This window comes from Talpa europaea, assembly GCF_964194135.1.
Source record: "Talpa europaea genome assembly, chromosome: 6".
Lineage (NCBI taxonomy): Eukaryota > Metazoa > Chordata > Mammalia > Eulipotyphla > Talpidae > Talpa > Talpa europaea.
Window position 1 is genome coordinate 106,401,930 of NC_140072.1, and position 144,179 is coordinate 106,546,108.

The following is a 144,179-nucleotide window of genomic DNA, read 5'->3' on the forward strand; positions in this document are numbered from 1 at the left end:
TGACAATTTTGTAATCACAATCACTGGTATTTATAGTGAACTTACTATAGAAGGAAATATGACATATAAGAGCATGTGCTGACCTTGGCCCAGAAAAATCCATTAGTGTGGTTTTGAGTTAAAAATATAGGTACAGAGGGGCCTCCCCAGTGGCATAGTGGTTGAGCACTGGGTTGCGAAGCTGCCCGCAGCCTCTGCAGCTCCGGTTCGATCCCTGGCTGCCCGATGAGGGTCCCACATGGCATACAGACCTCTCCTGCCGGCCGCTGCTCCCCTCAGCAGTGTACTTCGCCAGTTTGCCTGTTCTGCTCTCTGCTCTGACTCTGGTGAATTCTCTCACCCTCCCACTCTTCTTACTGTGCCCAGTGCTTGTATAAATAAATAAATAAATAAATCTTAAATATATATATATATAGGTACATATAGAGGGAAGAGAAAATATTTCAAAAATTGCTGTCTTGCATATGTTTTGAAGGAATTGGAAAGTTTCTAGACTATTAAGGAGCAATGGCTTCATTAGAAATGAAAGCATGATTAAAAGCTATGTAGAATTTGATAGGGAAAAACTGGAACAGGAGTAAAAGACAGAATTCAAAATTTTCTCTCTTTTTAAAGATTTTATTTATTTTTGTGTAGAAGTACAGGGGCATGGGCCAGAGGTGATAGAAAATGATAGGATTCACCAGAGAACAGAGCAGGTGGACTTAAATTCACTGCTGAGGGGGGCAGCAGGAGGGACAGGAGAGGTCTCTGCACTATGTGGGTTAGCTCCCTGGCTAGGGATCAAATTCCTGCTGCAGTGGTTGCTGATTGCTTCATAGTGCTGAGACTTAACCCCTTGTGCCACCAGGGAGGCCCCTAAATTCAGTTTTCTTAGTGGCACTTCCTTTCTAGGTGAGGCAGTCACACCCAGAACAGTGCATCAGGAAAAGACTAAAATAAAACTGGATCTTTTATCCTCAAGTGACTGCACGTTATGTGAGGGCAAGAGAATGAAGTACAAACACACTTTAGTGTCCATAATTAGATAAAAAAAAAGATGTGTTGTTTAATGTTTTGTTGTAAGTGTAAATTTGGTGCAGTGGAGAATTAGAACAAAAAGTAGAATCATGTGGTTGAGGTGACCATGTTTTAAAAACCAAGTCTAGGCAGAAATGCTTCAATTTTAGAAAGTAGAAAATGATATTTCATGGTATTCTCAAGATAAGGTTGATTAGTAAATATAAGGTTAATTTTTTAATATTTATTATTTATTTTTATTTATTTATGCATACAAGCTGGGGTGTAGGGCAGAGGGGTGGGTTGGGGGTGTGAGAAGATTCACCAGAGACAGAGCAGGGAACAGAACAGGCTGATTGACTGAAATACACTGCTGAGGGGAGCAGCGGGTGAGACAGGAGAGGTCTACTGAGCCATGTGTGTCAGCTCCCTGACTGGGGATCTAACTTATGCTGCAGTGGCTGCCTATAGCTTCATTGTGCTGAAACTTAACCCCTTGTGCCACCAGGGAGGCCCTCAGTTTAATGTTTTAAATTAATTAAAAAATGCCAGAGAGGATACATAGAAAATTAAATCTATATTTACCTGGACAGAATGCTTTTAAATTCAAAATAGACACTTATCATGACAGGCTGAGTATAAGGATGAATGGTGATTGACATTATTTAGATAAAAGTAAAACAAAGCTCACACGGTTTCCAGATATAGGAGATTAATATTTTGAAACCAAGTAGAAATATTTAGTAGTATAATGAAAAAGGTAAAATAAGTTTGATACCTTATCAGTTGTAGGCTTATAATACTCTATATTAGCAAGTATGAAAAAATAATGAAGTTTCCATATGCCCCCAAGAAGTGTTCTACTTTGTCAAATTAGAGTATTGCAAAAGTTTAATAATGCACAAATAAATATAATTGTGAGGAAACAGTTTCCTGTATATGATTGTTGTTAGTAATGAAAAGTAGTACAAATATTTATGTGGATTTTTTCAGTAATTCATTAATATTTAAAAAACAGTTTCCAACTTTATTGAGATATTATTTGACATACAATGTGTAAATTTAAGGTGTAAATAGTTCTGATTTTAAAACCATGTATATAGTGAAATGCTTACAATAAATAATTCGTTAGTTAATGCCTTCATCTCCTTAAATAATTTGTTTTTCTTGTCATTAACATTTTGCCTTTTTTTAAAGTGTTTGGTTTATTTTTAAGATTTATTTATTTATGCATACAAAAGCTGGGGTACAGGCCAGAGACGCAGGGGATGAGAGGATTCACCAGAGACTGAGCAGGGAACAGAACAGCAGACTGACTGAAATACACTGCTGAGAGGAGCAGCAGGCGAGATAGGAGAGGTCTGCTTCGCCACGTGGGTTGTTCCCTGGCTGGCCAGGGATTGGACTCGTGCTGCAAAGGCTGAGGTTTGCTTCATAGTGAGGTGCTTAACCCCTTGCACCACCAGGAGACCCCAACATTTTAACTTTTAACATTTACTCTCTTAATTTTCAAGTACATAATACAGTCCAATTAATTATACCCACCATGCTGTATATTAAATGCTTTAAACAGCTCTCCTCTTCCCCTACCACCAAATCCACCATTCTATCCTATATTTCTTTGAGTCAGGTTTTTGTGGAACCAAGCTTAGCCGAGGTTTCGCCATTTTGTATATCCTCCACCTTGATATGTTAGTCCTTGTCCAGCCGCATTCGGGAGATAGTTTCAACAGTCACAACCCTCACTCCACTTGGTGATGAAAAAGCAGACCACCCCAGCCGCCAATGAGGGCAGTCTTATCCATAAATGGGACAGCATCTCTAACCATCAATCGGTTTGAAACTGTAACCATATGTGCCAAAATGCCTTTGTAGTAACCAATGAGTAATTGCCAGCTTGTTTCAAAATTCACGCCTGCTTGTGACCCTATTTAAAACCCCTGCTTCCTCTGTTCAGGGCTCTCGATATCTGCCACTGTGTTGGTAGGTGCCATGAGCCCAGACTCGAGTCTGTAATAAACTCCCTTTTGTGTTGCATCGGCTGTCTTTGGGTTCTTGGAGGCTATGCTTGTCAAGTCTGCTAATGTTGGGCACAACAGTTTTTAGATTTTACATGTAAGAATATGCAGTTTGTCATTCTCTGTCTCACTTACCTCACTTAGTTTAATACCCTTAAGGTCAATCCATCTTCTTGTTAAAGGCAGGACAACTTTTTATGACTGAATAATATTCCATTGTATGTGCTCATATATCACATTCCTTATACATTATGTGGACACTTTAGTTGCTTCCATGTCTTGGCTATTCCCAATAATGCTGCAGTGAAACATGGAGGGAGAGGAAAAGTCAGATAACTTTTTGATATGTTGCTTTCCTTTCCTTTGGGAAATATAGTTAAAAGTGGATTTGCTAGTCAAGTGGTAAGTTATATCTAAATTTTTTGAGGAAATTCCATTATCTGTTCCATAGTGGATGTGATAGCCATAGAAAAAGGCTCTCACACCACCCCCACCACCAGAGGAGCACAGCAGCATTTCCGCCACCTCACAGTCCAGCTGGGGCTATTGCTTTGTTTCGGGGACCAGATAAGGTCTGTCTGGTCTGGGAGTCCTGGGAAGAGTCTTTTAGCTGCAGTTTCCCACAATGGAAAAGAGGGAGAGAGAAGTAGTTCCAATTATCACCTGAATAGGGAGGAGTGATTGGAGCAAATTATGTGTAATTAAGAGGGGACCCTCCCCATCTAGGATGGAAAAAACCTTAAAACCCCTCTGCTTTACTGTTCAGTGCATCTGCCCTCTTTCTGACCCTGCCAGTTGCTGTGTGCAGTGCCTGTACTTGGGCTTCCAAATGAACTTTGTTACTGGCTTCACTTTGGTGCTTCTTGAAATTCTTTCCAGAGAGACACTGGACCCTCAGGTGTTGGTCCTCAACAGGTGCACTGATTGTTAATCTCATCATCAGTGCACACAGGCTTCAGGTGTAGCGGGCATGGGTGCCTGATGAGCCTGATGCTGTGGAAGCTACATGGGTCTGCAGGAACCAACTGGTGCCTTGGGACCTGTCTGGGTGGCTGGAACCAACAGGAGGCATGCAGAAGGTGGTGGACCTGGATTCATAGTTGCCTCCCTAGAGGCTGGAGTTGAGGAAATTAGCCTGCCTAGTGAGCTGCCTGGGGCTGTTGGAACAAACAGGCAGCAGGGTGAGCTGAGGGCCTGTGTTCACCAGAACTGGTTGGGATCCTGGTGTTACAGGAGCCTCCTGGGGCTGTGGAGTGCTGGGGTAGCCTATAGGAGCCAGACAGTACTGGGGTATAAGTCTGGGCCCTGGTTTCTGGGAAGGAGCTTGGGAGGCCTCCCATGAAAGCAACCAGGGCCTTGGCAGCTAGCTGCCTGGAAACCCCTGGGGTAGTCCCCTAGTAGCTAGCTGCTAGCTTACCTGGGAACTGGACTTTTGGGAGCCTGCATGTAGCCAGGTATTCACATTACTCTCTTCTCACAGGTGTCCCTGGCTTTCTCAGGTGGGCTTCCTGGGCTAGGGGATGGCTGATGGGTCAGTGTGAATCTTTCTCTTTCCAGTCCTTCTCACAGCCAGTTTTTCTCTCTGCTTGATCAGGCTATTATCCCTCACCACCACTACCCCTCAACTAAAGTTACTTTCTTTGCAGATATTTGTTCAAATTAATATTTCGTGGGTGGGGGTTGATGATTAGTAGACATTACTAGGCCACCATTCAACTAACATAGTCATAGGCAGTCCCCAAGAAATGTTAAATGTTGTTTTAATATTATTGCATTAAATCTACAAAAAAATTTTAAAAATTGTATTTGAAAAGCAATTATTTTGGAAATCAAGATACACATTTCTCTTTAAAGACTATTTAGCTACTTGTAAACAATAAACGGCTAGGTATTAGATATTAGACAAAGAGGGAGATGGGAATTAGAAATTATTTTTGTTCAAAATTCAAGTTTCTGAACTTTTTCAGGGTTTTGAAATCTCAGTGTTATGTAGAGTTGACTCAGAAAAATGAACAGGTTGTTGATGATGTGTAGCAATTATATTTTTAATGGAAAAGTGAAATTAGGATTTGCATATGAATACATACATTATGTCAAACAGTTAAAAGCCAGTCCATGAATAAAATTCAGGGAATTTTCAGATAACATGAAGGTGGATGCAAAAATGGTGCATGTGTATTTTCTGAGATAAAACTTCTAAAAAAGTCTCAGGAGTTTTAGAGTGCAAAACTAGAAACCATAGCATGAAGTCACACCTTGTGTAAACCCTTCAACCTGCTGTGGTAGTAAAGATGAATGTGGGCTTTTCAACTGCATGTGACTAAATTATTATATAAACTGTTTGATGATTTATGCATTTATCCAGTAGCTCATAAAAATGTAATTTTCCATGGATATGTAATGATCTTAATTTGGCCAGGTGGGAGACACCAGGTCATTGAAATAGGAAAAAAAAATGAAAGGTATTCATATATTTTTTACACAGAGATATTTTCATCTGACCTATCGTTTTCCTTGTTTTCAGGAAATTACAGTATTTCATTCATCTCTATATACTTTAATATTAATTGTAAATACTAAATTAATACTAAATTAATACTAAATACTAAATTAATTTACTAATTGTAAATACAATTTACAATTGTAAATTGTAAATATTTATAAATATTGTAATATTAAATTACAGTATTTCATTGATCTCTTGTTGCTGTCTTTAGTTGAACATCCCTGACTCTGACACTATGGTGCAAAAATGACTGCTTAATTGACTCAATATTTTCATAAATATTTTTGGTATCAAATAAATATAATGAGTTTTGTATTTCTGATTGCATATTGGACATTTCATCTCATGTATTCAATATGAATGATATGTCTCATATTTCATCTTATTTTATAATATTCATCATATTTTATAATCTATACCAGTCCGTTCTGTTATTAGTATTATCATTCCGCTCGTCAAATACATTTTTTTAAAGATTTATTTATTTATATGCAGAAAAAATGGTGTGTAAGCCAGAGGTGTGGGGGCTGAGGCAGTGAGATGATTCACCAGAGACAGAGTGGGGAGCAGAACAGGCAATACTGTGTTTCAGCAGAACTGAAATACACTGCTGAGAGGAGCAGTGGGCGAGACAGGAGAGGTCTGCTGTGCCATGTGGGTCAGCTCCCTGGCAGGGGTGAAACTCAGGCTGTAGCAGTGATAGCGCTAAGACTGACCCCTACACCACCAGGGAGACCTTCCCAGCCCACATCAAATAAGTTTTAAATCATATGAAATTTATTCTTAACTTTCTTTTTACTTTTTACTTCCTTCTCCTTTGTATCCTTAGAGTTATTTGTCATACATATATATATATTTCATTAATAACTATGCTATCTTTACCTTTCCATTCTCCCTGTTTCCATCAACAATGTGCCCTACTTCAAACTAATTTTCTGAAGCAATGCTTTGGTCAAATTGTATAGCTCTTTAAGAGTAGTTGATAGGGCCTCCCCGGTGGCGCAGCGGTTGAGCGCTGGGTTGCGAAGCTGCCCGCGGCCTCTGAGGCGGCGGTTCGATCCATGGCTGCTCCCCGGCCACCGGAGGAGGGTCCCACATGGCGCGCAGACCTCTCCTGCCGCCCGCTGCTCCCCTCAGCAGTGTACTTCGGTCCTTCTGCCTGCTCTGCTTCCCGCTCTGGCTCTGGTGAATTCTCTCACCCTCCCGTGCTTCTGACTGTACCCAGTGCATGTATAAACAAACAAACAAATAAATAAATAAATAAAAACATGCCTCTATAAAAAAAAAAAATTGCAAAAAAAAAAAAGAGTAGTTGATAAATTTCCACTGACACTTAATCAGTTTTGATTTAAGGAATATATAACCTGACATAATGTACAATTTTTGATATAGCAATTTCTCTACACTTAATAATTCCAATCAATATTACGCCATATTCTTTAAAATATCCTCAACACCTCTACTTACCTGTTTTCTATTCCACCATTGAAATTCTATGCCAATTAAGTCTGATTACTTTAATATAAAGCAGTAGTCACAAAATAAAAGAGCTTCCATTTCACATAAGTAATGTGACTTGGTTTAAAAGAGTGAAATGGAGCTGCCCTTAGCAAAATGAATGAACAAAGTCCTTACCTCAACTCCATCAAAGATGGTACAATTCAATAATAACAAATCCAGCCCAACCAAAGTAAAACACAAATGCTGCTTTGACTATACAAAACTCACTAGCAGGGATTGGTTTGACCTGCAGAAGTAACATAGAGTTATTTCTTTTAACATTTTCTAGATGAAAGACCAGCTTTCATGGCATGCCCTGACTGGTCTTAAAATTGAAGCGATATTTATATTATGTCTGTCAAAGTCATATTTTGACCTTAAGAATGGGAAAAAATGTACAAAATTTTGGAAAACAACATATGACTTCTGCCAGTCTCTTACTTGTTTTTGGTATTGTGTGTACATGGTACAAAATAATAGTGTGTAGAGACCTGTACTGATGAAATGTTACAAAAGTTTTATGTTAAAGATAAATTACCTTGATAATTAATTTCTGTAAAGTATATAGATGTCGTTTGTTTCTTTTCACACATACTCAAATGTATACATATAGATACTCAAATTTACTGTGTGATAATAGGTGTGAAGTATTTTATTGAATGTTTTGGATTAGTGCATGACCTGGTTTCTTCCCACTGTGTTTAGCTTATATTAAGGGACAAGAATCAATCACTGAAGTTTTAAACAGTTTATCTGCAGTAATACCATATTACTTAATTATTTCCTAAAAATAGGGAATTTTCCCCCCTATGATTTGAAAAGTTAACTATACTTTCCTTCAAAGGATTTCTATACTTTTCTTCAAAAGATTTCTCCTCTTTGCCTTGTAATTTTATTTACTAGAATTTAACATTGGACAAATGACTGAGAACTTGTAAAAATATTTTCCTTTTTCTATATTAGAAAATACTAGCAAGTTAAGCAGTGCAGAAGGTATCAAAATCTTACATGCTTGCTCCAATAAATACTTCTCCTGGAATATATCTGTGAATCTATAAAGTAGTTTGTTCAACATGAAATGTTAAAATGTGGGGTTGACATTACATAGATAACTAAAAAAAATGAGGAGGCTCAGTTTTCTCTAGATTACAAAAAATGAAGACCTATGTAGTAGGTTATAAAGTACAAACAAATTGAAAGTGAGCTGAGGGAGCACATTTAACTTTCTTATAAATTCAATTAGTTTATCAGTATGTGCTAGAATAATTGAAAGAGTTCTGTTTGTGGCATCTTGCTTTGAGAGGTGAGGAAATAAAAACAGATGTCAGTTTGTGTATTTCTTAAAATGTTTTCACTGTAATTTTTCTTTCACCCTGAAAAAAAAAGAGAATCAGAAGTCAAAATGAGTATATCATAGTGAAGAATTTGTTATAATGTATGAGATATTAGACATTATTTTCTGGATAATGAGGTCTGTACACAAGGAATATTTCCATTCTTAAAGAGATCTGTTTTCTTTCCAGTAATAAATGATATTTAGCCAATATTAATTAAAAACCTCTCCTTCTGAAAACTAGTTTTAGGTTTAAATAGACCAATGAAAGGCAAGCTCCAATCTGAACCAAAAGAACTAAGCAGCAGCCAGCTCTGCCCTATAAAAAAAGTCAGGTTGCCCTGGCTTTCTCTAAGAGAACTGAGCCTATTTTTGGAGATGTGACTACTTTAGTGTTCATTTTGCCTGTTCAAATATTGCCTTGAGATATAATTCCATTACTTAATCCTTAAAAACAAAAGTAACTACAAATGGAAGGTATGTCAGCAGGAAGTTGTGATTCAGCTGTGGTATATAACATATCTCTTGAGTTATTTATTTCATTCAAATAAAATAACCCCACTTGCCTTGTGAAAACCACTCAAAGAATGTGTTGGGTATTCACAGTTATAGCAACTTTTTCTCTTTAGTGTCTGGTTACACTGGCCTTTTATTATTATTATTATTTTTAATTCTGGATAAGTATTAAAAAACTCAATTTGATTAAATAATATGCATGATTTAGGGAGGAGTAAAGTAATTCTTCCCTTTTACTCATTATCTCTTGCTTGTACAGAAAAGTCATTTTAAGATGTAGCCACCAATCTACTAGTTACTTACTAAATATAAACCATACCATCCATCCAAAACTCTAACCATTAGCCCATTCATTGACTTATCTATTCATCAATTATTTCTAATTTATTCTACTAAATTTAGTGGGTACAGTCACAGTGTTTTCACTACTCAGTTTTATTGCATTCCTCAAAACACTTTTCTATAAAAGAATATCACATTTAACCTGGTGTGGGAGTATGGCTTTTTATTTAGTATTCCAGTACACAGTGCTATTTTCTTTTAATTGTTTTTATTTTTTTATTTTTTGCATAGAAGAACTGGGGTATGGGCAAGAAGTGTGAAGGGTGAGAAGATTCACCAGAGACAGAGAGGGGAGCAGAACATGCAGAGTGACTGAAATACACTGCTGAGGGAAGCAGTGGGTGAGACAGGAGAGGTCTGCTGTGCCCTGTGGCTTTAGCTCCTTGGCCGGGGATCAAACTAGACCATAGCAGTGATAACAAAAACACTGAGACTTAACCACTAGGCCACCAGGGAGGCCCAGTACATAGTTCTTAAAGAGACATACCTTAATGGTTAGTATTTTGTGCATACACTAGCCAATTCTTTCTAAATGGAAAGTTAACATACTCACCTTCATAGAAATGAACCTGTTCTGCAAGCAAACAGATCTCCCTTTTATGAATTAACTTAAAATTGAGGTAGGTTTCCTTCCCACTCCACATTCAGTCTGTAGTCATTATGTGTGTCAATGAGCTAAATGATAAATCTGTTATCCTTTTCATAGTACTTTTTGTGCTTTTCCTGTGCAAATTACCCCCAAATCATGATGATGCATGCGAAGAGCCCTGGGGTACACATGGTAGAGTGTCACCACCTGTTTCTGGATGCATTCCTGTAACAAAGATCAAAACCAGGAAAACAGCACAAGGTATTCTGCTTGACCTGACAGGAACTCTTTTGAAGCTCAGAACTTGATTTTGTTACTCAGAGAAAAGCAGAGTTTATATTGTTAGTGTGTGACCAAAGGGTATCCAGAGACCCCAAAACTATTAAGATGTGCATGCTTTAAAAGGACTCTGCCATCCACTGCATAAAGATTAAGGAAACATACTTTTTAGTGTAATAAATCTTTAATAGAATTAGTGTTCATGGAGAGGGAAGAGAAGAAAAGATATTCCAAATTTTAAAAATTCCCATTAAAACTCCCTGAATTTCCAGTTCCCTCATGGGTAGATGCCCAGCTAAACAGGGTGAACCTGAAGCAGGACTGCTGAGACCCAAAAGTTTGCCCCAATTTATCAGAGGCACATTCTGGCAGGGAAAGGAAGAAGGGATTAAGGCAGGTTGCAGAAAACTGGAACAAAAGGAAATACCACATCAAGATAATGGCTGCCATCATCAGCCTCCCCATGTATCTCCACCCACATGTCTCTTGCAAGTGTCTCTACATGTCTCCTGTTTGTGTCTCCTGCCAGTTTCCCTAAGTCATGGGTGCAAATCAAAGCCAAAGACACAAGGGCCCTTAAGCCCACATGCGTTCAGATATGTACTGAGCATGGCTGCTTAACTCCACCCCTGCTTCCCTGTGGCTCCCCTATTCAGGAACCTCAGTTCATGGCATAGTGGCACTGTGGTACAAGGCAGCTGCATGTTAAATGCGGATGGAAAGAAAATGCCGATTTAGTGCTCTGCAGCGCTCCTCGCTTTCTCACTGAGATGCCTCTGTAACAGCACAAGGATTATAATTTAAAAGTAAGTAGAAGAATTAGTGATGCAGTAGGATAAACCTGACTGCTCAAAGCTATTATAAAACTGGAAGATTGATTGTACATTAATAATTCAAATGTATCATTCATAGTAGTGTGAAGCACATTAGAGTGGTTTGATTTTGTTTAGAAATTTACACTGCATATTACATCTAATGTCTAGAAAAATCTTAATTTTTATTTTTAAATTAGAATTTCTTGGACCTTACAACATAGAACTTAACCTTTAAACTAAAATCTGCCAGTATATAATCTGTGTGCCTTTAATTCATGTATTATCTTTCCTTTTTTTCTCATTTGTGATATTTTGAAAAATGGGGCGTTAATGTAAAATATGTTACATTTTCCAAGCATGCTCAAGATATGTTTTTCCATATTTCAGGCAGAATAAAAAAAATCTTTAAAAGTATTTTATCCTATATAGTTTTCACATATTGGAATACATTATATAAAAAGTTAAAGGGAATTTTGAAGTATGTAATACAATTTCAACTTTGCTACAGATAAATTTTACAGTATTCTAGTGTTTTCATTCTGAAGTTTTTATATATCCATATATTCAGGAAATATAAGTCAACCCAGTCTGAGTATTACACATTTTCTTTGTGATTACAAATTATTTTTATTATTCAGTGATGTTATTTAAGGCATCATTAATAGACATTGCAACAAAATTCTGACTGTTAAAAATATCACCTAGCACAGATTTTCTTATCAGGTAAGAAATCTATATCAGGCATATATCATTTTATGTTTTCATTATTCAGTGGATAACACAAAGTTTAAATTGTATGCTTTCAATAAAATAAAGGAACAAATAAGTAAATAAATATATAAACATATTTTAATAATTCAATCAAAGTTGATATACTGAGTTCCATTCACAGTAGTTTACTTAGTAAATAATATTTTACCATGAATTATCAGATACATGAAGATGATCACTTGGATAGTGATTTTATTTTGTTCTTCAAAGTCTTTAGAAGAGTCATAGAAATGACTAAAATTCCTGTTACAGAAATATGGAAGAAAGATATGTCAAATTGGCAACCAAAATATAATTGATTAGATGTATAAAAATCTGTTATAGTTTTATATATTCTATTTACCAGATGTCTTTTTGAATTTTTAATGTTCATGTCGTTCACACTTCTCCTGACGACAGCCCACGTTTGGTAAGAAAAGGAGATAAAAGAGTCAAAATGTTGAGAATAGGACACCCAGAGAATAAGTGGGAGTTCTTTGAGAATATTGGTGAGAATGTGAGATTTTAGAGACTGTGTAGAGCTGGATACTATTAGTGAGAGATGGGAACTCTGTCTTGGAACAGATCTGTTCAGTGCTTCTGAGAGATTTTAGATTAAATTTTGTATATTTCTATTTGGCCTGGGATTCTCTAGAGTGCTCTCATTATTGTCTTTCCCTGTCAGTAATATATCCATAGGTAGCAGGATCTTATGGAACTGAAATTTTTTCAAGGTGTAATGAAAGTTGAGGTCCAATGAAAGGATTTGATGCACTTATTTTTTTATGCCTGAGGTCTTTCTGTGTTTACAGTAACAAAATTTATAGTAAATGACCCTAGAATGTAAAATATTGTTTCCAAATGTATTCAGCATTAGAAAATATTTTTATAATAGGGTATTTTATTTTATTTTTTTAAAGCTTTTTTTTTTTAAGATTTATTTATTTATTCAAGCACTGGGTACAGTCAGAAGCGCTGGAGGGTGAGAGAATTCACCAGGGCCAGAGCGGGGAGCAGAGCAGGCAGAAGGACCTAAGTACACTGCTGAGGGGAGCAGCGGGCGGCAGGAGAGGTCTGCGCGCCATGTGGGACCCTCCTCCGGTGGCCGGGGAGCAGCGGGGGATCGAACCCGCGCTGCAGAGGCTCCGGGCAGCTTCGCAACCCAGTACTCAACTGTTGCGCCATGGGGAGGCCCTATGTTTTTAAACTAAGTTTCAAAATCACGTGTGTGTGTCTACTTCTAGAACATCTCTGTTGGGACTAGCCACAAGTCAAGTGTTTAAAGTCACTTGCGGCCACTGACGATTACATTGGACAGCACAGATATAGGACCTTTTCTGAATGCCCTGAAAAAGTTGTAATCCAAAATCAGCTAATCATGTGTTCAGTTTCTGCTTCCAAATTCTTGATCATATGGTTAAAGGCAGCACTCTTAACTTCCTCGAGTCAATATAATTAGAGTACTAGTAAAGATTCGTATTTAGGACTCAAAAATATCACTTTATTTCAAATTCTTTTTTTTTTATTAATACAAATTAATCAGTCCTTGTGGGGCTTTAATCAGATAAAACATATTAACATTTTGGCGGGTGAGCACATAAGAGTTTACATAGCAATCTCAAGCTGCTATGTAACTCAAAAGTTTATGGGATTCCTTTGCAAAGTTGCCCGGTCTATCATGTGGGAACATAACCTGTGGCCTGTTCCCTCAGTAATTAAAGGTAAATCTCTGTGTAGATTGTACAAATATTGTGATATTTAGTAAACACCAATTTTCCTTATTAGAATTTTCAACATATTAGGGAAAGGGTACCTATGTGACCAGCCCAATAAAATCTTGGGTGCCATGTCTTAATGCGCTTCCCTGGGAAGAAACTTTGTCTGCATTTTACTGCATGTTTCATTGCTTAAGATATCATACTTAGGCTGCTCAATCATACAAAAGAGAAGAGCATAAGGAAACCTAAATATAGATTTCTACATATACTGCCTGTCCTATGTCTGTTTTTTTCTCCAGCTAATCCTATCACATATCTTTTCACTGTAAAAAAAAAAAAAAAAAAAAAAAACAGCTCTGAGTCCATCTAGTGAATCACAAGCATGAAAGTGGCTTCGGGGATCTCTGAAACAGGGGACATCCTAAATGTACAATTAAAAGAAATGAAGATAAAGCTCCCTAATAAATCTATTTCCACTTGAGTAATATATATGGGTTTAGAGGACAGATAAAATGAAAAAACTCAAAGCACAATTTCCGTGGAAGCAAATTCAGGGTTAAAAGTGCTCCTGGCAGTTCCCACAACAGACCTCCCACCGGAAACTGTGATTTGGTTCAAAACTGTCTAGGTCACCAGCTAAGAAGGAAAACAAAACCTTTCTTCTGGATTGATACTAGTTTCACAAAGATATATTAAAGCAGCAAGACAGAGATAATCACAATAAATTTACACATTAAAGTTTGGTGACTGTAGAAGCAATAAATAATGCTTTGATATGGTTTATGCCCTCAACACAATGCTGACCTTTTCATGGTGGACTTTTGTTGATAGAATGGCCTAAACGTAATCTCTTTTATCCTAGTAGGCAGAACCATGGCAGAACCATAACTATTTCTTCATCTGCTTTTTTTTTTTTTTTATTTATAGAGGCATGTTTTTATTTATTTATTTGTTTTGTTTGTTTTTGTTTTATACATGCACTGGGTACAGTCAGAAGCGCGGGAGGGTGAGAGAATTCACCAGAGCCAGAGCGGGGAGCAGAGCAGGCAGAAGGACCGAAGGACACTGCTGAGGGGAGCAGTGGGCGGCAGGAGAGGTCTGCACGCTATGTGGGACCCTCCTCCGGTGGCCGGGGAGCAGCCGGGGATCGAACCGGCACCTTAGAGGCCGCGGGCAGCTTCGCAACCCAGCGCTCAACCACTGTGCCACCGGGGAGGCCCATAACTATTTCTTAATAGAACCTATCTAACAGCTATTCCTAAAGTTGGGGAGCTTCTAAGAGGTAGCTCTGAGTTCAAGGCAATCCAGTTATTCTTCTGTAGGAAGCTCGGTAGCTGGGTAGCAATCCCAGAAATCAGGGGAGATCAACCTGCCAGTACTTATTAGACTGAATGTCTGAGTAACCCTTTTGTCATTAAATTTTCAGAGGCAGTTTAAAACAAATGAAAAAGGCATCATCTCCAGTTGCAGCATAGACAATTATTGAAGGTAGAGCTTAAAAGACAAGGGAGGTAAAAATAATGTATTTCATAAATTGTAATTTAAATCTATTTGAGAAGAAAATGATTTCCTGAAATTAGTGACACCAAACATAATTAATTATAATAGCTTAAATAAGCCACTTCTCTTAATCCATTTCTATTTTCCATTTTATAACCAAATTCTTAAGTGTTTATTAATATTTACACTGAAACTATCACTGAGTAGGTGGTATTTAGTGGCTAGAAAGAAGTATATGGCATAGTCACTGCCCTTGAAAAACTGAAAGTATAGAGTGGAAAATACTGTAATCTTTTATAGTTATTTCAAAGCATTAATCTGCAACAAATAATTATGTAAATTCAGATAAAATGTTCTCTTAGTAATATAATTGAAGGGGTTGTCATAACCTGAGCAGATCTCAGAAATATTTCTCAGATTGAATAATACCTTTGTGAGTTTCTTTGGTAGCTATGGGGTTTATTTGATAAGATAAATGCTTCAGGTGAACCCTGCTGATGTATTAAATCTACCACTTAATCAGCTGCTGTCTTTACTTTTTATCCTACTTTTACGATATTGTAGACACCTCTTCCTTTTTACAGCAGAACAAGCCCAAGCAACTGAGAGCTGACCTGGGGTACTACCAGCTTGACTTTGGGGCTGTTAGCAGTAGTCCTAACTGCTAGGCCATCACATTCTGTTGAACATAATTTCATAGAACACTAATATCAGACAGTGCAATTCTGTGTATGTATTGGATCAAAGTTATATACAAAAAGTGCCTCATAAGCATATATAAGCAGAAAAAAAGCAACAATGGTTTATGTCTAAACCATAAAAATCAATCATCCATTCTCCTATACTGTATAGATAATATGAGTGGTAGAATTTAGTTATAAAATTAGGTTGCTTTTGTTTGGGAAAAGGCAAGTAATTTTACTTCCAATACATTTAAAACTTCTTTAATCATATCTTTGTGTGACAAAAATAGAAAATATCCCACTGAATTGGTAATATTTATCTGGAGCTGAAATAGAGGCATAAAATGCCTGTCTTTAACCAATTCATGTTATAGTAATTATTCTGTGTATCAGATTGCTGTTACACAGCTCTTTAATCAATAGGAGGATGGTTAAGTCCAAAGCCCCCTTTCAGCTCAATTGAATTAGGGACACTGATTACTAGACCCAACAAAAATTCCAATACACAGCACAATTTGTTCCATTGCCACAGTATATATAAATCTGTAGATTTAGTTTAAAAATGTACATGCTCACTTCTTTAACTGTCATGTTTAAACTATTGCAGAAACATATGCTAATTGATTTATTTTTCTCCTTTAAATGCATCCCCATTTATCTGTTATCCTGACTATCATCTGTTATGTGTGTATGTACATACACGTGTTTAATGTGCATTTACAATTCTATCTATTGGATCTTTTGATATTGTGGATAAATTTACCAACTTAGTTACCAAGACAACTTAGTCATCTGATGTAACAAAAACACAGATGGCATTTAAAGCTCATAAGATTTCAAATTTGGATCATTTATTTTGCATGGTGATTTAAATGTTTTTCCTTAGTTAATTGAATGAAGCAGAGATAACAAATGTTTGTATATTTTTCCAAGAATTTTGCATTTTCTTTACATAAGAGCATTTTATCTACTAAACTAAAACAATCAATCTATATACATGTCTACATATACATATATAGGTTTATATATATAGGTATGTAGCTATATCTCTATACTTACATTTGTAGGTATACATATCTATAAACCTACATATAATATCTAACTTAGAGTTCTTATGTTTCTTCCAATGAGCATAAATCATATCTATATTTGTTCAATTTATTTTAGCGATATATATGAAATTTTTTTTAAGATCTATTTATTTATTTATACAAGCACTGGGTACAGTCAGAAGCGCAGGAGGGTAAAAGAATTCACCAGAGTGGAGAGCAGAGCAGGCAGACAGACAGAGGACACTGCTGAGGAGAGCAGTGGGCACAGCAGGAGAGGTCTAATTGCCATGTGGGACCCTCGCCTGGAGGCCGGGGATCGAACTGGTGCTGCAGCGTTGCAGCCCAGTGCTCAACCACTGCGCCACCGGGGAGGCCCGATATATATGAAATTCTTAGACAAATATTAGGGTCTTTTTATAAGCAATGTTTAATTAGTATATTGGTCAAGTACTGCTCTGAGAGAGCAGGTACCTGTACCAATACCTGTACCAATTCCCTGTACCAATACCTATTCCAGGAATGGGCTACTGTTTTATTACCTTGCTTGGTTGGCTTTGCTTATTCTCTCAAGTGATGAAAGTGAAAATTTTTTATTCTAATATATATTGATGAACATAGTCATTGTCAAAATTGAGAAAACTAACAAGGGGGAATTAAGGCACCAAACAGAAAAATAAAAACAAGCAATGAGGATTAAGTCCTCTATTGTAGTGGAAATTGCAGTTATTTTAAGGTTTGCTTATAGACCTGACCTCTTTCCTATTCTTCAGTTACAGAAAGTAATATATTTGTTTTAATAATGTAGATATCTTTTTTTATTTTTTTCACTATGTCATTGCATCTTTTTTTATGTTTTTAATTTTATATATTTTTTTACATCATTTTTAATTTTTGCACAATGTATGCATTTTCATCTTGGTTATAGTCCCCATACAATTCCCACCCCCCTTGTCTTGATCCTACTCCCTCCTTACCCCCTCCCGTACTGTGTCTCTTGTTTATAGTTGCTTGTCAATTTTGATTTTTACTTTATTATAATTAATCTTTTTCCTGGTCCCTTATTTAAGTTTTCCAAATCCCTTTCTGACTTGTTTTGCTGAGCATGATCCCTTCCAGCTCCATTGATATTGCTGCAAATTGCATGAGGTTCTCTTTTTGATTGCTGAGTAATATTCCGTTGTGCATATGTACCATATCTTCTTAATCAAGTCATCTATGTTTGGGCATTGGGGTTGTTTCCATAGTTTAGTTATTGTAAATAGTGCTGCTATAAACATAGGTGTGCAGGTGCCCTTTAAAATTAATGTTTCTGAGTCCTTTGGGTAAATACCTAGGAGTGGAATTGCTGGATCATATGGAAGCTCCATCTTTAGCAGGTTGAGGGATCTCCACACAGCTTTCCATAGTGTTTGGACCAGTTTGCACTCCCACCAGCAGTGCAGGAGAGCTCCTTTTTCTCCACATCTTTGCCAACATTGTCGTAGCTAATATTTTTTTAGTATGTGCCATTCTCACTGGTGTAAGATGATATCTCATTGTAGTTTTGATTTGCATTTCCCTGATTACAAGTGATGTTGAATATTTTTTCATATGCCTGTTGACCATTTGCACTTCCTCTTTGGAGAAGTTTCTTTTTAGCTCTTCTGCCCATTTTTTGATTGGATGATTTACTTTGTTGAGTCTCACCAGCTCTGTAGATTTTTGTGATCAGTCCTTTATTATTAGTGTTGGGTGCAAAAATTTTCTCCCAGTCAGTGGGGTGTCTCTTTGTTTTGCTTGCTTACTGTCTCTTTTGCTGTACAGAAGCTATTTAATTTGATGTAGTCCCAGCTGTTTATCTTTGCCCAGAAAGCAGAATATTCATCTCTGTCCTTAAGCTGTGTTGAACTGGTTCCTTACCATCACAAGTAATTTTTGTGCAGAATTCATTTGCATTTCAAAGGTATCTACAGTTTTATGCAGATTTGAATAAAAATATTAAGGAAACTATGCTATGTGGGAAAGGTCATAACAGAATATAATTTTTTCAATGTAAGTTACCTGTGTAAATATTTTTCATAGTTTGTAATAGTCAGGAAATTAAAAATAATAGAAAAAACATAAGAAATTTAGGTGTAAAAGACAGACTTGACAAAAATGCTATAGGGATATGAAGGAGTGGCTCAGACTGAACAAAAACTTAGTAAACATGTTCACCATAATCAAGAGTTACAGTCCCACAAACTAAACCAAACTTGAACTAGTTCACAGTCCAAGATCCAAGAGCACCTTGAATTATGGGAATGATGGCACAGCTTGATTAAGGATCTTGTGATATGCTAGACACTTTCTACTGTATATCTCAAGTCTTCTATGAGAGGTAGATATGATATGGTAAATATGACCATTTACTAGGATAACTATGCAGTAGAGAAAGGGAAATAATCAGAAATGTTCTCATTGCTGGCTGTATTATTTTTTGAACTGACAATTACTGGTGACCTAAAATGCTCCTGTGGTCCTCAGTCATACCAGGGATTCTGGATGTTGTAGTATGAATGCAGTTTTGGCTAGAGTCTTTCTCACAGTGGACCCACTGGGCTGTGAATTCTCTATGATTATATCCCTGTGCACAATACCGAGTAGGGATAGACATACTTAGTATCTTACAGAATGCTCAATGTATTCCTTGGACTACAGAGTGAGATATATGATGTTAGAGTAAGCCAAATGGAACCACAAAAACTTTGTCTCAACTACAAAAATATTTAAAGAAAAATATATGACATTATTGGAGGGATTATAGAGATTAGTGTCTCTATTACAAACTTGAAAAATACAGGGATAATGATTACTACCACATGCCCATGCAACTTCACTATTTGGTCTGTCTGTGCAGAAGAGAGATAAATTTTAGATTAACAGTTGATTATTGTGAACTTAATTGAGTCTTTATTCTAATTACAATTGCTTTTTCAGATGTGATTTCATTGCTGGAACAAATCAACACATCCACTGGGACCTGGTAAGTAACTTTTAATCTGGCAAATGTTTTCTTTTTATCTTTATACATGTTAAAGATCATCAGAAGCCATTTTTCTTCCAGCTACAAGGTCCAGCAATGCACTTTCTTTGTCCTCACTCAGGGCTATCTCACTCTCCATCCTCGATTGCCTCTGTGTTTAGTAAGACATCGTGTTCCAGCATTGCATTGATGATCCTTTGTTTTTTGACCTAGTAGTAGAAAATATCAAATATTCTAGAATCCTTTGTAATATTCACAAATGACATATAGTGGGAAATAGGTCCCACACAAGTTTTTGTTACCTAGGTGAAATCTCTTGGAGTCTAATTTTTTTAAAACATGGAGATATATTTTTTCATTGTGGAAGATCAGTCATATTTTTGCATCTGATACCTCCTATGCCTAGAAAAAGATGCTCAGTGCTTAGTGACTTATTTGGATGTTGGAAGCAGTGCATACTCCATTACTCTTTGATGGTATGACTCAGAAACACTTTAAAGACAAAATCACTCTTTGGGCATTTCTTACTAAAGAAGTATTAGCTATTTTTCAAAGTTATTTGGAGTAGAATTAAACTTGTCTCTTTTCTAATTTGTGATTTCTTATAAATGTCACAAATTTTGAAAAACTGTATTCACTATAGAACTGCCTCTAAGTGCATTTTTTTATGTCTATTGTCTGTAGCAGTTGTAATGCAACATTTAAGGAAATGTATATTTTTGGCTTAGATTCATTATAACAGACAATAGTTTTCTATCATTTGTGTTCTTTTACCTATACTTTTTTTTATGTCTTGTATAATAATGTTGGCTATGTTTGTGCATTCGGAGTCATGTATTGAACCATATGTAAAACAACAAAAATGTGGAATAAGTCCAAGTTTACCAATTTGCAGACATTAAATCTTATTTGATATTAGCAAATGCATCTCAAAGAAATGGCAAGGGTAGCATATACATAGTTCAATAAGATACTTCTTTTAAACTCCAACTAGAGAATCAGCTAATCACCATTTAATAAGATCTACACAATTTTCACAAAATAACATGATGTTGAAACAAAAGGGATAAAGAATGGCAGAACATTATATGTGGTTATTACTCATTAATGTACTTCCACCTTTGGCAAATTGGTGGAAGATACTGTATGACTACTGGACTTGTGATTCTTGCAACATGAAGGGATTGAAAACAGGGATCACCAGGAGTTGGATGAATCCTAGAGGCAAGCTTATCTGGCAGTTGTAAAAAGAGGTGAGCATTACTGGAAAATAAGCAGTGGCCTAGAAACAAAAGGAAAAAAAAAAAACACTTATTACTGAGGGATTTGTTTTAACCTGACTTCTTGTCAAATGACTTATCCAAAAATAGGGAACAAACTGACATTTACCGGTAGACTTGGTATATAAACAAATTCACATGCATAAAAATATTCCCAGTTTATAGCCAATCATTTCCAGTTGTTCTGTAATCCCCTTAGGGAGCTAAATTATAAACCTAAAATCAATGCCATCAAAGTTCTACCTGTCGAGAAGGTTGTAAGGGCAATAGTCAATTAGAGACTGGAATAAAAGAAGGAACAAATCAGTTCTACCCCCATGAATAAAAGTTTATAATAGACTCGGAATTACAATAGTACAAAAGAGATTTAATAAGGTATACATATTATATGTTAGCACTAAAGATTGTCTCTTCTACAGATTGCTTATGTTTGTAGAGAAAAATGATTCAATCAACTTTTGAAATAGCATGTCTGTTAAAGACATAATGAAAATGTTTCATGATGGTGTCCTTGTAGTGTAATTTATGCACCCTGTTAAAAATACATATCTGTTATGCTCATATTAGGATTCTAATTCAAATATCACCATTTCAAAAATTAGTATATTTTGTTAAACTTTTTTACTTTATGAGTTAAAATATTTTTAGATATTAAAATAATTTAAAATACTCCAGGCATTCAGAAAAAAAAAAAAAACAGATGGTGCAAATTGAGTTCTGTTCTTTTCCATTTATAAATTCATGATAATTTCCTTCAACTGAGCATAAAAATCCTAGTGAAGGTGGTAGCCTGTGTATGATAATTAAACTGATTCACTGGGATCATCTCATAATTTCAACTTTATAGACAGACTATGATAATTTAGATCAGAGAGTATTCTGGTAAAAAGCAAGCATTATCCTATATTATAAGCCATATTATTACTACTATTCTGCTTGCTCTCCTTACAATTTTCCTTGCTGCTTATCCACCTTCTTTCACCTACTTTTTCTTTCTAACTTTATTCTTCTGTGCCCATTGGTAAGTGAAAAAGTTCTCAATTTTCTTGATTATTCCCTACAGAAATTTAGTATCAGAAGTTTGAATATCAAATAATTCTAGACATTACTTTATTAGAAAAAATAAACTAAGGAGATTTACTACAGCTGCTGTCTGTAGACCTGAGGGAAATTTGGCAGAAGGCAATTAATTATGTTATTAATTCATAACAAATTAGGAATTGGCTCTCTAACACCCCTATTTCCCAAATTTTAGGCTGGCCATTGTAAATGTTATCTGCTTCAAAATATGTCCCATTTCATTTTTTAAAATTCACCAGTTTTTAGGAAAAAAACGAACTAGCATTCCCTTTATGAAAATGTACCATCATGCTTGCTTGTACCCCAGTGCTTTAGCAGTTATCAGCAAGGATAACTGCACAGACCCTGCAGTTTCTGTGATAGTGAGCCATCTATAAGCAGTCACCTTTGTGAAAAATAGATTTTCTGGAAGGATTTTTATATGAATCTCAAATGCAAAGAAGTAATGTAATTATAGAAGAAATAGACAATAGGGCCTCCCCTGGTGGCGCAGTGCTTGAACGCTGGGCTGCAAAGCTGCCCGCAGCCTCTGTAGCGCTGGTACGATCCCCAGCCACCAGCAAGGGTCCCACATGGCACAACAGACCTCTTCTGCTGCCTGCTGCTCCCCTCAGCAGTGTCCTCCATCAGTCTGCCTGTTCTGTTCCCTGCTCTGGCTCTGGTGAATTCTCTCACCCTCCGGTGCTTCTGACTGTATCCAGTGCTTGTATAAATAAATAAATAAATCTTAAAAAAAATAAAAAGAAGAAGAAATGGACAATAATTTTCAATAATTTAGAAGATAAAGTAACACATATTTAACAGTATCAAATTTAAAATAAATGATGTGGCATCTAAAAAAAAATAAAACAAACTGAAATCACAATTTGGTGGTGTCATGGTGGGGCTTGGGTGGTGAGGGGTGGTTTGAAGTGAATGAAGGTAGTTATAAGGTACAAACTTTCAATTATAAGATAAATAACCCTGGATGTAATGTACAGCATGATGACCATATTAACATTAATGTAATGTATATTTGAAAGGTGCTAAGAGAATAATTCTAAAGTTCTCATCAAGAGAAAAAATTATAACTATGTGATATGATGGATGTTAATTTATTGGGGTAATCATTTCACAGTATATATAGCTATACCTCATCATCATGTTGTATACTTAAAACTAATACATTGTTAATGTCAATTATATCCCAATAAAAATAAACTTAATATAAATTTAATAGAAAATGAAAGAAACATATATAAATCCTACTATTTTGGTAATTAGATTAAATACAAAAATAAAATAAAACAGGCGATTATTCCCAGGACCTTGTGCAAAATCTTCACTTTCCCCAAATACATTTAAAATGTTTATATTTTAATGTATTCCATGAGGAACTGTCTAAATAATTTTCCCTCTAGTGTAGTTTCAAATGTATAACTTTGAAATTAAAGATTTAAACACCTTTATGATTTATAAAGTTAAAACTTTGCAAACGAAATACATATGGGATAGTAACTGATTAAAGAATTAGAAATGACAGGGCAAATTTTGACAAAAAAAAAAGAGAAAATTTTTTCTTTCTTATGAAGGTGACTTTTTTATTCCTTGGTACAATGATATTTAAATATGAAATGTATATTTCTCCCAAGAAGTTATTTGATAACATTTATGTTCAATTTATTTTCTATTATGCCTGATTGATAGTAGATGATTAATATATAGGTCCTAATTAGCTTATAATGAACTTAGTGAATAGTTTCAAAGTTTAATGATATATGAATTTCAAAAGAATAAATATATCACACTTGTGAAATTTTCCTTATGCTATAGAAAAAAATTAAATAAACCATTAAAAAAATTCTGTAATACAGTAATTCTACCATCCATATAAAATTCCATGGGCAGCAAACACTCTTATAAAAAAGAAAGTTAAATTTGTAGCTAATGGCAATTTCAATATTAAATTTAAATAAGGACAATAAGCATTTATTATGAGCATTTCTATAAGCAATTATTAAATCCTAAACATTTTAAGGGTTTGGTGTATAAATGTTGATGTTTTTCTAATTACTATTAATATTAAAATTACTCAGGTTTCAGTATCGTGTATTAATAGCAGTTTTATATTTTATTTTATCTAAACTGTTGGTTGCATTGCAGTCTAAGAAGCACAGCTATCATCCAACTAATGGGATTTAAACAATTATAAGAAATCCCCGACTCTAATGCTACTTTGCTTGAAATCTTTCTCTTTGAGATAATGGTTAGGTGTACCAGCTCACTGGGTGCTATTTTTACTTCTGCAGTTCCATGGTAACAAATCATCTTCACCTTACACAGGGTTTCTCACACAAAGTTCTCTGAAGTTAAGGGTGATATATAGGTAATAGCAAACAACCAAGTAAAATGATTTATTTTAGTGAGTGACTTAAAATTTAACAACATGAACTTTGCCTAGACCCCAGGTAGAAAAATATAACATGAAGATTTAATAATAAATTATATAGATTCATGTTTGAATATACAATTTATTTCATATGAATAACTCTTTGCTGCCTGTGTCTGTGTTTATTCAGCATATCTGAATGATGTGGGAAAAATATTTTTCATAAGTGCTATATATAAAGAATTAAATGTAACACGATTTTGTGCATGCCAAAATTTCTTCATTTAGAATAAAAGAAAAAATAAGTTTCGTATGTGTACTTAATATAGATATTTTTAAAATTGAGTTTAAATTAATTCAAATTTTTATACCATTGGGAGTCAAGCTTTCTCTGTAAATTGGGTTTTATGTCAAGATGAAGCTAGAACAAGACTGCACTTTATTTATGTTAGTGTATGACAAAAGGGTACCAGCAGATCCCAAATTGTTAAGGGGTACAGGCTCTGAAAAGGAGTTTAGTCATCTATTATGCAAAAGCAAAGGAAGAAGACTCTTAGTCTGAAAGACCCTTAATAGAATTATTGTACATAGATAGAAAGAGAAGAAAGGATATTCCTAATAATAGTTTCACATTATTTCCCCTTGTATTTCCTGTCCCCCCTTGGGAAAATGTCCAGTCAGACAGGATCCCCCAAAGTGGGGCTGTTGAGGAACAACGACTTGCAACAAGTCCAAAGTATATTTTGGCAAGGGACCACAGGAAAGGAGTTAGATAGCTCCCTGAGAGTTAGGAGTGAAGGAGAGACTCAAAATTCAAAATCAAAGTAGAAATCAAATTAATGGCTGCCATTATCTTTGCCAAGGATCAGGAGCAGGCTCAGCAAATGACTCTCACCCAAGTGTCTCATTCCATGACTCCCTCCCAGCAGTATCTGGGTGCAGGTCAAGCCTCAAAAGCAAGAAGACTGGGTCGGCCTGCCTCTTGTGCTACATAGGTCCACCTGGTCAGTCAGCTTTGGCCCTAGTTCCCCCTAGTTCCCAGTAGCTCCCCTGCTGAGAAGGTCTAGTTCCTGGCATACCTGATTTGTAATCCTGGCAGCCACATGTAGGTGGGGACAAGGAAAACGGTGCCTCTTCTCAGAGGTTTATGTATAACACTTCATTTAATTTTGTTTTAACTTTTATTTTGTTGTTTCAGAGAGTTGAGGTAGTAATTTTTTTTTTGTTTTGTTTTTCATGTCAGAAATGTAAGATACATTTGTAGCCATATTAGTGTTTGTTAATGTTTGGCATATATTTCATTATATGATGATACACAATTTATTAAATCATTTCTCTTTCTTTTGTCTTGTAAGCTATTTCAATAGTTTTCACTAGGCAAGATTGTTATAACTTCTTGAGTATAACTTATAATTATGAGTTTACTTTTGTGGGGCAAATTTGAAGAAGTGGATGAATGTCAGGGTCAGCTAGCCTGAACCGTTAACAAATGTTAACCTATATTTTCAGAGTTGTATGTGCAAGGTGTTTAACTGAGGAAATGCATTGATAGCAAGATTTTGTTCCGTATGCTGAAGTCCAGCTTCTTTGTCTGGCTAAGTGCAGTGTGATAAAATAGGACACAAAATAGATCAAAATCAGGCTAACTCTGGCCACAGTTCTTAAATAGTGAATGACTTTCTGATAGCAGAAGACTAAACAGGGTGAAATAATTTTAGAAAATCATAACTGTAATAAAGTTGTAACTTATGTGACAGTATATAATTTTATTTATGCCCAACAGAGTTAAGTTTGATAAACTGCAATTTTTTTTATTTTCTCTAATAGGCATTATTATCACCAGGAAATGATTCAAACAATGTTACTCTGAGACAGTATATCATATGGCATAGATGGGAATTTGATTTCTTACAAGAAATTGTCACTTATAATATTCGAGGGAAATTATTTAATACATTTAAGGAGTTGATTATTATATGCATGTTCAGAGGGGAAACATGTTTTAAAACTTTTTTTAATTTTGGAATACTTTGGTATTTATAGGTGAGTCACATGTAGTTCAGAGAATTCCCATATGACCCTCAGCTATAATAATATCATCTAATGTTAACACCTTACATTGGTACATTTATTGAAACTAAAATAATAACATTGGTACATTACTTTTTTATATAATTCTATTAAAAAAGTTTTAGACTTCTCAATTTACCAGTTTTTCCAAAAACATCTTTTTTTTTAAATTTTAACAGCTAATCATTTTTTAACAAATATTTTATTTATGCATACAAGAACTGGGGTACAGGTGAGAGGTGTGGGGAGAGGGGGAGAGGATTCACCAGAGACAGAGTGGGGATCAAAATACACAGATCCACCGAATACACTGCTGAGGGGAGCAGTGGGCAAGTCAGGAGAGGTCTGCTGTGCCATGTGGGTCACCTCCCTGGCTGGGGATCAAACTCGTGCTACAGTGGCTGCTGATAGCTTCATAGTGCTGAGAGTTAACTTCTTTTTTTTTTTTTATAGAGGCATGTTTTTATTTATTTATTATATTTGTTTGTTTTGTTTATACATGCACTGGGTACAGTCAGAAGCGCGGGAGGGTGAGAGAATTCACCAGAGCCAGAGTGGGGAGCAGAGCAGGCAGAGGGACTGAAGTACACTGCTGAGGGGAGCAGCGGGTGGCAGGAGAGGTCTGCGCACCATGTGGGATCCTCCTCCGGTGGCCGGGGAGCAGCCGGGGATCGAACCGGCGCCGCAGAGGCCGCAGGCAGCTTCGCAACCCAGCGCTCAACCGCTGCGCCACCGGGGAGGCCCAATGAGAGTTAACTTCTTGTGCCACGAGGAAGGTCTGATATCTAATCCTTAACACTGGGGTGCATTTAGTTGTCATGACTCAGTCTCCTCTAATTTGTAACTATTACCCATTTTTAAAGTGATTTTGACACTTTTTGGAGAACATGGGTCAGATTTTTTTTTTCAGATGTCTGCCAATTTGTTTGATATTTTATTATGATTAGACTGATTATTTTACATTTGAAACCAAAGAAAACGAGGAACCCAATTTAAAAAAAAATACATAAAAGGAAAAATAGCAATTAGAAGTTGAAAAAAATAACAGGAGGGAAGGCTCTGGGTTAGGACATTTGTACAAACTGAACCATTTGTAGAAATAGAAGAACTTTATATAGAAAATAGTCTTAAGTGAAGATGGGAAGAGTACTACCAATTGAACACTGCCTAAATTGAATAGGGTATGCACTACAGAGAGACTACTGCATGTTGTAAGGATTATAAAAAGACTACAGATGAAACCCTTACTAGGAGAACAAGAATAGAACTTTGGGAGTGGAACACAGTGTATATGAAAAATCCAGGGTACTATGAATGGTAATGGAAGATGGTAAATGGTAATGGTAAATGATTGGAAGAGCACTGAGATTAAATCACTGAACATGATGAAGAATGAGGAAGCACCACATATAAGCAGTGGCTGTGGTGAACAATGGAAAGGTGCTGGGGAAGGAGCAGATACTGCGGAAATCTGAATAGTGGGAGACAGTCATGGATGGAGCTTGTGGTAATGACTTCAAGCAGTGCTATAGGAGAAGAGTTATCTGGGGGGGAAATAAAAAAGCACTATAGATGAATCACTCCCTGTGATGTAGAATGGAAGAATGATATGGATGAGCAAACTTGTGGTGAAGACTGGAAGGACCCTAATATTAGTGCTTTGCCTTTGATAAGCACAAATGGAGAAACAATAACTGATGGAAAATTGAAGAACACCATGGATAGAATACAAGTTTTCATAAAACACAATAAATTCAATTACAATTAGATTTAAGATTTTTCTATTCATCGATGCATACTTAATAAATGAAATGGCCAGTCAAAAACTTAGAATAAATATTTGAAACATTTTAAAAACTGAGTGTCATTATTAAACAAGATACAAATGACTTCCAGAATATTAAAAAAACTCAATTCAGTAATAAACAACAGAAAAATGGATGAAACGTTATACACTTTACCAAATAAGAAATACATACATATAAACATACAAAAAAGCACAAAAAACATTTCACTAATAACCAAGATTTCATTAATAATCAGAATATGGAAACCTTAATGGTATAGGCAAAAATTTTAATTCACTTACAATAATTTACTCATGATGGTGATCCACCTTGAACTGTCATTAACACTGCTAATGAAAGTGCATTTTTGAAAAGAATTTAGCATTAGGTAATAGCAGATATTGTAAAATCCAGCTGATGTAATCCTAGGCATATAACTTGGAGAAAAATCTTGTAGTTGTGCATGCAGAAACATTTACAAAAATTTTTCATTGCATTTTTCTGTATTACAAAGCTCAGGATAAGTGAATTGCAGTATGTAAGGAAATCGAATAATGTAAAGCAATAATGAGGATAAGAAGAAAGCTATGAAAGAAAGCTTATAGGCAAACAATTTCCTGAATGGCATTTCAGGCGTTCCACGGACCTCTACCCAGCATTACTGTTGAAAATTAAACACTTATGTACAGTTTCTAGAAGTAGTCCAGTGGGTACACAGCAAATGTGGAAGCATTTACTCAAGAACTCTAAGGAAGATAGCAAGGACATATCATTTGTTATACATTTGGCACTGGGCATGCCTCCTCCCCAGCTGAGCATGATGGAACCTCCACTCTGATGGGTGTGGTACAGAATATAGATTTTTATCCTTCCCAGTTATCAGTTAATGGCTGTGCTTTTTCCTTAGGCGAGATAGTCTATATATATATATATATATATATATATATATATATAGACTATATATAGTATAGGGAGAGTGGGTAAACCAGGTTAACAGGGATTGTATAGTGAAGATTATAACTGAACTTCTAGTGATAAACTTAATGTAGCATATACACATGTTGATTTTTAATGATGCTCACCTATAACAAAATAAATTTTACTTCAATAGAAAATAATTTCAAATAAGAATCAGGAAAAGAAACAGCTAAGAAGAGTTTCCTAGCAGTCAGAACAAATTTCAAAAACTTATCCTAAAAGCTACTGTAAAGAAACCTTAATTGAATTGATTGATAATGTGTTACAATTTATGCTCAAGGGCATTGTCAAAAACAATAAAGCAATAGCCAGCAATTAGTGGAAACTAACAGTTGGTGTGTTACTGAGAAAAGCATACAGCTAACCAGAGAAATCTGGGATAGAGTGGAGATAGTCCTACTAAAAGTGCTCCTCCTTGGATGATTGTCACAACTCCCAGGAGGTAGCCTCTGGGTAATGAGAGGAAAGAGAAATAATTAAAAATGCTGAAAACATAATGACTGAATACTTCCCAAATCTGAGGGAAGAACTTAATCTCTACATCCAAGAAGCTTAACCAACGCCATGTAAGATGAAAGGAAATGAATCCACAGTCAGATACATCATAGCAAAATTAATGAAAGAATTTCAAAAGCTTATTGAAATTAGCAATTCCTTGTACTGATCCTTTACTAGCAAAGGCCAATAAGTTTAACTGTCAGAAACTGCAGAGGTCAGAAAGCAGTGTGATGTGCTGAAAACAAAACCACAAAAGCCAATATGAACTAAAGTCCAGGAACATTATCTTCCAAAAATGAGTGTGAATTAAAGACTTTCCCAGGTAGGCAAAAACAGATTTCATAGGTAGCAGAATGAATATACTTAAAAGAAAATTTTTTAAAGATGTATTTATTTATGTACACAAGAACTGCAATATAGGCCAGAGGTGCAGGGAGGGTGACAGAATTCACCAGAGACAGAGGGAAATAGAACAGGTGGACTGACTGCTCTGGGGAGTAGCATGCGAAGCATCATGCTGTGTCATGTGGGTAGCTCCCTGGCCAGCCAGGGATTGAACTTGTGCTGCAGCAGCTGAGGATAGCTTCAAAGTACTGTGTTTAACTCCTTGAATCACCAGGGAGGCCCTTAAATTTTTTTTTTTAAGATTTATTTATTTATGCATATAAGAACTGGGGTACACCCAGAGGTGCGGGGGGTGAGCGGATTCACCGGATACAGAGTGGGGAACAGAATAGGCAGATTGACTGAAGTACACTGCTGAGGGGAGCAACAGGAGACTCAGGAGAGGTATGCTGCAACATGTGGATAGCTCCCTGGCTGGGGATCCTCCTCATGCTGCAGTGGCTACACATAGCTTCATAGGTTGCGTCTTAAACCCTTGCACCACCAGGGAGGCCCTTAAAATAAATTTTTAAAGAAGTACATCATGTGAAAGAAAATTACCCAGATGGTAATTCAAACCATGCTTAAAATTAAGAACACTAGTTAATTAAAAAAAAAAAAGTAAAGATGTTTATTTTCTCTCCTGTCTTTCCTTATGATTAAAAAAAATTGCATAAAACAATACAAATTAATTGCATTTAGAAGTGGAACATGGGGTCTCACTGGTGGGCTAGGGGTTGTCTTAGCACTACCATCACGAAAGCTTGTGTTTGATCCCAGACTAGGGAGCTAACCCACATTGCACAGTAGACCTCTCCGTCTTAACCCACTGCTCCCCTCAGCAGTGTGTGTCAGTAGATTTGCCTGTTCTGCTCCCCACTTTGTCTCTGGCGAATCCTTCCACTTTGCCACTTATCTCTGGCCTGCACCCCAGTTCTTCTGTGTAAAAATAAATAAAATCTTTTAAAAAATGATGAAATGGAATATATTTGACAATAATAACATAGACCATGTGGACCAGAGAGAAGTCATAGTAGAGTAGGAATGATACCAGAAAGTAACCAGAATCCACAGAAACAAACAAAGAAATCAAAATGGCCAATATAGCGAAGTATTACTACTTTGTTTCCCTCAGTTTCTTTAAAAGACATAATATTATGAAAGTGATAATTATAGCAATATTGTTAGTTTTATAACATATTTAAAGTATATAAAATAATAGCAAAAAGGATTAAAAGGTAATAGTACAAAATAGAACTGAATTTCACTGAAGTTATTAACACACACTGAAGTAGATTCTGATAAGAACTATAGGGTAAGCACCTGAAAACCACTAATAAATAAACACACAAATTATGCATATTATGTTACATACAAAATACTACATAGAAAATAATCTTAACTGAAAAGGTAGTAGTAAAAGAAGGATAGGGAAATGAATGATAAGAGACATACAAAAATAAAAGTTATATAAAAAGATATAACTAGATTGAAGGTTAAAAGATGTAAAAACATATCAAATGTAAAAAGTTATAATAAAGCTGGAGTGACTATGTTAATATATTCAATAGTGCAAAAGTTAACTTTAAAACAAGAACAAGTGGAGGGAAAAAAGAAGCAGTAATGAAATATCAACCTATGAGACATATATAACAATTATAAATATACATGTACCTAACAATGGAGCCCGCATGTAAAAAGTGAAAATTGACAGAAAATTGATTCAAGGGTCATTCAATAGTGAAACTTCAATACCCTACTTGTACTAATGGACAGAACAAGTATGCACAAGAGCAAAGGAAACAAAAGTCTTGAAGCACACGGCAAACCAACTGATCTTAATAGCCATTTACATGTTCTGTCAGACAGCTCTCATTCCAAGGCTCTATTTCAGAACAAATCTTTGTAATACATTTTCTGTATGTGCAGCAGATCTACATATGACATTGTCCTGCTTTTGTTACTCATTGGGAACCTCATTATTAGCTGTACATTTCTTTAATCCTGTTTACATTCTGTAAATGTCTTTTTGGAAAAAAGTCTTTTTCTTATAATCCCAACTGAATGCATGATCCATTCTCTGTTTGATCCTTAATGCTATAAAGGTTAATCATAACTTACATTATAAACCATGTGTCCATGTAATAAAATCATACATTATAATTCATATCCCCCAAGGGAAGTATTGCTATTTTTCCTCTCTCCATTAACAATACAACAACAGTTTAAATCTCTGTATTACTTTAGTCTTAAAGTTCTATAATTAATTTATAGTCACTATTTTGTTGAGATGTTTGTTTATTTAAATATTCTAGTAAATTTTTTAACACCAGTGATTTTTAAGAACATATTACAATGTATTCTATTACACTTATAGTTTTTAATCCATTCTTGTCCAGCAAGCAAGAAAAAAAAGTAATAAAACCAAATCTTTAAATCACATACATGCTTTTTCTCAACATTTGACCTGTACTTAACTACATTTTACAGTACTCTTGTCACAATATCTGAAGCTGACCAAGGTCTCTGAAATTCTATCATAGTTCTTATTCCTTTATGAGCCTCTGGATTATACTAATTATAGTTTCAATAAAATTACTAGTTAGTCATGGGTTTAAAAAATTCTAGCTTTTGTTCTTGGATGTTATATTTGGGACAATGGAAACTCATTTACAGTACAATATACTATAAGCAGTTAACTGGCAACTTAGGAATTTGTGTAGTACTCAGAAAAAAGAACCATACAAATGGTCAAGGAAAAATTATATGTTGCCACAGGAAATAAAATACAATACCATTTTCTATCTCATATATATATATATTCAACAGATTTTCTATCATATATATATATATATATATATGATAGAAAATCTCTTGAAATTCCAGAAAAATATTCACAAAATCCCATGGACCCGATAATCAAAGTAGGAAAAAGATGGAGAGATATGAGCACAACTAACCAAGTTTATGAATTTTGTATTATTATTTCAATAATATATTATTAAGCTATACTATACAATGCTAGTAATTATATTAAAATTTCATTCAGCTTATAGTCAAGTGAAGTATTATTAAGTAGCATATACTCCATATGCAATGCATATAGCCCAATTTCTAAATAATTTAAAGAGAATTCAGACATCGTTATATGGTCTGTAGAAGTATTGCTTTTCCTGGAGTTCAGCATGCACTCTGACTGAAAGTCAAACAGATACAAGGTCAAGAGTATGATATTTCTGGAAACACATCTGTTTGGTAAATAACCAAATTAACTCATTTTTTGGAATATTAGGAAAGAATTAACTAAAAATAACTTCTAAGCAATGACATACAAAACTGTTAGATACTTGTGTTTTTAAATAACACATAGTCTGATATGTGTTAACATTATAGTGTTAACACTATTTAGCTATAGTGCTGGAGATATTAGGGATCTAAATGGAGTATGGAACTACCATATTAAAGACATAACTTTTGTAATTATTTCTAAATCTGTATCAAAATTAATGTGCTGAAGTTTAGAGCAGAAGTCCTATTTTTTTTTCTGTGCAGTGAAATGGATAATTGAGGCAAATAACTTATTAGTGCATTCTCAAAGAACTTGCTTTTACTATCCTGCAAGGAATGTCACATTAATCTGAACAATTTGGATTTAGTTAATTATCTCAATTATATATGTTCTAGAAGAAACTTTATTTGTAAGTCATTTGGTAGTTATTAAGACCTTTATTTTAAGATTCTAAAACATATCTCTGTTTGTATCTGATAATTAAATCTAAATGTTAAATCTTTACTAGAATCTGAAATAATGACACTACATTGTTAACTATTTTTTAACTTAAAATGTTAATACTATAATATTCTCTCTGACTCAATAAATGCTGTTATTGGTTTGCTTTTAGTTTGTTCTTATACTTCTACTTATAGCAGTACTTCCATGAGCATATCCCAGATATGCTTGTAAGAAAGAAATTTAGTAATTTTCTGAAATTTTCACTTAATGCATGGTATGCTATACTAGGAAAAATTTGGGGACAACTTATCAATTGTTTCTAAAGATATGAATTCCACTGCATATGGCTGAAATCATTTGCAAGATTGTCTTGAATTGGGTTATATAGTGATATTTAATTTTTTTGAGGTTGAGACTATCTCATTTATTGAGTTATTTTTAGTATTGTTAATAACACCTATCATAGAAAGTGTACTAGAAAATAGTTCTGAATGAATGAACACATATTTTCTATATTTGCTGTATCCCTTTACTAAAAATACATGTAATTTATTTCTCATTTATGTAAATATAACTAAAGTTGCAAAATGCCATAATAATCAATGCCATTTTTGTCCATTTCTCAGAGAACAATCGAATAACTCAAATAGACAATATCTAACTTTCTTTTTGCTTTAAAATTTCTTATAAAAATACAAAATAAATTATATGCTGAACCTTTGGAAATATTATACTTTGGAAAGTCATCTGAGCAGAAGTTTCTAAAGCCTTAGTTATCTGTTGATAATATATTCCATAGAGAAAAAATATGCAGCTCTTGATCATCAATTTTATATACATTTAATGCAATGTTGTCTTAATTGATGAATTCATGGCTACCAATTATGTATTTCAATTAGAATATTAAAATATATTTGTAGAGATTTGAATCTATAACCCCAAAGAAAATACAATGATACAAACTTTACCTCAATAAGCATAATTGATTAAAAAGCAACTTTAAAACATAAATATTATATAATTTCATAGACTTTGTCATAGTCTTTGTCTTGCATTTTTTGTATTTCTAGAAAATGTAATTTTCTTAAGGAGTAATGGTGTGAATGAGCTAAACTGAGTCTATGGTTTATATCTTTGAGTGGATGGCAGTGAGAATTGGATGTGGGTAATTTGGAAACAACTTAATCAACATAGAATGGAAAGAAACTTGGCCAAGGAAAGAAAGCCACAAGGAATGGTAGGGTTCTTTATTTTTAAAACAAGTTAATTGCTTAAGTCCTGTTCTCAATCTTGCTGTGATCAATCACCATATATTATGATTCAAATTCAAGAACTAAATATATGAACTGCTCAGTAGAAGAAGCAGTCATGAAAAAGCCAAGGGAAAATGCAGTGCTGATCATAAACCCTTTCAGTTTGTTGCAGGAGAATAATCTAGCTTTCATTGTAGCTATCCATTACAAGCATACACCTTTAGGATATTACAGGTTTTGGTTCCAGGCTACTGTAATAAAGTGAATGTCACAATAAAGTGAGTCACACGAATATTTTGGTTTCCCAGTACACATAAAGTTATGTTTATACTACACTGTAGTCTATGAAATGTCCAGTGATATTATGTCTAAAAAATGTAGATTTCTTAGATGTGACACAGAGACAGGAAATAAGCACATGCTGTTGGAAAAATGGTGCTGATAAGCTCGCTTGATGGCAGGGTTACCAGAAACGCTCAATTTGTGAAACAGGCAATATCTGTGAATACAATAAAATTAAATCAGAGAAAAAGAGGACAATTGTATGGTGAAGCATAGATTTTGGACTTTTAGCAGTGAACTTAGTGGATATACATGTTGATTATTAATATTGTAAATCTGAAACTTATATAATGTTAAAATACCATAAATTTGCATAAAAAGGAAAATGAAATGGGAAACAATAGCTGAGCTAAATCAAAGCATACAATAAGATAGTAAAAAGTAAGTCACTATTTAAGACTACATTTAATGGGTTTAAAAGTTTCAGTGAAACTCAAAAGTTTTTCCTTTGCATAAATTCATCTATCTGCACTTTATGAAAGATAGTCTTTAATTATAAAAATATACGAATGTTGAGTACAAACTTAAAAATAGCAAAATAATAAATTGAAAGTCTGCTCAATTATATTACTATTATTCAAAATAGTCTCTACAAGAAAAAACATTACAGAAGATAAAATGTCACTTCACAATGATAAAAGATTCAATTCATCAATATTATATAGAAATTATATATTTTTTATATATTTCATGTAATAATTTCAAAAGTGTATAAAGGTATCACTTGAATTTCAAAAGTTATACCACTTTACTTTTAGGAAAAATGAACATTAGTATCTGTTTTTGCTAACCATGCATACAAGAACTTGGGCATATAAGAACTGGAGTATAGGCCAGAGGTACAGGGGTTGAGAGGAGTCACCAGAGGCCAAGTGGGGAGCAGAGCAGGTGGATCTACTGAAATACACAGCTGAGGGGAGTAGCGGGGTGAGACTGGAAAGATCTGCTGTGCCATGTGGGTCAGCTCCATGGCCAGGGTTCAAACTCGTGCTGCAATGGCTGCCTATAGCTTTGTAGTGCTTACACTTACTCCTTGCTCCACCATGGAAGCCCCTTAGAAGGTTTTTTTAACAATACCCTACTTTTAGCTAGTATGGAAAACCTGTGATATAAAATGTTTGTATGGTCACAAAAAGAAAATAGGCACCGACATTTGGATATTTAGCTCTCTCAATCATTGACAGATCAAACAGACCAACCATCAGTCAGAATATAGATTTATGCTGATTTAAACAATTAACAAACAATATAATGAGCATATAAAAAACATCACAATCAACTGTAGTTATTCAACACATTTTCCCCCCAAACTCTCATGCATCTTTATAAAATAGACTTCTTCCTATGGAGTTCTGTTCAGCAAACCTCAACCACTTTTACAAGCTACGTATCTTGTAATACAGACAGTATTGCGCAACATTAGTTCTACTAAGTTAGCAACCCTAGCAATAAACTTATAAAAAGGAACCCTCCATGAGTTTAAAAATTGAAAACATTGTTCTGAATAATTAGTGGATAAAAAATCCAAAATAGATATTTGAAAATCAGGGTGATTTTAAAAGTTATTAATCAAATCTTATGAAACTTTAATAAAGTATAACAATATTGGGGATATATAGCCTTAAATTTCATGTTAGAAAAAAAGAGAGGCTAAATAAATGAGTTAAATATCCAACTTTGGAAGATGAAAAGCCAAAAGCTAAAGAATACACCCTAAGAAAGTGAAGCTAGGCAATATTTATAAATCAGCCTGGCTACATGTGAATCTCTTCTTTCTTTCTAGTTTTCTTAGCTTGGGCAAGTGACTTAAGCACTCCAATTTCTTCATTTATCATGTATGGGTAATTGTACTAGCACCTGCCTGGCAGAGCTGTGGTGAGGATTGCATGTGTAAACCGATCAAAGATACAGAGTGTCACAGAGTGTCAGGATTTTTCTCTGTACTTTGTGGTTAGCCTTTATTATTTAAAGAGCAGAAATAAATTAGGAGGAGATAAAACAAATCTTGTCAGACGGCTTCTTAAGGAGGACTAAAATCAGGTTGTCTCTTCTAATACCGCTAGGAAAACAGAGAAAGGATCAAATTCACACAATGTTCATAAAGAACAAACAGAGCAGGAGAAAGTGACCAGACACGGCTCTTAGACAAGTTTACTACAAAGGATCATAGGAAATGGGGCAATATAACAGGAGTTTATTGGAGGCAAGTGTGGTTTTAAAATGGTCCTTTTTTCCTCCAGTATGGGTTAAACTAAGTCAAGTTTGCATGCAGGTGGTAAAGTTTGAATTATTTATCAGTGGCTATGAGCTTAAATAAAACTCTTTTTTTTAAAGAAAATCCTACTTTTGCCAGAGATAGAGATATTAATTCAGAGCAACTGATTATTGGGAGACAAATCTCTGCCAGGCACCCAGCTAGGAGAATTACATGATTTACAAGGTGGGTCTGACTGTATTTATTTATTTAATTATTTCAAGATTTGAGAGAAAGCAAAGGAAAGCCTCAGACAGGAATTAGAGGCAGAAACACAAATATCAATGAAACCATAAATGTTGAACCCTGCTCCCCCTTAAGAGCTATCTTTTTGCCCTTTTGCCTGAAATATTTCTCTATTCAAAGACCACATAACTATCTACCTGGCTCACTCATCCACTTCATGATATTCTCTTCTGAATGTTACTTCCTCAGTGAAGCCATTCCTGACCACTCTATCTATGAACCTGCTCTTCATGCTCTATCCTGTGATCGTATCTCATTTCTCCTTGTAGTGCTAATCAAGCCCTAACATTGCATAATTTTCCTATTTTTATTTATTGATTATATCTGCCTCCCATTGGGATGACCCTTAATTGCTTGAGGGCAGAGACTTAATTTTGTTTACTGTTATATTCCACTGTTCTAAAAGTATCTAATATTCATATGATCTTCAACAAAGTCTAAGGTAAGAAGGAAAATAATAAATGAGTCTAGTTGTTTTTGCTTACAGTCTAGGTATTGGTCTTCCCTCTTGCCTTTCATTCGCCACTCACACTGAACACCTGGGCTATCAGCTCTACCTGTAAAATATTTTGATTCTTTGTAAACTTCCATATCTCTATTGTCATTATTCTACTCCAATATACTCCTACCTATTGCCTAGAACTTAATAATAGACCCCTAAATTTTATTTCAACACACTATTTCTCTTCAAATAGATTTACTTACTAGAAATTAAATCATATTTTAATTAATTATTTTTTAAAGATTTACTTTTTTTATTTATACAATGGCTGGGGTACAGGCCAGAGGTGAGGGAGGGTGAGAGGATTCACCAGCGACAGTGGGGAGCAGAGCATTCAGAGGGACGGAGGGCGGGCGTGCAGGGGAGGTCTGCTGTGCCATGTGGGAATTTCCCTGGCTGGCCAGGAATCGAACCCGCTCTGCAGAGGCTGCGGACAGCTTCATAGTGCTGTGCTCAACCTGATGCACCACCGGGGAGGCCCCTTAAATCATTTTTTTAAAACAATATTCAGGTAGCATCACTTACCATGGCTAGTGGTTCCCTTACCCATTATAAAAATCAGTTTTACTTAGATGATCCAAATTTCTTACCAAATTCTATCCTATGTCATTTCTGAATTATACTTTTCTTTTCATTCTAGCCCTATTGGTCTCCTGACACCCAAGCCTCTGAAGGGCTTCCTTCAGAGCCCTTGGTTTTAATGTGTTGCAAGCCTAAATCTGTCCTTGCTTATGCTTCTAGTGGAAGGCTCTTTTGTAATTCATATTCCATTTTAACTGTCACTTATTCAGAAATACTTTTCTCTCACTACCACACCTCTGATGTTCCTGCAATTATTTTCTCTCATGTTGCCTTCCATTGTAGCACTTATATGGAATAGTGATTATCTTGGTCTTTATTATTTACATGGGTTTTTTGTTTACCCCTCTCTACATAATGTAAATTCCATGAAAGCAGAAACATAGTGGTCACTTATCATTGTATTTACAGTACTGGAATCATGCTGAACATATAATCATAAGAAACTATGTAGGGTTGGAGATTTTTACACTACTTTGAAAGCTTACAAATCAGTTTTTCCCCTATCATCAATGTTGCCAGAAGACATGAGATTTCAGGATCAGAGACATGGTATAAATCAAATGCAGTGCATCAAGCAGTATATGCTTTAAATTTGCATCTGTACTACCTGGAGGTGATTTGGAGCTACATAGGTGAATTGTGCACATGCAATTGGTCTAGGTCACAGCCAAGGAACACTAGAAATCTTCAAGAAAATTTGCTCAACCTTTGTCTTAAAGGGAGACAATTATTCTGAACCACAAACAAATATACTTGCTTCTCCTCAGTGAGATATTCTGTCTATATACCAATGTCGTTTGCTTTGTAGACATCCTTGAAAATGTAGTACACAACAAAAGTTGACAATGTATCTATTCAGAAGAATGAGGAAATAAGAGACCGAGGGGGAATTGTTTCCTGAGACTAGGAACTGGCAATATTCCGCACATTGGGTTAAAAGTCAGCCTAAGTGTTTGCGTGTTGGGGTATGGCTGGTAGTAAAAATTTGGATGAACATTAAAAGGATCAGTAGATTACTTTCAGTCAAATTGGGAGGATTCTGTAGATGATGTCACTGGAAAAATAACTGCATATGTAAAGTTTCCAAGGTGATGTTCCATAGCACAATGGTGTGGTATCAGTGAGCAGTTCGGGCAGGTATGCCTAATGGCCTAATCGAAACTGTTCTGTTTGTGGTCTGTTCCTCAGACTCATTTTTTCCTGACACTATACTGCTCCCTAGTGCCTTTTTGTTCATGCTACTTTCTACCAGTTTTATCATTTTATTATAACAGGGATAATATCCTAACTAAATAGAAGTCTCCATATCTGTTTTTTCATATTTCAATTTTTGTTGATGAGTTTAATATTGTTGTTTTATTTTTATTCCTATTTCTACTGCATATTGTCTGTTCAGAAACTAGATGCTAAAGAGATTTGGCTTTCCCTCTACTTGAGTTTTGAGTTCTGCTTGTACCTGGTCAGTTACCAAGAAAGCTGCCTTCCCTGAAATCCTGAAAAAAATGGATTGTGTGTATTACATAGGCCTATAAAAGAACAAGAATGGCATTCAATGTAAGCATAGCTTCAAGTTATCTATACTAATTTTTATATAATTTAAATAAAAACTCCTTCTCCAACAAAGTATGGTGTTTTATATTTGCACCATCACTCTTTGGGACATACTCTCCTTTTTCAGTGTCTTGGAATAATTTTTTGTGTCTGCTTTGTGACAGAAATTTGGTCAGGTACAGAGATTCCAGTGTAAATAAGTTGTTATTCCTATTCAAGTAGATCTCACAATTGTTAAATAAATAATTGCAATAAGCTTAAATATTTTTATATTAGAATTATGGCATGATAGGTACATGGCAAGACAAATGTAATGGTAAAAATAGGTGGAGGACAGGCATGGTAAAGAGAATCCACCCCTTCAAATATGTGACATTTTATTTGAATGTTGAATGATAAAAAGGAACCCCCCAGGCAGACTGAGGGTGTTGTAGGTCAGCAAGCAGAGAAAAAAAACATTACAGGCAAAGGACATTTGGAAATTAAGGAGTCACTTGGAAACATGGATTCTGAGTTATGCCATTAATTAGTTCATTGACCTTACTGTCTTAATTTCCTTGCTTGTAGTATGAGGCTATTGATAGGTGATCTCTAAAATGCAGTTATAGCTATCTTACTCTTATCAAGTCTAGATATTATTTTCTCCTCTGAAATGGCCATGCCATCATTTATTTATTTTTATGATAGGATAACTGTTAATAGGACTCTGAATTACTAAGATATTTTCCTAGATGTATTGGTCATAATCAGTATTGTAAATCTCTGACTAGAAAACTGCATGATTTTACCATATAGAAACAAATACATGCTATTTTAATTTCCATTATTTCTTTGTGATAATGCACATGGAATAAGTACCTAATTAAAAAGATTTAAATTGTGGATGAGCTGAGACTGTCAGATACAAACCAGTCAACATTTGTTTAGAGCCTTTTTCTTACTGTGAATGCTCAATAAGAAAAAATGTACTTGCTCTCTATTTGTGTGTATGTGGAATAGCTCAGAGTAGTTACCTAAATTGCTGATTCCTCAAGAGCATGTTGATTAGAATGGTTAGAAATAAAAATTTCTTTAGTCAGCTTATACCATTTTGATATTTTTTCATCAAAAGCCTTTGCCATTTTATTTTCAGTATAATGCAGTAACCATTAAGGATATTAGAATGCAAAATACATCATTAATCTGTCTGACACACATTAGCAGGAACAATATTAAAGACAATATTATGTGTTTTATAGTTCATTTCTTCCCCCTGTATTTGTTTCCCTTTTTATAATTATTTTTATTTGTAATTAAATAAAATATTTTTATTGTAGTAACTTTGGTTTAGACACGGTATTTCATTTAGGGGAAAGGTTTACACCTCTTCAGATGTATGTTCTCACACCACCTCTACCTCCAGAGCACCTATATCCTCTACTATAGTCCATGAGCCCTCTTCCCTCATTGTTCCCTACCTTTTACCCTTCCCTTTTGTTATTCTCAATTCTACTTCCAGATTCCTAAGGTTTGTTTTGTTTCAGTTATGTCTGTTCATTTGTTTGTTTCTTTATCTTCCACATATGATTGCAATCATCTTGTTTGTCTTTCTTCTTCTGCTTATTGCACTTAGCATATTTTCCAGTTCCATCCATGTTGCTGCAAATGGCAAAATTTCATATTTCTTTTTCATAGCTGAATAATATTCCATTGTGTGTATGGCATATATGAGTATATATACATATGCATGTGTGTATATATGTGGATACATACACACATACATATACATATGCATGCATATATATACACACATATACACACATACATGTATATGTATCTTTTTAACCAACTCATCTGTAATTCAGCACATGAACATACAGATGGCTAATAATCATAGGATAAAACGCTCATCATTATTTATCATCAGGGAAATGTAAATCAAAACCACAATGAAACATCACCTCACTTGGTGAAAATGTTTTCTATCAAGACCAGCATCAACACGGTGTGGTTGTGGAGAAAAAGGAATACTTTGTACACTGTTGGAGAGAATGTAGATGGTCCAACCACTATGGAAAACAAAATGAAAGTTTTGTAAAATATTAAAAATAGATCTTCCATATAATATAGTAATCCCACTCTACCCAAAGAATACAACGATACTAATTTGAAGGGATATATGCACTCCTATGTTCTTGCAATAACAATTGCGATGTTATCTCCCTTTTTATACCCCTATTTCAGAAAATTTCTCAACTAAGCAAGACCCAATTTTTTAAAGAAAAATATTTATGAATATTTACTAACATCAGACTTAATTAACATCCGTAAATTCTTGTTGACCTTTCATCCCTTCTAAACTTGTGATTCTTTTTTTTAACTGTATTTTTTTATTGAGGTAACATTGGTTTATAACATTATATATGAATAGGCAGGGGGTAGATTCACAACTCTTTAGATGTATGTTACCAGTCCATGTGATATTGGAATTAAAATAGACAGAGATTAATAGAAGACAATTGAGAGCATATAAATAAACTGAGTCATATATGGTCAGTTAATTTACCGTGAAAGGGCCAAGAGCATACAATGGAGAAAAGAAAATCTCTTTAATAATTGTTGTTGGGACAACTGGACAGGTACATGCAAAAAAAAAAAAATAAAACTGAATGACTATCTCACACTCTACACAAAAATTAATTCAAAATTGAGTAAAGGCTTGGCTGGAAGACCTAAAACCCCAAATACAGAGAAGAAAACAGGTGAAACATTGTGCAACATTAACTTCAGTGATGACTTTGGTTACTCAATTCCAATGTCAAGGGGAATAAAAGCAAAAAATAAATGGCATTACATCAAACTAAAAAGCTTCTGCACAGAAACAATAAACTATCATTAGAATGAACAGACACTACAGAATAGGAGAAAATATTTGCACATTATGCATTTGACAAGAGGCTAATACCCAAGAACTAAGACTCTAAGTTTCCTTCTTCAGAAATTTAAATGATTAAAGTTAACAATTTGCCTAAACATATTGATAGGGACATCCCAATTGTAAGGCATTTCATTCACTGATACATATTACTTAACATCTCATAGTATATGGAGGCAATTGTAGCCTCACAGAATTATTGCCCAGTGGTCAAAAAGCAGGAAAATTAGTTGACCATGACACTTACTATAGAGATTAAGATGATAAACTTTGACTTCTGTCCCTCATTGCACATGCAGAAGAATGCTGCAGTAGCATTGTCAGATCAAAGACCCTTAGACATTATTATTGTTGTTGTTGCTATTTTATCTTTAAGCTAGTGAAAGAAAAATGTAAGACATGGCTTCTGGGAAAGACACATCTTCTAGTTTTTCCTACTTCCTCACTGCATAGTAAGTACTATAAAAAGGTTTGAGGCAAAAAACACTACAATGTATGGTCTTTTCCCTTGCCTTCTATGTGGCATTGAAGAAAGGGAGGGATGGAGCCACCTGGTTATCTGGAAGACAACTACCTCAGTTTGAAAAAGATTAGCAATTTCTTGAGTCAGGAATTTACCCAGTAAGTCTGATAAATAGAAAGAAGACAGTCAGCACTGGGGAGCAGGAAAGGGATGGGAGAAAGGATAGTGATCTTGGGATCATATAGAGCCAAGTATGTTATCTGAGGAACTTTGTTTTGTTTATTTTTCTCCCTGTTCCTACTCAATTCAGAGTGCATTGTTTACATTAGTAAACTCTAACTTCCCTTCACTCCTCTAAATGAAGAATTTCTTCAACTCTTCTGAAATAACTTCATTCATTTTATTTCCTCAGAGTGATGATAGCCGTCAACTTGGCTCAACCTCTGTTAATAAGTAATCCAAGTCTAAGTGTCCTTTAGATATTTAGATATCTTTCACAGAGATGAAGAAAAAGAACAATCTGAACTTTATCTAGTATTCTTAACCATTTTGTTTGATATATTTTGCTTTATGTTATATTTATTTCCTAGAAATTATTCTTCTTGATTTGTTGCAATATATAAATAGTGTAAGAAATAAATGTTCATATGACTAGTCCTCCAAAGATACTAAAGATATGACCCTTTATGTCTGATGAAAATAGATCAAATCCTTATTATCTGAAGAGATAAAAATGTATGTAAACTGTATTATCTTATATGTAATTTCAACTTTATTTTAAAAAAAGACTTCTTAAACACTATTATCTAATATTAATTTATAAACATATGAGACAAAAGATTCAGTGCATTGTAACAGTGATATTTGAAGTGTTGAATATTATTCTTTTTATGTTATGAGTACAAATATTTTCTACAAGGTGTTCTTTCAGAGGTAGACAGCTTTGTAACTACTTTTATTTTAAATCCTCTCCTTCAGTAACTGTTACTGATATTCTGATAGTTTGATCAGAATTACAGCCTTTACCATTCCAAATTACAGCCTTTACCATATTTACTTTACCATATTTACTTGAAATGGAAATAATAAATTTATTATAAAAACATACAAAGAGGCAAACTTTAAGATTTATCATGTAAAACAAATTGCGCAGTTGGTGTACGACTATTCACACTTCCATGTATTATTTTTCTGTTAAATAGCCAATTTTTAAAATACAAACCTTTGTTATAATTATTTTTTCCAGAAAAAAGTAATGTGCTATTTGCATGACAGTCTTAGAAGATATTTTGTAGTGACTGCTGTGTTAAATCTTAACATTGAACCCTTTGAAACTTCTACATTTACAAAATACTCTTTCAGAATCTGCACATTACATTCTTTTATATATATATATATAATATACATTATATATATATATAATATTTTTAGTTTATAGTAACAGGATAATGGCACCCTGACTTTGCTATTCATTAGTGCATTTGCTTAGTATGAGATACAGTAATCAGATTTTCTAAATTATAGTTGGAAATCCATTTTATTCTATTTTCCTTGAAAAATATGTGCATGCTTTTTCTCTACACATTGATTTTTCATTCTCTTCATGAAGGTATAAAAGTAGCCACAGTTATTATGTTTCACCTTTTAGCTGTCATACAGGTTTCTGTTGCAACCAGAGCAATTTAGGTGACTGTGCCTTACTAAAATTAGATGAACAAATAAGCATCTTTACAATCCTAAGATTCCTCATGAAAGCTTTAAGTAAAAACTTTATATGTGTTAGTTCATAAAATATTCAGCAGAAAGTATTTATAGGCAGTATCACCAGCCATAATGGATTATTAGCATATGCATAAAAGAAATTTTCTACAAACTTCTATTCAGCTACATAGACAATTTTGTTACTTAATATGTTTACTTTATTGGATTCTGCTCTAATAATTTTTTTCAACTCCAAGATAGTAAAGATTTTACATAGATATGTTTTCCTTTAAGTCCTTCAGTTTTTACCTTTGCTATTTAGGGCTTAAATCTAGCTACAATTTACGTTAAGGATATAAAATATGTAAATGACCTTACTTTTTTTATATGAGTGTCTTCCCCAAGTGACTCTATTGATTTTGTGGCTTAACCTCTATCCTATAACTTTATTTTCAACAAATATTTATTAAGACTTGTAACAAGTACTGGTATAGAGTAAGGTTCAAAATCTCTTCCCAAAGTGAACCTATTTTTCTAAGTGGAGGAGTAACAGTTTAATCTACTGAAAAAAAATTCTGGTAATAAAAAGTGCAATACAATATAAAAGAAGGTAAGACATTTTTGAACTCTGTGTTTTTATAAATTAATTTGCCATTGTGATATAATATTTGCTACATTTATGCATGACAACATTCAGGGAATGTGATTTGGTTTTCTTTTCAAAATTTTCTTTGGTATTTGTTGATACTTTTTTGCATAAATTTTATTATCAGTTTAATGAACTTGTAAACAAATCCTTGTATTTCTGATTTGAATTTCACAGAATTTACAATTTAGCCTGAGGAAATTAACATGAAATGACGTAAATTTCAAAAATAAATTTTTATTGAGAATAAACTGTTAAGGCGAACAGTCGATGTAAGGGAATCATTAGGACATGAGACGATGGTGATTCAGATAATGGTGAGTGTAGGGAACACAATGAGAAGTGATTGGATTTTGGATATGCACTGATGGAGTTCCAAATAGATTGTATATGGGTATGGAGGAGAGAGAGATGTGACTGGGAGAATGGGGTATCCATCCACTGTATAGGCAGAGATCAGAGAATAGGGATTTTGAAGGAATCATATGTTTGGTTTTAGACATAAGTTTGAGATGTTTGTGGATATCTTAGGAAAGATATCAAGAAAATATGCCAGTTGATATAAGTATCTAGAGTTTGGAAGGGAAGTATTGTTTCGTGGTATAAGTCTGACTGTTGTCACTATATTGCTTGTATTTAAACTCTGAGGCTGAATGACTTGTCATTCATGTGGAAATGAGCATAGATAGAAAAGCAAAGTAACAAAGACCAGTGTCTGGAAACACTTCAGTATTAAGCAAGTCTTGGAAAAAAGTTAGTAGCAGCTTTTGTAGTTTGAGATGAAACCAGTAAATTGAAAGTTCAATTACAAATTGGTCAAATGCTGCTATCAATATAAGGACTGAGGACTGACTTAGATTTGACATCAAAAGAGAGTATTTTGAATTGGTGAAATTGATTACAGCAATTTCAGAGAAGTAGCAGGAGTGAGATCTGATCAGAATAAATTTAAGAATGACTGAAAAGAGGAAAGTTATAGACCAAAAGCAATGCCAATTCTTTCTAGAACTTTTGCTCTAAAGAGAAAAATATTTAGAACTGAAACTGGTGATAAATACAATGTTGCGTTTTGGTTAAGATGGGAAAAATATCAGTATGATGAATGATTATGGTAATGTTCCCACTGGAAGAAAACAATTCATGGTGCAGGAAAGAGAACAGTAATTGAAGATATGTCTTTCAGTATTAAAGGATATACAGGACCTAATATACAGGTGGAGTACAAGTGGTTTACGATGTCTTTATTTTTAAAAATTGTATTATGTTTTATTAACATTGGTATACAACACTATATATGATTCAATAATATATGTTCATATCTCTTCAGATATGTGATAACATCCCATATCCATAACCAAGGAATCCATAGTTCTCCACAGTAGTTCACTGGACCCACCACTCTTTTCTCCACAACTTCCAGGCTCCCCTCTTGTAATCTCAACTCTACTGTCAGATTCCAAGTGTTTGTTTTGATTTGGTTTTGAGTGTTAATTTGTTTACTTTCTCTATATTCCACTTGTGCATCAAAAAATAGGCATTTGTCTTTCTCCTTTTGTCATATTTCACTTAGATTAGTCCCCTCCAGGTCCATCTGTGTTGTCAAGAAAACAGGATTTCATTTTAATGAAATGCATTTAAATGCATTTTATTTTCCATAGGGGCTAGGCTAGTCTACAATCTAATCAATAGTGTATCAGGGTTCCTATTTACCCTATACCCTCAGTCCCTCACCAACACTTGTTTTTTTTTTTTTTTAATGAGCCATTCTTACTGGTTTGAGATGTAAAGCTTCTGTCTTTAATTTTATTTATTTATTTATACAAGCACTGGGTACAGTCAGAAGTGCGGGAGGGTGAGAGAATTCAGCAGAGCCAGAGTGGAGAGCAGAACAGGCAGAATGACGAAATACGCTGCTGAGGGGAGCAGCGGGTGTGGCAGGAGAGGTCTGCGCGCCATGTAGGACCCTCGCCTGGTGGCCGGGGATCGAACCGGCGCTGCAGAGGCTGCAGGCAGCTTCACAACCCAGTGCTCAAACGCTGCTCCACTGGGGAGGCCCCTTCTGTCTTTAATTTTAAGTAATTATGTTGATTCATGGGCTCTTTAAGAAAAGGACCTTGAATGTTATTGGGCCCTATACCTGCTACTATTGAGTTACAGTAGCTAAACTTTACATTCATCACTTTCTGGTTAAATCAGCTGTCATTATGTCATGAGAGGATTAAGTAAGAGATTATCCAGTTGTCTGTGTTGTTTGATCATCTTGTTTTGCACATAGATTTTAAAAACTGGAATAGAATCTTTAAAGTTTTACTTCCACTTTAACATTTTCAGAATAATTTATATTTTTCTTATTAAATATAAAATAGGTTAAGCAACATCTTATTTTTAATCAGAATCATCTAATTTTGAAATGAAAAAGGAATTATACCATAATTTCATTCAATTTGCTTTCATTCAAGCTTTCACAAATGCAACTCAGATTTAAGTAAATACTTATATACTTACTTTTAGGAAGTACCCAGTCACACATACAACTATTTAGCAACTATTTGGATGTTAGATAAAGTGAAAGTTTTATATAAAAATGGTAGCTCTTTACATAATATTCCTGATTCACTTCAACTTCCTGAAAAAAGAAATTTATCAAATTAATAGAACTTCTGGGAGATACGACTTTCAAACTATTTTGTGAAACTTGACCTAGTATTGTTTATGGGTCTTAGCTTCTCAGTAACCAGTTTTGTGGATGAACATGCCCTTGAGGTTCTTATTATGCTTGTAATATCCTTCAGTGACAATGATCAGAAAACTTTGAAAGAGATGTGAATTATTACTTACAGGACCTAGAAATTACCCAGTGACCTGCGTTCACACAGAGAGGTCACAGGTAGAGAAGGAGAGCACAGTTGAGGTTGGAGTTTAGCTTTTTGGGGTCCTGGGTAATTGTCTAGAGTTCCACAGGCTGTTTCTTTATTACTGCTATAAAACATGCAAGAGAAAAACCAAGTGACCAAAATGGTCAGTTATCTAAATCAATCAAGTTCTTTAAAACAAATGAACTTCAGTGGTAGAGGGGTGGGACCTGGCTATTTATCTAGTCAACCGGCTGGTGATGTGTTTATTTATGACAGCTCTCCTGGAAGTATATGCCTCTTTTAAGTGGATGCCTGGACAATCAAAGCTTAGGTCAGGCACATGCATTATGAATAAAGAAAAAAAATACTGTCAGGAATTACACTACAACTGGGTTGGATAATAAAGAATTGAAAATTGTTGGCTATGGCTGTTCAGATGAGGTTTTTGGAAGCTTTTGTTTGGGTTTCCTGTGAAATCAAAACCAAACACTTTGGAAAAAATGTTATAATTAATGGGAAGGTGAGAGCAGCTGTTTCACAATGTCTTCATAGATCTGAACATGGCACTCGGAGGCTAAAACTGCAATAAAATTTTCTGCATTCCCTTTCGTACACTATGCCAGCCATTGCTGGAAGTGTTCACTCACCATGGAAACTGTTACTGTGGAGACTGCCAACATTATCACTGATGAGTGTCTATCTGCCAAGCACCATCTTTCTAGTCTGAGTCCTCACAGGAGCTCTCTTGTGAGGGAGGAGAATTTGTCTGGTGATCACTGTAAACTCTTTCAGGGAAGATTGTACATAATAGGACTACATGATCCTTGTACCTCAAATCTAATTCATATGTTCTAGCTAGTTTGTATTGGTTCATTATTAGAAGATTTTTGCTTTGTTTTTGTTTTGCAAATATATGTATATCCAAGTTCAGTATAAGGCCCAGTAAATCTCAGTTTCTTTTTGTTGGGTTGAGAGTTGATTTTATTTTGAAATGATTTATGTATGTTTCTGGAAAGCCTCAGATATAAACAACTGAATTATGTCCCTGGTTATACTTAATAACCTTCTAGAGCTGGGCCTCCCCTAGTGGTGCAGGCGGTTGTGTGCAGTGCTGTGAAGCTGTCCGCAGCCTCTGCAGTGCCGGTTCGATCCCAGCCAGCCAGCGAAGGTCCCACATGGCGGGGCAGACCTCTTCGATCTCGCCCGTTGCTCCCCTCAGCAGTGTATTTCATCAGTCTGCCTGTTCTGTTCCCCACTCTGTCTCTGGTGAATCCTCTCACCCTCCCGCGAATCTGGCCTGTACCCCAGTTCTTGCATAAATAAATAAATAAATAAATCTTTAAAAATATAACTTCTAGAGCAATGCATCTTAAACTGTCTGTGGTGAAGGATCAGTTCTCCCTATTTATAACAAATTAAAGTTTTGTAAAGCAGTAAAATGATGTAATTACCTGAAAATGAAACAACACAAAAAGGCACAGAGAATACAAACCCCATTTATTATCATTAAATTCAACAAATATACAGCTACTCTGACAAATTGCCCTAAAGTTTCTAAACACTCTCAATTAATGTAATATCTGCAATTAGACTGTTAATCAACAGTTCAGGGATGAATTGTTGTCCCCTGGCCTCATTTTAGGTAGTCTTCTTAATTGTAAATTTGATCATCCATCAGAAGGATAAAATATTACCTGTCCCTCCCTATTGAGGAGGACTCAGAGACAATAAATTAAGGGGGGTTTGTGATGCCTTGATGATAAAATTGAGGGTTCACCCTTTTTCAGTGTCTAATAAATACTGTGTATGTGGAATAGGTCAACACTGTTTTTGATATTTGGGGGAAAAAAAAAACAAACATGTTCAGAGGGTATAGTGGTGCATTTTGTGTCTATGTAAAGATTTTTCAGTGCTTTTTCCCAAACTGTCAGATGTCACGGTGGAATTCTGCCATCAACATTGACACTCAGCTAGCAGTGACAATCCATGATGTTAACCACAAAGCAGAGCTGACTGGCATAAAAATATTGACTTCACAGTACATTTTCTAAGAAGAATGAATAGAGCTATCCTTAAATTGTTGTGTTGTATGATCCAAAGTTTGGTGAATGGAAGGCATGCATTTTAAAATGATTTTTCTAAAGAAATACTTTATTTTTACACAGAAGAAAATAGAGCTTAATGTAAAGTAAAAGTAATTCAGTGAAATGTTGAATTCACCTGTCATTCTGGATGGTTATTTGCTTAAAAAAAGCTTTTAAAACTAAACAAACTTATATAAAGCTGGAATTTAGGTAGTGGATTAATTTTTGATCTTCAAATACATTGTAATAGAAAGATGAAAGATACTTAAATAATAAATTGGTATGCTTAAATTGAAAAAAAGGCCTAGAGATTCAAAAGATTTCTTTCTTAGTCCAAATTACATATTTGTGAGCACATATGATTGTACTAAGTCACTTTGTAGTGTAATATGATGTTAATTAGAAATCTGGCAATCAGTTCTTTGTTGTCAGGATTGTTTTGGGTTGCATGCAAATTTCAATAATATGGTCAATATTTCCTTGAAGAGTGCCACTGAATTTTTGATAGGGACTGTGTTGAATCTGTAAAATGCTTTGGGTGTGGTGACTATGTAAAAAATGTTATTTTTTTCCATTCCATGAACAAAGAATATCTCTCAATTTCTTTGTGTCTTCTTGAAAAGACCCATCTTAAAGCAGACAAACATGTAAAGGAAAGATTTTGTCATATTTAATTCATCTTCATATGAAACCTGCTGCTCTCTTCTTGATACTGTATATTCCTTAGCAAATGATCTAAAAGCCTAGTTTGCTGCATTTACTGCCATGTAAATTTACTGCCATGTAAATTCCCCATACTTAGGCTTTTACTCCTATTAATTTGTCTCATGTTAATTTATTTGTTTATTCAGTGTCAGGACAACCTAGATGGGTGTCAAAATTTCCCTACATCCCCCTACAGAAGAGTCATAATGGAATCAAGTCCCATTGTCCTTAGTGGAACCCCAACAAATGCAACACATTTTTATTGTTTATATCTCACTTTCCTTAATACTTCACTTACATTTCCAAAGATAGTCTCTCAATTAAACAACCTACATTTAAGTCTTTGTCTTAGAATTTATTTTAGGGGACCTCCCCGGTGGTACAGCGGGTCGAGCACAGCACTGTGAAGCTGTCCTCAGCCTCTGCAGTGTGGGTTCAATTCCCAGGCTGGAGGGAGCAACCCACATGGTGCGGCAGACCTCTCCCCTGCTCCCCTCAACAGTGTTTTTGGTTCATCTGCCTGCTCTGCTCCCCACTCTGTCCCTGGTGAATTCTCTCACCCTCCTGTGCCTCTGGCCTGTACCCCAGCTCTTGTATAAATAATAAATAAATCTTAAAAAAAAAGAATTTATTTTAAACAGAAATCCAATTAAGATTGTATATACAATGTTACTTAAACTCGATAGCTTTTTATTATGGTCATTGTAGTCCTAATGCTAGTACTGCCTTCTCATATATACTTCCTATGCTAGAATTGAACATGAATATCAGTTATAAATGGAAGTGGGGGAGAAGAATGTAAAATAATATAAAAGGGAAGCTAAACTAAGGAAGACTTCTTGCTAAAGAAGAAATCCATAGCAAAGCAAATGGGAATAAAATGGTTGAATGACTAACAGTTTTGCTTTAAAACTTTTCTTTATTATCAATAGATCATAAAAGTGTTGACAAAGAGAATGCTTAACAGTTAGCAACAGTTTCCCTTTTCTCTGAGCTTATCTTTTTGTCTCTTTTTCCTGGAAGAATGAGGAGAAAAGAGGAAAATTCTGTACATATTTTTCAGTTTTCTGAATTAGTGCATTATATTACATTTGTTTCAGTAATTGCTAGTTCATTGCATATTGAGGCTATTAATTGTAACCTGGACAATTTTAATTGTAATATTGCCATAGTAACACTAGCAAAGGTGACATGATAACTTAATCATCATGTTTGGCATCCAAATATGCATATTTAATCTAGACATTGCTATGATTATGAAGACTTTAATTTGCTATAGTTAGGTTTTTTTTTTTTTAATTTTAACCTAACTCTGTAATCTGAAAATTATTTACGTGGACTCTTTGAAAAAGTGACAAACAGTGAAAGAATTATTTTTGCTGCATCAAAAATTATGTTCCTTAAGAAGACATAAAATGTTAATAACTGTGTGATGTTGCTTTTTACTTTGTTGACCAAGAGACTTTTTAATAATGCTTTTTTTTCCCTAACCATTTAACTGGAGGGCCAAATAAAACTAAGTGCTTGAGATATTTCTTTGGAAAATCAGCAACATATTTTTATTGAAATATGACATTTTTGCTGGTTTCAAAATGTGCTGAACTTGCAAGCTGTTGTTTATTCCTCACAGTAAAACAGCAAGATTTTCTCAATTTAATTTTTTTTGCATTTGAAGAAAACTGATTAAATGCTTAAAATAATTAAATAAATTTAAAATTTATTTTAAAATATTAAAATTTATGGCATTTCTTTTAATTCAGTGCTTGATTATCATATCCTACTGAATTCAATTTAAAATTTAACACATTCTTATTGTAATTTTTATTAAAAATTGAATGATACCCCAATATCTATCTGCACAAGGTAACCTGGGAGAAATTTCAAAAATCAGATCCAATATCTTATCTTTGGGGTTTCTGATAGATACAGAAAATATATAGAGAGATATAAAACTGTTCCTAGCCTCTTTTCTATAATCTCTCTCCCTTAACAAAATAGTCAAAAAACTAGATGTCTGTCTCCATCTGAAATGCTTTCAGTGACTATGAAATTTACTGAACATACCTCAAATAATACATTTTTAATCTTTATTCTTATTTTTTCATTTTATTTGAACTAGAGAGATTATTTTAGTTTACTCTAAATGTCTTCAGTGTTTAAATGGAGGATGAATTCATCATATACCTTATCAAAATATTAAATAAGAGTTATCAATATATTAGGGTAAGATCAGAGTAGTAATTCGGTGCTCTTTAGTTTATCTCAGTCTTCAGTAGTTGTGTTTTCCCATTTATTTTCTTTACTTTAATTACTGATCTACTTTCTAGACTATATTTAAAGTGTTTTCATTTTTTTATATATCAAAAATAATCAAAAATAAATATTTGTGATTTTTTTATGTTGAATTGTTTTCACAATTATTTTCAGACACAGACTCCCAATATATGTTCTTATATTTTCTCAATTTTGAATTGAGAAACTTTTCCCTCCAACCATTTTCTAGATTCAGTTTTTAAGTACTGGGTGTTGTATGTTAATTAAATGATCAATACTTAGAGATCTGTGGCTATTTTAACTCTCATAAGAATGAAAACTTTCTGGAATAAAAGTGTTTAGGATTTAGTTCACCTCCAGATCTTGTTAGGCTATGATATCCTCTGACTATAGAATAAAATGCCAAGGCAAGTTCTTAACATTTAGGTTGGCTTTTGAGAACAGATAATAGTCACTACTGCTTGGAATGGAAAAGCAGATTTATTCTTGGAGTCAATATTGAAAATTAACCCAAAAGCTAACAGGCCTGTGGGAAAAGGGTCCCCAACTAACTACTTTTCTTCACACCCCACCCCAAGTATAATTTAATTTGTACACTATTGGGGCAGGCAGTTTTTCCTCAGTGAGAAGGGGGAATTACATTAAGCCAAGCATAGTACAGAAAGAAAGGCTTCATTTTTGTGGGCATATATAAATTCTCTGATTGAATAGTATGCAGTACTTTAAACTCAAGAGATCATTTTCTCTGGCAGATTTAATCATATGGGAAGAAATTAAGAATTTTAGGAGGATATAATGATAGTTGGATCTCTTTAGGCTGTGAGAGGGGGGCTCTAAGCTTCCAGACAGTGATTCCTACTTATATTGTAGGTGGCAGTAAGGCTTAGCACAGGACGCTTATTCACAGTGGCCTCTCTACTCTGCTAATTCTGCAAGGTTTTCCTTTGCCCAAAACTTGATTTGTTTTTACAATTTCTTATATGTTTATTTTGTTCATAGGATTCGTTTCCTGCTATACATTTTGTTTTCTTTTACTTTAAAATAAATCACAAAGATATATAAGTATATATCTTTTGTCATACTATAAAACTTATTTTTTATTTGATCAGATTTATTTTCTTCTACTTCATTTATTTTCATTTATATTTTATGACCTGCATGGTGAAAGATTCAGTGTGGTTAAGTAGAAAAAATATGGATTTTTAACACTTAGGTACAACTATTAATCATATTACTTTGACCAACATTTTATCTTTCTTGAAACTCAATTTTCTCATAGGAAATATGAGACTGATAATGCCTATAAAGCTTGTTATGGCATTAAATAAGAAATTGCATGTGAAATTTCTATAACCCTGGATGGGTTATAGTTTTTTGTTCATTTGATCTAACTTCTACTTTAGGAATATTTGTGAATTATCTCAAATCAGTACTTAATATTGAATCTTTATGCCTCACACTTCTTTAATCCATTATAGCTTTATTTTACTAAGATATAGTGTGCTTTTCCTAGTGTAGATCAACAGTAAAGATTGGTAAGTACTACACTGTATTTACCTCAAATTGGGGTCACATGTTTCTAAACATCATGCCTTGTCTTTCTGTTAGCTTTTATGACCAATCAGATCCAAATCTGTTTACTGTCACTTTTCTTTAGCCATTGGGATAAGGAAATGTTGGGGGTCCACTTACTTTACAACCCATAAAAATGTTGCTACTGAAATTCCTCTCCACATGATGCTGATAAAGTGCCAAAGCCAGGGAGGGCATCAGCCTCACTCTCATAACCTGTTAGCAGTTGGGATGTCATTTGGATTAGAAAAATTAAAACCTGTAGAATATTTGACTCGTTATTTGGTGGGTAAAATAGGAGAGTAGAAGAGGGGCAAGTGTCTTGGAGTATGATCTTGGTGTCTAGCCCAATGTTTTCCCCATTCCTTTTTGGTCATATCCCCACTTTCTTCAATAAATTTGTTGTTCTTTCTCTAACAAAGCATTAAAACATCTTCAAAACTTGCTTCACGGATTCAGGTCTTGTACCTTTAATAGTCTACTCTCTAGAATGTTATGAGAGATGTTTCTTTTTTACTCTGGGTATTTTCTTAGATAGACCTTAGATTTCATTAATCAAATGTTCTATGCTTTATTGTCACTAATAAATTTTCTGTCAGTCAATTCCATTACCTGTGGCATTTTGTCTATTTCATGTTTTTTTTCCATTATCATAGCATTATGTAATTAATATCATAATTGTAAATTAATGAAAAACATAATTTTATCACATACTTGAATGTGGAATATTGTTTTACTACATGTAGCCCCACCTATTTTATAAAGCTCTCGTCACTGAAACACAAGGAACAAAATTATAAAAAGCTTGAAATCAGGACAGAGAAATCAAATAGTATATCACTATTCTGGAGGAAAACAGCACATTTTGTAAACTAAAGCATGCCCTTGAAGTTTATTAAACTGATTATATATTCAGTAATATACCAAAAATTAACAATTTACCTTAACCATGTTACCGTTCTTTTCATGCCAGGATTTCTACATGGAGGCTTTCTTAAATAAGGCTTCCTATTTTTGTAAACTTTACAAGTTACAACGCATGCCAAGTAACACACAATAGACTAACTTAAGTACTCTGACCAATAGTGGTGAATCCTTATTTTCAATATAGCAGAATTAGTTGCTCTACAATAAATTGAAACATTTAGTCATTTAAATTTTAAAATCCTGGCCCACTAGATGTCTTGACTAGAGCTTTCTTTTCTTCATAACAATTTTAACTCCTACTTTAAATTCAAACTTTTCTTTATCCAAACTGAGACCACAATCCATTTCAGTTTTGATAATTGAAATGTCATCTTTATGGTGTTTCAGTGAGGTTAATGAGCCTTTCCAAATAACGTCTCCATTACGGATTTATTTAATTTTTTAACTGTCCTTTTTGGGTGTTCTGCAGCAGAGTAGGGAAATCTGCTACACAGTTCCTCTTTCAAATCTTTGATAAGATGGTAAATGATTTTGTGAAGTTTAAATTTTTTGTTCCTTCTTAGAGAATCAGAGATCATTTGCTCCTTAGATCTCCTCATAGTATATGATTCTAAATGTCTTCCCAGGGGAACTCTTACCAGGCTGATTTCTTCTTTCCTCCCTCCTTCCCTCCCTGCACTTGCCTACAACCCTTATTTTTTTTTTTCTTTTTAGTTCCAAGTGTATTACTAGCACTTTTGCCCTGAACCTCCCTTCTGTCATATCATGCTTCACATCTCCACTGAGTTAGGGCTCCTTTCAAGTTGTTTGCTTTATTTTTTCCGCTCTGTCATTTTTGATTTGTTCTATCATCTCATTTTTAATTTTTGTGCTTTTTAAATAGAGATAGATTTTCAGACTGCTGTGTTTGCACCTGCTTGTTTAATCTGAGAACTAATACCAGTGAGGGGGTAGTAGTTATAAAAGAGGACCAGGGCAATAGGGCAGCAATGGATCACTCCAATAGACTCAGCAGTTTGCACTCCTACTTGCTGTCATGCCAGTTAACAGTGATCCCCTCCTCTGTGCCAACTCCTCTTGTGTTTACTTCCATGTTAATGTATTTGTAAGTAAGTAGCTGCAGCACTGGTCATGGAGTATAGTTGGTATGGGATCAGAGACTTGGAGTAGTTTTGTTTTCTTTTCTAGCATATTGTCTTATCCTGGTGTGCTTGCTCCTGTTATTGACAAATGTTTGATGTCTACATTGTTCAAGCATTTCTTTGTTTTGGTTTTAGTCCTGGGTTGAGGGGTGGGAAGTGTTTTGGATATATCTACATGGGCTTTGAGTTGTAGACTCTTCTATAGGGAAAGTCTGTAGACTACAGTCTATAGTCTACTAAAGTCTATAGTCTATGACTAATTTCAATACGGTTAAATATCATTTTCACCCACACCTAAATGTACTAATTCTAGTTCACACTCATGTGAAGCATCATAGGTTTCCATAATGTTGAAAATGGCCTCAGTGGAACCATAAACATCAACATTAATAATTACAAGAAGTTAATTTCAATCTATTTCTTCTTTCTCTTTTGGCTTTAATGGTTTTGTTCTTTATTTTTTCTTGCTATTTCATAAATGACCTCTCCTTCCAGGGAAAAACACCACACTTTTCATTGGCTTTTGAATATTCTTCAATTCCTTTTATTTTTTCCTGTTCTTGCTCATACTTTATCCAATCAAAAATTTTATGTGCTCTTGCATCTGAATCTACTTTAAGAATTTCAAACACTGCAGCTTACAATTCTCACTGGCATGCTGCAACAAGCTTTGTTGATAATGTTTCCATTTACATCAAACATTAATTGCTCTTTCTCAACCCATTTCAACACCAGAACTCAATCTTTGCACAAAGTTGTGCTTTGAATTATAGCTGTAGCAAGAGGCTGTCCTCCCTTGTCTGTGAAAGATTCTATTACTGTTCCTTCCACTGGCTGAGTATGATTTGCTTTCAATTTCAACACTTCTACAAAGGCAATTATTGGCTCTGCCTAAGCCATAAGATTATTGCTGTAAGTGCAAAAACACACACTACTTGAATGTTGCCTCCACAATCTTCACAAGTCACATCACAAGCTAGCAGTTCTTTTTTGACTTTTTCCGGATCAGCCTCAGCTTTGTCACATTTGTTTATGGCAAGGACAATAGGAACTTGAAGATATCTGACATGCTGAATAGATTCTACAGTATGTTTGATTACTCCATCATCAGCTGCTACAACCTATATGATAATGTTACCAACCAGAGTGCCTCTGGTTCTCAATGCAGAGAAACAAGTATGTCATGACAGGTTATCTTTTCTGCAGAAGGCAGGGAGACAAGAAGCACACCGATGTCCTGAGTGATGCCTCCAGCTTCTATTGAGTTTTTTTCAGTTTGTCAATAATGTCACTTTTCCCATGATCATCACAATCCATTATAATAGCAACTGGAAACCTTGGGGCTAATAAAACTGGATCTGCCTAGGGTCTTTTATGCATCTTTATTTTCTATGACTTTGTCCTTTTTATTTTGCTTTTTTATTATGTCATCCTGCCTTCTTTACCACTTCTTTGATCCAGACTTTATCGAAATGTTGTCTGCTTCTAGTGAATCCTGGTCAATAGTGGTATTCATTAAAGGTTCACATATAAAATCAATGTCTTCCCTCTGCCTGGCAGCAACTAAGCCATCATTCCAATCCATACCTCTAGCTTCATTTTAGATTTTGTTGATGATAATTGGTACTTCTGTGATCTTTCATCCTTCTTTGTTACTAGAACTCTGTATTGCAATAAAGCAGTCCTGATAGGTGTCTTTTTGCCAGGTTCAGACATACAGCTGAACTATCCTGCCCTAGCAAGTCAAGGAAAACACATGACTCTGTTGTACTAATAAATGTTCTTCTGTGACCCAGACTGTGCTACTGACTACAAGTAGTGTGAAATTATAGCAAGTTCTCCAACTTTTTTATTTTCTGTTTCATGTTTCTCTGCTCATTAATGTCAATCAGGACTTGAACTCAGACTTTCAGACTCTCAAAATCAGAGCTCTTCTTTTTATTTTATATATTTTTAAATCATTTTTCATTTTTGCAGAATGTATGCATTTTCATCTTGGGTATAGTCCCCATGCAATTCCCACCCCCCCTTATTTTGACTGTAATCCCTCATACACTCCCACCCCACATAGTGTGTCTCTGGTGTTTAGTTGCTTGTTGATTTTGATTTTTACTTTATTATTATTAGTCTTTATCCTGGTCCCTTCTTTAGGTCTTCTAAATCCCTGCTATGAGTGAGACCAGCCAGTATTTTTCTTTTTTCTTTCTGGCTTATTTTGTGAATATTACTCAGCAATCAAAAAAGATAAACTCATGCAATTTGCAGCAACATGGATGGAGCTGGAAGGGATCATGCTCAGAGCTCTTTTACTTCAAGGATGTATTTATCATAGAATTTAGCTTCTGTATAACTCCCAAGGTGTCTGAATTCTGAGACCTGTTGGAGATCACTTCTATCAATTCTTCATTATCATCTCTTTCCTGCTCCAACTTATGTGTTCAGGTATAGTTAGCTTCAATATATATGAGCATAGTGCTATATTAAGATAATCCATGTGAAGAACTTGGGTATGTTCAATTGATATTCAGCATTCATTCCTGTGTTCTATAAAGGAAAGCAAGCAAGCAAACAAACAAACTGGGTTTGAAGTTTGCCTTGTAACTCAAATTCTGGATGCCATAAATTGGAATCTTTCCATAAATTGTATTCCTTCATATGACATTTATTTTATTTTATTTATGTATACAGGAGTTGGGGTGAAGGCCAGAGTGTGGGGTGGTGAGAGGATTCACCAGAGACAGAGTGCGGAGCAGAACAGGCAGATCTACTGAAATATATTGCTGAAGGAAACAGTGGGCGAGACAGGAGAGGTCTGCTGCACCATGTAGGTTAGCTCCCTGGCCTGGGATTGAACTCATGCCACAGTGGCTGGTGATATCCTTGATAGCACTGAGGCTTTAACCTAACCCCTGCGTCACCAGGGAGACTGAGAACTTTATTTTCTTCAAACATATATTTTTATTATGGACAAATAATACTCAACTTATTATAGTAGATATTATCAATTTCATAGTTCTCATAGGGAAAAATATCTAGGACTTTTTTTCTTTTTTTCAAAACAGTGCAGAGAATTTTATAATACATAAACTTCTGATCTCATCTCTGTTCCCTCAGGATAATTTTCAGTTGAATCACCAAGTTAAAATGTGCACATTTTAAAATGTTTAATTTATATTGCTAAATTTTCTCCAAAAACATAATATTTTACATAAATGTTTAACAAATATAGTAGAGTAAAAATCACATTATATCAAATCCTCCATGATAAATACTATAGTTCTTTATTATGCTGCAGTTTTTTATGCAGATATAAATCTGATTAGATAAGAGGTTATCTAAAATATAGACAAACTCATATAACCCAGTAAGCAACAACAAAAAAATATTCCTGTTAAATATAGGCAGATGAACTGAATAAACATTTTTATGAAGAACACACAAATAGTCAATATTTATACAAAAAAGTGCTGACATTAATAATGACCAGTAAATGAAAGTAAAAGCCACAATGAGATAACACCTCTGTTAGGATGACTATTATTTAAAAGATAAGACATAACAACTATTGGTGAGTATCTAAAGAAAAGGGAGTGCTTGTAAACTATTGGTGGGAACATAATACAGTCACTATTTAACACATTATGGACGTTTCTCGAAATAGTAATAAAAAATTACCTTATGATTTAACAATTCCACTTCTGGTATTTATCTGAAGGAAATGAAATAAAGATCTTGAAAACTTACCTACACCTTCATGTTCATTGTAACATTGTTTACATAGCCAAGATCTGGAAACAATGTAAGGTTCCTGGATAGAAAAATGGGTAAAATAAATGTGGTGTATAGATATATACACAGTGGAATATAACTCAATCATAAGAAGGAAGGAAATCCTTTCATTTGCAACAATAAGGATGAATCTTGAGGTTATTAAGCTAATGAAATACATCAAAGAGTAAAAGGCAAATTCCATAAGCTGTCACTCATATATAGAAACTCAAAAAAAAAAAAAAAACTGAATTTTGTAGTCCATTCAAGAACTAGAACTTAATTATCCTCCCCTTAAATGTGGACTGGATTTGATAACTCTCTTCTAATAAATAGAACAGGGCCAAAGTAATGAAGTGGAATTTCTGATTATGCACAAGGCATTGCAACTTCCTTCTTCCACTCTGGCATTATTCACTTTATTAGATGCCAGTTGTCATGTCATGAAGACAATGAAGCAGACCTATAGTGGTTATAAAAAGGAACTGAGGTCTACTGAAAGCCACATGCATTAGCCATGTTGAAATCAAAGCCACATGTTGAAATCAGATCTTTCAGCCTTGGTCAGGCCTTCAGATATATGTAGTTAACACCTTGACTGCAACATCCAGAGAGATCCTGCCCTGAATAATTCAATAATTCCTGACACAGAAGACTGTATGGCATATGTTTGTTATGTTAATCTGCTAAATGTTGGAGTAATTTGTTTTACAGCAGTAGACTACTAATACAGATTTGCTGCTACATTTCAGAGTAATTTATCATGGAGCAAAAGATAGTATCTAAACTGACATCTCCATGGAGCTATCTCATAAACTCATTTCAAACTTAACATGTCTAAATGGAACTGTTGGTCTTCTCTCAAATCTATTCTGTCACCAGTCTTTTCAAATTAAGTATATAGCATTTTATCCACTCACTTGTCTATGTCAAGATGCTGATATTAATCTTTCACATCTCTCTTCTGTAATACAACAATATATCACCATTCTTTGTAGGTTCTAATCCATAAATATACCTTGAATCCATCCACAGCTCTTCATTTCCCCTATCATCCTCCAGTCCAACCTGCTGACATGTCTTCTTTAGAGTCCACTAACCTAAAGTCATTAACCTGTCTCCTAATTTCTTGTTTCTTTCTAAACCATTCTATAAGTGGCACCAGCTTGAAAATTAACATGGTTCACAAAATCCTGCCCCCTACCTCTGTCAAACCTTATCTGCATTGTTTTACCCTCTTCTCAGTACTCCAGCCACACTGACCTTTATGTTACTCAGATGTACCTAGTGTTTGTTTGCGGCAGGATATTTGCTCATACTGTTGTGTTTACCTACCATGTTCCCTCTACTCTCAAACTGCTTAATTCCAATGCTATTTCAGGTATAGTTTTATTTTTTTTTTTTTAAAATAGAGGCATGTTTTATTTATTTATTTGTTTGTTTGTTTGTTTTGTTTATACATGCACTGGGTACAGTCAGAAGCGCGGGAGGGTGAGAGAATTCACCAGAGCCAGAGCGGGGAGCAGAGCAGGCAGAAGGACCGAAGTACACTGCTGAGGGGAGCAGCGGGCGGCAGGAAGAGGTCTGCGCGCCATGCGGGACCCTCCTCCGGTGGCCGGGGAGCAGCCAGGGATCGAACCGGCGCCGCAGAGGCCGCGAGCAGCTTCGCAACCCAGCGCTCAACCGCTGCGCCACCGGGGAGGCCCATCAGGTATAGTTTTAAACATCTTTTCTTCAGAGCAGATTTGTAGACTTACCCAGTGTTTCAAAACATGACACTTTCTTATCTCTCATACCCTCCCCTAATATTTATCTCAATTTACTTATGGATTGAGGGCCTCTCTGGTGGCACAAGGGGTTAAGCACCATGCTATGAAGCTATCCGAAGCCTCTGCAGCACAAGTTCGATCCCCGGCTGGCCAGAGAGAAACCCACATGGCACAGCAGACCTCTCCTGACTCACCCACTGCTGCCCTCAGCAGTGTATTTCAGTCAGTCTGCCTGTTCTTTCCCCACTCTGTCTTTGATGAATCCTCTCACCCCCTCTCATCTCTGTCCTTTACCCCAGCTCTTGTATGCATAAATAAATAAATCTTTAAAAAAATAATTATGGATTGATTTGTATGACCCATGAGGACAAAATAGTATTTAGTTTGATCATCATAGTATGTGTAATTCCCAATTATAGTTTGTCATTAAAAAATATTGGATGAGTTAATAAAATGTAATGTAACTGAACCATTGTGGTAATAATGAAATAAGTAAGATGTAAACACTTTTTACTTCATGTTTATACTTTTTACTTACTTTTTAAAACACTTTTTACTTACTTCATAATTACCACACTGGTCTAAGTTACCATGAATTCTTTTATATATTTATGGGGTGACTTAGACTAGTGTGGTGATAATGAAGTAAATAAGAAGTGTTAAAATTATTTATAAATCCCCTATTGTTTTAACAATACAGATGAGAAGTTATCCTTATAGATTGTTTTAGATATGACGGAAAGGCAAGAATAATGGATATATTGGGTAATTTTGATCTCAACAAATGGATAAATGGATTATAATTAAATGAGGTGAGGAAACTTGTGGAAGGAGTAGTTTGTGTGTGTTTATGTGTGCACGTCTGTGTGTATATGAGTGCACCCACACATATAAGACAGAAATTCATTTGAACATACATACTTTGACCTATTAGATGACCTTCTTGAAGCTGTTGAGTACAGAATTGGATATACATATTTGGAATTTGGAGAAAGTTGAAAATTAATTTTAGGAGATACTTATGTAAATGTTTTTAAAGCAAGGTGCCCAGAGAGAACACTAAAGGCATGATTATAGAGACAGAGAAGAGGAACAAGGATCAGGTGCTGTGTAGTCAGAGAGCATGAACAACATTTTAAAGGAAATTTTCTGTAAAGGGAAAGGAGAGAAATTTGGCAGAAGCTATATGAGAAAGTGAACTCAATAGAGTGTTCTTTAAAAAAGATGGATGTGTTAATAGCATATTTGTGAATGGAACACCTTCTTTACCCTCATGCACTGTAAAAAATTTTGATTATGGGCCTCCCCGGTGGCTCAGTGGTTGAGCGCTTGGCTGCAACGCTGCCTGCAGCCTCTGCGGCACCGGTTCTATCTCTGACCACCAGGCGAGGGTCCCACATGGCACGCAGACCTCTCCTGACGCCCGCTGCTCCCCTCAGCAATGTACTTCCTCATTCTGCCTGCTCTGCTCTCCGCTCTGACTCTGGTGAATTCTCTCACCATCCTGCGCTTCTGACTATACCCAGTGCTTGTATAAATAAATAAATCTTCAAAAAAAATGTTTAAAAAATTTTTGATTACATGTAATTATATAATTGATTTTTAACAGTTTTATTCTAATGAATATTCTTGTTGATAAAGTAGTATTAACTATGGAAATTGCATTAAATATTTTCTCTTTTTGTACTCATAATCTCTTAAATAGATGGTTTTATTAATTTTCATATAGTATTGTCTGGCTACTCAGATTTTTATTATGTGCTATAAAATAAAAAATGTGATTTTTAACCTTTAAATCAGAAGTTATTTTAAATAACTGCATTGACAATATTATATGCATACACTCTTTAAATTTATATGACAAGACTTTTTTTGTTTTTTTGTAAACTACTTATATTGATGGTATCATTGCTTCTCTAAGGGAAGAATATCATAGTATCCTTGGTAACTGCAAATTTGTAGAAAATATCAAGTAATTCAAGTTTTATGTTCAACCTTAACTTTGTAGACATTTGTATTTATCTGTTTTTAAAGAGTACTAACCTAGAATATTAATGTGTACATAGAATCATAGTAAACAAGGTAGTTATGAAAGTAGATTTATACAGTGTCTTGCTGAGTCAAATATCATCAGTGTTATTTATGTCACTAAGTTTTCTGAAATTGTTGCACTTATTTTATTTTGAATAAAATGAAGTATGTTTCTACCTCAGTATTTACTGAGTTGCATTTATGAAAAATTAAGTGATATAAAAGTAGATTACGGTATTTACTATCTTAAACTATGCAAAAAAAAACTTATTTTGCATTATATGTGAAATGTATGTAGACTCTGGTCTCCTGTAAATAAGAACAAATTTTCAAACTGTGGTATTTTCTGAATGACAAAATTTTGTGTAGAATTGATATCTATGTTGTAGAATCACTGGTGACTCCCATTCACTGAGTTACACTAGTGAACCCTAATCATTGTGTCAACAGCATTTACAAAATAGTTCTTCACTGTGATTCTCACAATACAAAAACACTGACTCATTATCTAACCCTGAAAATTGCTTCTTTGACCATCATCCTGAGTAAGCATGTAACATGTCTACTCTCATTATATTAGTACTCTACTTAATATATATTAATTGTTTCCCTCTATTATTAGGATAAAAGTTTAAGTCTTCCAGATATGTATTGGTCTGGAACCATTTATCTTTGTAGCCTTTCATGCTTATACCCTTCTACCTACATTTACTCTATTTCAAAATTTCATGTCTACAAAGCAAATTATTATTACAGGGACTTGGAATGTGCTTTTCGTTCTGCTTGAGATTCTCTCTGCTCCTTTTTTACATGTACTCAAATCCTACTCTTCTTTTACTTCTTGGTTTAATTACTATTTTCCCTGGAAAGTCTTTATGAACTCAGTGACTTGTTAACCTTGCTACTCTATCTTCTCTCATAATTCCACATCCCTCTTCTTTATAGCATCATTCTCTTACAATGTCTTTATGTTAGCCACTGATTATTCTCACAAGCTTGGGAAAGTTACCTGTTTTTGTTTATTCATATCCTATTACACTCTCTGACACATAAAAGAGTTCTAATAGATATTTGTTGAATACATTATAAATTAAGGAAGGAAGACGGAATCCGAAAACTCAAAGAATTGAGTCATAAAATAAGCCCAAAATTTTCATCAGTAAAAAAGATGGTAAATGTAATCCCAGATCTAGAGAAGGTCATCTTGGATGACATAGAATTAAGACATTTTGACAAACATAGATAATGCACAGCAGGAGTGCTAATGCAGAAATTTAGGGATTAGAAAGTTTATAGAGTTTGTGATAAGACACCATTGATGGCTTTAAAAATAGTGCATGAAAAGATCATATTGGAAGTCAGAAATATCACCTTAACTATAATGAATGAATTGAAATATGGTATACCTAGATATAGAGAAACATTTACACATTTGTTAGAATGGTTCAAGAGAGCAAATTGGAGCTGGGACTAAAGGAACCTGTACTGATCTGTGTTTGAGGTGGGATAGATCTTAGGATAGTTTTCTTTAAGTTGGATTTTGACTTTCCAGTCTTCTGCTTTTGTGTCTTGTAAGAAATAGGAATGCTTATATTCTTTGTAAAAAGATCACATAAGTATACCAAGGCATTCTGCAAAGGGAAATAAAAACTCAATTTTGAGTTTCATATTTGTATGAAAAACTTCTAATAGGATCCTAACTGACACAAAAGAAAAGCAATCAAATTATATTTCAACTGAAGCATATAAACTGGAAATGAAGGCTACACCACAGGACTTATTCCATGTAGCATATAAAAAAGGTATTTAAGAGGAAATTAAATTGAAGTATATTCAGTATAATGTTAATTGATATAGAAAATGTCACTTCAAGTTGCTCATAATAGTTAGAGATGAGCAAATGATTCAAAGTAATTTGTACCATGATGATATTGATCACTCACATTTTTTTTCACTCCAATTCACTTTACACTGTGTCCTTGGGAATGCAATAAAATAATAATACTAATGAAGTAATTTAAAACATACTTAATCAAGTCTTTATTTTAGGTCTCCTGGATTTCTTTTGACCTTATTAGAAAGAAATATAGTGACCTTTGAAAAGTTTATAGCAGTACTATTGTCAATTATGCAAAAAACAAAGATAGAAAATGATTTTTGCACACTAATTCACACTTAATTTTTTTTGCTTCCCTTGATGAAAATCATAGTCTTAATGTAAAAAATAAAAGAAAAGCATACTTTCTAAATATTTTTATTGTGTATTGCATCTTAATTATAGACATGAATGTTTGCCTGAATGGTAACATATCCATGTAGTTCAGTATTCCTTATTGATGACAAACATGACATTCAAGCTACTGAAAAAGTGCATAACAATAGTGCAAAACAATGGCAAGAAACATGTCTGATAACAAGGGTCTTTTAGTAAGTTAAAGAGAAAAAAACAATTATTTAAGATAATGGAAACTACTTAATGTGGTAAGATTCAAAGTGCTTAATATTTTATAAGGTGTTTGACGTTAGAAACAATAAATTGAAGTAAATAAACCAGCCAGGTTTACATAAAAGATACTAGTTAAATACTTTTCCAGAAGGGTACCACACTTAGTTCCAGACAGGTTATGACAATAAACTAGGCAATGAATAATGGATCTGATGTGGAAAAGAAGTCAAAATAGAGAAAAAAATTGTTGTCTTAAGAGTATAACGGAGAGAAATGGTAAGACTTGGTACTGAAGGTGTAATGAGTAAAAAGAAATCATGACTCCCCAGATTTCCAACTGGTAAATTATGCCTTCATGAAAAAAATGGAAATAAATGTAAGAATGATATTGGGGATGGAAGAGCAAAGGTTCAGTTCAATTTTGTTGGGCTAGTTATGTGCCATATATATTTTCATAGTGGGGCATTAATTTGCATGTGTGATCAGAAACTCAAGAGAGATATACAGCATAGAAATACATAGGAGTTAATGGCCATAGATGGTAACAGAAGTGAATACAGCTTGCTAGATACAGTGAGTAGATAGGAAGAAAAAAGGGTTAGGACATGGTACTTAGCAAAAGGCAGAGGGAAACATTCAGTGAAATAAGTCAAAAGAATGCCTGAATCTCAATTGTAAAATGAGGAAATTATAGTACTGTGGCCGTTAAGTAAATAGGATCGTCAGTGTTCCCAAATTCTGGTATAAAGGGAACCATAAAATAACAACTACTTTTTGTGGTAAATAAGTTATGTGTAATAATGCACATAAACATTAATGGATGAAGGAGTAGGACAGTGAATTTACCAACTTTTTCAATACAATTGCCACTAAAGAAAACCTGGATAGCTGAATAATGAGCAAGGAAAATTAAAAGAGATTTTGGGCCAAGGAATTGTGTTGTTTGTTTTGCTGTTGTGGATATGAGATGATGCTAATTGGAAGGAGCAAGAAGAGACTAACAGTACAAGAAACAAAGACTAGTTAGGGAAAATTAATGGTGTTTACTAAGAAAAGCACAGGAACGGCTTCTCAGGCACTGAGAAAGGGGTTTAGATTGTATGAAGTTAGGCTGGGATAAGGAAAAGCACTTCTCTGAGTAGAAAGATAGGTTATAGCTCACAGATATGATGGAATGTTTATGTGAAGTAGATGTCATTAACTGAGAGTGAGAATCTGACCAAAGCCTTAAAATTGCCCTCAGTTTAACCAAAGTTTAGACATATTTCATCTTCACTATTGGCCCCTGACCACCCATATTTTCAGATTTAATTTAGAAAAATAAACTAAATTATTTCAATGTCTCTTTGAGATATAGGCTTTTTTATAGCTTCTTTTTAAAAGATTTATTTATTTATGCATACAAGAACTGGGATACAGGACAGAGGTGCAGGGGATGAGAGGATTCATCAGAGACAGAGTGGGGAACAGAACAGGCAGACTGACTGAAATACACTGCTGAGGGGAGCAGTGGTTGAGTCAGGAGAGGTGTGCTGCACCATATGTGTAGCTCCCTGGCAGGGGATCAAACCCGTGCTGCAGTGGCTGTGTATAGCTTCATAGGTTGCGTCTTAACACCTTGTGCCACTAGGGAGGCCCCTAGCTTCTTGCCATTTTATTATATAGGAATGTCTTTTGCATGAACTTGTGCATCACACCTTTGAAATGTAATCATCAAGGAAGGTATCACCCCTACCTCCCAGTCTCTCTGGGAGAGTAGGAACCCAACTTTTATTTTACTCCAATTAGCAAACACCAATTACCTTATTATATTGACCAACCTTCTCTGGAAAATCCTCCAGTACTTACCCACTAATTCACTCTAGGGCTTAAAAACACTGCAGCCTTTTGTTTCATGGAGTTAAAGTCAATTTGTGTCCCATAATGCAATAGCCTTGAATAAATCCTCCATTTTAAACTCTGAGATAATTTGACAGTCTTATGAGTAAATCTGAAGCAGTAGATTAGGAAATCATTTGAAATTCCTCTGTGGAAAATAAAAAAATATCTTCCTAAGAAAAAAGAGATAACTAAGCAGTAATGAAAGCAGCTGAGTTTAAGAAATATATTACAGTGGTCTATTGCTTTATAGTGTTTTAAACAACATTAAAAACTGCATTTTAATAGTCATGCAGAAGTCTGATAATCATTAGGCAGAAGTTAGGGAGCTTGGTTTACTGAGCACAGGTATGTTGTGTTATAGGGAAGGCGAAATGAAAACAATGCATCTGAAGCTATTGACAAGAGAATGGTTGAAGTAAAAGGCCCTGGAAACTATTGAAGGAATGAATGAAGATTACAGGGCAATCTACTGAGGGAGAAATTAGAGCAACAAAATGAGTATTGGATCTATGAATTTTAAGAATTGCTACCATTGGAAAATTGAGTAAATGTTGGAGAGATAGAAAGTTGGTCCTTCCACCAAGTTTAAAATTCAATGATTTTATAGTCTTACATCTTTTTGCTATTTCTATCTTTGATGTCCTCTTAAATTTATTTATGTTGTTTACCTGCGTTTTCTTTTGATAACTAGGCAAGTGTGTCCTGAGTCAAGAAATCTTTTCCCTAATGATCAATTTTGCTTTGAAGCTTCAATTGCTGCCCTGATCCTTTAACTGAAAGTATCATTCATGCAAGTTTACCAGTGCCCCTTGATGCTCGGCTCATTGCTATCTTTTTAAAAATCTATTTAATGTAGGAAATATTCTTCTGTTTTTGCCTTTTATTGAAGTTTTCCTAAATCAGACTGATATTTTTCTACTCTTCTAATGTTACTTTTAAAAATGAATGTGAATTTTTTAATTAGCTCAATTAATAGTGTTAGTGGTCTTAATTAGTGCTCTAGTTTTCACTTCTGATCTTTATATTGTTTGTACATCAAATTTCTCAGAATAACCAGTTTGATCAATTAATTATTTGTTTATTTGTTATGTGAGAGTTAATAACCAATGGACGTGGGGAGAAATTACTTCTGAAAGCCAATGAATGGAAAGACAAACTGTATTGTTACAGATCCAGGGAAATTTTCCATATATGCTCTTGAGTAACTGGAGTGGGTGAGGCAAGTGAGCAGGGGACTGTTTGGTTATGATAAAACACAGCTCTGTTTTCAAAGTTTTAGTGAATTTCACATAAAGTTAAGCTTATTATTAGGACAATGATCTTCTCTTTCTGGCAGAATTTGAAATTCCAGATTTGGCTACTCAAATGGAAGGCCCTGCAAAAATTTAAGACATAAACACTATTCTGCAATTAATTTGAACATGCTAAAGTTAAAGCACAGAAAATAATAGGCAGAATTTTTAAACATTATAACCTCCTCAGAATAACCAGTTCATAAAAATTCAACATCAGCTGGAGCTGGTTGAATAATTTGTAGGATTAGTAAAAAATTAAAATAATGAACTCCCTATTAATAATGTAGAATAAAAGCATGACTTTGAAAGTACTGAATTATTAAGATTTCTCTCTGTCCATAATCTCTCAAAGTATTTTGCTTTTTAATTTTTTTAATTTATTTTATTTTTTAACAGTATTTTTTAAAGATTTTTATTTATTTATTTATACAAGCACTGGGTACAGTCAGAAGCGTGGGAGGGTGAGAGAATTCACCAAAGCCAGAGCGGAGAATAGAACAGGCAGACTGATGAAATACACTGCTGAGGGGAGCAGTAGGCGCGGCAGGAGAGGTTTGTGTACCATGTGGGACCCTTGCCTGCGGCCGGGGATCGAACTGGCGCTGCGGAGGCTGTGGGCAGCTTCACAGCCCAGCATTCAACCTCTGCACCGCCAGGAGAGGCCCTATTTTATTTTTTCAGAAGTGGGGACAGGCCAGAGTCGCGGAGGGCTGGTGGTGGTGGTGAGATTATTCACCAGAGAGAGTAGGGAACAGAACAGGCAGATGGGGGCCTCCCCTGGTGGTGCAGGTGGTGGTGGTGAGATTATTCACCAGAGAGAGTAGGGAACAGAGCAGGCAGATGGGGGCCTCCCCTGGTGGTGCAGGTGGTTAGCACAGCACTGTGAGGCTGTCCATAGCCTCTGCAGTACAGGTTCAATTCCAGCCAGTGGGGGAGAATCCCACATGGCGCAGCAGACCTCTCCTGTTTCTCCCTCGGCTCCCCTCAGCAGTGTATTTCAGTCAGTTTGCCTGTTCTGTTCCCCTCTCTGTCTCTTGTGAATCCTCTCACCCTCCCGCACGTCTGAACTGTATCCCAGTTATTGTATGTATAAATAAATAAGTCTTTAAAAAAAAAGAAAAGGTGGATATACTGAAATAAAGAGCTGAGGGCAGCAGCAGGTGAGACAGGAGAGGTCTGCTGCACCATGTGGGTGGCTCCCAGCCAGCTAGGGATCGAACTCGCATGGCAAAGGCCATGGACATCTTCATAGTGCTGCGCTCAACCCCCTGTGCTACAAGGGAGATTCCTCATTTTGCTTTTATTTGCCAAATAATGTTATTCTAAGTAAAGAAATACTAAAATTTTACTTTTTTAGCATGAAGTTTATTATTCATTCTTCAGTTGCCAATATTAAATGCAAACATAAAAGTGTTTAACTTGTGTATGTAATCACTGAAATTATGCACTTTGTATTTCATAGCTTGTATGCATTTGTGTTTTGTTGCTACCAGTAGAGTAGAAATGCTGCACAAAAGTAATTCAACTGTGTTTCACTTTTAATTCACAGACCCTGCAGCATGAGTTCAATCCCCAGCGGGCCAGAGAGAAACCCACATGGCCAGAGAGAAACCCACATGGCGAAGCAGACCTCTCCTGTCTCGCCCACTGCTCCTCTCAGCAGTGTATTTCAGTCGGTCTGCCTGGTCTGTTCCCCACTCTGTCTCTGGTGAATTCTCTCAACCCCTGCATCTTTGTCCTGTACCCCAGCTCTTGTATGCATAAATAAATCTTTAAAAAAATGAGAAGACTGAAAGAAAAGATTGTCTTATCTTTGCTGTTCCTTCTCTGTCATGATTTTAGTGTAAATGGTTGACTAATAGAGGGGAACAATATGATAGGAGACTTTGTAACAAGGTCTGTTGGTCTTTCATGTCTTCCTTTTTGCATGTGATTCAACTTGTAATTCAGTTTTGCTGGTGAGGATGTGGTGCTGTTAGTGCCCACCTCTTTTGTGTGCAGAGATACAACTCTCTCTTTTGCTCACTGGGGTCTCATGAAACTCTCATGCATTGTGGTTCCACAGAAAAGCATTCCTGGACATCATAAACACTGCAGGTGAACCAGGGAGCAATGAATGGTGGAAGATGTGCACGTTGTATTCATCTCTTCTACAAACATGCTTGCTCCGTTGTCCTATACACTTACAAAATGAAATTTCAAAGATAAAATCAATTGCTTTTTTAAAAGACTGAATAGTATCCTATTATATGAATATCCCACAATGTTTTATTCATGCATTTATCATTTGATAGGCATGTGGGTTTTTTAGATATAATGAATGATGCTGCTACAAATACTGTGTATATATATTATGTGAGTATGCTTATTACTCTTCAGTAAATTGCTAATAGAACTGTTTTGATGAGTGGTAAGTTTACACTAATTTTTTGAGAAATCGCTAATGTTTTTTTTAAAATGGCTGTACCATTTCATATTGCCATCAATATGACAATATTGCACCTCACCAAAGCATACTATTGTATCTCTAATTAAAACCTTTTAGTGGGTGTGCAATGATTTGGGTATGAAGTATGAGTCTAAATCCTCTCTTTTACTGTGCCCAAGATTAATTTGTTAAAATAACTATAGTCTTCATTAAGTTGTGTTTACTCGTTTTCAATAAATATTTTGGATTCTTACATAAATATCAATATTGACTTGGCAGTTTGAAAAAAGAGTCTGTGGAAAAAGCAATGGATTAATAGATTAATTCCAGGAGAATTTTCATTTTGGCAATACTGTGTTCTGTCATGAGTATGGGATGTTTTTCCTTTTATTTAAGTGTTCTTTAATTTCACTCAATAATATTTTGTGGCTCTGAATAGATCTTGGAATTCTTTTGTTATATTATTATTATTTATATTTTCTTTTTGATGCTACTGTGAGTTGAAGTGCTTGTTTTTTTTGGTTTTTTGTTTTGTTTTGTTTTGTTACATTGTGTTACTAGGTACAAAAATAGAATTGATTTTGGGCCTCCCTGGTGGCACAAGGTGTTAAGAACCACACTATGAAGCAATCTGCAGCCTCTGCAGCATGAGTTCAATCCCCAGCCAACCAGAGAGCAATCACATGGTGCAGCAGACCTCTCCTGTCTCACCCCCTGCTCCCCTCAGCAGTGTCTTCAGTCAGTCTACCTGTTCTGTTCCCTGCTCTGTCTCTGATGAGTCATCTCATCCTCTGCATCTCTGGCCTGTACCACCGATCTTGTATGCATAAATAAAATAAATCTTTAAAAAAATATATGTAATTGATTTTATAAATTAGGTTGAATCCTGCACTCTACTAAACTTGCTTATTAGTTCTGATAATTATTTTGTGGCTTCTTTTAGTATTTCTACATATATTATCAAGTCATAATAAAAACAACCTCCTTCCCTTCTCCCTCCCTTCTTTCCTGTCTCCCTCCATTCCATTCTATCTTCCTTCCATTCCTTCTGTCTTTTTCCTTTCCTTTCTTTTCCTTTCTCCCTCCCTCTGTCCTTCCTTTCCTTCTTGTCACTCATTCATCTCTTTCTACAGAGCAGTCTCCAAGACAGTAGTGGATAGAAGGGGTGACTATAGATGTCTGTGCCTTGATTTCAATCTTTGTAAGAAAGCATTCAGCTTTTCCCCATTGCTTTATAATGTAAGGTTTATAAAGTATCCTTTATAGGATTGAAGAATTTCCCTTCTGTGATAGTGTGTTAAAAATGGTTTTATCATTAATGGATATTCGATTTTGTCAAATGTATTTCTGCATTTAGTGGACTATGATACTGTTTGGTATCTTTTCTATTAATGTGGTTATTATATTTATTGATTCATACATTGTAAAACAACAGTATGTTCTTTGGATAAATTCCCCTTGGTCTTGGTGTATAATCATTTTTAATATAGTGGTGAATTTGGTTTGCTATTACTATATTAAATTTTATGTGTCAATGTTCAATGAGTAATATTGATCTTAAGTTGCCTATTCTTATGATATCTCTATCTGATTTTGGCACTAAGGTAATACTAACCACACAGGATGAGATGGGAAATGTTCCCTTCTCTTTTATTTAAGGAAAATTTTTGTGTAAGAATGTTATTATTTCTTCTCTTAATGTTTACAATAATTCATGTGTCAAGTCATCTGAGTGTTTTCTCTGAACTAGCTTCATCAAAATTTATGTCCGAATTTATTGATTTCTTTCAGTAAATTTCATTAAACTCATAGTTCTTTCCTTCTCTAATTTTCACTTATCTTTCAAGTATCAGTTTAAGAAGCATATTTTTATACTCTAAGGCTTAATGCACTTTGTAACAGTGCAGAATTGTTTCTCCTATTGTAACAGGGGCTGAAGTCAAAAGACTGTTACAGGTGATGCCTCCTGTAGGGGGTTGCTGGTGAGGATAGATAGCCCTAGGGAAAATGATAAAAAGTATTGCATTTTGGGGTGGAGTGACTATTAAGACATATAAGGGACTGCAGAAGCAGCCACAGTTATTCAGTGTTCAGGATTCAGCATTTTTGGATCTTTAACGATTTCAACTCCCATTGCACTGATCTTCCAGAAATCTGTTGTGGGCCTATGAACGTGGAGGCCTCCAGCAGCCAATCTCAGATAGGAAAATTCAGAGGCTTTGCAATTAGGTGAGTGAGTGAAACTGTACCCAGTTTTGCTGCTGTTACAGCCTGGAAGAAGGCGAAGCCCCAGAGCTAGGGGCCTCGCTGAGCTGCATGAGTATGGCCCTTTGTTGGGTTGTTCAGCTGCTGTTTCGAGTGTGGCTTGTCTGGTGCTGTGCTGGAGAATCTTGGCAGCTCCAGGAGTATCTCCTGTTGTGTCTTCTGTTTTCTTTGTGAGTTAGAACCTGGCCTAGAGTCTGTCTGCCGTGTGTCCACAATGGCAGGAAGAGGCCATTTTACCTGCTTTTTTGCTTAGGACTTGAAAACACTGGACTCAGCTTTGGGTGAAGTAAACAGCCATTTTTGGCCTCAGTAACTTTTTGTTTTTCCCTGGTTTGTTAAGTAAATCCCATTGTTGTTCTCTGAGCCTGAGTAGTCTTACAATTGTGTGTATGGGTGAAGAACTCAGACAGTGACCAGTAAACTGTTTGGGCATTGTCCTTGGCCAAATTTAGTGCTCCTTGCCAAATTTAGTGCCCGGGATCACTGTCCTCTAATGCTTCTGTGAATGAATGATGCTGTTAATGTATGTGCTTGTGCCATTTAATTTTACATATTATCTGATAATTTAAATGATTTGAACATTTCCCTTTCCCTTGTAAATAAAGCTTTTATTAACCTTTTGTGTGTGGATGCAGTTTAGCATCAATAAGTCCCCTTTAAGCACGTGGGTGAGGACCCACAGTCTGGCAACCCATTTTATATCATTCTTTCCCAAACAACTGCTTGTGAGTTAGCAATTTTTTTCATAACTTTGGATTTATATATTCTTAATTTATTTAAAATTCCTCCCCATTTTTTTTTAAGAGATGTTGTTAGTTTGGGTATTAATTACTAGCCATGCTTACCAGAAACACACTGGTTGTCAGACAGCAGACATTATGGAAAGGTATATATCATTCTAGTATGAAGATATTAGCAGAGGCTTTTTGTAGGTTTTGCAATTGTGTTAGATAATGGGGGAAGCTTCAGTGAATCAGGTTACTTTTTTTTTTGAAGATTTTATTTATGCATACAAGAGCTGGGGTATAGGCCAGAAGTGTGGAGGGTGAGAGGATTCACCAGAGACAGAGTGGGGAACAGAACAGGCAGATTGAGCAAAATACACTGGTGAGGGGAACAGTAGGCCAGTTGGGAGAGGTCTGCTGTGCCATGTAGGTTTCTCCCTGACCTGCCGGGGATTGAACTCGTGCTACAGAGGCTGTGGACTTCTTAGTAGTGCAGTGCTTAACCCCTTGTGCTGCCAGGGAGGCCCAAATCAGGTTACTTTTTAAGAGTAAATGTTGTGGAAAACACTGGCAATCCTGTTTAGTATTTTTTAAAAAAAAAATTGCATCTTGTGGAAGCAAGCATTCAAGGAACACTGTTTCAGTGGGGATTAAAGTTTGTAAGCAGGGAGATTTAACTCAACTCCACTGAAGCCAAAGGCAGGGAAATTTTCAAAAGCTTGGGTGATCTGCCAGAAAAATACTGGAGGGCATGAGGCAAGAAGTTGGTCAAGTGTTTGGGCCATGTGTGTGTGTTAATTGATTCTTATTGAAGAAGTTTGACTCCTTCCCTTGCATAGAGGCTAGAAAATAGGGGCCTATCTTTCTTGATGATTATACTTCAAATAATGGCTCCCACATTCTTGAAAAAAGACTTTTTGGGGTTATGAAATTGGTAAGACTTGGAGAAGATTTACATCTCAAAGGAACTGAGAAAAAATTTACATTGAAAATTTCTAAATTAAAATTCTCTGTGAAAATTGAGGTCAGGAAGAAAGGTGACTAAAGTCAAGTCATACTCAGGAGAATTTTAAGTTCCTCTTGGATAAGTATTTGTTTTCTAGAACTGTGGAAAAATAGAGCAAGGCCGACACTGTAATTGTTAAAAGAAATAACTGTTATCTGTGGTAGTCCTGCGGGGAGCTATTTGGTCTTTTGGTTGGTTGCATGGTTTTTCTTTCTCTTTCTTTTTTTTTTTTTTTTTTTTTTTTTGTGTATGCTCAGATGAGATTACTGCAATATTTTGTTTCCTTCCATCAGGATCACAGAGTAATTTCATCTGATATTGAGAGTTTGTGAAACTATTTATGTTCAAAAGAACACCATAGCCTAACATTTAATAGCTTGTCAGCTATGAGATGATGGCTATCAGTACTGTTTATTTCTGTCTTATTTTGATATTTTTGTGGATCCTTTTATTTTTGGAAGGAAGAAAGGCATAGTTTTGTAGATTGGTGAAATATGTACATACTTTTATATTTTCCCAATATTTGTGTAGACTGTTACCTGAAAGTGTTTTGGAATCATCCCTATAATAACTGAATAGGACTATGTATTGGTATTGACTCCCCTAAAAATTATACACTTTAGAGTGAATTGATGGATAATTTGTCAACTTTTTAAAAAATCATTCTTAGTATTTTCTCATTTGCTTATTTCTTTGGATTGTCTTTGAAATATAGCATCTGTATTACTAAAATGTAACATTATTATCTGGAAAATAACAAAAAAAACTTTATTATATTTGCAATTATTTAAAATGATGTGATAATATGCTTTCCTCTCTTTTTTAACTTAATTTTGTTTGTCACTCCACCTAGGAAATATCTTACTAGTTTTTAATCATTCTTTCACCTATACATTCAGGAATACAACTTAGGTGAATGACTAGACTACATATGATCATTTTTCTATAAAATATGAATGCAGTATCATCTTAATAAAGAAAAAGGAGATCTATGCTGCATATGTTTTGGTTGGCTTGAATATATGCTACATGTTAGGAATTTCTTTGGCAAACAAATTATTTATGCACAAAGTCTAATAAATAATTCTGTACTAACAAGGAGATTCAAAACTGATTATAACCATAAATTTTATCACTTCAATTATTATAAATTATGATATATGTGAGTATAAATCAGATCTCAGCTCTCACTTCTGTAGAATGTCTACCCCTCTCATGGCTTTAAATGTAAAGTATTTGACTCCTAAGTTTATATTTTCAGCCTATTCAAAGCTTCTCTACTCTAGGTTGCACATACAATAGTTACTCAACATTTCCACTTGGATATCTAATAGACATTTCAAATGTAATATGCTCATTATTGTAATAATCATTTTCATTGCCTTCCCAATCCTCAAATCATTTAGATTTCTCTATGTTAATAGCAGTTCCAAACTTCCAGTTACTCAGACTAAAACTTGACTCATCCTTGACACCTTCTTATAATTACATTCTATTCCTAATCAGTCATTATATCCAATCTTCTAGTTACTCAGTCTACAGCGTGACTCATCCTTGATTTATTGTTATAATCAATTCTATTCTTAATCAGTCGCTACATCCATGTGGCGATATATTCAAATAATATCCAGAATTCAAGAAAATCTTCTCCTTCTACTACTATCCTATTGAAGTCACCATCACTTTTCCCAGATTGTAAATAAATCCTCTAAACAGTTCATTTAGATTCTGCTTTTTTAGTATGCAGACAACACAATAACCAATGTAGATTGTATCTCATTGCATTTCTCTTTAAATTCTCTAGTGGCTGCCAATTTTTCTCATCTTAAAGCCCAAATCAGCAGAACTCACATGATCTGAATAACTTCTTTCTGACCTCGTTTTCTATGCTGCTTTCTCTTACCCTTGTTGGACCTCATTTCCTTGCTGTGATTATATTCTTTGCTCAGGGACCTTGTCCAGGTTTCTTTTCCTACCTAGATTTCTCAAAGATACTCTCAAGTCCTGCTTCTTCAATTCTTTCAGATATGTGTTAAAATGTTATCTTCTCAGTGGCATCTTGCCTGAGAACTTTAATGATTTCAAACTGTTCCCAACAGTTGAACTTTCCTTTGTTTTTTTTTCTCCACAATATTTATCACCCTCTAACATTCTATAAAATTCAAGTATTTGTTTTTCTCTCCAATAGAATGTAAATCCTTTGAGAGGAGAGTTCTTTTTTTGCTCATGGCTAAATGGTCATCACATTAACAGCACTGGATGCATAATAGCTAGAATATGTGGGTGGCCAAAAGGGGTTTCTATGATTTTGAATACCTCTAGAATATAATTTTGATAGTATTCTATCAATCTATTGTATTAAAACTGCTCTAGATTGTGCTCTCTCATTCTCTCTACTGTGTGTTAGAAAAATAATCCAAAAATCTCAGTGACTTTTTTTTCCATACCAACTTAATCCAAGATGATTTTTCATGGATTTTGTCCTTCTTAGTGGCTGAAATAAAAGAAAGCATAAATACCCATATTCTAAGCCCTAAATCTCCACATTGATATATCACTTATAGTTCAGTGACTAAGCAAGTAGTTTTACCAGTTCTGAGGTCATTAGAGAAGGGAAGTATAGTTCTTTGGTAGGAAAAATTATTATGTCCTAAAATATTATATTTTATATTTTTAAAAGATTTATTTATGCAGACAAGAAGTGGGGTAAAGGCCAGAGTTGCGGGGGCAGGGGGTGAGAGGATTCACAAGAGATAGAGTAGGGAACAGAACAGGCAGATTGACTGAAATACACTGCTGAGGGGAGCAGCAGGCAAGACAGGAGTGGTCTGCTGTTCCATGTGGGTAGCTCCCTGGCTGGGATTGAACTCATGCTTCTGTGGCTGCAGATTGCTTCATAAATTGAGTCTTAATCCCTTGCACCACCAGGGAGGCCCTAAAATATTATATTTTAAACATAATGAAATGGACCCATGTATATTATTTGTTTTGGCAAATTTATTAATTTGTTTTTTATGTTTTTTTAAATTTGGAGTGTTATTATTTTCTTTCCATCTTTGGGCTTTCAAGTCTGCACTCTTTTCATAATTGGAGATAATCTATAAATCTCTTCAAAAGCATGCTTCTTCTCAAATGCTGAAAAAAGAATATTTCATTTGAGGCAACCATTTTAAGTCACTATTTTCATCCTTAATTGTTCCCTCATGAATGGAAAAATGTTTTAGTTGTCTTAGTCCATTTAAACTACTTTAAAAATTCATAGAATAGGTGACTTATAAACAATAAAAAAATCCATTTCACATGTTTCTGGAAGTTGGAAAGGTGCTAGTGGATTCAGTATTTGATAAGGGCCTGTTTCCTGGTTCACAGATGACTCTTTGTACTGTGTTCTCTCATGGTAGCAAAAGAGAGGAAATTCTTTCAGGCCTCTTTTATAAGAACACTAATACTGTTCATGGGGTTTCTACCCCCATGTCGCTGTTGCCTCTCAAAAGTCCCACTTAATATCATCACCTTCAGGGTTAAGAGTTAAATATATGAATTTTGAAGGGGGACTCAAATATTCAATCTATAACATCACATCCCTGACCCTTAAAATTCATGCCAGTCCATGCAAAATTTATGCGTTCTATCCGAAGAGCTCCCAAATGCTTTACTTTCCCCAGAATCAACTTTAAAATCCAAAGTGTCATTTAGATATGTCAATCAGTTATGGGTAAAGCAAAAGGTCTGGTTCATTCTGAGCAAACTACTCTCCTGCTATGAACATGTGAAATCAAAAATGTTATGCATTTCCAAAATACAGTGGTGAAGCTGTCTGTATAGGCAGTCCCCTTCCAAAATAGAAAACTAGAAAAGGGCAATAAGTCCTGAGCAAGTTCAAAACTCTCTCTATCCTCATGACATAATTATCTCCCAAAGGCCCATCTCCTAATGTCATCACCTAGATGGAAGTCTATGATTTCAATATATGGATTCTAGTAGGACACAATCAGTCAATAGCAATAATTATTAGAAATGTTGCCACTATTCAAAGTTTAGCTGAAATTCACTTATTCCCCTGGAAATCATTGGTTAAATGGTAATAAAAAGAATATGATCGATTTGAGATATGAGGGAAAACATACGGGACATAAATATTGAATAATGTTTTAGGAACAAAGAATTTGAATATTGTACCAAATTCATAGCTTACAATTTTTGTGCTCAAAGTGACTTCCATCAGAATTGTGGAAGTACTTTTGGGATTCATACGAAGGGATCTTGTTTCACGGCAGTCTGGACAATATTTCTTTTTCACAGTTTTCTTGAATTAGATAAATCTACTGACTTCTGTCATGAGGCATCTCTTTATGTGGGCAACAGAGCCACAGAGAAAAACATTTAAATGCACTGGTTTTTGAGTCTTCCAATTCTGAGCTAAGTGGCTCAATCCCTTTGAGTAATGCTGGATAAATTACTTAGCTTCTCCAAGCTTCAACTTTCCTTCTTGGTAATTAGAAAATCATTAAATCTATGTGAAAATTTAGTGAATTACTAGATATAAAATGCCTCACACAGTCCCAGGAACATAGTAAGGTTTTCATAAATATTTTCTGTTCTTATTATCCAACCTAAACACTTTAAAGCCTCCTATTGTTTTTCATTTTGCTTTTGCTGAACTTTCAGATTCTGAACTTCATATGATCTATTAATAATTGATATAGAAGACAGTCAATGTGAAAATTTAGATAGGAGCTAAATTCTGAGAGTGCATACTGAGAAAAAGAAGGAAACTCAGCAGGATACTAAGAATATGAGAGGCATATACACTTTTAGAATATGGACTGAATTTAAATTATCTGGGTGTTTTCTGTACTGTTTGATAAAACTATGGAAATTTATTCAAAGATACATTTACTTTCAAGGCAGTAAAAAAAAAAAGAAAAAAAAAAAAACTACAACTTCCCACTTTACCAAACTCCAAAAAATTGATAGTGAGGAAAATTAAACTACTGTTGTTCAAGGATGTATAGGTAGGTAAAGAAATTATCTTTTAATATCAGCTAAGTCAATACACTTTTTATATCTGAGGAGCAGAGACCCATGTGAACTGCACATTATTCTATGATCTTGAGACTATTTTTTTTTTAAACCAAGCTTTATGGCTAAATAGGTTTTTAGTGATTCTCATACATGATTTATACTTTCTGCTTGATGCGTGACTTATTACAAAAAGCATTAAGAAGAAACAAAGATAAAATATACCACCTAGAATTAAATAACATCTATTCATGAATTTGGACTTCAGCTCTCCACCTTCTTTATGTGGAAATGAAAGGAATTTGCATGATAGAGAGGGCTGAAAGTGCAAGATAGAAAGCAAGATTTTAGAGTCTGAGTTTAACACTGACACCTGTGATTCTGATCAACTTGGCTCTTCCATTAGTATAGTTCAAATGGTAGATTATGAAAGTATTTATGTTTGTGGTTTAGAGAGAAGTGATGCAAAAGGAACTTTAGTTTACATTTGTTTAGTTTTTCTAGAATAGAGTGCTCAGCAAACCATAGGCATGAAACCATGACAAAATCAGTATGAAGCACACTTGCCAAATCCCTTGGGCTCGTGTTTGCTGACATGCCTTTTCCTCTGGCAATGGAGTAAAGCAATTTTTTTTTCCTACTTCTGATGATGTTAAATTGCCAAAGTTGTCCATCAAATAAAATGTTTGAAGATATCCTAGAAGTCTTCAATGAGCCCTGAATAGGAATAAAATACCTATTGCTACCTATCACTAGCTATGGGACACAAAATTAGAGTCCCTCCCTCTCTCAGATTCTCCAAATACGCGTGCTATTTGCCACAAACCATACCCTAACGAACTGATATAAAATGATAGTAAATACAAACCAGAGACTCCTAATGTCTCAACTATCTTAAGAGAACTTAAGCAGTTTAGAGGTGCATTTGATATTTTGTACCACAATGGTCCAATTAATTGTACTGGCTAAACTGGTGTGAAAACTTTGGGGTGATAATAATAAATACTATGCCACTGCTTATCATTCTAGTTACAAGGTGATTATGATTAATAGCCGCAATCACCCTAAATTCTGAAACTGCTGCACGATAGCAAAAAGAGTCTTATCAGTTCTGAAGCTGCACTTTTTCTTTTTCTTTTTAAGATTGATTTATTTATTTATGCAAGCACTGGGGTACAGTCAGAAGCGTGGGAGGGTGAGACAATTCACCAGAGACAGAGTGGAGAGCCGAACTGGCAGATCGACTGAAATACGCTGCTGAGGGGAGCAGTGGGCGGCAGGAGAGGTCTGCGAGCCATGTGGGACCCTCGCTGGTGGCCGGGGATCGAACAGGCGCTGCAGAGGCTGCAGGCAGCTTCACAACCCAGCACTCAACCGCTGCGCCACCAGGGAGGCCCTGAAGCTGCAGGGAGACCCTGAAGCTGCACTTTTTACTGGAGCCCTGTGAGGGGTAACTGACCAAAAGGGTAAAGATCTTGGGGATGACCTGCTTTGAAAAAGAATTGTTCTATAAATGGAATTCATGAGGGGAATTTCACTAATCAAAATATTTTAGTTCCAAATCCTCTAGGTAGAAGCAGGCAGCTAATTAAAAATAACATTTTGTAACTACTCCTCCTAGAATAACCCAGTAGTAAATTGTACTACTCTGGTGTCAGATAATTCATTGTTTTCCTCTAAAAGCTGTCACAAAAGTTTCAACATATCCCTTGAAAGTTACATTTACATTCATCTGCCAGTGACATTTATAATATGTGAATACCTTGAGCAAAATTTTTTGTCTGCCAACTTCATAATTTATCTTTTATAAACTTATTTTCACATCAGATATTCTAATGTATTTTGCCATTCATTACAGCATCATGTCCAGAGGCATGTTCTTTTCTGAATGTGTCAAGCATTTCAATAATATTATTTTAATCTGAACATACTATTCCAAAATATTATTACATGCAGGGTGTCAAGACCACTTCTGCCTCTAAATATCTTCACCTTCCATCATGGTCCAACAACTTTATCTTTCCAGATCTCATTGTGAGGCAGAAAACTGAAATAAATGCATTATCTGGAAGGACACCCTAGAAACTAACTTTTTTTACTTCAAATAGGAGCAAATTGGTTCTTTTCTTCAGTGTTCTAGACATTGCAATCAAAATACAGAAGTTGCCATATTCAACTACTTAATAATTAGCATTTGGAAATTGAAAACAATTTTAGTAGGGTATTTGCCAGAAAACCAGTATTTCACTGCTGGGATTGAGTTCCTTAAATATGAAGGGGTAAGGGAGGTGCAATGCTATGATAAGGAAGCATGTCTCTGAAAGTTAATGTCATATAGCAGGAGCCATTAATAAAAGCAATGTCAGATGTTTTATTTCTTTAGCCAAGCACACAGCCAGTTTCTAAAGTTTATTAAGTGCTGCAAAATGATTGCTAATTAATATTTGATCGTCCTTCATTATGAAATTATTTCAAATAAGAGATTTAGAAGACAATACATTTACAGAATCCAATATCTTATTTGAGATATTTCATTGTGCAACAGTTCAATGAAAAACGTCAATCACTGTAGTTTGAAAATCCTGTGAAATATTTTGATATTTGTTAAAACTTTAATTTCTCCTAACTTACAGTTTTATGTCTAATTCTAAACATATGATAAAGACAGTTATCTCAGGTTGTTACTTTGATTTGCCTTCCTCTTTATTGATTGCAGAATTTCTCTAAGAAGAGGTTGATTCTTACCTTTTTCCAGGTAGTATTATCTACACTTTTGGTTACAGTTGTGGTTTTAAGAGTTAACACTGACAGTCCAATTAGATTACTCAATTCCTAGGATCAATGTGATAGATTCAGGATTGAGCACATTACTCAAGTGGAGTCAACCGAGGGCTTGTGAAAGATTTGAGCATTTCAAAGCTATTGGGAAAGACTCAGACTTGCTTTAGGTATAACTAACCTCCTGGAAAATAAACCTGCAGTTAAAAGAATATTTAAATAAAAAAAAATCTTATTTAAATATTTCTTATTTTCTTAATTTTTAAAAATATTTCTTTTAAATATATTTGTATTATTACTACAATAAGAAAATATATATTAATAGTAGTACATATCAATAAAAATTGCTCTTTAAGCCATTTTTAAGTGTACAATTATGTTACAATCACTGTATTATAAACTATCCTCTGCTATCTAGTTCCTAAGTGTTTTAATCATCCAAAGAGAAACTTCATGATCATTAGACAATAACTTTCCATTCTCACCTCATGACAATCCCTATGATTCTTTAACATACTTTTTGTTTATAATATATACACTATATTTTTAAAATTAATTCTTCTATTGATGGATTTGAGTTGTTTGCACCATTTTGCTGTTGTGCCATGGTGTTTATTAGCTTCTTAAGCAACAAACAAACTTGTTTTCACAGCTCTGATAACATTTGAAATCCCACCAACAACAATATTTATGTTCATAGTTTTTGTATCTCCTTCATGAGTTGACCTTTTTATCATTCTATAAGATCCTCTTTATTTCTTGACATAGGTTTTAACTTAAAGTTTATTTCCTTTAATATTAATAGGGTCATTTTAGCTCTTTTTTGTTTACTGTTCACATAGTGTATTTTTCCAAACTTTCACTTACTATTTCCTTCTCTGATAGTCTCTATATAGTTGGATTTTGTTTTTGTGTCCAGTTCTTCAATTTCTGTCTTTTGATTGTTGAATTTAATCTACTTGCATATACAGTGTTGTAAAATGTTACCATAATAAAAATTTAAAATAATATGCTATTAGTGCTAGGTCAGTGGTTATGAGGTATAAATTCAATAATTATTGGTGGGGTTTGTAGAAAATTAATGTAAATATGACAGTATCCAACAAAATAACTATGATTAATAAAGAAGGACTTACTCTTGCTATTTTGCTATTTATTTTCTGTATGTCCCATACCTTTTTGTCCCTTGATTTCTTCATTGTTACCTTCTTAGTGTTCAGTTGAATTTTTTTATAATGAATTATTTTTTTCCCTTCTCATTTTTTTGTTTATGGTTTCAGATTTTTTTTTTTGTGGTTATGTGGAGATTACATTTAGTGTCCTAAAAGAATAACATGTAGTTCAAAATGATGCCAACTGAACTTTACTAGAATATAAAACTCTCCCTTTATAGAGCTCAGTTTTGCCCCTGCAATATTTAGGATGTCATTGTCACAAATTATATCTTTATCTATTGTGTGTATAATAACAGATTTTTATATATATTTGTCTTTTAAATCCTCTAGGAAATATACAGATTTATAAATGCAATAATAGGGAACTACATTTAGGTCCATGCATTTGCCTTACAGAAGGTCTTTATTCTTTCATATAGCTTAGAGTTACTGTCTTAGTATCTTTTCATTTCAACATGAAGGGCTCCCTTTAGCATTTCCTTTAGGGCAAGTCTTGTGGTAGCAAACTCCTTTACTTTTGTTTATCTGAGAATATGTTAATTTCTCCATCTTTTTTTAAAGATTTATTTATTTATGCATACAAGATCTAGGGTACAGGCCAGAGGTGTAGGGGGTGAGTGGATTCACCGCAGACAGAGTGGGGAACAGAACAGGCAGATTGACCAAAGTTCACTGCTAAGGGGAGAAGCAGTCAAGTCAGGAGAGGTCTGCTGTGCCATGTGGGTTGCTCCCTGGCTGTCTAGAAATCAAACTTGTGCTGCAATGGCTGCGGATAGCTTCATAGGTTGTGTTTTAACCCCTTGCACCACCAGGGAGGCCCTCTCCATCATTTTTAATGGACAATTTTGCCAGATAAAGAACTCTTTGTTCACAGTGATTTTTTTTTCCTTTCAGCACTTTTATTTTTTTTATTATTTTTTTTTTTAAATAAATTTTATTGTTATATTCCCCATACAATTGCAGCCCCCCCATTCTGACCCCAATCCCTCCCCTCCCGCCCCCCTAAAAGTGTCTCTGGTTCATAGTTTTTTGTTGATTTTGATTTTCACTATCTTATAGTTATTCATTTTCCTGGTCCCTTATTTAAGTTTTCTAAATTCCTGCTATGAGTGAGACCATCCGGTATTTTTCTTTTTCTTTTTGGCTTATTTTGCTGAGCATGATCCCTTCCAGCGCCATCCATGTTGCTGCAAATTGCATGTGTTTATTTTAATATGACTTTCTTCTCTCTTCTGACCTCCATGATATGATGAAAAATCAGCCAATCATTACATTTATTTGAGGATCATTTATATGAGACATTAACATTTTTAAAAGATGTTTATGTGGAATAGAATATTTAGTGGCAAATTTAAAAGGCTAAAATATTTCTTCAGCTAGTTAAAAATTTTTCCTATGTGCAATAATTTTTTCTAGTGGTTAAAAATTTTCTAGTTGGTTTAAAATTTAATTTTACCATTTTTTTATTTTAGAAAATACTTAAAATAGCCTTTACTATGTATTTTTAGTATATATACAGTCATAATAAACATATAATGCATAATGGTATAATTATACCAAATTGAAATTATATATATATCATAAAATGGAGTGTATATTTCTATTTTCTGTTTTAGTTAACATAAGAATATCTATAAAAGCTAATACATCGTAACTTCCCAATCTACCTCACATTTCAGAACATTCATGGAATCAGCAATATTTATTCAATGCTTGTTGTTTTAGTCCCAAGGCCTGTTTCTGCTCAGACACATTGTATCATTGTTATGCTTACCGGACTGACCATGTTTGCTTAAAAACTGTTCTCATCTGGGAGCTCACTCATTAGGGCAATGTTTCCCAGGTTCCTGGATAATCTGTTTTCTATTCAGAGGAAGTCAGTGTGTGGCACTTGCAGTTTAAGGAGCAGAAGACAAAGATGGCAAGTAGCCCTTTCCCTCCCTTTCTTTCTCTATTAGCATCTCATCACTCTTGCTCTTGCTGGGCAGATCCATCAACTCTCCAGCTTCTGTCAAGTCTATTGTCACCTAATTTCCAAGGCATTAAGATAGATATCCAATAGGTGGGATTACTGAATTTTAACATCGCACTTTTTCTGCAGATATAGGAGTCTGTTTGGAATCACAAATAGAATGGGAAAAGAGGTATTTAACAAAAAACAGTCAATTCTTAGTAAGAGTTTTGACATAAATGGGGAGATTGAAATTGGGTGGCAGCTGGCATGGGATATAGAATCAGGAACTATACATGAGATAGGGAAAAATGGATTTTATTTTGAAGGGAATATCAGTGTAGGGAGAAAAATCAATTTCCTGAAAGAAGGGAAAATCACTAGGAAAAACGGTCTTGATTATGTAATGATAAAAGGATATTTTCCAAATGAAGGAAAACAACTTTTACCAGAAGCATGAGCAGTTGAATGCAGAGTAGAAGCAACCACTCTTATTCTAAATTTATTGGTTAGTCAAGAGTCTGTGAATGTTTCCAGAGAAGAAATCAGATATTATGATTCTTAGTGAGCTAGTGGATGGTAAGACAGATGACAGATGCTTAGTGAGGGACTAAAGCAAGCCATTCTCTAAGATATAATTGAGGAAATTTTCTGCAAAACCAATAAGTCATTGGTATTAAAATCCTTAAATATTTCAAAATATTGATGTGTAAGTCTTTATCTGTCTCGTGTGTGTGTGTGTGCACGCGCGCACACACAAAGCCAGGTGGGTTGAATGCTATACACATGGGGAGCCTGTCTGGTATGGGAATGGGGCTCAGAAAAGCCTCCTCCTCTGAGTTGAGACTTTCAATAAGAACACAGCCCTAATCAACACATATTACATTTGTGATAGATTCTGAAGCAAAGGGACCATCTAACCTGGGCCTAGATTCTTGACCCACAGAAATTCTAATACAAAATTGTATTTTGTTTTGGTCAATATTTTTTATACTGATAGATAAATCATGTACAAATGATCCCTAATATGTGGGAAGTAATTGTACAGGGCGTGAATAATGGAGAAACATTGGAGGTCATCTCGATGGCTGACAACATAGTTCACTTTCTGTCCCTTAGTTATTTTTATCAATCCTGTATCAAAAATAAGCACTCTCTCTGAGGATCTCCAAAAACTTCCAATTCCTCCAATACAGAATCACCTTAAAATCCAGATTGAGCTCCCTGGGTTTAGTTTCATAAATTCAGCTCTGCAAATATTTCTTCAAACTAATAAACTTCCCAGACAAATTATCTTACCCCTGCAAACCAATGTTTAATGGAGATACAGAAATAGGATAACTCATAACGAAGATTTTTTGTTTATCAAAGGAGAAAATGGGGTGCATAGAGAACTCACTGGTCCATTACAATTTTGAACTTCAGTGGAATAAAAATTCAGTGGAATTTCCTTGATTACATCTAAGTCCTGTTAATAATAATCCTTAATTCTAGACCTTGGCTCCTTTTTGAATTCTCAGTTCTACAATTTGAGTCAAACCTCCTTTTAAGTAGTAGAGAGCTTATGTTAGTAGCTGAGAAATTTTCACAGTAGCTGTCTTCCAATAGAATTTGGGAGTCCAAAATTTGTACTATTTCCATTTCAGTCTAAATTCTTGATATTTCTGTGGAAAAAATCATATAGAGAAGGAAAGAATGGTGATAGGATTCAATCCTTTAGACGGGGTCTCCCTACTTCACTCATACTGATATGTTAGTTGGTGACTTTATTTTTCTTTTTTTGTGTGTGAGGGGTGTGTACTTTATAAGGTGGAACAGCATACATGGTCTCTACCCAAATAACAGTAATGCTTTCCAAAATTTTTTTAAAGATTTATGTGTTTATGCATACAAGAACTGAGGTACAGGCCAGAGGTATAGGAGGTGTGAGGATTCACCTGAGACAGAGTGGGGAACAGAACAGGCAGACTGACTGAAATACACTGTTGAGGGGAGCAGCGGGTGAGACAGGAGATGTCTGCTGTGCCATGTGAGTAGCTCCCTGGCCGGGCATTGAACTCATGCTGCAGAGGCTGTGGATAGCTTCACAGTGTTGTGCTTAACCCCTTGTTCCACCAGGGAGGCCCCTGTTACTCCTGTGTTAATTCAAATGTCTATGCTCCTGACAAAGGCTAATTCCTTTCTTTTGTAATAGAGTCCTTCCATTTTAATATTTCACTACTAATACTCTGCAAAGCCCTCTTCTCAGCCCAAAAGTGGTTCTACAACTTTGGTATTTGTTACAACAGTTTGCTACTTCTAGATACCAAAGCATTCTTTATTTATTACTGCATACTAAATCATCCCAAATTTAGCAGGTCAAAACAACATACTTTTATTATTTTTTAAGTTCATGAGTGTCAACTGTCTGGAACTGCTTAACAGATTGCTTCTGGCCCTCTTTCACATGAAGCTAAAATCAAAACATCCATTGTTGCTTTGGTTACTTGCTATAGTCTTGAGTAGTCCTGGAAGATTGACTTCCAAGTTCACTTCCATGCCTACAGGCAAGGGGCTTCAGTGCTTAACCACATGGGCCTATGGTTATGACTGCTCACTTTATGTATCCCACTACAGTAAATAATTCAAGAGAGAGAAAGTGTTCAAGACAGTCGCCACAGTGTTTTCTAATCAATTTATTGAAGTGAAGCATTATCATTTTATAGTATCCTATATGTTATGCAATACTGGCACAATCACATGAGGGAATAAATTCCAGGCTGCAGGGATCAGGCTGAGGTTGGAGGTTGGCCACTTCATTAGTTGAGGGCAATGAAAAAAATGAATTGGGAATGCTATTCAACTCCTAGACTTAGAACGTAGTGGGCATGGAGTAAATATTAGTTGAATGAGTCTATGATGAAAAACAGCCATTAGGATTTTTTTGTTTTAAGTTTTCTGAAAATTTTAGTACAATATTGTTAGATGACATATCCTAGTTTCTTTCTCTGAATGAGTGTTTTATTCTTACAATACCCATGATAATAATCATAATAAATTTATGAGGTATAGTTCTTTGGTAGAGAATATGTTATTTTTTTTACAAAAATAGTTATTTTGAATATCTTTAACTTTTCTAAACATTCTTTCTTACACATATTTGAATATATTCTCAAATAGTCAAGCTTCTAACATTTTCTTCTTTCAGAGATCTGAACTTATTTTCTGTGGCCTAGATATTAAATTATCAATCATATTATTTCCTTATTTCTATATACATGTATTTGTTTCATGTATTTACATATTTCATATTTGTTGGAGGTGTAATGAAAGTTTTATATAATTATTTATCCATATATATCCAAAATAATTGAAATTAGTATCTTCAAGAGATATATGCACTCCATTGCAGCATTATTCCCAGTAGTTAAAATAAGAAATCAGCCTATATTTTCTTCTATAGCTGAATGGATGAAGAAAATATGGTATATGTACACGCAATGGAATATTATTCAACCTGAAACATGAAGAAAACCTTTCCATATATGACAACATGGATGAAACTGGAGGATAATATGCTAAATGAAATGAAGTAGTTGTTGAAGGACATGTTCTCTCAGATTCCACTTATGTGAACTATCTAAAATAGTCAAACTCAGAAGAAAAGAATAAGATGTTGTCATCAGAGCTTAGGGAGCAGGGTTTAGAGGGAGTTGCTTTTTAATAGTTTTATTATTTCTGTTATGTGAGGTAAATGAGTTATAGAGATCTGCTGTACAACATAGTTAATAATACTGTGTTGTGTATTGAAAAATATGCTGACGGGCCTCCCTGATGGCACAGAGGTTAAAGTCTCAGTGCTATCAAGCTATCACCAGCCACTGTCATGTGATTTCTATCCCCAGCCACGGAGCTGACCCACATGGCACAGCAGACCTCTCCTCTCTTACCTGCTGCTCCCCTCAGCCATGTATTTCAGTAGATTTTCCTGTTCTGGTGAATCCTCTCACTCCCCTCACCTCTGGCCTATTTCCCAGTACTTGTATGCAAAAATAAATAAAAATTAATCTTTAAAAAATAAAAACATGCTGACATTATAAGATTATATCTCAAGTTACATGTATTATCACATGCACACAGACACATACAGAGCATATGGAAACAGATGTGTAAGTTCTTGTTTCCCTAGAATCTAGAATTTCAGTTTGGGTTTATCTTTCCTGCAGTATGAAAATATTTGCCAGAATCTTTTTTTGTAAAACTGTCTCCATAAACTGTTCATAGAAAGTAAGGTTATTAAATATAATTCACAAAAGTACCGCAGGATACTTACTCAAATGTATCTTATATAAAATTAAACAAATCTAGCTAAATGAATAACCCTAGGAAAGATTACAAAGAATATTCTTACGCCCTCTGAATAATTAATAGAATTCAGAGAGTTGTTAACAAAAAAATCTGAACTCAAGTTCTGATGAAATACCACAAAAGAGTTCTTAAGAATGATGTATTTTATATAGCATAGTTTAATGATTTTAGAATAAAATATTCAGATTTCCAACAATTTATACTTTTATATACTTGTAAAATTGTGAATTATCCTTCCTATCAATTGCTGCATTGATCATAAAGTGTTGCCCATTTTTATTCAAAGGTAGCTGTACTAAACCCTAACTAGGATCAAATAAAAACCAGACAACCCTGAAGGTGGAGGGAACAGAATTCTTTGTAACACAGGACCATGAAAATTGGATTCAACCTAATGGACCAAGAAAACACTTAGCAAAAGTAAAATGGTTATTGAGATGCTGTCTCAAAGGGCTTAGTCAGATTATGCAAGGGACCTATTGTTAATTGTTAATAACTATACTTTACCAGCTGCACCTTTCTTCTCTAGAATAAAGCCTAATTTTATTGTGACTGGTTATCATGTACATAAAATTTGGATAATTTTGATTTACTTTAGACTAATACAAAGTATTAAATCTTGATTTAATTTTACAATACAATATACAACTAATTTTTTACAATAAAAGTATATTTTAAAATGTACTAATTATTATGAACAAGAATATTACTTTTTGTTGTTTACCATGTAATATGAATTCTATTTTTCCATATACCTGAAGTTAGAACATAACTGTGTCCTTTCCTATCAGTGCACTGAAACTTGAAGCCGTAATTCAACAGAAAAAGGGATAAAAATCAATGGTGCAGATATGTGCCAACACACTATAACTACTAAGAAAATGTGCATTTTTTGGTATTATTTGTAAGTATGCGTCAGTTTATTGCACAATTTTATCTATTTTGATTGTAAAATATTTTGGGAAAAGTGTTTTATTTTAACTCAAAAAGCTTTCTTTCGGTACATTGCATATTCTCCACAATGGTTTCACTATAAAAAAATCATTTAAACAATTCATAGGGTATCAAAGAAATGACTCCGAGAAATGATGAAATACATTTTTGTCCTGTAAGATCAAATCTGTTTAGGGCCTCTCTGGTGGTGCAAGGGGTTAAGATACAACCTAGAGTGAAGCTATCTGCAGCCTCTGCAGCAGGAGTTCTATCCCCAGCCAGGGAGATACCCACATGGCACAGCAGACCTCTCCTGACTTGTCTGCTGCTCCCCTCAGCAGTTTATTTCAGTTGATCTGCCTGTTCTGCTCCCCACTCTGTCTCTGGTGAATCCTCACCCCCCACACCTCTGGCCTGTGCCTTGGCTCTTGTATGCATAAAATAAAATCTTAAAGAAAAAGATCAAATCTGTTTAAATAGAATCTTGTTAATTAATCCATTCTCTCTTGACATGGTAAACTTAAAAGAAAAAATATTAAATCAGTTTTCTACATAACTCATTGTACTTTGTAAGATAGTAATTGAATAAATAAAGAATATCATTTGCAACTAATCAAGGACAGTTTACAGTACAAAATATGTATCACAATAGTTTTACCTGCCCCTTTAATAAAAATGTCATTCAGTAACCCAGAAATGGCAATTTAACAGTTCTGCAGAGGCTTACTCTTAAGGAGCAGGAGTAATGCACTAATAAGAGCTTGCTCTTTTGAAAGGATGAATTAAATCACAATGCCTGTGATTATATCATAATGATTAACTTAAGTAAATACAATGGAACATGTAGTGAATTCATAATATCTATTTCAGTCTCTGCTTTGTTCTTACTAAGTTTAAAGTGCTCTGCTAAAAATTATGTGAAGATCAAAATAATCAGGTATATGGATTGAAAATGACAAGTGTTAAATAAATATTTGTTGGCATATTCATTTAGTTTTCCACGATAATTTTCTTTTCCCCAGTATTTCCTATATTTCATGTTATGTAATAATCTCTCCTGTCCCAAAGCATGCTTATATGCATGAAGTGAATGGGCATGAAGCAACTTAGCTCTTTATTTCAGCTATTACAATGATTGGCACCTATCACTGTAAGTCTTATTTGGCCACAGCATGTGGTAACCATTGTGAAGATTAAAAATAAAAATCAGATTGCTCTGCAGGATTGCAGGCCAAGTGAACCTTTTTCACTTGCTATGAAAAAAACATTGCTTAAACATCACATTCTTATTCAAAAATATTTCTTTATATATATTAAAAACTAAAAGAACTTCTGAGGTTTATGTTGTGATTTAATAAATATGCGGCTAGTATTTTGAATTATGCCTGGATGCATAGGTTTAATACTTAGTAGGATAGTAAGGGTAAGTTTCATGGCATTCAGAGTATGCAAAATATTGAAAGTTTTCTTTTCATTGCTATTCCTTTATATTCTTCAGCAACATCCATTGTAGGAGTGCAGATTTTCATTGCTTTGAATTTGGACATATTTTTCATGAGATGGAAAATTAAATCCTGCTGTTTCCTAACTCCATCAGTAGAATTGTACTAGAAAATTGTTGATTTTATTTTACTTCTCTTTTCTATAACTTGCATATTCACTTTTACTGAGTTTTAATCCTGAAAATAATACCAAGAAATAAAAACACGGTCCTCATTCTATATTTGGATTTTAAATCTAAGAGCACAGTGAGAATGTAACTATTAGACTTGTTTCACCAATAAAATATTTTAAAAGGATTGAATGCATTAAGGGAGTTTATACTCCAGTCCAGTCTATATACATATTTCATCTGACCCTGATATCTTGTAATGTATCATGTGAGCTCTAATCAGCCACTTTTCAGACAATGGCAGTATCATAGGTATTAAATGGTCTATTTAAATTTTACTCTCAAATGCTTCCAAGGAATGTGTAGAGTGCTAATAACTATAACTAAATGATTCTCCACTTAAAAGAAGCTTAGAATCTAGATGAGAATAAAGTAGTTCTAATTTCTTTTTTAATCCTATGTGGGAACATACATTATTTTGTGGTTATGCAATTGGTTTTTTATAAGAAAAACAATTATAAGACAATATATATACAAAAAATTTATCAAAGAGTAAAAATTGCTTTCCTTACATAGCTAAAGCTCTTCCTTTTAGAGTTTACAACAGATACCATTTTTGCATGTTTATAGAAATATATAGACAAACATATATACATGTTATTTTACAAACATACATGTTATGCTATGCACACTTGTTTGCACCTTTTTTTTGTCTTCTTTGTGTCCTGGCCGTATCTTAGCAGTACTGATACAAGAAGCAAGGGACACTAAATCTGGCCAAGGACACTACCCAAATAGTTGACCGATCACTCTCTGAGTTCTTCACCCATGCACAAAATTGCAAGACTACTCAGCCTCAGAGAGCATTAACAATGGGGTCTATTTAACAGACCAGGGAAAGTCAAAGAGATACAGAGGCCAAAAACGTCTGTTTACCTCACTGGAAGCAGTGTCCAGTGTTTTCAAATTTGAAACAAAAGCAGCTAAGTTCGTGTCTTCCCACCACTGAGGATGCAGAGCTCCCATCCCGAACATTAGGCCACATGCCCAAGATGGCCTCTTTCTGCCACTGAGGACACGTGGCAGCCAGACTATAGGCCAGGCTCCAACTCACAAAGAAAACAGAAGACGCAATAGGAGATGCTCCTGGAGCTGCCGAGATGCTCCAGGACAGCACCAGACAAGCCACACTCAAAACAGCAGCTGCAGCAGCTAAATGACCCAACAAATGGCCACACTCACATAGCTCAGAGGCACCCAGTTCTGGGTCTTCGCCTTCTGTCAGGTTGTAACAGCTGCAAATACAGGAACAGTTTCAGTTGCTTGGCTAACTCCAAAGCCTCTGAACTTTTCCTTTCTGAGGTTGGCTGCCTGGAGGCCTCTCCATGTTGAGAAACCCATAGGAGACTTCTGGAAGATTGGCATGGTGGGGACCAAAATTGCTGACCCCAAAAATGCTGATTCCTATACGCTGAATCCTCAAACTCTGAATCCTGAACCCTGATCCTGAAAAATGAATAACCCATGGTTGCTTCTGCAGTCCCTTATATTATCAGTCACTCTACCCCAAAATGCAATACTTTTTATCATTTTCTCTGGGGTGCCCTATCCTCATCAGCAATCTCCCTCCAGGGGGCACCACCTGTAACAGTCCTTGGCGTCAGCCACCAGTTACATACAAATAGACCTATCTTGTTACTACTATACAGAATAAAAGCAGTCCATATGGCTGTATCTTGAAATTGATCTGTCTTGATTTTATAGATTTCTACTTAGTCCCTTTTGGCGTCATAATCTTTCTATTCTCCCTGAAAATCCTCTTTATCCTTCTCTTCTTGCTTTCCAGCAGGGCAACTATAGTCTCATAATTCTATTGCCTCCTTCTGACATTAAGTGAAAAATATCATTTTGATTTATTTTCATTTTAAGCTTTATAATAAACAAATACAGAGGTAGTACTGAAAGAAATTTATTTTGCAAAGAATAAATACAAGTCACACCATTTAAAGTATACTTATAAAATTTTGTTAATTATTTTTATTGAGGTAACTGGTTTATAACACTATATGATTCAGAGATAAAGTTTATAACTCTTCAGATATATAGTACCAGATCACACCCACCATCAAGGCACCCACAATCCTCCGTCATAGTCCACTAAGCTCTCTTGCTCCCCCTCGCCCTGCTCTGGAAGGCTCAAATTTATAATCAGATTGCCAAGGTTTGCTTTTGGTTTGATTTTATCTGACTCAATTTGTTTCACTATATTCCAACTATGAGTGAAATTATCCAGTATTTGTCTTTATCTTTCTGATTTATTTTGCTTAGCATGATCCACTTTAGTTCCTTCTACGTTGTTGCAAATAGCAAGAGTTCATCTTTTTTATGAATAAATATTATTCCATTTTGTACATATACCACTTTTAACCTACTATTCTGTTTTTGGTCACTTAAATTGTTTCCCTAACTTGACTATTGTAAATAGTGCTGCAGGGAACACAGGAGTGCATATACCCCTCAAATTAGTGTTTTTGCATTTTTAGGTTATATATCTAGGAGTGAAATTGCTGGATCATCTAATAGATCATATGTGTGAATTTATATTTCAATCTTATTGTGGTTTTGCTTTGCATTTCCCTGATTATAAATGATTATAATCTTTTTTCCTGTGTCTGTTGGCCATGTATATCCATTTTTTGGGAAAAGTCTAGTTTTCCCTGTTTTTTTTTTTATTCCATTATTTGTGTGTGTGTGTGTGTTTTGTGTGTGTGTGCGTGTATGCATTGACACACACATATTAAGGGGGCTAGAAATTGTAAGTAACAGTAAGAATGTTTTGAAGATTCTAGTTGAAGGCAGTTATGCTTTGGTCATCCTGACTAACTGAAGGAAGGCAGTCAGCTGTCACTTTTAGGGTTACAGAGCAATGTTTACAGCTTTTACAGAGGAGCAGCCATGTAGTATATGGTGCCAGAATCATGTGGTAGACAATGGAGGGCAAACGGAATCTTGGCAGTAGTGTTGGCAGCCAGCAGAGAATGTAATAGCTTTCACTAGACATCCGTGCCTGGAAGACACAATAGCTTATAGTGAGAGCACTGAAGAGCCACAAAAGAGGTAATTTTAGGGACATTAAATATCAGGTAAGGCAGAATTTTAAAAACTTCTACTCTAGGCAAAAGTAAAAGTTGGATTAAAGCAAATTGTATTCTGAGAAAAATTGCTTGGATGGATCATTTTTATTATACAAACTGAAGAGTAAGAAAATTATCCTCTTAAAATACTCCGAGTCTTACTTGAATCTTCTTTTACAACTTAGTTTCCTGTACTAAACCTAGTCATAGCACCATCTTTTTTGCCTTTGGAATGCTAGAATATCCTCTTAATTGATTTCCCTCTTTGTTAGCTCCACCTGTAATCAGTTATCTGACGTGGAAATAGAGAATTATTTTTTTTAAATTTAAATCCTGTTATATCACTTATCAACTTGAAATACTCTAAACATTTTATATTGTCATAAGAATAAAATTGAAATTTGTACTTGAGATCCTAAAAAAGTCTTCTTTTCCTTTATTCCTTCATTTTCTCCTTCATTCACAATTTTTCCCTTTACCTTGCAATTTTCTTTCCTCTGCATCTCTTTTTCCCCTTCCACATTACATCTTTTTTTCTCCCCTTTCTGATTCTTGCTAGACCTCATTTACACCAGTATGACAGAAGAATTTCACTAATATTTTACAGAGACCACCTGCCAAACAAGTACACAGTTTACAAGAATAGCTGTCTTATTGGAACACATTTATACATGATTTTCTACTCCAGTAAACTTGCTGTGACCACCTGTCAGCTTGTATCGCCCCCTTTAACTTTAGACATAGGATGAAAAAAAATGTAAGCAATTACATTCATTAATTCATTTTTTTTCTCATCACTCTTTTTTGAAGGCAGGGCTTTATTTCTATAATTTTAGTTTATTTATTGAGATAACGCTGATTTACAATGTTATATATGATTTAGGAGAATAGGACCATACTTCCTCAGATGTTTGTCATCCCAGCACAGCCACAGCCACCCCCAAAACACCCATCGTCGGTTTTCATAGACCATGTTCCCATATCCGTTCCCCCATAGCCTCAATGCTGTCATGATATTTCTAGATCTGTCTCTTTTTTTCAGTTGTGTCAGTTACTTTGTTTTGCTTCTCTGTATTCCACATGAGTGAATAGATCATGTATTTTTTCATTCTCCTGCCATTTCACTTAGCACAATCTCCACCAGTTCTATAGATTTTGTTGCAAATGAATTTCATCTTTTTTTTTTTTTAATAGCGGGTGTTATTTCCATAACTCGACTATTACAAATAGTGAACATAAAAGTATGCAGTGAACATAAAAGTATATATAGCTCCATTTCAATTTTTTTAAACTAAATTTATTTATTTATTTTTTAGGATTTATTTTTTATTTATTTATACAAGCACTGGGTACAGTCAGAAGCGCGGGAGGGTGAGAGAATTCACCAGAGCCAGAGCAGGGAGCAGAGCAGGCAGAAGGACCGAAGTACACTGCTGAGGGGAGCAGTGGGCGGCAGGAGAGGTCTGCGCGCCATGCGGGACCCTCCTCCCGTGGCCGGGGAGCAGCCGGGGATTGAACCGGCGCTGCAGAGGCTGCGGGCAGCTTCACAACCCAGCGCTCAACCGCTGTGTCACTGGGGAGGCCTTCCATTTCAATTGTTAGTGTGTTTGCATTCCTCAGGTAGATACCTAGGGATCAAACTGCCGAATCATATGATAGACCTATTTTTAATATTTTGATAAATCTCCATACTGTTTCCAAAGGAACTGTATCAGCCTACATTCCTGCAAACAGTATATGAGGTTTTCTTCTCATTAAATTTTCTCTGTTCACCCTCATTTTATTCCAATTCCAAATGTCCTATATAGACATTGTTCATTTCATAAGTTCCTGGTAAAAAGAACATTAGCTAACACATGCCTAGTGTTTAAGTAGCCAGGTACAATTTTGATGAAATACATAATAACACATCATTTAGCTATTTTAAGGATAAGCTTAGACTAGAGTACATGTTGAACTCTGTATACCTGGAATTCTTTCAAATATTATAAAATTCCAGGGGGCACAGAGAGCAAAGGAAATCGTTCTTCTGCAAATGATACTTGATAAATGATGCTGCTAATTTGTTCACCTGCTGATCTATAGTTCATCAACTGTTGTTAAACTTGTGCAAAGTATGATTCTGCTTATATACAAATCACTCACAAAAAAAGATGATGATTGGCATCAAAACCTGTGTACAGATAAGTGACTTTATGTAGAGAGTTCTTGCATTTTTCATGAGAACTAATTTTTAGCAACAGCGTTATCATAAATGCAACTGGCATATACTCAATGAGTTAAAATTTACCTACAAAAATACCACCTTTCTAAAAATTAGCAAAATATTATTGTTTTTGTTGATTTTTGGTCAAATATATCCCTGCAATTCTCAGTTTACTTTTGGAAATATAAAATTCTCAAAACAGTAAAACATGGATTTTATCCATTTTCTTGATCCATTTGGTGGCATACCTAATATTTTATTGATTGCTTAAAATAGGAAACTATAGCTAACTATTTTGCAATGCAATAATCTTGTTTTCTCTAAACAAGAATTCTGGTTTAAAGGTTTAAATAAATGTTCTATATAAGTATCATTCAAATGTATGGAAATATTACTTAAAGGTTAATGATGACCCTGAGGAAGCAAATATTAATTGTGAAAATAAATTATAAAATAACGTGTACTACTTACAATTAGATGTTGAAATTTGTTATACTGTGTATACCTTCCCTTTAACAAGTCGAAGGAAAAAAAAAACTACCCTTGCCCCCCATGAATGCATGTGTGTGATATATTGGCATCCAATATGCCTGCACATATAAGCTGATAAAATTATTAAATAATGAAAGAATATCAATGGTTCAAAATGGTTTATTTCCTCATGTAATTGTCTCATCTATTTTCTCACAGAAAATATTTAAATGGGAGATAGCAAAACAATATTAACAAAGTAAAAGTTGATTTATGTAACCTTTGCATCCAACTGAAATGACCATGACACCCCCAACATGTGTGGATTTTTATTTCTAAGATGGCAATTTTAGAGATTTCTTGATCATGTTGACAGAAAATTGTTTCACATTATGAAAGACTTAGATTCTGATGGTAGATCTCTGAAATTTTTTTCCAAAGATTTTCAATCACATTCTTATTTGGGTGAGTGGATAATTTCTGATCATCTTATATCAAACAATCCAAGGATTTTCTTCAGAAGCAATCTTCATGTATGAGGGCTTTTTCTATTGTTCAGGAATGAACTACTAGGGCTTCAAATTGTGAAAAGGAGACAGATAATTCTCAAAGAATTTTTTCATTTCCCCCTCTTTGTATTTCTTTGTATTTCTCTTCTTCCACCTGGTCCTTTGTGCATTACCATCTTCAAAGTAACTCATTCAGTCTTCCATTTGGTCTTATCAGTTTCCAAGCTTTCTTAGAATTCTTGGTCTCATTTATTGAACTCTTTACCTACTAAATTTCTGTTATTTTCTTATTAAACTTCAACTTGTTTCTCCTGTTCTTTTATTTATGAGCCCATTAATTTGTTTTCTCTGAATTTCATTGTATCCCTTTCTGAATTCTCTTGTAATTACTTTGACTTGTCTTTGAGTTTGTGATAGCAGTTCTGAACGCTATTCATGGGGAGTTATAACCTTCCATGATTTTTAGTTTATACTTTGGAGATTTGTTTTCACTGTGTGATATATTCTCCTGAAGTCTCAAATTTTCATGGATTATATTTTTTTTCTGCCCATTTTTCTACTTGAATTCTCCTCATTTCATTATTGTTTTTGATATCTTCAGCAGTAACATAGGAAGTTATAGTATTTTACTTTTCCTGCAGGAGACACTATGGTTTTGTTTGCATGTATGTATGTATATATTTAGGTCTTTACTGGCTTCTGTGTGTACACAGATGTATTTTGTAGTAGCTGAGTGTGTAGGGTGGAGAGGATTTTGGAGGGATCCAAATGTTGGTGTGGATGAGTTGGCATGTGGCTGGCTTATATTTGTGGTACTGCCACTATCACTCCCCTATAGGGTTTGGGGTGAGACACTTAGCAGTCTCTGCACCCTTATTGTGCCTTACAAGCTAAGCACTATCTGGAGTGGAAGAGGGAGGGCAGATCAGAATGTCTGCTCTGCTGTTATCTTTCCTGGGGATCCAGCCTCTGTGGAGCACCCAAACTCTTCACAAGATTTTTCCCTCTTTTAAGGAGGTATGCCTCCAGACAACCTCCCTGATCCCTCCTACAGGCTCCTAGTTGAGCTCACACCACTGCCATTGGTGTCCCCTACTTTAGGCTGCGATCCCCAGATTCCTTTCTCCACCTGCCTCCTGTTCAGTGTAGCGTGAATCTCTTTAGTGTCAACCCCACTGAAGTCTGCACTATTCTCTTCTATCTGAAGGATGATCCACCACATTCCTATCCATGAAACTATCTCTTCAAGTAGTACCCTCTGGGTCATTGCTCCAAGAGCACCAGCCTCCAAGACCAGGCCCTGCAATTGCCTTTTCTGGGGCTTGTCACATCTGTGGCCATTGGCTGGGCCTGCAATTGTACACTGCTTGCCATGGCCTGCCAGTTGGGGGGTGCTTCTAGGATCCATCCTGGGGCTGGTTGAGTTATGCAGGGTCCTACTGCCATTGGGCTGCTTCCAGGTCCTGTCCTGTGTTCACTGGGGCCTGCAGCAGCTACTGTCTGAGGGCTGCTGGCCAGATCTACTCTGCTGCTTGCATGGCCTGCTGGGCCGCTGGGGCTGACCTTGCCCATCCAGGCTATCCTTTTGCCCATTCCACTGCTAGGTGGGGCCCCCCTTCTCCAGACATCGCACATAGTATGTGCTATAGGCTTATGTTTGTCCTTCAGAATTTGTTGTCTTTGTTCTGTTGCAATCTAGCTGTGAGTAGATGAAGAAGGTGAGTCTAAAGTCTTCACTGCCAATGTCTCGTCTCTCTCCAAGACGTTTTTATTACAAAATGAAAGAAGGGATAAATGAATCATTTTGGGTAATCTCCTGTCTCTTATACATAAATAATTCTTAATATCCCAGTGTTTGTTTTACATAAATAAAATTTTCATATTAATCAACGTGTGAATCCTAAATGTAGAATCAACACCATAAACAGAGGATATATGTAGACTCCTTACTGATGAAGGAAATTCACTTTCTCAAAATTTACAGTTATCCATAGAGAATGTGATAATCAGGGAATAAGCAGTTTTCCTTCTGAATTAAAAATAAATGTTTTATCAGAATTCTTACCATCACGATTTTCAAAAAGAACAAAAATTTATTATATAATCATGTTGTTTCCTATTACACTTACCAGGGTGAAAATATAACCTGGAATAAATGTTAATATTAATGACAAAACTTTTCTGATAAACACTTAAAGGAGTAAGTTCATTGAGAGTTTTTCAGAAAATTTTGCTGATGGCCTCTGGGAATATCAGTACATTATATAAAATTTATTTAAAGTAGAGTCTAAATTTTGGGCAGAGGTAAAGGAAAAGCTTATCTCTGAGATTTCCATGGACTCTCTGTCAAATATTTTTCAACTATTATGTCTGTAAACATAACACTCAGATGAAGGGCACAAGCCATTTGCCGTCGACATTCAGAAAGACCACGGCCCTCCAGTGCTGGCTCCTGGATCTCTGTTCTGACTGCCACTTTGGGGCTTCTCTCCTATGCAGACAAGGGATTTGTAGTCCTTCTATGTTTCTGGCACTGGATTCCAGCCCTTCCCTTTCCTCCTTAGCTGGTACCTGGTGTAGGGTTTGTAACTATTCTTTGATTTCATAAATTGTTTGACAGGCTATCACAATTTAGATTAAAAAGACTTGAAGACTTTTTCATTTTTAACAACTCTATATAAGTGTGTGTGTGTGTGTGTGTGTGTGTGTGAGAGAGAGAGAGAGAGAGAGAGAGAGAGAGAGAGAGAGAGACAGACAGACAGACAGACAGACAGACAACAGACAGACAGACAGGAAAAGAGGGAGGGAGAGAAGGAGGGGGAGAGTTGGGAGGGAGAGAGAGAGAGCATGAACAAGGCATGAGATGATAGATGGCAGGATGGCAGGTAGGTAGGAGAAAGATAGATGCTAGTCAGATAGGGAATGTATACAGAGAGAGAATTTGTGCTGGATTGTAAATCAAACAGTTCAGTCCTCAAGAGTTCAGTTTCTATAATCAAATTATTATTCATGTTTTTGTCACATGGCTATTGTGAAGATGAAATGATATAATTAATGTTTATAAATCTACTTATAAATTGTAAAGTCTCACTTAGATTTAAGATTTATTTTTAAATTTATAATGAATTATGAAAACTGTTAGGCATAAATCAAATACTAGTATAGTGTATGTTAATTTAAGATGATACTGTGAAAATAAGAAAATTGAAAACTTTGACTTAGGGTATGATTCTATGGCTTATAAAATTTAGTCAATGTCATTGCAACTTTTTCTACATGCTGATGGAAATATTTGCACTTTTTAATTTTGTTTTTCATCATACAAAGTTAATATGGAAACACTTTTAAAAAAATTGTTTATGTGTCTTTGGGGTTGTTAAATTATTGACAGAAGTGACAAAAATTTGTAATGACATTTTTATTTAAAATAGTTTCATAGTGCAATTACTTACACGTAGACAGAAGATACTTGGTCTGTATTATGTTTATGGGATATATTTCTATTGAGGTTCAAATTTGCTACTTCTGCTCTTGCAGAACATGGATAACAAGCATCATAAAAAGCGTTCATTGTTGAGTCTCATAAGCTCTTTGTAGAGAGTGGTGGAAATTGTATGGGGACTATAACCAAGTTGGAAATGCATACATTGTACAAAAATGAAAAATGATGTAAAAAATAAAAACAATAATCAACCAAACTTAATTAAATAAAAAAAGTACATGTCATCTTTGAAAACTGTAGAAAAGAAATATAATGAAGAGAATAATTTTTTAAAAAAGTGATTATTGTATGTTGCTAACTCCCTAAGTGTTAACATTCCATTATGTCATACTTTAAATGCTGCACCGACCTAAAAAAATGAATTATTTTATTCATATCAGTACTATAAAAAGTAAACTCCCTTTTAAAATTTCATTTCTATATTTGAATTAAAGAATATACCTCAAACCATCAATTCATATTGATTCAAGTGGAAGCCGTCCTGTATGAATTGCTTTTTTTTATTCCCTATAGAACACAATAGGCAGTGATTTATTTAATATGCTAACTATAACTAGTTTCAGGCAAAAATCTGACAGTCTTTAATGAGTCATGTGCAGTTTTGGAGAATGGTGTAAAGTGACAAGACATTGCCTAATACTCTCAGGCCAGATGTTCAAAGATAGAATCCAAATCAAAAAGGCCTTTTACTGGCAATTAGAGTAGCGTGAGCATTATTAGCCTTCTACCATTTCTCCAAGCTTCAGGAGATACAAGCATTGCCCTGCACTCATTTCTCAGCGGAAGACTGACTGTAATGCTGGTACATTTTCTCTCTGTGGCAAATGGCCTATCAGGCCAATAGCCTGTACATGTCACATTGATACACTTCTCTCTGACAGCAAGTGTTAATTTCAAAATTAAGTGTCTTGCATCTGATTAATATGAATGTTCTGTGTCACAGAAAGCATCTTGACACTAATTAGAGGTTGAAACTCAACAATAAATTTAAATTCTCTACATCTGTAGTCACACTACATTCTATTTTAATGAGACAGTTTTACCAAAGTAACAATTAGAAGACACTTCAAGCATCAACACGCTTTGTATAATATACAACAGCATCTATTCTTTAACAAACACTTTTGTTTTCTTCACCGGTTGAAATTGTTCACGGGTAGCCTGCTCAGATTTCACATTTCTTTTTCAGAAGAAAAGTTCGGTCACATGTAGTTTTAATATTATTTAGCATGTACATAAATATTTAATGTAGAAAATTATATATATAGAGAGAGAAATGGCAAAAGACTGACTCTCAGATAAGTTTTAGCTAAGCAATTCTTTATACATCTGAGATCGCACTAGTAACCGATTCCCAAGAGGGAAATTTTATTCCTCCCTGGCCACTCTCCCATAATCAGCAGCTTTATTCTGCAACAGTGTTCTGCATGCTGCCACATTCTTCACTCTGAAACATTAGGCAGCTACGAGCAAAATAGGCCCATATGTGCAACAAGTCTGTGAATGGGGAAAAAAAATCAAAACAACAACAACAAAAAAAATCTCTGCAGAGCATTTTCAGGGTGCTCAGCAATTTCCCTGCAGGATGTCATGTTTCAGATTGTGCTTGGTCATTAATTTCCTCCTCTTAGAGTTCCCTGGTTAGTGTTGTGTTCCCCTGGCATATCTATGCATGATGCTAAAGTATAAGCTGAATGTCACTTCTTCTCTTGAATAACTGCACCTTTGTGGCAAATCTCACCCCAGCACCCCATTTTCTGAGAGAGGGATGGTGGGAAAGTGATTGCTAATCATCATTGACTCCCTAAATGTTCTACTCCTCTTGAAATATTGTAGTAATAACAGGAACATTCATTCATTAGTTCTTTCATTCACTAGTATTTGATTAAATACCTATAGTATTCTTGTGTTAAGATGTGGAAGATGCATTTTATTTGAATCAGTCACTGTTCTAAAAATGTAAACTTGGGTAATGCAAATAAAAAGAAAATACAAAAGAATGAATATATGCCAATATAGTTGAAAGAAATAATGCATTATAGAATTTATTAAAATTAATATTTGTGGCATGTTTTAAGCATCAAAAATTACATAGTTTTAAAAATAATAATTGACTTTAAAGTTGTTTTGAGGTTCTGTGGTGGTATTTTTCATGTAGTATTAGTAGTATGATTCTATTAAGGATCCCTCACAATTTAACACTTTAATTGAATTATTCTTCTTTTATATGTTGAATATACTAGGGGAGATTTCCCTAAATAACTGACACTGGAAAGAGATATACCATAAGCAAGTAAAAGTTGGGTGCTTAAAGATCTTGGTGCATCAAATTCAAGTTTAAATGCAACACATATAAACACACATACAATCGAGAGTAAATAGAAATCCTCTAAATTCATTATTCTTTCATTACTTCTTAAATATCCTTAAAATAAGGCTCACATACAAAACTAATGAAGTCAAGTAAATGTTTGCAGACAGTTCTCTTTGTTAACCTTGGGCAGGTCAAAAAACCTTGTTGAACCTTGATTTTTTTCTCAGTTTATGAAACAAAAATTGGATTTGATTTCAAAGTAGATGTTAGCTTATAAAAATAAATAAGTATATTGATTTTTATATGAAAATATTAACTATAAATAATGAACTTTAGTTAAAAATAATAAAACAAAGAGATAATCATATTCTAACTCTCATTTAAAAAAAGAATAATCTTGAATCTCGGGTTGTATTTTCATATTTAATTGTATATGTTGATTTCAAACTAAGATTTATATAAGAATGAGATATTTCAGTTTTAATGTAACTATATAGCAATATCATTTCAAAAAGTCCATATTTGATCACATTACCTATGCTCCATATTAATTTCTTTGATGTGTCTCACAGTTAAAGTATCTAACAAGTTATATCCTTACAGACATATAATACAACTAAAAACACAAAATTAAAGTATATAGTCATAAATGTACTAGATATGTAACTTATGGAACATAATTTTCTTACATAGTCATTAATTCAGGTATTCATGGAAACCACTATGCTTTAATACCCAGGGTAGTCTATTTATTAATTTAATCTGCATGAAAAAATGATTTAATTGTATTGTGCCTTGCATGTTGGATTTCTCTGGAAATACTGAAAAGTTACATAATCAACATCAGATTTGCAGGGCATACATTTAATTACACTGGTGTCTGAGATATTTTAAATCTATGGCAAAAAAACTCTTCTGTAAAGAACCTAACATTTTTATATGTATCTTTTTCTGCCATATAAGGGTTGCATTATTAAATATTTTTAAATGATTCCATGACTTTTTTCCTTCCCTTTTATTTTTTTAAAGATTTATTTTATTTATACAAGAACTGGGGTACAGGCCAGATGTGCAGGAGGGTGAGAGGATACACCAGAGACAGAGCAGGGAAACAGAACAGGCAGACTGACCAGGACTGAGGGGAGAAGCGGGTGAGACAGGAGAGGACTGCCGGGCCATGTGGGTTGCCCCGTGGCTGGTGGGCCCTTCCTTCCCTTTTAAAATCTTCATATAGGAATTTGTAGGCTACTAATTTTTCTGATTTATGATGAAATACATATTATTTGGATTATTTGGAATATAGACATATTTGATATGCTTAGTCTCCAGTTCTATTATGAGAAATAAAGACTGATCTCATTTTGTCTAGGTATTACTTGAGTGTTTATTATTCACAATTGCTTAAAAGTTAGAGCTATGTGTTTAAAAAGTTTCATGATTTAGTGGTAAACAACAATGCACATACACTATATATAATGTATATATACAATAATTATTTAACTTGTGCCAATTTTCATTGTCTTAATTAACATCTAGCAGACATGGCTTATAAAATTCATATTTTGCTTGAGTAATAAGTTACCTTAGTCTACAAACTAATATGTGTTAAAAGAAAAATCCAATGGATAAAAATCTCTATTACATTCAGATAAGATGTTTTGGACACATTGAATGGAAAAAGAAGAAAAACATTAAGTTGATTATCTATGACCATCAAATATATTAACAACTGCCTAGGGCATAGTATACTATGTATACTCTGTGTGTGCTAGTACGCTTACTTAAATTTTCACTCAGAAAGAATCATTATATTTTTTTTGGAGCAGGAATAACTATCAAACTCCCAATAGCTTAATTTACTAAGTGATTCATTTACTGGTCGGCAGGACATGAATGCCAAGTAAAACTCCTACCCTAAAAACATGTAAATATAAGGAAAATGGCATACTTCCAACTTAAGCTTATCCATGCTTATAAATATTATGGTGGGAAGAGAGACTTGTGAATCAGGAAACTTTTAATCAGTTACTCTTGTGTGGGAAAAGAGTATTCAACAAACGGATGATTAGCATTAGTCTTTGTGTGTAAATAAGGGAATTTATGAAGTAAATCAGTGCACACTATTCTATCTTCAGTTGACAAAAAGCAATAATCCATGTATTAGTACTTATTTTTGGTGTAAACATATAGGAGAAACATAAATATGTTTTATGAATCTCAAAAATATTAGGTGAAATAATATATAATGTCTAGATCACTAGAAACTGGAAAATATTGTCACAATATTTGAAGGATTCCTAGGATTTATCTCAATTTTGTCACAGATGAAATACACAAATGTGAAAAGTGATATTTTACATTTTTAATTACATTAATATTATTGATTTCACACTCAAATTACACTTATATCATTTTTTATTTGTGCAAAGTGGGTTTATTTCATATTTTTTGAAATGCTAAATACTCAAAAGACAACAAACATAAGAATTGGTCATTGTTAAGATCAGTGCCACTGTAAAATTATACAGTAATATATATATATTTTAGTAATTGAGACCTTTTCACTTTAAAGTAAATAAAATTGGAGCTCTCTGTTGGCGCAGGGGTTACATCTCAGCACTGTCAAGCTATTGCCAGCCACTGTGGCATGAGTTAGATCCCAGGTCAAGGAGCTGACCCACATTCTGCAGTCCTATCCTGTGTTGCCTGTTGCTCCCCTCAGCAGCGTATTTCAGTAGATCCACCTGTTCTGCTATCCACTTTGCCTGGTGACTCCTCTCCCTTCCAGCACCTCTGGCCTACACCCCAGTTCCTGTATGCATAAATAAAAATCCTTACAAAATAAATAAAATTGGAGGTTCTAGTTTTAAAAATTCATATTGTGCCCAAACTATTTTATTTAAATTTAATTTTAAATTAGTAATATTCTCAAATACCATACCAAAAAAAAGGTGATTCTTTTTTTCTAGAAAAAGTGTATCCTCATATCTAATGCAAGTTAGTGAACAGTTGTCTGAGAACACTGACTCAGAAGTGAGAGTTCTCACTCAAATCATTCTCTAACAGCTTTAGAACTACCAGCTTCTTTTATAATGCTAGTGAAGGGCATATGGCCTTCCAGTGCTTTCAACACAATTCTTTGGGGAAATGTTTGAGCTAGGAAGTTGCTAAAATTGAAATCTAGGTAATTTAGTAGGCAATTAAAAATACACTGACCAGCAATCTCACTCTTGTGTTCATGGATTCAAAAATACAATCACTAGTAAGTATGGGTGTAGAGAATTGATTTTCTATTAGTCCCAAAGCAAACTACCACAGTTTCATTGGCTTAAAACAACATGAATTTGTCATTGTATATTTTTGTAGGTCAAAATTCTGATGAGGTCTCTATGGGTTAAATCAAGGTGTTTTAGTAAGAGTGGATTTCGTTTTGGATACTCTAAGGAAGACCCCTTGGTTTACTTATCCAGTTCCTATTGGCCTCCAACTTTCATTGACTTTTAGACCTCTCCTTCCTCCCCTAAGATATCAGCATTGCATGTCTCTGTTCCTTTTTTCCATAGTCACTTCTGCTTCTCATTATCTTATTCAGTCTTTTTTGATTCATTATGCACAAAGAATAATGTTAATAATCCTTTTAAGTTCTCTTTTTCCACCCCAAGAATAACTGGTTAAAACTTTCCTGATTCACAACTTTGCTCCCACCATGAAATTTTTTAAAAATTATTTTTAATTATTTTATGTATTTTTACATCTTTTTCATTTTGGTACAATGTATGCATTTTCATCTTGGTTATAGTCCCCATAAAATTCCCACCACCCATTCACCCATGAGCTATCACCATGGTCCCTTGTGCTCTTCCCACGCTTGTTTTGAGCCTACTGCCTTTTCCCTCTCTGTAGTATGTCTCTGATTTATAGTTGCCTGTTGATTACCTTAAGATGGAAGTATGTCATTTTTCTTATATTTACATATTTTCAAGGTAGGATTTTCAAAACTAAAAAAAGTATACACAATATTTCAGTCTCCTTTGTGTGTAGTACTCCATAAAATGACTTATATTCTGCCTTCTTGTCTATCTTTAAGGACACTCATGATTATATTGGGTAAATCTGGATAACTGAAAATAACCTTCTTATTTTAAGGTCAAGTGAGTTTCAACATTGCTTTCTCTGCAAAGTCCCTTTCACATGTAAGTCAACATACCCATAGGTCCAGAGATTAGGTGGAGTGGGACATTATTTCTATTTGCCACATGTACAAGCAAGTAATTTGTCCTAGAAAACTTAGAGACTAAAATGATTGTAAATAAGCAAAGATATCAAAAATTGTGCACAGTGAGGATCAAAGAATTTGTTTTCACTTTATATAATGCCTAAAACTAAAATTATAACCTTGGATGAGAAAAAAGAAACTGCATCTTAAATAATCATTTTTGCAAAATGTCATATAATACTTTTGATTTAGTACCAACATATTTTTTCTTAACATATCTTTGTTGTGTTCATAGTATTTTTCAATGCAACTTTTGAAATCTGGGTTCACTAAGAAAGCTACACAGAAATTCATGTAAATGATAACATAATAAGTTAGGGTAACAATTTTTCATGTATTGTGTGCTTCAAGGTTGCTGAAAATATCTAAGCCCTTCAAATGGTATTTATGACCCTGTTTTGCATATGAATATTTAAGAAAAGAATGGAATCTCTCTCATTTTAAGAAAGTTACATAACTTGGCCTTTTCAAGAAAAGAGATACATGTATCCAGAGTGATAGATCTAAAATGACCTTTTAAAAAATGACATTATTGTCAGGAATTTTTAGGGATGATAGTGGCATGACATTCTGTTGGCAACAAGGTTTTGGAGGAAAAGAACATCAGTACAAACTGTGTCGTACATTTAATTAGTTGATGGAGGTAAGGTGAAATTAATGAATGCAGACACATCCAAATACTTGTCAGAATTTCTGTTGACTGTGGTTAAATATTTGAGCTTTGTAATATTATTAAAGGGACAGAATCATAAAATGAAATGCATTTATCTAGCATTGCCTTTATATGTTTTATCTGTTTGAAGATACATTATTTCCATAAGTTAAAAAAGGAGAGAAATGATGTTAAATGTTATGGAATTGACACTGAAATGATTTTAGTGTTTAAACTTAAAAATCTGATCAAGCAGAAGCTCGGTGGAGAAACAGATCTTAGGAATTAAACCAGATTTATTCAGCTATGAAATCTGCCACTTACAAGCCATGGAATATTGAGAAAAAATATTACAGATTTTTTTTTCTTCATTTGATAGGTAGTGTAAGAGTTGGTGCATTAGTTAATATACATGCTTGTAACAGTGCCTGACATAGAACAGACACTCAAAAAATATCATTACTAACCTATCATTCTTCAGTGGCAACAGAAACTCATTATAATCTTTCTGAGAAACATGTAATATTCTCTGATTTAAAATTTTACCTGATAGTGAGCTGAGTGCTTATAAGTAGACTATATAAATTTATGAAAAAACTTAAAAACACAAAGCATAACAAAGTCACATTCTATAATAAAGAAAGATAGCCAAATAAAAGATCAAATCCTAAAAGCTCAAAAAAAGAATAGAAATTGCAAAGCCACTAGCTAAACTCTAGAATGTAGGAGACCTTCATCCACTATCTCCAAGACAGGAAGAAGAATTGCTACAGACATGAAGTTGACTTAACAGCTTAGAAATATTTAGAAGTTTCATGTAGTTTATCATAATGGTTTAGAATCCAAAATATCTCAGTCACTGAAAAACTATACAATTATTTGTCAACTCTTCTGAGTAATTTTCAGTTACATGGAAGTAATATTCAGAAAGAAGGAGTGAGTGGTGTGAAAGAAAGTCAGCAGCTGGACAAGAGAGAACACATAACTTTACAGTGACTCTCCAACTTGCCCCCTTAGCTAGACCTAAGGTTTAAAATAGAGAAGGATTATTCAGGGTTTGGAAAAAAATGGACTATAAAGCAGAAAGGTATCTCCAGGGTTTCATTACTACTTAATTTTCAAGGACTGCTGAAGGGAAAACTTGAACCATTCAAAAGTTTTCTAGCAAGTGGACACATTAGGGTACCAAGGAAAGGATAGCTGGGGGTACATTCAGCTCTCAAGAGACCACTTTCATTCTCTGGCAGATCCCTCCCTTCCTTTTTCAAGTCAGCCACTGGAGATAGAATTCATTTCATACTTTGTCTTTGACAACCTTTTCTGCCACCACTAGAGAAATCACTGTTCATTTAAAGGATTACTCCTAATAAGGTTAAACATACAGACTCTAATCTTCCTGTTTTAAAGTCAGAGGATTAGAGACCTTAATTATATCTGCAAATTTTCTTTTGCCAAATAAGTAATCACAGGTGTATCATCCAAGCCATGTTCACTTTCTTACCAAAAAGACTGTGAGCTAATAACTGGAGTTATAAAACACTTTGTGCTGGTAATTAGTTAAATAACAATACAAAACTAAAGAGTACCCACTTAACTAAAATTATACAAATATAGCTTTTTTTTGTTTCTAGATTATTAATAGAGAACATCAACTATTTTAAGGGAATTTAAAAATGACAACACCTGTTTTTATATTATTGGAATTCTACTGATTTGATTCCAGTAGTTTTGCATGTTTTACTGTGCTATAATTAATAGGGAAAAAGTAATCATTATTATATAGTCTCATGAGTTTTGATGAACACGTGCTATCATGTAGCCACTACACCAGTTAAGATAAATAACTGCTCCATCAGCACAAACATTTCTTTTATTCACCACTTTCCCCTATTTCCAGCCTCTGTAAACCAGTGATCTGTCTTCTCTTCCTCTATTTCTACTCTTTCACAATGCCAGTCTGACTCCTGCTTTGAGAACTTGCTTCTCCGCAGCATTTTTTGCCCGCTTGTGCCTGTGCAAGTATCCCTTCCTTCCCTCCCCTTTTTATAATAAACCTTTCCTTTTTGCATGTGAAAAATTTTAAAAAATAGAGAATTTGCTTCCCACTTTCATTTTTAGCTGTTTGAAATTATGATAAAATCTACTGAATTAACTGTGTGACATTGTGAATAGTATTTTTTTTTTTTTGATTCCCTGAACAGCAGAGCAATTAAGTTTTTGATGTAGAGGATTTTCAGTGTATCCCTCTTATCAAGAATTATGGGCTTATTGACTACTGAATACATTATATATTATGCCAAACATAAGAGGTTATATTCTACTAATTAAAAACTACTTGTTCCTGAGAAAAGTAGTAAGTAGTTCTTTTAAATAATTATAAACCTGAGCATTTATCTTTTAATTTTTATCTGATATCACATATACAGTTAAGAGGATTCAGTATTTCAGGCATTTGGGTTTTTGTTAGGCTTGGAATACAAGTTAATACTAATAATGTGGCATTATTATTTTTAAATTGAATGATCATCACATTTAAATTGAATGATAATATTTTTAGAATATTCTAGGACAGCTTTTAAAACACACACATATAATTATATATAGTTATATATCTTTTATACTATTTCATAATAAATTCAGGTAATATGATTTGACTTAAAAAAAAAAACAGGTAAATCTTACAATGGGGACAGTTACTTGATTTAATAAGAATTTGTTAATGCACCTCAGACACAATTTACTGCTATACTATAGAACCATAGTAAAACTAGTTCTATTTTCTACTGTTAGGTCTTAATTCATTAGTTTTTATCCTCATATCATTTGTAAGTTTATTCATACTGTATTTTTTTTTGTACTTTGTGCTCAACTATACACAAAACTATACATATGTATTTAGATAGATAGCATATATCTTATATTTATGTATATATAAAACATATATTGTACTGGTAGTATAACTGCATTTTTGAAAATCTTTTCAGTTTTGAAATTACCTAGTCTTTTAAGAAGACTAAAAACAAATTCCTGTTCACAATATATTCATTCTCTTCCAAATTCTATTTCAATGCTTTTCTATCATGAAGAGCTAGTTTATCAAATCAGGAAACCTCTTTTATATATACTGTAAATTTAGGACATAGAAATGATCCATTTTCCCTAAGCCCTTTCAGTTAGAGTTTTATAAAAATTACTTTTTATTCCTGCTTTTCCTTTCCTCCTACCTTATTACAGGAATTAACATTATCAAATTATGAAATTTTTATTTAGATCTATTTTTTAATTTCCAACGTATCATTTATTAAAACCCTTTTTTTTAATGCTGAAATCACCTGATTTTTTTTAAAAATAGCATTATTTTTTATTTAGGTAACATTGATTTATAACATTGTATTTGAAATAGGAGGATAAGTTTGTGAGCAGAATCTGGTATGTATTTTGTTTTAGTTTTCATTTCTCTCACAAATGGGCATGATCATCTTTTTTTGAAAATCTTGGTTTTTCATTGCTGATTATACATTTATATTTATTACATTTTTCCCCCAGTTTTCTTTAGTGAATGTTGGTTTTCGGATGTCACCACATATTTTGGATTACTGTTTCTTATTAGTTTTTTAATTTTACAAATATCTTTGCTTAAGCTGCCATTTATCAATGTCATTCATCAACCAAATTTTGACATAATAAAATGAATTACACTAAACCTGATCTGGGAGTAAAGTCCTTAAAAACAGATTTTACTTAGGAAATACTGCAATAGGGCAAAGAGACCTTAGTATAAAACTGAATCAATAAGGAATAGAGGAGACTTATTGCCAAGTAGCAGGCTAAGTAAGGGGTTGGTGGATACAAAATTACTCAGAGAGACATGATGGGTAAGAGTTTCTGGCTAAACAAATCAGACAACACTCTTACTGCAAGCAGTCCAGGGTGTCAGATATCCTGTGGGGGGTGTGGGGCATAAATTGGGCCAGATACTGAGGTGGTGACCAGTTATCAGGAAGCTTACTATTCTCATTTAGCTATACTTGCTAAAAATGGGTAATATAAAAAAAAGACAGAGAAGTCCAAAGTGTGGACTTAGCCTAGCAAAGCCCTCAGAGGAGTATGGTGAAAATTTAATCAGTGACAGTCTTTGTTCATACTAATGTTTCTACATTTTTGGTAATATTTTGAGAATTACTTCTAAATCTTAGGCTATAAATATATTCTCCAGTATTTCCTTTCCTTAGATTTATAATTTTACTTTCTACTTTTTTTCCTTTTAATCATTTGAACCTTAAGTTAGGTATCAATTCTTAGGTATGGTGGCTTTTCTAAAACCAAAAGATAAAGCAAAGTGCTTAAACAATTATCTTTATTAATTTTCAGTGCAATTTTGGGCATATATCTTGTTCCTTTCTCTGTAAAGCTATCTGTTAGCCTCTGTTCTTTTTTTTTTTTTAAAGATTTATTTGTTTATTTATTTATACAAGCGAGAGGTCTGTGCGCCATGTGGGACCCTCCTCCAGTGGCCGGGGAGCAGCCGGGGATTGAACCTGCGCTGCAGAGGCTGCAGGCAGCTTCTCAACCCAGCGCTCAATCGCTGCGCCACCGGGGAGGACCTCTGAGCCTCTGTTCTTTTCAGTTGGTTTACTTTTCTATTTCTATGCCAATCTTCTATTTTTTAAATTATAATATGTTTTTAGTCCATCATCCTATCCAATAAGCAAAACTCTGCTCTTTAATTTTCAAAAATTTTTAAATCCACTATTTTTATTATGCTATACATATATGCTATACATATAAAATACAAGAACAAAACTACTTATGAATCATAAGAAATATAGCACACTTCACTAAATAATAGCTTACCTGAATAATCAGCTGTAAGATTAAATGATCCAAGAAGCCTCCTTCAAATTCCATCTGTCCCTAATCCTTAAATGTAACCAATATCCTGCCTTGTAAAATCACAGATTAATTTTGCATGCTTTTTAACTGTTTAAAATTTGACTTAGACAGAATTTACTCATCTATTACTGATTTTTTATTTCACATACTATTTTTGAACTGATCCAGTGTTCATGTGTGTAGTCAATTTTTTATTCACATATTTAAATATTATTTAATTGTGAGTATATATCACAATTTATTTTGCTAGTGTGGTTTTAGGTAGTTTCTATTTTGACTATTAATATTGCCAATGTGAATATTTTAATATATATAAGTTTGCATGTATGTATGCATGTATGTATGCTTTCTTGTATATATATATGAAGGCATAATTGGTGCTCATAGTGTATGCAAAATTTTAGTTATATTAGGTAAATTAGAGCAATTTTATTCCAGTCTATTGATCCACCAGAAAAATATGAGACTTCCATTTGCTCCCGATTGTTGCTAACATATGGTACTTCTGTCTGCAGAGTACGTTTGGTCTCACACTGTGGTTGCAATGGCAATACCCTGAACACTAATGATGTTGAGAATATTTTCATATGTTTAATTACTCTTTTGATGTTTTCCCATTTTTGAAGAGTCTTTTTCACAATTTTGTTCATTTTGTGGGTGGTGAGAGGACTCTATGTTTGTCATTAATTTTAAAGCTTTGTTGTATGTACATATTGTAAATATCAGATCCCATATGGTAGCTTTTCTTTCTCATCCCTTAATAATATCTTTTGATGAAAGAACATTCTTAATTTTAATTTAGTATATTTTGATATGGGGGGAATGGAACTATATCACCCACAAAAATCATTAAACAATGAATTATGGATAATGTTAAGGCGTTTGTGAATTTGTTACAATGAGTACATCATTCATGTAATATAAAGATTACATACTATTATTTTAACGATGGGTGTATCAGTTTACGTCTAGGTGTAATTAACTGTTAAAATGAGGTCATTGACTTATTAAAATGAGATCAGAGCCCAATTAAAGCATTGGTCTCTTTGTCTATAATCAGATTTTTAAAATGATTCTAAAATGTTCAAAAAATGAGTTATTTCTTTTTCTCCCCTTACAACTGAGACTTCAGAAATGCCTGAGCTGAATTTACATTTCATTCATAAGGTCTTGATCTCCCTCAAATAAGTTCCAAATGAGCTTTATGCCTGAAGTAGCCTTACATGTTTCTTTACAATTGAGCAGGTAATCAGCAGTAGGTAATTGAGGTTAATAAATATCCCCAGTGGCTTCTAGATATTACCTTAGAATGACATTATTATTTTCTTTTTTGTTGTTGTGGTATTCTCTAGGGAAATATCAGATTTCTAAAATGGGATCTATGTAATTAATTATTTTCTTTTTGTAAAAATCCTCACAATTTTAGTTTTAACTCATGTTGCCTTCAGATTCCAGAGGTATGTAATGTGGATGAAACGTAAGGTATTGCATAATAATGAATTCCAATTATATTTATTCTCCTTCTGAGTCCTTAACCCAACTCATCCCTTCACACAGTATATCTTTATTTTATATGTCTTGCACATTTTGGCAGATGGGTAGGAGTTTTATATTCTATTCTTTTAGGACTTTCCTATACAAAAATAATGGTTTATAGAATTCATGAAATTAGAAAAGAAGTCAAAACTATGTTGAAAATAAGTCTGATAATTACATGTTTTATAAATGATGAGTCCAAAAATGTGAATTATTGAGCCATAAATTAATCTCTGTGTCATAGAGATTATAGAAAAATAAGACATGCTTTTGTATATCACTAGGATTCCATGACAGATGTATAGTTTTATAACTCAGACTAACCTGTTACTTGATTCATATTTAATTTTACTATACCTATAAAGACATTATTATAATAGGCAGTGTTCTTAAAGTCAGGTAAAGCAGTGTATTATCATTCACATTTCATGATTAATATTTTAGTAGAAAGAGAGCACATCTTAGTATATTAACAACTAAATAAAAGATGAGAAGAATCATATAATATAGCACCTCACCTTATGTATAACAAAGCTAAGCATCAGATTTTGTCATATAAAAGAAACTCCTAAGTTCACACTCAAAAAAGTTTGAGTTAAACTGATTTTCTCATTCCTTATGATAGACTGATCATAGAATTTTAGGAGGTAAGAGTGAGGTTTAAAATACTTCTAAAGGTGGGAATATTCACCATGTATAAACCGAAATAGCTATGACAGGTCCACAAGTTACCTCTACAACCTTAGAGGAAAAAAAAAACTGTTCTTCCTGTCTTGTCAGAGAAAGTACTTTTTAAAATATCAATATTGTGGGCCTCCCCGGTTGCACAGCGGTTGAGCGCTGGGTTGCAAAGCTGTCCGCAGCCTCTGCAGCGCAGGTTCGATCCCCGGCTGCTCCCCGGCCACCAAAGGAGGGTCCCACATGGCGCGCAGACCTCTCCTGCCGCCCGCTGCTCCCCTCAGCAGTGTACTTCGGTCCTTCTGCCTGCTCTGCTCCCCGCTCTGGCTCTGGTGAATTCTCTCACCCTCCCGCGCTTCTGACTGTACCTAGTGCTTGTAAAAATAAATAAAAATAAATCTTTAAAAAAAAAAAACTGTCAATGAAAAGAATAGAATTGCATCTAAAATCTTTAAAAATAAATAAATAAAATAAAATATCTATATTGTAATTAGATAGAAGAATGGCAAATATATTTCCCAACCAACAATTCCAAATTAGAAGCTGCAATTGAGTTTTAATCTAATGATTTAATAAACACTGAATTTATTTTAAAATTAAGAGAATTATAAACATTGAGGTGTTGATAAATTATCGTTGAAATTCCTACTGAAATATTTTAAAAATACAAAGATATAATGTCTAAAAAAACACATGATTGTAATCCCATTTCATTACTAGTTTGATGGCCTTCATAACCCACATTAATAAAATTTATTTAATATTGGTGTGGGTTAAAACTAAAACTTAAATATGCTTTTGACCTAAAACTTAAATATGCTTTTCTCTTACAAAAGGTAAGAGAAACTTGGTATTGTCATTGATATTATAAAAGCATGAAAAAAATCAGCTGTTAATGATCAAGGCATCTTGGTTGAGTCTGTCAATAATACAGGAGAAAAATGTCATTTTCTTCTTACATTTCTTAATGTATTTTAAATGATTTAAGTTTAAAATAACAAGATTGATCACAGTATTTACTAGTATACTAGTAATGCTTTATAAGAAAATAACCATCTTTTTGTTATTTTGAGTATGGATTTACTCATTATGTTTCTTAGTGAAATGTAGTGAAAAATTCAGTGACAAGGTACATTAGAAAACTGAAATTTTAGATTATGAGGTGTTTTACAGTTATTCTGACAAAAAATCATATATTTGCTTCTTTATATTTGCAAACCAAAATTATCAGAATAAAATCTGTTGTTCCAGATAAATTCTGTTTATCATAGAGCAAGGCATTATTTAATATATGGTGCTGTAATTTGACTACTCTGATTATTTACATAATATTTTACCAAAAATCAATTCATATCCTTCCTGTCATTACCTCTTCGGAAGTTTCTATTTGTTAGTATTTCATTCGGTGGTCTCTCTTTCTTTCTTTATGTTATTTCCCTATTTATCTATTGCTTGAAGTGTTGTAGTGAGTACTAGATGTAAAAGTCCATTTCTAGGGGGGCATACTTATGGTGATTTTAGATTCTTTCTCTTTAAATGTTTTTTACCTTCAGTGGGGTGTACAGTTAGAACAGAGAACAAACAATTTTTACAATATTTTCTGAAGCTTGCTTTTTTATTCAGTTCAAAGTGAGCTGAAGTGATAATTTATATGAGATTTTGTAAAAGATATTCTGTGAAAATATATTTATTTACAAACAGGTAAAATATGTATTTTTAAGAATTTCATAAGACCATTTTGTGTAAATACATAGTCTAAAAATGCTAAGCACTATGGACTCTTGAAATAGAAATTCAGATATTTTTATTTCAGGGAAAATAATTTTAGATGAAGGTATTCAGAAATATCTGAAAGGGCAAAAAAGATTTGCTTTATTCTTAGTAACACTGAAAAGAGCTGAATTTGAAAAAATAGTCAAAACACTGAATTAACAATCAGCCCTAGTAGTTAGTGATGTAGTGACTTTAGAAGTAGTAGTAATAAATATTTTATAAATTGTTTTACATGTACAAATTGGTCTCTATTTGCTATTTTAGTCCTTGAAAAATAAAAACCTTGGTAATGAGAAGGTCTAATACACTTTTTAGTTTCAAAGTGTGTATAAAGTTAGGTTGACGGTGATTTATGAAAGATAAACAAAAATGCTCATTAAAATTTCTAAACCTTAGAGGAACTGAAATATGTATTTTTTTAAAGATTTATTTATTTTTATATAAGAGCCAGGGTACAGGCCAGATGTGCGGGAGGGTGAGAGGATTCAACGGAGACAGAGCGGGGAACAGAACAGGCAGACTGACTAAAATCACAGCTGAGGGGAGCAGCGGGCATGACAGGAGAGGTCTGCTTCGCCATGTGGGATTCTCGCCGGCCAGCCAGAATCAAACCCACGTTGCAGAGGCTGCAGACAGCTTCACAGTGCGGCGCTGAACTGCCTGTGCCACCAGGGAGGCCCTGAAATATGTTTTTTTGTAGTGATATTATATTCTAAAGCTCTTTTTTTCCTATAGTAAATATAAGCCACTATAATTATTTTCAAAGAATGTCTGTGAATATAGATTTAATTGGAAAGAAACCAAATAATTATAGAGGCATTTGTTTCCTTTAAATTTGACCTAAAATGACCACAATATCAGATTCTTGACAATAGGCAATTATTTGTTCTAATGTTAGTCTGGTGGTCATTTGTAGGATTTGCTTGTCTCAGTTTAGAGTGAATATCACCATGAAGTAAAGTAGAAGGGGAAATGGAGATGGAGAGGTTTTTTCCTGATGGTAATTAAAATTCTTGGAATTTTTGGAAAATTACACAATGGCAGCCAATGTTGTCTATTTATTTTCCTGTTGCTTCTGGCAAAGAAGGACATTCCTACTTTGAAATCTACTTATAGCAGGAACCAGTTCATGAAAAGTTTGATAACATCTCCCTGTATGTTACTCTGATTTGTTATGCTAATATGTAGGGCACATATCTTTGATTTGTGTAGATCATTCTATCTACCTACCTACCTATCATTTGTCTTCTATCTTCTATCTATCTATCTATCTATCTATCTATCTATCTATCTATCTATCTATCTATCAAACATCTATGGTATTATTTTCCTTCTGAATGACAAACTTCCTATGGCATTTCTTGCCATATAGACCTAATAGTGATATATTTTCTCTGCTTTATCTTAAAAATTCCTTATTTTTATATTAAAAAAATACTGAACATAGAATTTAAGGGTGCTTGTTGTTTACTGCTTCCCTGTCTGCACATTTGTCTGCTGGTGTGCAAAAGTTCAGACAATCTTGTTTAGTATCAATATGATTTTTTTCCTCTTTTTTAAAGCTTTGGCACTGAGTCTTAGCCATTTGAGTATGATGTGACTCATTTGATTATATTTACTTGTTTTGGGGTTTTTGATTCGCTTGGATCTGTGATTTTGGATTGTTTTGGAAAAAAATAGAAAATATTTTACCATTTCTCTTCAAATGTTTTCTATTCATCCATCTACTAAACTCTTCCTCCAAAGATTCTTTGATATTATTATTTACATCTTTTATGATCTGTTCATTATTGTCTGTGTTTCATGTCAAATAGCTACCACCACAATGCCTTTGGGTGCACTGACATTTTCTTTTCTATGATTTTTTTCACCTACTGTTAATCGTCTGGTGTATTTTTTCACTAAAGTTTTAAAAAAATATTATCTCCCATTTTTTTAGCGTCATTTGTTTCTTACCTTATTATATTTATGTTTTGTTTTAAATGATTAAGAGAATGGGTAATATTGAGAAGAATTGGTTTACATTTTTGTATGTGAACTGGTTTCTTCATCTATTTTTATTCATACGTTTATCTCCAGCTTATAAGATATATTTTACCGCTTCTTTGAATGTCTAGAGTTTTGAATGGAATATTAAAACATGAATTTTACACTTTTGATGGCTGGTTGGGGTTAATGTCCTTTATAGTATTTTGGACTTTATTTCTGCAGATAGTTAATTTACTTGCGATTCTAACAAATATTTATTAAAGAATTATTATGTGCTAGCTAGACATTAGAGTTACATATTTGAACCACACCTTCCTTTACTTCAACACCCAGGGAGAAGACAATTGTAAAAGTGTATGATTTATTTTTTATTTTATTTATTTTTTTTTGTGGGACACTCGCCCGTGGCCGGGGGAACAAATCGGCGCTGCGGGCAGCCTCACAGTCCAGCGCTATGCCACCAGGGGAGGCTCTAAAAGTGTATGATTTAATAGCGGCCCACTGAGAATTGTTTGTCATGTTGTCCTACATGATATAAAGCTTCAAATCACTCACATAAAAATGAGAGCCAACTGTACAGTCGTGGGTACTGGCTACAGAAACTAGCTGGATTTTACAAATAAATAGTTCTGCAAGTCACAAATAACCCATATACACTGAAAGGCTAAACCTCTAACACTTATTTTTCACTACTAATTCCACTATTTGTGTGTTTCTCAGTGATGACTGACCAAGCTCTAGACCCCAATACTCCTTCACAAAACAGTGTCTACCCTTCAAAAATTTATGCTGAAGAGAATAGAAAATCAGAATGATAAATGCTATATGACAAAAAGAGAAAAAAACGGAGGCAGAATGAAGGAAGTATAATAAAGAAACAGTTCTTAAATAGGGTAAATATTTCGAGAATCAGTGGAAATTCACTTAAATGTTTATCATGACCATGCTTGCATATAAACAATCCACAGTCTTTAAATAAAATAGTACGTGAACCCTTGCTCTCAAAGTGAACACGTAATATATAATAGAAGAAAATTACTTGACTGAAAGCAATTTTTTTTTATTAAAAATCTGGAGGGATCTCTAGTACATGATGTATCAAATAGCTAAAGTCCTTAAGGTCTGAAAACCATGCTTTATAAAGGACACTGACTGCCTGTCTGGAAATGAGGTAGAGGATCTCCATTAAAAATCAGATTGCTGGATCATATGGAAGGTCTATGTCTGGTAGGTCCAGAAATCTCCACACAGCTCTCCATAGTGGTTGGACCAGTTTGCACTCCCACCAACAGTGCAGGAGAGTTCCTTTTTCTCCACATCCTCGCCAACATTTTGTTGTTGCTAGTTTTTTTAATATGTGCCATTCTCACTGGTGTAAGATGGTATCTCATGGTAGTTTTGATTTGCATTTCCCTGATGACAAGTGATGTTGAACATTTTTTCATATGCCTGTTGGCCATTTGCATTTCCTCTTCAGAGAAGTTTCTTTTTAGCTCTTCTGCCCATTTTTTGACAGGATTATTTTCTTTGTTGTTGTTGAGTCTTATCAGCTCTTTGCAGATTTTTATGGTCAGTCCTTTATCATTAGTGTTGGGTGCAAAAATATTCTCCCAGTCGGTGGGGTTTCTCTTTGTTTTTTTTTTTATTGTCTCTTTTGCTGTGCAGAAGCTCTTTAATTTGATGTAGTCACAGCTGTTTATCTTTGCCTTCACTATCACTGCTTTGGGTGATGTGTCTATAAAGATGTCTTTGATGTGCATATCACATAGTGTTTCGCCTATATTTCCTTTTATGTGTTTTATGGTTTCAGGTCTTATGTCTAGTCCTTTAATCCATTTTGAGTTGATTTTTGTGTATGGTGTGAGGTAATTCTACTCCTGGGTATTTACCCAAAGGGCACAGAAACATCAATTCCAAAGAGCACCTGCACCCCTATGTTTATAGCAGCACTGTTACAATAGCTAAGCTTTGGAAACAACCCAAATGCCCAAAAATAGATGAATAGATCAAGAAGATGTGGTACATATACACCGTAGAATATTACTTAGCATTCAAAAAAGATAAACACGTGCAATTTGCAGCAACATGGATGGCGCTGAAAGGATCTTGCTCAGCAAAATAAGCCAGCCAGAAAGAAAAAGAAAAATACCGGATGGTCTAACTCATAGCAGGAATCTAGAAAACTTAAATAAGGGACCAGGAAAATGAATAACTATAAGAAAGTGAAAATCAAAATCAACAAAAAACTATGAACCAGAGGCACTCTATGGGGGTTGGGGGACGGGGAGAGGAGGGATTGGGGACAAAATAAGGGGGGTTGCAATTGTATGGGGAATATAAAAATAAAATTTATTTTTAAAAAATCAGATTGGCTTTGTTCTTTTCTGTACAAACACAAATGACAAATGCTACTGATCTGAAAGGAAGAGTTGTGAATCAGTCATATGACACTTCCTTGGATTGTCGATAACATGTGATAAAGGATAAAGACGTTTTAAGATACTTAGCAATTTGGAAAATTCATATAACTGTGATGTTCCAATCTTTCAGACTGCTGAAAAAAAAATGCCACAGAATGGGTAGACTTTAAAGAACAGAAATTGTTTTCACGAAGTGCTCAAGACTGGGAAGACCAATGTCAAAGTGCTGACCTGGTCATATTCTGATGTGAATCCACTTCTTGGTTCATAATCAACACCTTCTCTGCTGTGTCACATCAGTGGCTAAAGATCTTACTGAAGTGTCTTTTACAAGGTACTAATCCCATTTATGAGCATTAAACCCTTAAACTCTTCCCAAGGCCCCACCTCCTAATACCATATATTTGGGGGGAGGGGTTAAAATCAAAGCATATGATTAACTAGTATTTCTATAAATAACAAATGGAACTAAATTAATTAGGCACCAGTGGAAGGAACTTTCCTGAACTGAGAAAAATTGACCGATTAATGTATTTTGCCAAGGACTCAACATTTTCTAGTAAATAAAATTAAGTAATTGCTATACAAATAGAAATATTTTAAAGAATTTGTTGAGCTACATATTTTGGGTTCTTCCACCTACAATGTATTTTTTTGAGTCAGTGCAAGATAAAAAGTAACTGCTTTGTAGCAGGCAACATTCTAATGTTGTCGATCCAATGCTAAACAATACAAATACACATCAAGTTCTAATGAAGCTTGCATTTCTAATTAGGAGTTAAACAACTACACAAACAAGCAAATAGATAAGTAGTGATAAGTGTTAGTGTTAGGAAGAAATAAAATCCTGACATGATAGTTCAGTATATTTAAAGGCAGGTGAAAGAAGCAGAATCCAAATAAATATTGAGAATAAGAAAACATTAAGGTTGCTGTATTATTCAGCATAGGCCAGAATATACTTTTTGTAACAAACATCACTAATATATTAGTGGTCTACATTATGAAAGCTTATTTCTCACTCATGTTCACTTTGCCTTGATTAGGCACGTGGACACTGAAACCTTTTATAATTGACCAATCCAGGACATGCATGCTTTTTCATTTTGGTTTTTAATGGAAGGGCTGGAGATTGATGTGTGGATTTTTCACTGTTTGAATATAATGTGACTTTCATCATTTAACACACATGGCCAGAACCTGTTACTTTTTAATTAGGAAAGTAAAACAACATGGGAAATGTAGTGGGGCAAAAGGAAAATTTGATAGCATTCCTGCAGTTGCTCCACTCAGTATGTCATGTCATAGGAATAAAGAAAGGAACATTTTCAAAGACTGTTTCCTGAGACAGTCTGAGACAGGATGAATTTTGGTATCTACTGATGTCACTGTATGCCAGATCAACATACTCCCAAATTTATACACACACACACACACACACACACTGGGCAGAGGGAAGAGATTGCCAACATTTTTTTGTTCTGTATGAGACTAGTAAATATAAGTTCATATCAGACTTGTAATATCATCATTAATAGTTAATTTTATGAAACAATATACATTTTAATGCAAAGTTGGAAATACAATTTAATTATAAGTCATTCCTCTAGGTTTAATACCTTGATATTGAAAAATTCACATTTCACATTTTCCTTGTATTAGAAAGAAACTGCAATCTATACTTTTTTTTTAAAGATTTATTTATTTATGTACACAAGAACTGGGGTACAGGCCAGAGGCCTGGATGGTGAGAGGATTCACCAGATACAGAGTGGGGAACAGAACAGGTAGATGTACTGAAATGTACTACTGAGGGGAGTAGCAGCGAGACAGGAGAGGTCTGCTGGGCCATGTGGGTTAGTTCCCTGGCCAGGGATCGAATTTGTGCTGCAGTGGCTGAGGATAGCTTCATAGTGCTGCATCTTAACCCCTTGTGCCACCAGGGAGGCCCCTACACTCCTTCTAATAGTATGACTCTCTTGCATTTAGTCTTTTATGCAAAGACTTATTTTACTGCTTTACGTACTAACATTTTAGGAATTTCTATTTATCCCCCACACTAAAATATAAGTTGCTTGAGCATGTGGCGTTTTATACTATTGACAAATTGTTGTACTACATAATGGCCACTCATAAAATAAGTCTTAAAAGAAGAATGTGTAACTAGAAAATAAAATAAAATTTAGTTGTGTAAATGGCTCTAATTTGTTCCTTTATCTTCAGAGAAACAAAGTATATGACAGAGATTTATGTGCAGTTCAAATAATTTTCTGTTTCAACATGCTAGCCCTGTACCACTTATGTTTGCCCCTGTCATCTTCTGTTATAGAAGAAAAAATTTATGTTTTTTGGCTCATGTTCATTAAACTTTATTAACAAGACTACACAGTTGAAACTAGACATTTTGCATTAGTATGTGCCAACATAAAGAGATACCTTCTCTTTACTCAGAGTAGAATAGTCAAATTTATTTGTCTTACTGTAAGGATTATTTATTTTATTTTTTTAAGATTTTTTTATCCAAGAACTGGGGTACAGGCCAGATGTGTGGGAGGGTGAGAGGATTAACCAGAGACAGAGCGGGGAACAGAACAGGCAGACTGACAAAATACACTGCTGAGGGGAGCAGCGGGTGAGACAGGAGGGGTATGCTGCACCATGTGGGACCCTCGCCAGCTGGCGGGATCGAACCCACGCTGCAGAGGTTGCAGACAGCTTCACACTGTGGCGCTCAACCACCTGTGCCACCAGGGAGGCCCCTGTAAGGTTTATTTATAAATTTCTGAAAGTGACATAAATTTGATTATTTAAAATAATAATTAGCAGCTGCATTCATAACCTCATAAATGTTGAATTCTTTTCATAGTATATGCCTGTGATAAATGACTTACAGAAACAATCTTTTTTTTTTTTTTTAAAGATTTATTTATTTATTTATACAAGCACTGGGCAGTCAGAAGCACGGGAGGGTGAGAGAATTCACCAGAGCCAGAATGGGGAGCAGAGCAGGCAGAAGGACCAAAGCACACTGCTGAGGGGGGCAGAGGGCGGCAGGAGAGGTCTGTGTGCCATGTGGGACCCTGCTCTGGTGGCCTGGGAGCAGCCGGGAATCGAACCAGTGCTGCAGAGGCTGTGGGCAGCCCTGCAACCCAGCACTCAACTTCTGTGCCACCGGGGAGGCCCTTACAGAGACAATATTTATCTTCAAGAATCTGGAGTTAACAACCAACATCTGTAATGTTCTAACTTCATGCTTTGTACAAACTTTTGATTGATTCTTAATAGAAAACTATTTTTTTAATATTTATTTTGTAGAAGAACTGGGGTGTAGGCCAGAGGTGTGGTAGGGGTGGGTGTGTAAGAGAATTCACCAGAGACAGAGTGGGGAGTAGAACAGGTGTATCTACTGAAATACACTGCTGAGGGGAGCAGGGGCAAGACAGGAGAGGTCTGCTGTGCCCTATGTGGGTTAGCTCCCTATCTGGGGTTTGAACTCTTGCCTTAGTGAGAGCACTGAGACTTAACCCCTAGTCTACTAGGGAAGCCCTAAAAAACATTTTAATGTCTGGATTTAAACTATTGTATTAAGGCAATACCTACAATTGTTTTTTTGGATACAGAAAATATGACAATTTATCACTTGTGCACAAAAAAGTCCTTAGTTTAAAATTCATTATGCTTTTTGAATTTGTTATTTTATGCTTAATTAATTGTGTTTCTTGTTCATTTTAGTACTTGTGACTAAATTTTAGTCAATATGCCTTATATTTTTCTATTCTAAGGCTGAGGTCACAGGAGCAGAGTGGCAGTCATAGGCCTTTAGTCCTTGGTGATTAGATGTCGTGTTCCAAGACAAGGGCAGTGGCCCAGCTGTACTTAGAGGAGCTGTGACACAGGAATCTGCCAAGAATGACTTCTCCCTACAAGTCTTCCTTTCCCATCAGTCCTCACTGCCTGGCCATTCTCTCTGAATTGTTAGTCCCACCCAGATCATGGCAAGGACATAGAACATTACTCCCTGGCCAGGCTTTAACATGTTTCAATATATACATTAGGAAACTAAGCTATAAAACAAATGTCTGGACTTTATTCTGCTGATGCTTACTTGTGGAAGGTCTTAGAAGAATAAATGATTTTAGTAAAAACATTTTATGTGTCTTATAATCTTCCCATTTCTCATATACTTTAAATTTTATACTTAATGGTCTCATCCTAATAACTCTGTTAGGAAAAATTACAGAAAATTATACCCTTTCACGAATATGCCAAAAAGGAACTAGGACAGTACTGCATATTGAAGATTTTTTTTGACAGCTTTTAGCACTCTTTTAAGTATGAGTATCATAAATTCCATGTAGATAAAGATAATTGTCCTTTGCCTTACTTGTAAATTATGTTACTTAGATATTCTAAGGTGTAGTTAATTTTCAAAGTCTTTGATTCTAAATTATTTTTCGGGTTTCATTTTATAAAATGCTGTCTTTTTTTTTTTGGCATATATGATTAGTGGATTCTAATCATCTTATGGAAATATTCCATAAGATGAAATGGGTCACTTTTTGGATGGGTGAGACTATGTTGAATCGGTACAAATTAGCAGTGTGTTCTTCATATTGGTGTAGCCATGAAATTCTAAAAGTACTACCATGAAAGAGAAAAATGAAATTAAATTTTGTTCCTCTTCTTTACACTGCATTTTCTGCACAGGGCCTTTCAAAAACCCTCTATTGTTTTAGTGTAGTTTATGTTACTTCACTTAATGTATAAAGTACGGATCTCCAAAACTTTATGCTAAGTGAAATAATACAGACCCAGAGGACCACATACAGTATATTTTGTATGGTTTTATTTATATGAAATGATCAGAAAAGAAAGTCTGCAGGTAAAAAGTAGTATTGTGGCTGCTTAGGGCTGGCAGAGGGTGTGGGGAGTGACTACCAAAGGGCATAAGGTTTCTTTTTGAGGTGAGGGATCACTTAAAATTAGATTATTGTCATGTGACCTGTGTATATACTTTAAAAATTATGGGTTATGTACTGCATTTAATGGTACATAAATTATACCTTAATAAAACTATTAAAAATTCTAAATTTCTAATCTAAGAGTCTAATATGCACTAGAACCAGGAAATTTGAAGTTTTATTAACATGCATTAAAAAAAATTACTGTCTCTCCTTTACGGCAGCAGTTTTATTTCAGTATCACCACACGTTTATAAAAGTAAGCACAACAGTAGAGTGCTAATATAGTAAAAAAAATATATTAATATAATTTCGATATTAAAGTAGATATAGATATGGTCTCCTCATTATTCTGACTCTTTCCTATTATAGCATGAAGCACTCTGGCTTGGAGAGCAGAATGATCTTAGTGGAACTTCCCCACCTTGAATGAATTAGAGAACCTATGGACAGTGTGCTTCTGAAACCTCCATTGATACCAAGAATCCATGGAGCAAGTAGATCTCTAAGGCCTACCATTAAGTCTTGGCAATGGCAAGTTCACAGCTGAGTAGAGCTGCAATGAAAGGGAAGAAAAGACAGATAAATAGATTTAAAGCTTACAATAGCAAATAGTGATCACATACACTCTGGTAAAAGTTATTTGGCATACATATTGCAGAAATAGAGATAATTTATTTTTATGCAATCATGTCATTTTTACCTTGATTACCATAGTCCACAATTCCACATTTCAAGGAGCTAGTCTGTAAAATGTGAGAACCAAATCCTTGTCAGAATCACTGAGAGGGTTTATCACATCATGCAAAGTTTCTCATTCATCCGCAGGAAGATACAGATATAACTAGATAGATAGATAGATAGATAGATAGATAGATAGATAGATAGAGAGATAGAAGTAGAGATATATCTAAAATATAGATATAATAGAAAATACATATAGATAATATATGTTATATATAGATAATATAAAGATAATATAGATAATATGTTATATATAGATAATATAAAGATAATATAGATAATATAAATATAATAATATATAAAGATAATTTAAAGATAATTTGTATTTTCTAACACACCCACATACACACACATACACACATTGCCTGCTGCTTCCCTTAGCAGTGTATTTCAGCAGATCTGTCTGTTTTGCTCCCCACTCTGTCTCTGGTGAATCCTCTCCCCAAACCTCTAGGCTATGCCCTAATTTTTCTATGAAAATATAAATAAATAGAATCTTAAATACAACAACATAGCCCTAGAAAGCTGACTGTGAAACTGAGGCTACTAGTGGAGGAAGTTGGGAGGTGGGGAAACAATGTGTTTTGGGACCAAAGGACTGTGATGGAGGATTACAGGTGCCTTGGTGCTGCTGGTGGTGTGTTAGGGTAACATGCTTCTGAAGAGGTGTGTATTTATACACCTCTTAAGTCAAATACAGTGTTGCACACCAGTTTTACCTCAAATAAAAAAATACAGTTAAATAATAATAAGCATAAACGTGATAGGTTTCTTTTCAGCATAAGTTTATATGTATATTCCATAATCATATAAATTCAAATTTATAATAAGACTAATTTATATTTGCTGTCAAATTTACATAAACACTATGATATTAATTCTTTAGTATGAATTGAGTGATACAAAACAAATTCCTCTGGATGATAGGAAAACAGCAGTGAGCAGCACAAGCAAAAATTGCTTTTTTATGTAGCTTTAATTATGAGGAGAAATGTCAGATCCACAAATAATTAAAACATCTGTGTCAACATAGATGTAACTAATGGATATTATGCTAAGTGAAATAAGTCTGGAGAAAGACAAATACCAGATCATTTCATTCATATGTGGAATATATTTGCATATATTCTCATGGATTTTTATGTTCTCAGTTTTTCACTATTATAAACACTGCTGTAATCACCCTTTAAGAGTGGCAACAGTGGGGGCTCCCTGGTGGTGCAAGGGATTAAGTGTCAACATTCAAAGCTATCCACAGTCACTGCAGCACAAGTTCAATCCCAAACTCATATTTATGTATGGACTAATATGTGTTATATTTTTGTCTTAACTAAATAGGAAGATAATTTTATACCCTATTCATAGAATACTTTCTCCACTTATATGAAAGTTAATATTAGTAAGTTCCCGTATATGTTTAGTTATATTTCTCCCTTCCTTATTTCTCCTATTGATTTAGTCAACTATTTACTCATTAATTATTATGTCAATCCAAATATTTCAATTGCTGTATTTTATTAGAAAACTTTTAGATATGGTAAGTCCCTGCTCCTTTTTCATGATTGTCTCAAGATATTAGGTGATCTTAGTTTTTTATTCTTTTATATTTTCTATTTTATCACTCAATTTTCTACTTTTGTGCATCACTTTGCTTTTTCTTTATCAGTTGATGTTTATAGCTGAACAAAGGAAGCAAAAAAATTGTCATGGATTACAAGTAAAATTCAAATTATTTAAGGCATATTAAAAGACTTGAACATTTCAAACTAGGCAGGAATACAGTACACTACAGAATAAACAGACTCAGAGGTATTAACATAAAGTCAAGATGTCTGAAGCAAAAAGCCTATAATTGGGACAGCTTGGAGAACAAGCTGTGAGACATGGCACCTGCCAGCCTCATCAGCCCTGGTGTGGTGTGCTCTACCACAGCCTCTATTTCCTGTGCCATGTGCTTAAAATCTACTCTCCTGGAAGAGCATGTTCTTGGAAGGTGTTTAGTTTCATTTTCTCTTCCTGACTTTAAAATAGCTGATAAAAGATCAAGTATCTATGACTTATGTAGCATCCTCTGTGGGATGATAAAGGATGAAGGAAAGCTCAATTGTACAGCTTTTGTTGCAGAAAATGAATCCATGTGTGTCTTCTGCATTGCATGACTCTTTAGATGTTAGAAATGCATCCTATTGTTAGAGGTATAATCTGGATTTCAGAACATATCCCATTATTTTCCACCTTCTTAACAACCAGTTTACAAACAATAAATATTTCCACTCATTAACCCTTTCATAGCAGAGCTACCAATATACCACCCATCATTCTCACTCATAAGGACATCTAGATTGGTCTCAAACTGACACAGTGATTCCTCTTCTTTTTAGCCTGAAACCCATCTTCTCACTGTCTCTAAAATAACCTTTTGAAAATGCAAGGCAATAATATCACTCACCAATTTAAAAATATCCCTGTTTCTTCCAACTCCATTTCAGGCAAAACCCCAACTCTTCATGGTGTGTGTGGTTTAGCTTGTTTGCCCTCTATGAGCTTATTCTGTCTCACTCTTTCTCATTAGCAGTCTAGTCAGGGAATGTGGTGAATCTGTTTTCCCCACAAGGCTTTTGTTCCTCCTCAGACCTCTGCTGGAACCACTGTTTCTGGATCTATGCCCTGCTGTGCCCCTCTCATCATTCAGGCTACAGTGAAAATATTATCCCTTAGGGGGCCCTGGCCACCCTATGTAATGGTGCCTGCCTTCTCACTTTCCATCACTTTGTCCTTAATGATTCAGTAGAATCCTTTATCATGATGTGAAATAATTTTATGTTCTGTAGTTATATGTCTTTCTCACCCACAAGAGTTTAAACTCTGTATAAGTAGAGATCCATGCTATCTCATTATCATCATCATTACTGCTGTCTACAATAGTGCTTTTACTTAGAACACCGTCAGTAATGATATGTTAAATAAATAAATGGATGGGTGAATATGTGGAACCTAGTGCCTATATCAGGGGCAGCAATTATGTTTCTTCATGTTTTCTAGTTGATATTACCCTTTGTAGCAGATGTTTCCACTGCTATTCCCAACCAGAATCATAGAGGAGAATGAAGCATTCTTTTCCATATTTTCTTTCTCTGACTCCAGTTCTGCTTTGTTCATGGTAGTGAGGAATTTCACACAATTCTGAGTGTTCATTTACTCCCCTTACTCAGTACTCCATCCTTTGTTCAGCACTAGCATTACGTGTCGTGCTGGTCTATGCCAGAGTATTATTAGCTGCTATTTTTCTTTTCAAATTTCACAGCATGCAGTTTTGTTTCTGTTTATTTGGCTGTGTTATAGCTTTTTCTTTTTGGCTTTTTGGTACATTTCAGCATTCATTGGGAGATCTAAGTCTGTAATCTGCTTCTCTCCACCATCTGTTAATAGAACATCAAATTCTGTTTCAAAGTTTTAAAGATTCAAAAACTGAAGATACTTCAGTATATTTCTGAGTATGAGATGGGGAGTGGAGAGGTCATTCATACAGGCGGACATAATCCTGAGAGAATATAACCCAAAACATAGTAGTTTGATTTTTTATTCAGATAATGATAAGGTCATCTTAATTTCTGATAAATGATAAATGAACTTTAGATTCCTTATTAAAGAATCTCAAGATAATTTATACATTTAACTTTTTTTCTAAAATGAATGAACTTATTTAAATATTAGAGATATATAGGTAAGTATTGGAGAAATATTTGAAAATTTAAAAATCTGCCTAATTCATTAATTCAGACTATTCAAAGAAAATAATTGGTATAACTTTAATATCTTATCTACTTAACCACGTGGAATTTCTAGCAGTAGTACTACAAAATAATCTCTAATATATAAAATTAGGTAGTATATTAAAAGGTCACAGTTCTGATTACTTAGGAAATATACAGTAGATTTAAAAAGTAGCTCTGATTGTATCTTTGATATGCATTTCCTATAAATAAATTGCACATAATTGGTATTGTGCTGGTCATATTTCTTGAAGAGGGAATTTGTAATTATACAAAAACTATGCATGTGTTCTGAATCATATTAAGACACTAGAATTGAAAAGTGAATGAAGGATATTGAAAGAGGTTGAGAACTTGTAGGTTATGTAATGAAGCACAGTGTGACATTATTAACTGTACTACAGAGAAGATGAAGTTAACAATGGGTACCCATTTTAAGAAGATTGTATTTGGAATGATTTGTAAATTTATTAGGATTATTGCAACTGAAAGATTGTCCCACTATATGTCCACTAAATGTACTGAAATTTGCTATCACAAATACAACTTAAATTTAATTGTGCATTATAAATAGATATCAAAGGCAATTAACAGACAATAAGTTATAAAGCAAAAATTTGAAAAGACCAAGAAAGCACAAAAAAGCATTAATGAGTAACTTATAAAAAAAAAAGAACAACATTTGTATTACATACCATAGTCAATCTGAGTTACTATAACAAAAATGGCATACTGTTGCTTTTAAATAATTAAAAAAAAATATTTCTCACAGTTCTAGAGGTTGAACATCCAAAATCATGGTGCCAGCATATTTCAGGTTTTAATGAGTGATCTGGCAGGTTACAGAATGCCAACTTCTCAATGTGTGAAAATGGCACAAAGCAGAAAATGGAAGCAAATTTTCTCTACTAAAGTGAACCTCATCCATGAGGGCTCCATCCTTACAATCTCAATTAACCCTATTTACCCCCCTAAAGCCCCACTACTAAATACAAAACATCCAAAGATAAATTTCAATGTATGTATTTTGAGAGGACACATCCAGTCCATAACATTCTAACCTGGACCTCCGATATTCATGTCCCTTTTGCATGCAAAAATGCTTTCAATCCATCCCTCAAATTCCAAAAAAATTAACTCATTCCATCATTAATTCCAAAGTATAAAGTCTAAAATATCATCTAAATACATCTAAATCATGTACATCTGAGATTGGAAGCATAATTCATCTGTAACTTCTATTTCCTCTTTGTGTAACAATTTTTTTTTTTGTCAGTTGCTTTTCTTTTCATATTTTGCTATTAGCAGCCAGGGGGGAACCAAATGTACCTTCAATTAATTCTTTGTTTATAAATAGCCTTAGCTAACTATCCACTTCTATTGTTTCTAAGTTCTGCATTCCACAAAACCATGGAAACTGAACCCAATTTGGTTAACTTCTTTGCTACTTTATAACAAAGGTACATTTTCTCCTCTTTCCAGTAACATGTGCCTTCTATCTAACACCTATCAAAGGACCTTTACCATCTCTATTTTACCAACATTCTATTCTGATTATTTTGTTATACATAACAAAATAAGGATAAATCCTATTGACAGTTACAGTCCTAAATTTTTAATTGGTTATGTGGTGATAGTTGGCATTTATTACTTCCTTGTGCTTACCATTCCTTGTCATACACTGGCAGTCAGTAAGTATCTCAGTTGCTTTTTGTACTTTACCTGGTGGAATTACTCCCATCTTTGTTATTGAAGGGTCTGGTTTATTAGTAGTCTAATCTTGATTAGTTTATGACAGTTTTTCATTGACTTTTTTTTCCGTTTTCTGAAAGATTTACTTTATTTTATGCATACAAGAACTGGGGTGTAGGGCAAGAAGATTCGCCAGAGACAGAATGGGGAGCAGAACAGGCAGATTGACTGAAATACACTGCTGAGAGGGGCAGCAGGCAACACAGAAGTCCACTGTGCCATATGGTTTAGCTCCCTGGCTGGGGAGCAAACCATGCCGTAGTGGGTGCAGATTGCTTTATAATGCTGACAGTTAACCTCCTGAACCACCAGGAAGGCCCCCAGTTTTTCATTGACTTTCATCACAATGTATGATAATATTAAATGACACTCTAAGGGATGCCTTGTATTTCTCACACAGTTTTTCTTACCTCCGCTAAGGAGTCCAATTCCCCTTGCTAATTACAGTCAACCCCCCGGACAAAACAGTAACTCCCTCCTTTAGCTGTTAGTTCAAAGGCATGAGGAGTCCAAAGTGACTGAGCGACAATCATAACTTCCATTTCAATGGATTGCTTCATCCATTTGTCCCTCTGGAACTAAGACCTGTAGGCCAGCAGAGCATATGATTGCAGGCACAGGAAGCAACAATTTCGCTAGTGGATCACTATGGTGATAGTGAGTAGTTCCTCTATCATTTTCACTCCTTGATTTTGGAACTATGAATCCTAACTAGTGGAGAAACAGCAATACATATTAGATTCTCATTCAGTTAATATATCATCCTTGGGCAAATCTCGTGCCAACCTTTCAAGATATTGTCACCCAGTTGCTACTTTAAATAAGTCTTCAAAAGGCTATCCCACATTCCTATCAAGCCAGCAGCATCGGAGGATGTGGTAAGGTGGGTGAATTTTATGTGCACACTACTTTTGCTACGAAGTGAGTTCTTTGATTAAATGCAGTGTCATATAGAATATGGCTACAGATAAGATGTTCTGTCAATCCACAGATGGTAGTTTTTGTAGAGCACTGCATTCAGGGAAGGCAAATCTGAACTCGGAGTAACAGTCTATTACAGTAAGAATAAAATACGGCTTCTTCTATAATGGAAGTGGTTCAATGCTATAAACCTGCCATCAGGTACTTGACTGATCACTCCATGATATGGGGCCTTGTTTTGCAACCATCCAGGCTGGGTAGGCTCATTGTCACTTCTAGCAGATGAAAAGATAATTTTGGAGCCCGTGGTAGATATTTATAGACCTTTAATGCTGAATCAGCGGACAGACCAGCTTTTGCTCTCAGTATTTCTCTCTCTCTCTCTCCCTTTCCCCCCTCCCTCCCTCCTGCCCTTATGTCCCACCCCCTCAGCACAGGCATCCCATTTACATGCCCTGTGTTCTCTGGGCCCAGGTGACCATGATTACAGGTGTGCATGCAAGACCACAGGTGCTACTCATAGATGCTAGTGGTGGGAGGGCATAAAATGACTGATTTGTAACTCATTTAACCTACAGGACAGATGGGTGACTCAGTATTGTTCTCTTCTGTAATCAAATGGGCAGCTGGGCCTTGGTCTGTAGAAGTCCGTGTTGCTGTGGCCAACATTCCTCCATCCCCACTACCACTGCTACTTTGTTCTTAAGCCCAGTGAGTGACAGGGATGACCAGGGAAAGAGTCACAGAATGGGTGATTCTGTCCACCTGATTATTGTGGCATTTTTCTCTCTCCCCTTAGGCAGATAGGATGATTAGAGTGGGTTGGACCTGGGTCTTTTCACTCCCTCAGGTCAGTTCATTTAATATCCCTAATGGCCAGGCTTTGTTTAACTAGTTTCACCTGAGGGCAGGATCAGTTATGGACTGTCACCCAGCATTTTATTTATTTTTTCATCCCCCTGTGCCTAAACCTGAGGGAATTTTTCTGCTCTATTAGTTGCCTGGTTGAGCTCCAGAAGGTAAGTCTCTCTACACTGGGAGATTTTTGACTTTGAGACCAGTCTTCCTTGACCCTCTAGCAATTGCTTAATAAGTTTCATTTCTCTGACTCCACAACTGCTTCCTGAGGCAGTTTTCCCTCCTGGTCTTTGCGCTGGTAAATCAGTCATGATTTCCTGTTTGTTTCTCTAATTTGGGGGTGGGGGGATGGGTTCAGTGGTTTCCCCTGTGTCCTCCCTTAAATTCAAGAGGGGGAGTTGTTCATTTTACAGTGTGTTGAGCTTTTCAATTGTTATTAGGAACAATAGCAGCTTCCAAGCTCCTCTCATGTAGTAAAAAGCCAAAAGGCCTGGTATTTAATCTGCAAAATGTTGGAAATATATTTTTGAGACATACAAATTGTTTTTGTTGCTGGAGAGATAAATCGTTGCATATATATTTTTTTTTTCTGGAGGCTTTAAAATTCCTTATTAATACTAATAGTTTATCTGCCTGTTGTTTGGGATTTCACATGCAATTATATCATCTATATGAGGATATTTAAAAATATTTAATGTTTTATATTTGCAGTTACATTGTTCCCTCTGTTTTACTCTTTATTGATTTTACCTGTTGTAAGATTCTTAGTAGAAGTGACGGTGATGAGAATCTGTTACATTTAGATTTTCAAGTGTGGGTACACTTTCACATTTTTCATTAATTTTATTATTTAAAGACTTCTAAAATTCAAATAATTATGTATTTCTTCCACTTTGAATTTTGGAATACTACATAGTTTTTTTTTTTAATTTATTTGTTTGTTCATTTTGTTTATACATGCACTGGGTACAGTCAGAAGCACGGGAGGGTGAGAGAATTCACCAGAGCCAGAGCGGGGAGCAGAGCAGGCAGAAGTGTAACAGGGTGGTCCCCAGGAAAGGGGGAGGTTCCCTGCCCCACCCAAGGGAGGGTGGAGCTGAGCAGGGAGAGGAGAAGCTGCAGAAGAGACTGAGGTAGGAAGCAGGATGGAGCCAGGAGACCTGGAGGAGGCGCATGGAGCCTAGAGACACGTGAAGAAACTGCGCTTGTCTTTTGGTCGTGGACTGGGTGACACAGATGTGGGTGAGACCCATGGGGAGGTGACAATGGCAGCTTTTATCTTGATGTTGATTTTGCTCTTTTCCTTCCGGGCTTGTCCGGTTGTTTGTGACCCTTTTCTGTGGGTCCCCACTGGAAGATGCTTTAGACTTGTGGCAGGCTTTGGGGCCTTGCTCTGGGCCAATCCCATTTGGATGGACTTTTACCCACGAGGGGACGGGTAACTTTGGGTTGTTGATTTAGAAACTAGACTCTTTGCCTTTCCTGTATTGTTTCCTAGTTGTATTACAGTTCCTTCCCATTAAAGTCTCCTTTGTTTTGTATTGATGCGGCGGATGGCAGAACCCATTTAGAATAGGCAGGTTTGCGGGGTTTGGGCTGCCCCTCTCCCTGTCCTATAACAGAAGGACTGAAGTACACTGCTTGAGGGGAGCAGCGGGCGGCAGGAGAGGTCTGTGCGCCATGTGGGACCCTCCTCCCTTGGCCGGGGATCGAACCAGCACAGCAGAGGCCGTGGGCAGCTTCGCAACCCAGCGCTCAACCGCTGCGCCACCGGGGAGGCCCACTACATAGTTTTTTGCAGTGTAATTGATACAGAACATTAGTTTCAGATGTGTAACGTAATGATTCAATATTTGTGGAAATATTTTAAAATGTTCCCTAGTCTTGCATTTCTCAAATATAACCAACTTAATTTTAAATTATATTTTTATATAAATTTTGCTTAATTTTTTTCTGTAATTTTAAAAAGAATATTTGCATTAATCTATTAAAGATCTATATGCACTTTGATTTCTCTTAAGAATGTTATTTTTGCATTTGCTATTGTGGTTATTTAAGGTCAGGACAGGACACAGTGCAGGTTTTCTGATCCAGCAGACCGGGTAAAGGAGAAGTCAGAGTCCTCAGTGGCTTTTGCAGTTCTTTTATTGGGATTTACCTGGTACACAGCAGGCAGGGGTGCTGGGGGGCCAGGAGGCTGGCAATCCTCCCAGCCCCCAGCAAATCTTCACTATCTGGGCTCTCCGGTGATTGCTTCTGCTTCTTCTTCTCTGGGCTTCCGTTCGTTCTTGGCTTCTGCTCATCCCGGTGACGCCGACCTTAAAAGCCCAGTCGAATCCCATCTACCTATGCCCACACCCTACTCCAAGTGCCCGCCATCAGGCATGCATTCAGGACCTCAGGGTTCCCTCATCTACCCTAATGGCGGGAGGGCAGAAAAGCCTGATACTTTTTACCTTACACTACAGGTTATTTGGTGGCTTTTTTATGCCTTTGGTTCAATGTAGGAAAACTGTTTCTTCATTGCTGTCATTTCCTCAGTGTGTAGAGGAGAGGTAAATTCTCTTGAAAGTTGATTACACCTGGTTGAAAGCAGACATCACCACACAAATTTTGTCATATACTATTTTAAATTTATTTCAAAATGCTTTATAATTTCTATTGTTTATTTTTTTCAAAAATGCATTTGCAACTTAATTTCTAAGTATAATGTTGTTTGCACAGTGACATATGTTCTGAATATGGCATGATAATATGAATTATAGCTTAATTCCTTTTTGTTCAGGAAATACAATCAATATTTGTGTTAAAATTAAATTAGAGTTGTTGGGTACAGTCTTCTATAAATGGGCATTAGGTAACTTTTAAAATCTGTTTTTCAAGTCTTTTATATTGTACTGATGTCTGCTCAGTTATTCACTGATACATAGAAAAATATTCCAACATATAATATATGATGCTGCACTATGTTATGTTATCACTGGTAATGCTTTTTGGTGTAAAATCTACTTTTCTATAATACACATATTTTATATGATCAACAGACTTTCATTGGGTAGTATGTTTATAGTATATCTTTATCTTTTTATTTATTTTAAATGTCTATAAATATTTATTTATAGAATGTGACTTATATAAAGTGCATAAACTGACTAGACCCATAACACTTTAATTTTATTATTAAACAGTTTTACATTATATTTGTTTTAAAAATAAGTAAGAAATTGTCCTCCCACTATTTACTTGTGTCTTCTGATTTCTCCTATATTTTTCTGTTGTTCTGTTGTAATTTTATTTTTAGTTCTATTTTTCTTATTTAAATTCATGTATTTTTCTCTCCCCTTGTAGTTATTATGTAGTGTACTCCATTTAGTAAAGTCAAGTCACTTGTTATTTTCTTCCATATCCCCATGTAATTCTAGGAATGAAATTTTCCTTTAATTACCTGTTGCGTCGGACAACACCACACTGACAAATGGGAGTCGTGGAGCAGGCTACATAATGCAGGATGCTGCTGAAGAGCAAGATCCTGGCCCTTTTATTGACACATGTAATTGGTTTTAAGGAGATTAGGGAGATTAAGGAAAGGGAAGGGTGTGGAAGATTAGGGATTGTGAGTCTACCCTCCAGGCACTTCTAATCTACTTTATGCTACACCCTAATCCCCAGCCATGGTTCTAATCTTATCAACAAGGATCCCCACTGATCAGCTTCTGGGGTCCTTTTTCATACATCAGTCCTCAGCCCCCTGGGCATTCCTGGTCATACCTCTGTGATGTTTAAATCAGGAGTATATGTTATGCATTGGTCCTCAGCCCTCCAGGCGTTTAAAGTGTTTCTATGTGATGCATAACCTTCCCAGTGTGATCCAGCTTTGTGCTCTTGTTTGATCTGAAAGGCTTAAGGGTTTGGGCTCCTGTTCCTAACTGGTAGGACCACTTTGACCTGGTTTAGGTGACAAAATGGTGGATGAATAGGCTGCCTAGGAGTAGCAGGCCAACAATTACCCTTCTTCCAGAATTATAAACTGTTGTTAATTGTATTTTAAATCCATGTTATTCTATTGTTACCTTGACATTACTATTGATAATCAATTAATCTACATATTTACCAAATCATAATCAATCTCATATCAGTTATGTCTGTGTTTAGACACTTGTATGTTACTGAGATGTATTTTATCACCTTAATCCAATGTTACTTTGTCCTACATGCTATTGAAAAGTATGTATGCAAGTCATTTTGGCACTTCTGAAATTAATCTACTTTTTAACCAGCTTTTAATTTTTTGCCATAACTCAGATGTTTTACTATGACTTTGGTAGAAAAAGGTTACTTATCTTAGGGCTGTTTGAGTCTCTAAGTTAATGATTTTTCAGCTACTTTAAACTTTATTAATAATAATCAACACTGCAAGAATTTTCCTATAATTTTTAAAGTGTTTCTATAATTTAAAACACTATACCTATATATATAATTGATAACCATATCCTGTACCATTTAAGATGGATAAGTAAAAATTTCAGGAAAAATGAGATTGCAAATATGCAAAAATGGTGCAGAAAAATACATTAATATGGAATTATACTTAAGATGACTTTAGACATAATGAGGATCATTTGATAGAGGAGAATATGTTGTAACTAAGGAGAAAAGACTAGGAAAAATATAAACAAATTCAAAATTGGGCAAGTATAAAACATTAAATTCCTGAGAACCACATTTTAAAGTATATTTTCAATAATTACATAGTATTTTCATTCATGACTTTATCTAAATATCTAATTTTAAAAAAATATTTATTTATACAAGAACTGGGGTACAGGCCAGATATGCAGGATGGTGAGAGGATTCACCAGAGACAGAGTAGGGAACAGAACAGGCAGACTGATGAAATACACTGCTGAGAGGAGCAGTGGGCAAGCCAGGAGAGGTCTGCTGCACCATGTGGGACCCTTGCCATTCGTCCATCTGGGATCAAACTGGTGCTGCAGAGGCTGTGGATAGCTTCATAGCACAGAGCTCATCTGCCTGCGCCACAAGGGGAGGCCCTAAAAATCTAATATTTTTAACACAGTGTCAGGTCCCATGTGTATATCCCATATATTAGTTTAACTGCGTTAATTCATGTTATCTTAATGTAATAAGTAATCAAAGATAATTTAAATAATACCTTTTGTTTAATTGAAAGAGCTTTACTTTAATGTAACAAGTTATCTCAAACTGCTGAATAGCATGGCTTTAAATTCTTATCTAAGAATTTATACCTGTATTTACTTATATCTATATTTACCATGCATATAATGTTTCAGGATTTTTTCTAGACTGTAGAAACACAGCAGTGTCTTTATGTCCAACTAAAGCTTAGAGTATAAAGGGGGCCTTCCTGGGGGTGCAGGCGGTTAGGCGCAGCACTGTGAAGCTGTCCTCAGCCCCTGCAGCTTGGGTTTCATCCTGGCCAGCAGGCAAGAATCCCACATGGCGCGGCAGACCTTTCCTGTCTTGCCTCCGCTTCCCTCAGAAGTGCATTTCAGCCTGCCTTTTCTGCTCCCCGCTCTGTCTCTGGTGAATCCCCTCACCCTCCCGCACA

General features: G+C 34.7%; 1 pseudogene across 1 annotated transcript; it reads right to left on the minus strand.

Moving 5' to 3' along the window:
* Positions 1-58,533: 58,533 nt before the first annotated feature.
* Positions 58,534-102,814, minus strand: LOC311171861 (translation initiation factor IF-2, mitochondrial-like; annotated as a pseudogene). The gene is made up of 2 exons: positions 102,620-102,814; positions 58,534-59,666 (listed from the first exon to the last, which is right to left on the minus strand). The product of its transcript is annotated as a translation initiation factor IF-2, mitochondrial-like (transcript).
* Positions 102,815-144,179: the final 41,365 nt, after the last annotated feature.